This window comes from Pristiophorus japonicus, chromosome 9, assembly GCF_044704955.1.
Source record: "Pristiophorus japonicus isolate sPriJap1 chromosome 9, sPriJap1.hap1, whole genome shotgun sequence".
In the NCBI taxonomy this organism is placed as follows: domain Eukaryota; kingdom Metazoa; phylum Chordata; class Chondrichthyes; family Pristiophoridae; genus Pristiophorus; species Pristiophorus japonicus.
The window spans coordinates 79470904-79615082 of NC_091985.1; the positions used below are offsets into that span (position 1 = coordinate 79470904).

The 144179-nt window shown below is 44.3% G+C and overlaps 1 protein-coding gene across 1 annotated transcript; it reads left to right on the plus strand.

Annotated features, from left to right (window-relative positions):
• The first annotated feature begins 20976 nt into the window (after nt 1-20976).
• On the plus strand, nt 20977-95516 carry marc1 (mitochondrial amidoxime reducing component 1). The gene is made up of 7 exons (XM_070889528.1): nt 20977-21791; nt 35460-35633; nt 39863-40028; nt 64706-64846; nt 75698-75759; nt 76074-76145; nt 94767-95516. Exons 1-7 carry the CDS (start codon nt 21514-21516, stop codon nt 94894-94896), a joined length of 1023 nt encoding a protein of 340 aa, XP_070745629.1. The 5' UTR covers nt 20977-21513; the 3' UTR covers nt 94897-95516.
• Nucleotides 95517-144179: the final 48663 nt, after the last annotated feature.

The following is a 144179-nucleotide window of genomic DNA, read 5'->3' on the forward strand; positions in this document are numbered from 1 at the left end:
ATGGTACCGACCCCTTACCTCCTGTTGTCTTGATTCGCACTGCCTTCCTGGTAGAATCGCTTTAAACCCCTTTCCTCCCATTCAAATCCTGTGAAAATCTGCAACTGTTTCAGCCTCACAATAGATCATATTGAATCTATTACTTTTGACCTTCTATGTTATCTCTATCTCCCCTCTCTCTGTGGCAGGAATCACTTCTCTGAGAACAATTACACAGACCATGTCACATAGAATTATACTGAGCTTGGCTTTACTTTACATGGCTTTACAAAAGTATGATAAGAAATGGTACATGCTGCATTCCTTTATCTTATTAATAATTTTGGCCTTGATCAACGAATTAACTGCACAGGCAGCAATTAATGAATATGATATAATTGGCATCACGGAGACATGGCTCCAGGATGACCAAGGCTGGGAGCTCAACATCCAGGGATATTCAACATTTAGGAAGGATAGACAGAAAGGAAAAGGAGGTGGGGTAGCGTTGCTGATTAAAGAGGAAATTAATGCAATAGTAAGGAAGGACATTAGCTTGGATGATGTGGAATCTGTATGGGTGGAGCTGCGGAATACCAAAGGGCAGAAAACGCTAATGGGAGTTGTGTACAGACCACCAAACAGTAGTAGTGAGGTTGGGGACAGCATCAAACAAGAAATTAGGGATGCGTGCAATAAAGGTACAGCAGTTATCATGGGCGACTTTAATCTACATATAGATTGGGCTAACCAAACTGGTAGCAATACGATGGAGGAGGATTTCCTGGAGTGTATTTGGGATGGTTTTCTGGACCAATATGTCGAGGAACCAACTAGAGGGCTGGCCATCCTAGACTGGGTGATGTGTAATGAGAAAGGACTAATTAGCAATCTTGTTGTGCGAGGACCCTTGGGGAAGAGTGACCATAATATGGTAGAATTCCTTATTAAGATGGAGAGTGACACAGTTAATTCAGAGACAAGGGTCCTGAACTTATGGAAAGGTAACTTCGATGGTATGAGATGTGAATTGGCTCGAATAGACTGGCAAATGATACTTAGAGGGTTGACGGTGGATAGGCAATTGCAAACATTTAAAGATCACATGGATGAACTTCAACAATTGTACATCCCTGTCTAGAGTAAAAATAAAACTGGGAAGGTGGCTCAGCCTTGGCTAACAAGGGAAATTAAGGATAGTGTTAAATCCAAGAAAGAGGCATATAAATTGACCAGAAAAAGCAGCAAACCTGAGGACTGGGAGAAATTTAGAATTCAGCATAGGAGGACAAAGGGTTTAATTAGGAGGGGAAAAATAGAGTATGAGAGGAAGCTTGCTGGGAACATAAAAACTGACTGCAAAAGCTTCTATAGATATGTGAAGAGAAAACGATTAGTGAAGACAAATGTAGGTCCCTTACAGTCGGATTCACGTGAATTTCTAATGGGGAACAAAGAAATAGCAGATCAGTTGAACAAATACTTTGGTTCTGTCTTCATGAAGGAAGACACAAATAACTTTCTGGAAGTACTAGGGGACCAAGGGTCTAGTGAGAAGGAGGAACTGAAGGATATCCTTATTAGGCGGGAAATTGTGTTCGGGAAATTGATGGGATTGAAGGCCGATAAATCCCCGGGGCCTGATAGTCTGCATCCCAGAGTACTTAAGGAAGTGGCCCTAGAAATAGTGGATGCATTGGTGATCATTTTCCAACAGTCTATCAACTCTGGATCGATTTCTATGGACTGGAGGGTAGCTAATGTAACACCACTTTTTAAAAAAGGAGGGAGAGAGAAAACAGGAAATTATAAACCGGTTGGCGTGACATAAGTAGTGGGGAAAATGTTGGAATCAATTATTAAAGATGAAATAACAGCGCATTTGGAAAGCAGTGATAGGATCGGTCCAAGTCAATATGGATTTATGAAAGGGAAATCAAGCTTGACAAATCTTCTGGAATTTTTTGAGGATGTAACTGGTAGAGTGGACAAGGGAGAACCAGTGGATGTGGTGTATTTGGACTTTCAAAAGGCTTTTGACAAGGTCCCACACAAGAGATTGGTATGCAAAATTAAAGCACATGGTATTGGGGGTAATGTACTGATGTGGATAGAGAACTGGTTGGCAAACAAGAAGCAGAGAGCCGGGATAACGGGTCCTATTCAGAATGGCAGGCAATGACTAGTGGGGTGCCGCAGGGCTCAGTGCTGGGACCCCAGCTATTTACAATATACATTAATGGTTTGGATGAAGGAATTGAGTGTAATATCTCCAAGTTTGCAGATGATACTAAGTTGGGTGGCAGTGTGAGCTGTGAGGAGGATGCTAAGAGACTGCAGGGTGACTTGGACAGGTTAGGTGAGAGGGCAAATACGTGGCAGATGCAGTATAATGTGGATAAATGTGAGGTTATCCACTTTGGGAGCAAAAAAACAAAGGCAGAATATTATCTGAATGGCGGCAGATTAGGAAAAGGGGAGGTGCAATGACACCTGGGTGTATTGGTACATCAGCCATTGAAAGTTGGCACAGCAGGCGGTGAAGAAGGCAAATGGTATGTTGGCTTTCATAGCTAGGGCTTTTGAGTATAGGAGCAGGGGGTCTTACTGCAGTTGTACAGGGCCTTGGTGAGGCCTCACCTGGAATATTGTGTTCAGTTTTGGTCTCCTAATCTGAGGAAGGACATTCTTTCTATTGAGGGAGTGCAGCGAAGGTTCACCAGAGTGATTCCTGGGAAGGCTGGACTGACATATGAGGAGAGACTGGATCGACTGGGCCTTTATTCACTGGAGTTTGGAAGGCTGAGAGGGGATCTCATAGAAACATATAAAATTCTGACGGGATTGGACAGGTTAGATGCAGGAAGAATGTTCCCGATGTTGGGGAAGTCCAGAACTAGGCGACACAGTCTAAGGATAATGGTTAAGTCATTTAGGACTGAGATGAGGAGAAACTTCTTCACTCAGAGAGTTGTTAACCTGTGGAATTCCCTACCACAGAGTTGTTGATGCCAGTTCATTGGATATATTCAAGAGGGAGTTTGATGTGGCCCTTATGGCTAAAGGGATCAAGGGGTATGGAGTGAAAGCAGGAAAGGGGTACTGAGGTGAATGATCAGTCGTGATCTTATTGAATGGCGGTGCAGGCTCGAAGGGCCGAATGGCCAATTCCTGCACCTATTTTCTATGTTTCTATGTTTCAAGTTCTAAATGAAGCTGTATCAGCAGTTCCAAAAATGGATAACATAATAATGGCTCAATTTGCCATGATGCTTTGCTTCTCAGCCTTTGGCCATTTTCTATCATTTATAAGCAAGTTTTACATACAATCAATGCATATAAAGGAAGTTACAAACATAAAGGTTATTCATTAAAGACGTGTAAAATAAGCTTCTTTATTCTAACTTCTAACATCTTTCAATAGGCGATATCTTACAATCCCTTCTTTGAGGCGGAGGAACTTCCGACTCCTCACAATCTCTAATACTGATAAGCCCTTTAATCTGGACCATTTTACATGTCAGATCAATTCACTACCTTCAGTACCAACTCTGGTGACCATCTGTCTGTATTTTCCCTTAAAGTCTTGAATATCTAAAGTTTACATTTTTACTCTTGTCCAATAGACTTTGTGCGGCTATAACATTAAGTCGCGTTTGTGTCTGGCGTATTAGGTGCTTTAAATAGCAGGTGTACACTATTAAACATCTGTGAGTTGAACTATTACCAATAAATGTGAAATTATTCTAATCCAGGGAGGAATTTCTATATTAATCCCTATATCCAAAGTGTTGAAACTTCTATCCCTGGGATTTCTTTAGCTACGGCTTCATTTCTTTGTTCCAATGTAGTGTAATGATGTTGGGAGTTGTTTATTTGATTCATTAAGACTGTAAAAGCTTCAGGCAATACCGGGATATCGTATCCAAATTTAGTAACGTAATCCTCTAGGTTGATGTCTTAATCTATCCTCCACCTGCAGTGCTTGTTGTTCAGGTGCGGCCACTACAAAAGTTCTTCCCCCCAATAATGGTAGTTTTTGTTGGCATCAGACAGTAGGTACCCAGGGCTAATTGAGCATTTAGCAAATTCATAATGATAATGATCTTCTAGGGCGGTGAAACAATATTTTCCCTCCCATACGTAAGCAGTCCTTGTTCTCCCATCTGATGGTCCTGCAGCTGTTTCAGCCTCACAATAGATCATATTGAGTCTACTGCTTTTGACCTTTTATGTTATATCTAACTCCCCTCCCTCTCTGTGGCAGAAATTACTTCTCTGAGAACAATTATACAGACCATATCACATAGAATTATACTGAGCTTGGCGTTACAAAATTATGATAAGAAATGTTACATGCTGCATACCTTTATCTTATTGATTAATAATTTTGGCCTTGGTCATTCTAGTTCAAAATGAAGCTGCATCAGCAGTGACAAAAATGGTTAACATAATAATGGCTCAATTTACCATGATGCTTTGCTTCTCAGCCTTTGGCCATTTTAAAACCCATTTTATGTTATACGGCCATTTTCTATCATTTATAAGCGTGTTTTACATACAATCAATGCATATAAAGGAAGTTACAAACATAAAGGTTATTCATTAATTAAAGACGTGTAAAATAAGCTTCTTAATTCTAACTTCTAACATCTGTCAATAAGTGATATCTTACAATGGTGTAGTTGGTTATTTTTCTGGTGGATAAATGTACCTCATTATACTGTGCTCAGCTCATGTTCTGGGAAACCACACAGGTGTCATGAGCTATGACTGCAAAGGATAGACCTAATCTGCTATTCCTTTCTGGATCAAAGAATGTTGGTGTCGCAGACTGTCTCAAGTAATTGTAGAAGCTTCCAGGGAAATGAGCATTCACTTGTATAATATGGTGAAAGAGTAGTATTGTTTCCTACTAGTGACATTGAGCAAAGGAGCACGTATGGCTACGTGGGTGCAATCTATGATTCGTTGGACCTTTGGGAACATCAGCACGCTATAAAATTGCAGTGCACTGTGATACTGCCTTCAGTTGTCCGTGACTTGTTTAATGCATCTGTGCATAGTTGATTGTGTAATCTTAATGGTGTGCCTAGCCTGGAATAGCATAAAAGAATGGCTATGACCTTATCAGCTGCTGGCAGTGCGGTGTCTGTGGTTTAGGTAGCTGTAGGTCCAGTTGCAACATGTGGTATAACTTAGTGACAGCTTCCTTGTAAATTAAAGCCTCTTTGGGCACTGTTCCTCTAACAAACGCAGGTAGGTATAACTCTGCCTGTGTATTTGGGTATGGGGTACTGCCGGGTGGGTGCCATGCGCCTGACCAGCCTGCTCAGCAGCCATTCCTTCTCTTCTTCCAAATAAAAGGAATTCCTAATGGATAATCCATTATGCCCTATCTGAAATAGTAAGGGTAATATGGCACAAAGCCAAGACAGTTGGCGACAGCATAAAATCCTCCAAAAAGTCCGAAATAAGCTTTAAATTGATGCTGGGCTCTTTAAATTCTCTTTCATTTTCTCCAGAGCACCCAACAACACTGGATATTTTATACGGGAAGAAGAAGAAAAACTGCAAATCATGGAAAATGGAGTGCATGACACCCCGGTGTAATTTTTGCAAGCAACAGTTCAAAAATGGATGGATGCTTCCTTTAGCCAAATGAGGTGGGCAAAAAAGCAGAGATCCAATGTGACTAATCTTTGCGCAAATTTTAGATTTGTCTGATTTATCTTCAGAAATCAAGCAAACCCAATCAGAAAACACAGACTGTAAAAGTCTCTAGTTTTGAACAATCTGTGCTGTGAAACATTCCCTGTTCTCTTTTCTGGTGAGGACTATCTGTTAATCGCGATCCTCGACTGCCAGTTATGAAATAACTTCCATCTGTGGAATATGCAGCAGGAAGTCTGTGTCAAATACAGGGCCAGTTTCGGGAGGTGGGTTAGTGCCCAACATAGCAAAGGCCAAGACACATCTCTGAATCTTCAAATAATTATATTTTTTAATTATTATATGAATAAACATCCAGGTTTCTACTTTGAAAATATTCTCAACAACCTTACGGAGATGATGACAAATTCTAAAGACAACATTATTTAAGTGACTCCCTGTAACTGGCCCCAGTTAATATGTTGGAATTCCAAACTTGTAACCAAGAAATTCCTGATGTCCCATTTTCCATTTTTAATGTTATGTGCAATAAAGTCAATGAACAGAGATCGCTGCGTTGTTACAATTAATTAACCATCAGCTGTTTTTATTGCTAACAATGTGAATAATGCTAGATTATTTAAAATTAACTCTGGAAGAATGTAAACATTTGTCATATTTTTGCAATCCATTTGCCTTGCTGCAATAGAGATCTGTATTTACTGGGACACATGTCTTGTCTTTTCAAGTGTATATTCCAGTTTACTTTACAGCTGTTTTCAATTTTACGCAAATAAACTGACATAAACTCCAAAATGGTAAGCCTCTATACTGATACAGAAATGTGGAATTTTTTTAATCATCTTACAGAATGCAGACAGAATCATAGAAAATTACGACACAGAAGGAGGCCAGTCGGCCCATCGTGTCCATGCCAGTCAAAAAAGAGTTACCCAGCCTAATCCAACCTTCTAGCACTAGGTCTGTAGCCCTGTAGATTACGGCTATTTAAGTGCACATTCAAGTACCTTTCAAATGTGATGAGGGTTTCTGCCTCTACCACCCTTTCAGGCAGTGAGTTCCAGACCCCCCCCCCCCTCTGGGTGAAGAAATGTTTCCTCATCTCCCTCTAATCCTTCTACCAATTACTTTAAACCTTTGCCCCCTGGTTATTGAGCCCTCTGCTAAGGGAAATAGATCCTTTTTATTCACTCTATCAAGGCCACTCATAATTTTATACACCTCAATTAAATCTCCCCTCAGCCTCCTCTGTTTCAAGGAAAACAACCGCAGCCTATCCAATCTTTCCTCATACCTAAACTTTTGTAGTCCTGGCAACATCCTCATAAATCTCCTCTGCACACTCCCTTTCTAGTGCAATCACATCCTTCCTGTAATGTGGTGACCAGACTGCACGCAGTACTCAAGCTGTGGCCTAACTAATGATGTATACAATTCTCGCATAATGTCCCTGCTCTTGTATTCTATGCCTCGGCTAATAAAGGAAAGCATACTATATGCATTTTTAACTACCTTATCGACCTGTCTGGCTACCTTTAAGGATCTGTGGACATATACTCCAAGGTCATTCTGTTCCTCCACACCTCTCAGTATCCTCCCATTTATTGTGTATTCCCTTGCCTTGTTACTCCTCCCCAAATGCATTACCTCATACTTTTCCGGATTGAATTTCATTTGCCACTTTTCAGCCCAACTGACCAGTTCATCAATATCTTCCTGCAGGCTGGAGCTTTCCTCCTCACTGTCAACCACACGGCCAATTTTTGTATCATCTACAAATTTCTTTATCATTTAAGTCTAAGTCATTAACATATATTACAAAAAGTAAGGGACCGAGTACTGAGCCCTGTGGAACTCCACTGGATACAACCTTCCAGTCATAAAAGCACTCCTCAAATATTACCCTTTGTTTCCTGCCACTGAGGCCAATTTTAGATCCGATTTGCCTTGGATCCCATGGGCTTTTACTTTTTTGATCAGCCTGCCATGTGGGACCTTGTCAAAAGCCTTGCTTAAATCCATGTAAACCACATCAAATGCACTGCCCTCCTCGACCCTTCTTGTTACCTCCTCAAAGAACTCAATCAAGTTAGTCAGACACAACCTTCCCTTAATTATTAAGGATGTCATAGCAGCGCATTTGGAAAATGGTGACATGATAGGTCCAAGTCAGCATGGATTTATGAAAGGGAGATCATGCTTGACAAATCTTCTGGAATTTTTTGAGGATGTTTCCAATAAAGTGGACAATGGAGTACCAGTTGATGTGGTATATTTGGACTTTCAGAAGGCTTTCGACAAGGTCCCACACAGGAGATTAATGTGCAAAGTTAAAGCACATGGGATTGGGGGTAGTGTGCTGACGTGGATTGAGAACTGGTTGTCAGACAGGAAGCAAAGAGTAGGAGTAAATGGGTACTTTTCGGAATGGCAGGCAGTGACTAGTGGGGTACCGCAGGGTTCTGTGCTGGGGCCCCAGCTGTTTACATTGTACATTAATGATTTAGACGAGGGGATTAAATGTAGTATCTCCAAATTTGCGGATGACACTAAGTTGGGTGGCAGTGTGAGCTGCGAGGAGGATGCTATGAGGCTGCAGAGTGACTTGGATAGGTTAGGTCAGTGGGCAAATGCGTGGCAGATGAAGTATAATGTGGATAAATGTGAGGTTATCCACTTTGGTGGTAAAAACAGAGAGACAGACTATTATCTGAATGGTGACAGATTAGGAAAAGGGAAGGTGCAACGAGACCTGGGTGTCATGGTACATCAGTCATTGAAGGTTGGCATGCAGGTACAGCAGGCGGTTAAGAAAGCAAATGGCATGTTGGCCTTCATAGCGAGGGGATTTGAGTACAGGGGCAGGGAGGTGTTGCTACAGTTGTACAGGGCCTTGGTGAGGCCACACCTGGAGTATTGTGTACAGTTTTGGTCTCCTAACTTGAGGAAGGACATTCTTGCTATTGAGGGAGTGCAGCGAAGATTCACCAGACTGATTCCCGGGATGGTGGGACTGACCTATCAAGAAAGACTGGATCAACTGGGCTTGTATTCACTGGAGTTCAGAAGAGTGAGAGGGGACCTCATAGAAACGTTTAAAATTCTGACGGGTTTGGACAGGTTGGATGCAGGAAGAATGTTCCCAATGTTGGGGAAGTCCAGAACCAGGGGTCACAGCCTAAGGATAAGGGGTAAGCCATTTAGGACCGAGATAAGGAGAAACTTCTTCACCCAGAGAGTGGTGAACCTGTGGAATTCTCTACCACAGAAAGTAGTTGAGGCCAATTCACTAAATATATTCAAAAGGGAGTTAGATGAAGTCCTTACTACTCGGGGGATCAAGAGGTATGGCGTGAAAGCAGGAAGGGGGTACTGAAGTTTCATGTTCAGCCATGAACTCATTGAATGGCGGTGCAGGCTAGAAGGGCTGAATGGCCTGCTCCTGCACCTATTTTCTATGTTTCTATGTTTAACAAATCCATGCTGACTGACTTTGATTACTCTGTGAATCAATAAATGAAGGTTTATCCTGTCCTTCCGAATTGATTCAAGTAATTTGCCCACCACCGAGGTTAAACTAACTGGCCTGTAATTGCTTGGTTTATCCCTTTCTCTCTTTTTAAACAATGGTACAATGTTAGCAGTTCTCCAGTCCTCTGGCACAACTCCTATAGCCGGGAAGGATTGAAAAACGATGGTTAGAGCCTCCGCAATTTCCTCCCTTGCTTCTTTTAGTAGCCGTGGATATATTTCATCCGGTGCTGGTGATTTATCTACTTTCAAGGATGCTAAACCCCTTAAAACTTCCTCTCTTACTATATTTATCCCATCCAATATTTCACTATCTTCCTCCTGAACTTCAACATCGGCATCGTCCCCCTCTTTTGTGAAGACAGCCGCAAAGTATTCATTTAATACCTTACCCACATCCTCCACCTCCACACATAGATCACAATTTTGGTCCCGAATAGGCCCTACTCTTTCCTTCGTTATCCTCTTGCTCTTTATGTAATTGTAAAACATCTTTGGGTTTTCTTTGATTCTACTTTCATGGCCTCTTTTTGCTTTCCTAATTTCCTATTTAATTTCACCCTTGCAACATCCCAGTTAATATTAGAGTAATTGAAATCCCCACTATTACTGCCTTATTGTTTTTGCACTTGTCAGTGCACTTGTTTGCTCTTCTACCTCCCTCAGACTGTTTAGGGATCTATAGTCCATTCCCAGCAGTGTGATTGCCACTTTTTTGTTCTTTAGTTCAACCCATATGGCCTCATTTGACGATCCTTCCAAAATATCATCCCTCCTCACAGCTGTAATTGTTTCATTAATCAAAACTGCGACCCCCCCCCTCCTTTTTTAACCCCTCTCTATCTCCACTGAAAACCCTGTAACTAGGAATGCTGATCTTTCATTCCTATCCTTCTTTCAGCCATGTCTCAGTAATGGCTATAATATCATAATCCCACTTGTCTGTCTGCGCCCCTAGCTCATCTGCCCTATTTCCTAGACTCCTTGCATTAAAGTATATACCATTTAGCATTGCCAAATTGCCTCGTTGTCCATTTTCTAGCCTTTATTTCCTCTGCCTTCCAAATTCGCTTACTAATTTTCTGCCTTCCATTTCTAGCTTGGCTTCTCTCCCCTCTGACAATGCTCTCAGGTTCCATGCCTCTGCCAAGCTAGTTGAAACCCTCCCCAACAGTACTAGCAATCCTCCCACCTCCCCTCCACCCTCTGCCGTGAGGAAATTGGTCCCGGCTCTGTTGAGGTGCAACTTGTCCAGCTTGTACAGCTCCCATCTTTCCCAGAAATGGTCCCAATGCTTCAGGAATCAAAAGCCCACTCTCCTGCATCATCTCTCCAGCCACGTATTCATCCCTTCTATCCTCCTATTCCTGTGTTCACTAGGGCGTGGCACCGGAAGTAAACCTTTTGGGTCCTGCTTTTTAATCTCTCTCCTGGCTCCCCAAAATCTGTCTGCAGAACCTCATCCCTCTTTCTTCCTATGTCATTGGTGCCGATATGGATCAGTGTTGATTTAGTGGCTATTCTTTTAAAAACAGTCACACTACATAAGCATAAATGACTACAGTTTCTATCCCTGTACAGGTGAACCTCCCTTATCCGGAACCCTCGGGACCTGGCCTGTTCTGGATAAGGGATTTTTCCGGACGAGGGATGGTCACATTAAATTGGATGGTACAGGTACTGAGCAAGGGGATATCGGGGCTGGTGGATCGCGAGGTCAGGCCAGCGATTGCGGGAGTCGGCAGCGCGGAAGGATTTCAATTTGTTCATGTCGGAGTTCTGCGCATGTGCCACACGGTGGCCGGGAATGGTTCTGGACGAGGGGTGGTTCTGGATAAGGGAATTCTGGATAAGAGAGGTTCAACCTATACCACATTTCTTTCAATCCAATGTTGCAAGTTTCACTGGGCTAGCCAGATAGACTGAAATGGTCTTTTCTGTGGCAGTACATTCCTATGTTCCTCTGTAAATTTTGAAGCAGAGAAGAATGATTCAAACTTAAACAATGCCATGCGATTTATTCAACAAGAACAATTTGCATTAATATAGCAGCTTTAAAATAGTAAAAGATCCCAAGGCACTTCACGAGAGTGTGATCAGATAAAACTTGACACTGGGCCAAAAAAGGAGACATTAGGATAGGTAACCAAAAGCTTGTTCAAAGAGGTAGGTTTTAAGGAGTGACTTAAAGGAGAGAGATGTGGAGAGATTTATGGAGGGAATTAGAGAGCTTCGGACACAGACAGCTGAAGGCCCGGCCACCATTGGTGGGACAAAGGAAGTGGGGAATGCACAAGAGGAGAGAATTGGAGAAAAGCAGAATTCTCCAAGGGTTGTAAGGCTGACGGAGATTACAGAGATAGGGAGGGGGTGAGGCCATGAAGGAATTTGAACTCAAGGATGAGAATTTTAAATCTGATGCGTTGTTTGACCGGTAGGTCTTATGTTCTTATAAAGGGTCATGGGGAGCAGTAAGGGAAGTGGAGTTGAGTCCATGATCAGATCAGCCATGATCTTATTAAATGGCAAAGCAGGCTTGAGGGGCCAGGTGGCCTACTCCTGCTCCTATTTCTTAGGTCAGTGAGCACAGAGGTGATGGATGAATGGGACTTGGTGTGTGTTAGGAAACAGGCAGCAGAGTGTTTACCTTTTTTGTAAAATAAATTTGCTTGGTTTTTGAACATAAAACTAGGTCTGATATGCTGCTCCATTGCTTTAAGACCGAAGTTACATATTTATGAAAGAACAGGATAAGACTCGTAGCTAAAAGCTATTATCTGACAGGGTTTGCTGTTGGTTTCTGAAGCACAATATTGAAACCTTACCCACATTTCAAGGTGAGCACAGACATTCTTGAAGGTATGGTGAGTCAGGATTTCCCATGAGAGTGATCTATGATACAAGAACCAAAATAATCTGAGTACGAAGGTTAGAAAAGACCTAAAAATCTAATGGCCCAGAAATCCTGCTCAGCTGTTTCCTGCGGGCGATCAGGTAAAAAACTTTAAAAAGCACACTTACCTGAAGCTGCTGCGCCCACGCAAGTTCTCGGTCCTGAGGCCTCCACTGACTGCGCATCGCAGTGCGTGCACGTCAGGACGTGCGCAGGGTTGGCTCTGGGCAGCCAATCAAGGTAAAGTATGTTCTCATTCATAATAATGGGAACTCCGTAAATGAGAACCCCCCCGCAAACACACAAAACATGAATAAAAAATAGAAAAAATACACTACATATTTAACAGTAATTTAAATTAAAGTTATTTATGAATTATTAAAAATATATATTTTTCGACTTTTAAAAAAGTTTTAAAAATTATTCTTTAAAATAAATTTAACACAGTGGACAGGGTTTTTAAAAATAAAATGTGTTTTTTAAATTTTATTTTTCATGTTTTAAGTATGTTTTACAACTTTTATGCCTGTAAAAGTAGGCTATGTGCCTGCTTTTATCAGGCGCAAGAGTTTTGAGGACATTTGCTGGGCAAGATATGGGTAAATACCGCAATCTTGCCCATGCAAATGTCCTGGCTGCCGAGATACGGAAGATCTGTCAAGCTCCAGCTTGACAGATCGGAAAAGCCAGTTTTCAGCGCATGCGCATTGTGTGCTGAAAACTGGCTTTTGCAATGCCTTCCCGGGTCTGTACACACTCAGTACGGACCCAGAAGGCCGGAATTTCTGCCCCAATAGATTCTAAAGCAGTAATCTTGTCAGAGAAAGATATGCTTTAGTTGCATGTGTTAACACAGTGGGAAGATTTCATTTAGTCACTATAACTAAAAGAATGCATGAATTATTTTGCTAGAAACAACAATCAGAGGAAATCGTTCTACTGTGTTTGCAATGTTGCTAACAAATCGTAACCAGTGCAATTTCTTCCCCCATCAGGGTCATCTGAAACCTGTGATAATGCTATTACCTTGACATTACTCTCATGTATCCGTCTTTTTAGACTGAGAATTTTTCTGCTGGTGCCAGGTGTCATGACCAATATGATGTTGCACCCATTCCACGCATGATGATATTCACACTGAATGTCTGTGGCACAATCACTATAAGGCCACTGGGAAATAGCACTATTAGAATGTTATGCTTTACCAACTTAGTATTTTTAATAATCTATACCATTATCTGTGGTATTATTTAGTATGTTCATGATTGCAGTTATTTGATATGAGGGCAAACTGGGCTACATGGGTTCTATTAATTGGGCAGCACGGACCAGTCCACAATGCGATCTATGGACAGTAGGTGTTATATATGCTGACTATAGATACACTCTCTGTGTAGTCACTATATAGTTGCATAAGATGGAGACTTATTTACCTGATGTACTATCAATAAGGTTAACACTGCGTATATACTATGCTGGCACCACTAGAGGGTGCAACTGATGGAGGCCGGGGTTTCCTGCCCTGGTGGCAGGGGCTGTATAAAAGGGTAGCCATCATGCGGCTGCCTCACTCTGGAGTTACGAATAAAAGACCAATGTCACTACAGTTTGAGTACAACTCATTGCCTTGTGGAGTCATCCACAAGTACATTACAGACATAACAACTGGCGACGAGAATAAGGACTTTCATGCGATTATGGCTACCTTTGGCACACTAAAAGACTTCGCAGAGGGTGATGATTGGGATGCCTTCACGGAAAGGCTGGAGCTATATTTCGTGGCAAACAACTTGGCTGGGGAGATGGATGCATCGGCGGAGAAGCGCAAGGCTATACTGCTGACCAGTTGTGGGCCTGAGGTCTACCGCTTTGTCAGGGACTTGCTGGTACCCACGAAGGCCAAGGATAAGACATATGATGAGCTGACTGAATTAATTTGAAACCAACTAAAACCAAAAGAGAATATCCTCATGGCCAGGCACAGATTCTACACTCACCGCAGACCTGAGGGCCAGGAGATTGCAAAATATGCTGCCGACCTCAGGAGACTTGCGGCACCGTGTGGTTTTGGCACGCAGCTCAACGAAGCATTGTGATATATCTTCGTTATGGAAATTGACCATGTGGGCCTCCTTCACAAGCTATTATCTGCCGACACCACAGTAAACCTGCAGAAGACCATCAGCATCAGTCAGGCGTTCATGACCTCGACCTGCAGCACCAAGCAAATTATTCATCCTGTGGACTCAAACCCGGCAAGTACTGTACACAGAATGGTGCCTTTCACAGGCAAGACTGTAGATTGTGGCAGAGAGCACAGACCTCAGGGTTCCAGAACTCAGAGTCCGCCGAGGGGTGCGAGTAGCACCATGCTGACGTTGCGGAGGAAACCATAGGGCTCACCAGTGTCGGTTTGCTGAGTACGTATGCAAAGCCTGTAACACAAAGGGCCACCTCCAGCGCAAGTGTAAAATAAATACGACTCACCATCTAGCAGAGGAGTCGGTAGATGACTTTGAATCCAGCGGGTAGTATGATGATTTGGCCAGAGAGGCAGCTCAACCCCAAGAAGAAGTGTATGGAGTGTACCACCGATTGTCCTCCAGTGAAGATGGAAGTCGAGATAAATGGCGTTCCAGTCTTCATGGAAGTGGACACGGGAGCGAGCCAGTCAGTTTTGAGCCAGAATGCCTTTGAGAGGCTATGGAACGAAAAACGACCCGAGCTGGTTCTAGTACAGGAAAAGTTGCGCACCTACACCAAGGAGCTGATCCCAGTCCTTGGTAGTGCGGATGTAAGTGTAATCCATAATGGCGTGGTGCACAAGTTACCTCTGTGGATTGCTGCAGATGATGGTCCAACGCTACTCGGAAGAAGGTGGATGGAGAAGATCCAGTGGAAATGGGAAGACCTCTTCACTCCAGCAATCGATGTCCCCCGTGCTCAGAGGCAGAGCAAAACCTCACCTTCGCTTGGGCCAGGCTCCAGAGAACAGACCAGCGCAGCATCTGAGGCACAGACCGTCCGTCACGACTGCGTGGCAATAATCCGACCGGAACGACCTAAAAGTACCTTCCTGGCTCCAGTGGCAGGACTCCTGGGGAGAAAGATCGAATTCACAGGCACTCTTCCAGCTTTTGTGGCAAAATTGCGAGAGAGAAGGATCAAGGCAGTTGACCTCGAGGACAGAGGCAAGATGGCGTCCCTGCTGCAGCGAGGTGCAGTGTGGCTGAAAAGAAAGATGGCCGCAGCCACACCACGAAGTGTGACGCTGAGGGACCAACACGTGGTGTCTAACAAAGGAATTGATTGGGTTCTCTTAAAGGAGACCTGCAACTAACTGAACTTAAAGAGACATTGTATGCATGGCAATCAATGTAACACCCCCAGACCTAGACGCTACCTCGGCCATATCTGGGAGCGAAAAGTCTCCAAACGGGACCTGGAACAGCTAGATTCTGCAGCCCTCAAAGGAGGACAGGAAAGCCACACACATCTGTGGCTCTGCCCACCACTAGGCAACGGCAAAGGCCCCGAGTCCTGGCAAGATGAGCGAACCAAACCCACCCTGCTAGCAGGGGGCGCAGCGCCACCATCAGACGACTAGGACCCCGTCCGGTTGCTCTGGAACCAGCGTCCTCGCATACCTGTACTGCTACCTCAGTACTGACCATGACTGAACCATGAATGCAATCTACCCAATCCTGGCGCATGACCATAAAACGTAATGAATGTAAGTCACTGAAACAACGTGTCCCGATACAAACTGATACAAATTTTTTTTTCTTCCTTTCTTTGTACTTGCACTGTGTCTGATCCTGTATGTTAATGTAACAGGCCTGCTGCATGATCTTGCTGGAGTGGGGGGTCGGGTGGTGGGGAATGGATGGATGTAGCCATGGACACACACATGGATCACACCCAGAACCCACTGGAACATCCAAAGCATCATCGAACCATCCAAACTAGTAACCACGACCCAACGTTGTGGCAAAAGGACTTGGGGGTTAACAGGGAGAGAGCCAAGCCAAAGCACAGCCAAGGTGCAAGGGCTATTGGCACTTAAGTCTGGGGAGAGCTAAGCCAGAACACATAGTTCAAAGATCATTGGCACAAAGGACTTGGGGGTGAGTGATGTTATATATGCAGACTATAGATATACTATCTGTGTAGTCACTGTATAGTGGCATAAGGTGGAGACTTGTTTACCTGATGTACTATCAATAAGTTTTACACTGTGTATATTCTATGCTGGCACCACTAGAGGGTGCAACTGGTGGAGACCGGGGTTTCCTGCCCTGGTGGCAGGGGCTGCCCCACTCAGGAGTTATGAACAAAGGACGAGGGTCACTACAGTTTGAGTACAACACATTGTTCGTGGAGTAATTCACAAGTACATTACAGACATAACAATAGGAGTATGTCTGCATGCCAGGTCCGTGCAGCACAGCTTGGTCTCTAGTCATCTTGGTTAATCCTTGCCACTGGACCAAGACACAGCTCTGTCAAGCCCGTGAGGTGGCTGGTGTGCAATGGCCACCACACGTTAAAAGAATCCACGTATAGGCATCTTCCACCCTTCAACATGTAGTCAGGACCTGGAATATAAGGTCTCTCATTGAAAGACCTGTGAAATCATCCCTTTTTGGTGTGGAAGCAGGTCAAACTCAATTCGAGGGACTGCCTAATACTATACTAATGACCACCCTGGACTTGAGGAAATCATACAGTTTGGAAAGAAGCAGTGTCCTCTCATGATGTTACTGGTTGTGCGTGGGAAAAGTGATGACGTTGCTAGTTCTGGCAAACAAATCATCAGTTACCTGTTAATACCTCTGCATTACAAACTGGCTGATGTTGCTGATGTCCACTATGGCTACCTGGAATAAAGCTGAAGCATATAAAATTCAGACTGAAATTACCTTCACAGCCACTCATAGTACAGTGTGTGCCCTGGAATTTGGTTGCTGATTTGCTTGCCTCAGGTAGCTCAACTATGTGACACAGCTATGTCATGATATATGGCACAGCCCTGTCACTAACTCGCACCAAGTCCCGTTCACCCATAAACCCCTGTGCTCGATGACCTACACCTGCTTCTGGTTAAGCAACGCCTCGATTTCAAAATTCTCATCCTTATTTTCAAATCCCTCCATGGCATCGCCTCTCCCTATCTCTGTAATCACTTCTAGACCCCCCCCCCCCCTCTCTAATTCTGCCCTCTTGAGCATCCATGATTATAATCGCTCGACCATTGGTGGCCGTGCCTTCTGTTGCCTAGGCCCCAAGTTCTGGAACTCTCTGCCTAAACCTCTTCGCCTCTCTTTCCACCTTCATCATCATAGGCGGTCCCTCGAATGAGGATGACTTGCTTCCACAAAAGTTCACAGATGTTTCAATGAAGGACCTGACATTCCAATCCTGAACTCCAAATGAGGGGATGGAAGATGCCTGTGCATGGATTTTTTTAACGTGTGGTGACCGTTGCACATCAGCCTTGACAGAGCTAGGCCTTTAACCAGTGGCAAGGGCTCGACAGAGCTAGGCCTTTAACCAGTGGCAAGGGTTAACCAGGACTGGAGACCTGCTAATTCCTCCTTCAAGACGCTCCTTAATACCTATGGACAGAGACGAAGGAATGGGTTCCTTCCCTCCACAGTACAACTACTTAGCTGAATAAAAGGAGGGGCAAGCAACTGCCCCGGTTGCTTGCCCCCTAAAACCGGTACTGCTCCTTCCCATATTTACCAGGAGACATCAGAACGGAAGGAAATCTGTGACTTGGAGCAGCAAACCAGCCTGGTGAGGCTATTCCCTGCAACTTTGTGTCTTAATGCAAGGAGTATCCGCAATAAAGTGGATGAATTAACTGTGCAAATAGATGTTAACAAATATGATGTGATTGGGATTACGGAGACGTGGCTCCAGGATGATCAGGGCTGGGAACTCAACATCCAGGGGTATTCAACATTCAGGAAGGATAGAATAAAAGGAAAAGGAGGTGGGGTAGCATTGCTGGTTAAGGAGGAGATTAAGGCAATAGTTAGGAAGGACATTAGCTTGGATGATGTGGAATCTATATGGGTAGAGCTGCAGAACACCAAAGGGCAAAAAACGTTAGTGGGAGTTGTGTACAGACCTCCAAACAGTAGTAGTGATGTTGGGGAGGGCATCAAACATGAAATTAGGGGTGCGTGCAATAAAGGTGCAGCAGTTATACTGGGTGACTTTAATATGCACATAGATTGGGCTAACCAAACTGGAAGCAATACGGTGGAGGAGGATTTCCTGGAGTGCATAAGGGATGGTTTTTTAGACCAATATGTCGAGGAACCAACTAGGGGGGAGGCCATCTTAGACTGGGTGTTATGTAATGAGAGAGGATTAATTAGCAATCTCGTTGTGCGAGGCCCCTTGGGGAAGAGTGACCATAATATGATGGAATTCTGCATTGGGATGGAGAATGAAGCAGTTAATTCAGAGACCATGGTCCAGAACTTAAAGAAGGCTAACTTTGAAGGTATGAGGCGTGAATTGGCTGGGATGGATTGGCAAATGATACTTAAGGGGTTGACTGTGGATGGGCAATGGCAGACATTTAGAGACCGCATGGATGAACTACAACAATTGTACATTCCTGTCTGGCATAAAAATAAAAAAGGGAAGGTGGCTCAACCGTGGCTATCAAGGGAAATCAGGGATAGTATTAAAGCCAAGGAAGTGGCATACAAATTGGCCAGAAATAGCAGCGAACCTGGGGACTGGGAGAAATTTAGAACTCGGCAGAGGAGGACAAAGGGTTTGATTAGGGCAGGGAAAATGGAGTATGAGAAGAAGCTTGCAGGGAACATTAAGACGGATTGCAAAAGTTTCTATAGATATGTAAAGAGAAAAAGGTTAGTAAAGACAAACGTAGGTCCCCTGCAGTCAGAATCAGGGGAAGTCATAACGGGGAACAAAGAAATGGCGGACCAATTGAACAAGTACTTTGGTTCGGTATTCACGAAGGAGGACACGAACAACCTTCCGGTTATAAAAGGGGTCGGGGGATCTAGTAAGGAGGAGGAACTGAGGGAAATCCTTATTAGCCGGGAAATTGTGTTGGGGAAATTGATGGGATTGAAGGCCGATAAATCCACAGGGCCTGATGGACTGCATCCCAGAGTACTTAAGGAGGTGGCCTTGGAAATAGTGGATGCGTTGACAGTCATTTTCCAACATTCCATTGACTCTGGATCAGTTCCTATAGAGTGGAGGGTAGCCAATGTAACCCCACTTTTTAAAAAAGGAGGGAGAGAGAAAACAGGGAATTATAGGAAGGTCAGCCTGACATCGGTAGTGGGTAAAATGATGGAATCAATTATTAAGGATGTCATAGCAGTGCATTTGGAAAGAGGTGACATGATAGGTCCAAGTCAGCATGGATTTGTGAAAGGGAAATCATGCTTGACAAATCTTCTGGAATTTTTTGAGGATGTTTCCAGTAGAGTGGACAAGGGAGAACCAGTTGATGTGGTATATTTGGACTTTCAGAAGGCGTTCGACAAGGTCCCACACAAGAGATTGATGTGCAAAGTTAGAGCACATGGGATTGGGGGTAGTGTACTGACATGGATTGAGAACTGGTTGTCAGACAGGAAGCAAAGAGTAGGAGTAAATGGGTACTTTTCAGAATGGCAGGCAGTGACTATTGGGGTACCGCAAGGTTCTGTGCTGGGGCCCCAGCTGTTTACACTGTACATTAATGATTTAGATGAGGGGATTAAATGTAGTATCTCCAAATTTGCGGATGACACTAAGTTGGGTGGCAGTGTGAGCTGCGAGGAGGATGCTGTGAGGCTGCAGAGCGACTTGGATAGGTTAGGTGAGTGGGCAAATGCATGGCAGATGAAGTATAATGTGGATAAATGTGAGGTTATCCACTTTGGTGGTAAAAACAGAGAGACAGACTATTATCTGAATGGTGACAGATTAGGAAAAGGGGAGGTGCAAAGAGACCTGGGTGTCATGGTACATCAGTCATTGAAGGTTGGCATGCAGGTGCAGCAGGCGGTTAAGAAAGCAAATGGCATGTTGGCCTTCATAGCAAGGGGATTTGAGTACAGGGGCAGGGAGGTGTTGCTACAGTTGTACAGGGCATTGGTGAGGCCACACCTGGAGTATTGTGTACAGTTTTGGTCTCCTAACCTGAGGAAGGACATTCTTGCTATTGAGGGAGTGCAGCGAAGGTTCACCAGACTGATTCCCGGGATGGCGGGACTGACCTATCAAGAAAGACTGGATCAACTGGGCTTGTGCATAGAAACATTTAAAATTCTGACGGGGTTAGACAGGTTAGACGCAGGAAGAATGTTCCCAATGTTGGGGAAGTCCAGAACCAGGGGTCACAGTCTAAGGATAAGGGGTAAGCCATTTAGGACCGAGATGCGGAGGAACTTCTTCACCCAGAGAGTGGTAAACCTGTGGAATTCTCTACCACAGAAAGTTGTTGAGGCCAATTCACTAAATATATTCAAAAAGGAGTTAGATGAGGTCCTTACTACTAGGGGGATCAAGGGGTATGGCGAGAAAGCAGGAATGGGGTACTGAAGTTTCATGTTCAGCCATGAACTCATTGAATGGCGGTGCAGGCTAGAAGGGCCGAATGGCCTACTCCTGCACCTATTTTCTATGTTTCTAACAGCAACTTCTATTTATATAACGCCTTTAACGGAGTAAAACGTCCCAAGTCGCTACACAGGAGTGTTATAAAACAATTACAATTACAAAAAACGTGACACCGGTAGAACAGACGCAAGCTGCCCCTGTGAACACATTTGTTCTGGGCACAGCCTTCTGATCCTTCCGGTGGGTGGCCGACTGGTGATTGAAAAGCTCAGGATGTTCCCAATGTTGACCTGTAAATAATACAGGCACAACAGTTATTTTTGCATCACAAATGTTGGCGGTACCATTGACATGATTGCATCATGTGATGATAGGAACTTTTCCAGTAGATTTACTGATCGTTGCCCGAGGAGTTCCCGACAACTTCAGAACAGCTTGACATTTGGACCTTTGCTCCAGAAGGACGTTGGAGTTGGATCCCATTAAGAGGATTTACTGTAAACATACCCCATAGTTATTTCATGTTTGAGCGGGGCTGGGAAACGACAAGAGTTCGGCAGCAAGCTGCAGCCAGCCCCTCACCTTGGGGTCAGTGTAATGCGGACAACAGCGGGGCGAAAAACAAACGGGCGGGCACTGCAACCCTGGCTCTTTGAAAACAACGCCCTTTTCCTCACAAAGTTGCATAAAGGTCGGGGTTGCGCGTCGATCGCCATCAGCGCCGCGTCGTGCCGTGCCGTGCGGAGTTTGTGCGGGAGATCAGCGCCGAGCAGGCGGACGGAGGATTAGTGAAAGCGGGAGGAGAGCCGCTGCCCTTCACTTGCTGCCCAATGGATCGCTTGACGGAAGCTCGGGGGCTGCTGGCCCCCAGGCGCGCCGTGGTGGCGCTGGCTGCCGGGCTCGGAGTGACGGCCGGCCTGGCGCTGACAGCGATGGGGGTCAGACACCTCTTGCACGCCTTCCGAGCGGGCCATCCCGAGCCCAAACTGGTCAGAGTGGCCGAGATCTCCAGACTCTTCATTTACCCCGTCAAATCCTGCAAAGGGATTGCCCTGACCGAGGTGGAGGTGGAGGAACTGGGGATGAAGAAGGGCCCGCTGAGGGACAGGTACTCCAAATACTTCATTCCGTCTTAAAAAGAAATAGAAGTTGAATTATTTTCCCTTGTCTTCTCTGATTCTTTCTCTTAAGAACCGTGTTTTAAAACTCCATGTGGCTGCCTGGCTAAGTTTAGCCTCATACTTTGACAAGGCGTGGTTGTCTGCTGTCAAGCTGTTGCAACGTACTCATTTTCCTGCATACTGATAACTGCCATCATTTAACACCGTCAGGAAAAGAGCAAGTCACATCTGTAGCAGTTTTGTTCAATAATATACTGTTGTTAGATGTTTTATAAAGATTTATTCTTCAGTTAATTAAAAACAAGGGCATACAATGTGGCCAAAACGATTGGGAGGACAGAAGAGTGGGAAGCGTTTAAAAGCCAACAAAGAATGACTAAAACAATGATTAAGAAAGGGAAGATAGACTTTGAAAGTAAACTAGCACAAAATATAAAAACAGATAGTAAGAGTTTCTATAGGTATATAAAAAGAAAAAGAGTGGCTAAAGTAAATGTTGGTCCCTTAGAGGACGAGACCGGGGAATTAGTGATGGGGAACATGGAGATGGCAGAAACTCTGAACAAATATTTTGTATCAATCTTTATGGTAGAGGACACTAACAATATTCCAACAGTGGATAGTCAAGGGACTATAGGGGGGGATGGGCGGGGGGTGGGGGAGGAACTTATCACAATCACTAAGGAGGTGGTACTCAGTAAGATAATGGGACTAAAGGCGGATAAATCCTCTGGACCCGATGGCTTGCATCCTCGGGTCTTAAGAGAATTAACGGCAGGGATAGTGGATGCATTGGTTGTAATTTACCAAAATTCCCTGGGTTCTGGGGAGGTCCTAGCAGTTTGGAAAACTGCAAATGTAACTCCCCTATTTAAAAAAGGAGGCAGACAAAAAGCAGGAAACTATAGACCAGTTAGCCTAATATCAGTGGTTGGGAAGATGTTGGGAGTCCATTATTAAAGAAGCAGTAGCAGGGCATTTGGAAAAGCAAAATTCTGTCAGGCAGAGTCAGCATGGATTTATGAAGTGGAAATCATGTTTGACAAATTTGCTAGAATTCTTTGAGAATGTAACGAACAAGGTGGATAAATGGGAACCAGTGGATGTGGTATATTTGGACTTCCAGAAGGCATTTGATAAGGTGCCACATACAAGGTTACTGCACAAGATAAAAGTTCATGGGGTTGGGGGTAATATATTAGCATGGATAGAGGATTGGCTAACGAACGGAAAACAGAGAGTTGGGATAAATGGTTCATTCTCGGGTTGGCAATCAGTAACCAGTGGGGTGCCGCAGGGATCAGTGCTGGGACCCCAACTATTTACAATCTATATTAACAACTTGGAGGAAGGGACCGAGTGTAACGTAGCCACGTTTGTCAACAATACAAAGATGGGAGGAAAAGCAATGTGTGAGGAGAACATAAAAAATCTGCAAAGGGACATAGTCAGGCTAAGTGAGTGGGCAAAAATTTGACAGATGGAGTATAATGTTGGAAAGTATGAGGTCATGCACTTTGGCAGAAAAGATCAAAGAGCAAGTTATTATTTAAATGTAGAAAGATGCAGTACAGCGGGACCTAGGAGTACTTGTGCATGAAATACAAAAGGTTAGTATGCAGGTACAGCAAGTGATCAGGAAGGCCAATGGAATCTTGGCCTTTATTGCAAAGGAGATGGAATATAAAAGCAGGGCAGTCTTGCTACAGTTGTACAGGTATTGGTGAGGCCACACCTGGAATACTGCGTGCAGTTTTGGTTTCCATATTTACGAAAGGATATACTTGCTTTGGAGGCAGTTCACAGAAGGTTCACAAGGTTGATTCCAGAGATGAGAGGGTTGACTGATGAGGAAAGGTTGAGTAGGTTGAGCCTCGACTCATTGGAATTCAGAAGAATGAGAGATGATTTTATCGAAACATATAAGATTATGAGGGGGCTTGACAAGGTGGATGCAGAGAGGATGTTTCCACTGATCGGGGAGACAAGAACTAGAGGGCATAATCTTAGAATAAGCGGCTGCCCATTTAAAACTGAGATGAGGAGAAATTTCTTCTCTCTGAGGGTTGTGGCTGTGGAATTCGCTGCCTCAGAGAGCTGTGAAAGCTGGGACATTGAATAAATTTGACAGAAATAGACAGTTTCTTAAACGATAAGGGAATAAGGGGTTATGGAGAGTGGGCGGGGAAGTGGATCTGTCCATGATCAGATCAGCCATGATCGTATTAAATGGCGGAGCAGGCTCGAGGGACCATATGGCCTACTGCTCCTATTTCTTATGTTCTTATGTTAATACGTTTAAGCACACGCCCGGGGGAATAATTTTGCACAATAAAATAATTTGAAAGACTTTTGATTTGGAACAAAAGACATTTTTACTCTTAGAATTTGACTATAAACGAATCCTTTGTGCAATATTTTGCTCATTGTGTGCAGCATTTACATTTTAGGACTTCACAGCGATTCATGTTACTCTCGTTTCATGGTACTTTGTGTAAGGCTTCACTGAAGGTGTGTTTTAATATAAGTCATTCATCATCAATATTGTGCTGAACAATATCCTTCACTCCAGTTACTGAAGCTAGAGAATGAAAATGCTCTACATTAAAACATATCAAGATCAAAGAGGCTTTTGAAGGAAGGAAGAGGGGGGTCGCAACTTGAAGTCATTTTGTAACGATCAGGGCAGTAGTGACTGAAGGATCGCTCTACATTGTGGGGTTGAGTGAGAAGTGGACAAGTCATCAAGATCCACGGCGCAGTCCTGAACAATGTGGACCACTTTCCATACCTCGGGAGCCTATTATCAGCAAGGGCAGACATCGACGACAAGACTCAACACTGCCTCCAGTGTGCCAGCACTGTCTTCGGCTGCCTGAGGAAAAGAGTGTTCGAAGATCAGGCCCTGAAATCTGCCACCAAGCTCACGGTCTACAGGGCTGTAGTGATACCCACCCTCCTATATGGCTCAGAGACGTGAACCATATACACCTCAAATCATTGGAGAAATACCACCAACGATGTCTCCGCAAGATCCTGCAAATCCCCTTGGAGGATGGACGCACCAACATTAGCGTCCTCGACCAGGCCAACATCCCCAGCAACGAAGCACTAACCACACTCGACTAGCTCCATTGGGCAGGCCACATTGTTCGCATGCCTGACGCAAGACTCCCAAAGCAAGCGCTCTACTCAGAACTCCTACACTGCAAGCGTGCCTAAGGTGGGCAGAGGAAACGTTTCAAGGACACCCTCAAAGCCTCCTTGATGAAATGCAACATCCCCACCTGGGAGTCCCTGGCCAAAGACCGCCTTAAGTGGAGGAAGTGCATCCGAGAGGGCGCTGAGCACCTCGAGTCTCGTCGCCGAGAGCATGCAGAAACCAAGCGCAGCAGCGGAAGGAGAGTGCGGAGAACCAGTCCCACCCACCCTTTCCTTCAACAACTGTCCCACCTGTGACAGAGACTGTAATTCCTGTATTGGACTGTTCAGTCACCTATGAACCCACTTTTAGGGTTCAAGTTTCGGCTTGAATTGCTCCTATTTTTTTGGAGCAACTAGTTTAGAATGGAGTATCTTAGAAATTGCAATGCTTGGCATTTAGTTTGCTCCAATTCTAGTGAGTTAGAATAGTTTCGTTTTCGAACAATTTTTTTTCAAAAGGGGGCATGCCCAGCCACTTAAGCCTGTTTTGCAAGTTTAGGCAGCGAAAACTTACTCCAAACTAACTTAGAATGGAGTAAGTGTAGCTTTTTGTACGCTCAGAAAAACCTTGCCTACACTTTATAAATTAGGCACAGGGAGCGACAGATAGGGGGGTGGAAGGGAAGTTAGAGTGAAGTTAGGGGATTTTACAAGCATTAAACACTTCACTTTTACAAATAAAGAGCCATCATGAATAATAAATGATAAATAAATCAAATAAAAAATAAATTAAATGTTCCTACCTGTCTGAAGCAGCAACAGCAGGCACCGAGCTGTGAGATGTCGGCCGTTCGGCCAGGGGATAGGGCCGGCATGAGACGAGGGAGAGCGACTTCCACAGAGCCTGGCAGCAGCAGGCACCGAGCTGCGGAGAGAAGTTCGGCCGTTCGGCCAGGGGATAGGGTCGGCGTGAGGCGAGAGCGACGTCAGCAGAGCCCGGCAACAGCAGGCACCGAGCTGCAGAGAGAATGTTGGCTGTTCAGCCAGGGGATAGGGGAGGCTTGCAAAGCACCGGGAGGGAGGGAGAGCCAGCCAGCCAGCCAGCAAGTTTGAAAGTTTTAAAGTTTAATTTGTACTTCAAGTATGGGTGCTGCATTATCAACACCACGGATTATGCAATGGTTAGCCATCAATTCACTGCATAGGAGAGAATTGATTAGAGCTCACCGCACCAGGAACATCATAGCCCACAGGCTGATGGGCAGGAGACCTTACCCACGTCGGCAATATCGAGTCAGGCGTTTGTATCTGGACATGAGCGAGGCTGATTGTGTCAAAAGGCTGCGTTTCCGCAGAGAAGTTGTTGTTTAGATCTGTGATATGCTGAGAGCAGATTTACAGCCGAGAAACAGAACGCCTTGTCTGTTGAAGTGAAGGTTACAGCTGCACTTTCCTTCAATGCCTCGGGATCGTTTCACGCTATAACTGGAGATGTGTGCGCCATCTCTCAACGTGCAATACATGCCTGCGTTTACCAGGTCACGGCTGCACTGTATGCGCGGAGGAATGACTTCACCAAGTTCCCAATGACTGCACAAGCAATGCATGACAGGGCTGTGGGCTTCTCCAGGATTGCTGGCTTCCCAAAGGCACAGGGCTGCATTGATTGTACCCACATCGCCTTGCGAGCACCTGTGGAGGATTCCCAGCAGTACAGGAATAGAAAAGGTTTCTACTCCATTAATGTGCAGCTCGTGTGTGATGACAAGCAGCTCATCATGTCAGTTGATGCGCGATGCCCTGGCAGCACCCATGATGCATTCATCCTACGCGACAGCGTTATATCTGACATGTTTCAGCAGCAGCCAGAAGGGCAGAGCTGGCTACTGGGAGACAAAGGGTACGGCCTCGCCACTTGGCTTATGACGCCCCTACGCGTGACACGGACGGAAGCTGACCACATGTCGCACATTGCAACGTGCAGCATCATAGAGAGCACCATTGGCATCTTGAAACAGTGTTTCCATGCCTGGACCATTCCGGAGGCTACTTGCAATACTCTCTCCTCAGATTGTCGGTCAGTTCACTGTTGTGTGCTGCATGCTGCATAACTTAGCCATCATGAGGCAGCAGGAGCTGGTAGTGGAACCAGAAGACCCACATGAGGGGCCAGTGCCTGATGATAGTGATTTGGAAGAGCAGGATGAGGATGATGATGACGATCAGGAAAGCATGCAAGCGCCTGATGCCGGAGCATGAGGTCGGAGGAGGGTGGTCCATCGTGCTCCATTAACGATTGCTCGAGCCCTGCGCCAGCAGCTCATCCGTGAATACTTCAATTACTGATGCCTGAGGGCTCTGTGACAACTGTTGCGCATGGACATGTTTATTTCACATGTTTATTTTTTGGAGTTGTTCCTATGTTGTGTTGTGTTAATGGAACATGATTCAATTTTAATGAAAAAATATTTTATTGAAAAGTTAACGTTAGTGTAATAATATTTGTTTTTACTTTTTAATATGACTCTTTAAGATCACTTATAAACTTGTAAAGTTACAAAAAAATTTCAATGTGAAAAATCTTACACTCTTAAGATCACTGAAACTTCAAGATCACTTTTTAGGTGCAAAATTAAATAAATTACAGAATGTGAGAGCATTTACACTAAAATCACTTAAAAACCCTAAGATCACTTATAAGTTGTAAAGTTACAAAAGTTACAAAACAATTTCAATTTGAAAAAAGTTACTACAGTTACATCAAGAACAAGAACAAAAGCAGCAAAGAAAGGCTGCAACCATCTCTCATCCACATCTCGGTGAATGTTCACTTCTTCATGGGGGTGTAATTTGATTGGCCGGGCTGTGTGCCCTTATTGCAGCAGCTACCTCACCCAGGCACTCCCTGATGGCCTGTGCCGTCACTTGTACTCCCTCTGACATTCCCTCCCTCATTTCCCGTGTCATTACTGCTATTTCTCCCGTCAGTACCGTTACCTCTTCACCCAGTGCACTGCCCATGAATGATCGGGTAAGATCATTGCTCTCCACACCCAATGCCACAACCTGAGCCACGTCTGTTGCACGCTGCATCTCAGGAGAGCGTGTTTCGAATCTCCTTCTCCTCTGCCTGGGTCTGCCTCGCGGCATCACTTCAGCAGGAGGCGCAGGCTGGGACGGTGGGGCCCTGGGTAGTCCAAACGGCACCACTCCAATGGGAGCCGCGGGCTGGGATGGTGGGACCCTGGGTAGTCCAAACGGCACCACTCCAATGGGAGCCGTGGGCTGGGACGGTGGGGCCCTGGGTGTTCCAAACGGCACCACTCCAGTGGGAGCCGTGGGCTGGGACGGTGGGGCCCTGGGTGTTCCAAACGGCACCACTCCAGTGGGAGGTGCAGGCTGGGACAGTGGGGCACTGGGTGTAAACTGCTGCATTACACCAGCAGCACCACTGGGACCCGCAACATTGGAATCTGTGAAACCATAGAATGTGGAACCAGAACCTATGTAAGGGTTTGAAACACTGATGCCTGTTGATTTGGGCTCATAAATATTAAGTTCTAAGGTCTCCTCTGAAGACATTTCAGTCAACGCCTGCAGCCACCCTTGGTCTGGATCAGCTGGATCGTCCGCATCTGGTTCTTCTGGTTCTTCTTCAGGATCTTCAGGATTGGCATCATCTTATGCAAAATATATCAGAACAGTCAAATGTTTAGCAGCACAGAAGGGGGCAGGATGGGTGACATGAGTACTCTCACACATAGCAGGCCAGACAGCAGGTTGATTTGAAGGGCCACGATGCATTTTCAGGACTTACTCTCTCCCTCGCCTGTCGGCCCAGCTTGTGCTGTACTGATTGCTTTTCTCCATGTACGACTCATCAAAACAGTGACCCTCTGTTCCAAGGGTGTCAGTGGATGCAGATTTGGCGTGCCTCCTCCTGTTCGCGTTCTTTCCCTTTTGTTGTGGGCCAATTTCTTCTGCAAAGATTAAAATATAACTTTTTACAGAGTGCATCTTTCTGCAGGGTGGGAGATATACAGATGGTCACATTTATAATTAAGGTTCCATTGAAAAATGAAAATATTACTTACACTAACTACTTGACCAAGGTCGTGCCATTTCTTTTTACACTGGCTTCCAGATCTCCTGGTATGCACCACTGCGCAGTAATCTTCTGCAACTTGGTTCCAGCGTTTCTTCATTTCTTTGGGTGGCACTTTTATGCGACCTCTGTTGCTGGTATCCAGCTCCTACCATCTCTGCTCAATGACATTAACTAATGTCTCCACTTCCTCATGCAAAAAATTCTTTGTTCTTGGTGGACATTGTTCCATTGCTGTATTGAATTGACACTCTGATTCTTTAAAACACACAGTCCTTATTTTGCATGCACCTATGCAGCACTTGTTCTGGAAGTTTAGCAGCAACAAACAGCACTCACTGATTTCAGTAGGTGATTTCTTCCACAGTACTGCTAAAAGTATTCCTTCAGGCACAAAAAATGACTTAGAAACCTTTCCACAGGTCCACAAAAGCAAAAACACTGTTTTTTAGCTTTAAAATGTAGCTTTAAAAATGGCCGAGTGCCAATGTTTGTGTGCCACTGCGCATGCGCGCATGCTCCAGCACGCATGCGCCAAGGCTGCCGGCATTAAAAATGATGCTGAAACCTAACCCCGCCCCCCCGCCAGCAATTCTTCGGCGCAACGCCTTGGCCCCGCCCCCAGCAGCTCCTGCTGCGCCGCGCCGACCTGGAAAGGGCCCGAAAAATATCGGAGAATACGGAAGTTGGTAATAGGCACACTTTATGTTCTAGGAAATAGGCATGCCTCTCAGAGGTGCGCCGTTCTGCGGGAAAGCCAAAACTTGGGTCCTTAGGGTGGAAGCATGTCTTCCTCGATTTCAAGGGACTGCCTATGATGATGGACAAGTTGTAATCTAAGGGTCAGAGGAGTGGGAGGATGTGGCCTGGGACATTGCAGCTGCAGAACATTGCTCAGGCAATGTGCATGGAGGGAGTAGAAAGTGAGGACAGGTAGTTTGAAGTTAATACAGGATTAACTAAAGTTTGTGAAGGGTGGAGTAGGGGGAGCTAGTAAAGAGAGCATTTTGAGAAATCAGTCCTTGAGGTGATGAAGGCAAGAATGAGGGGTTTGGGCATTATTGTGGGGTGGGGGGCGCGGGGGAAGAGGTAGGGGCACATGCAGGCAATGTTCCAGAGGTGGAAAGATTGACTAGATGTAGAGTAAAACGTTCAGCTCCAGGTTGAGCGAAAGCTAGGTTGCCATGGCCCAGATTTAGGTGGCAGCTGGACTGGTTACTGGAACTGGACATATACAGATGCTGTCCGAAATTGAAGAATAGTTTACATTTTTCCACTGGTGAGCTGAAAATTTTATTGAATCATCTATGGCTTAATGCTGGACAGATAGTTGTGTAGAACATCTACAGCCTTGGAGTCAATGGTGGCAGTGACAGAATTGACTATCATCACCATATATGTGAAAGCTGATCCTGTGCTTTTGATTCTGTTGCTTAGTAGTAAATAGATGGTTACCATGTAGGTATGGGAGTCATGCAGTTGTTTGAGGAGATGTAAAAGGCTACTTTGAGACAGATAGGAATGGAGGTAGAGAGAGAATAGTTCTGTGAAGCTGGAGGTCATTGTTAATGGTGTTGAAGGCAGTGGAGAGGTTGAGGAGGGACAATAAGCCAATTTTACAGTCACTGCATTGAGGCTCTCTGTCTCTCATCTCCCATGTACTGTAAAACTCGAACAAACCTTAATGTTATATGTAGTTTCAAAATTGACTCAAATGTTAATAGAATATTTAATAATTTTAAACACTTCAATTCTGCTCATCCTAATTTTCCTTTCAATTCTTTCTCAATTCTTTATAATTTATTTCATTTTACCTGTAATCTTTATTTCTTTTCTATCTAATATGACAATCTGTACTTGCCTCGTCTTTTGCATTGCCTGTTCCCACTGTCCATTTTGATTAAGGAAGCAAATTGCAAAAACATGGGTTTGATTTTGTTAGTATTGAATAAGATGTACAAGTATAGTGATGTTTTTTCTAAAGTAACAGAGCTATCAGCATCACACTGAAGAACTTCAGGAAGTTATACTCTGTAGAATGTTACACTCTATGGGCCCAAGTTTAGGCTGTCCCGCAGAATGGTGCACCTCTGAGAGGCCCGCCTATTTTGTAGAATGAAAAGTGCGCCTAAAACTTATCTCGCAATTCTCGGTGTTCAGCAGGCCTGTTTAGCCATCGGCGCGGCGCAGCACAAGCAGCTGGGGGCGGAGCGACAGCCCTGCGCCGAAAAGAGTGCCGGCAGCTGCGCACGTGTGCAGTGGAGTCTGTGCGCGTGTGTAGTAGCTCCTGGCCCTCCCACCCTGTCCTGTCTCCGGGCGATCCTATTCCTGGCCGAAGGGACGTTGCGATGTTTGCTGCCCCTATCCTGGGCCAAGTGGCCTGCCTGCCTCACCATCCCTCACCTCGCCTTGTTGCCACTGCCCTTACCTCGAGGCCTCCTCGCTGGCCTGCCTGAACACCTTTTCAGCAGTGGGCCCCGCCAGACCAGCAGCTCTTCGGCGGGGCCCGCCCGAACTCCTCTCCGGTGGCGGGCCCTGCCCAAACACCTCAGCGGTGGGGCCCGCCCAACCAGCTCTTCGTCAGGCAGGGCTGCGTGTGCTGTTGGAGGGCTCCCGGTGCTCTCGAACGGATAGGTGCTGGAGTAAGTGAGTAAAAACTTTTAAATTTTGATTTATTCATTTATTGATTGATTTTTATTTTTTTTATATTTTTTTATTTATTGATTTACTGATTGATTTATTTATCATTTATTATTGATGATGGCTCTTTATTGCTAAAAGTGAAGTATTTAATGCTTTGGAAAATCCCCTAACTTCCTTTCCCCCCTCCATCTCTGGCTACCTGCGCCTAATTTCTAAAGTGTACGCGAGTTTTTCTGAGCATACAAAAGTCGACACTTTCTCCATTCTAAGTTAGTTTGGAATAACTTTTGTCCTGCCTAAACTTGCAAAGCAGGTGTAAGTGGCTGGTAATGTCCCCCTTTGAAAAAAGAAGGAACTAAAATGAAACTAAACTAACTCACAAGAACTGGAGCAAACTAAATGCCGAGAATTGCGATTTCTAAGTTACTCCAAACTAAACTAGTTGCTCAAAAAAAATAGGAGCAACTCCAGTCAAAACTTGGGGCCCATAGAACTTCCACGTCAAAAGATCCTGGTCCTATTGCTTTTCTAAGTCAAAAGGTCCTGCTTATCAGATGTGAGGCATATTAAAGATCCAAGATGGCTTCCATTTTTGGAGTGGAAGCAAGTCTTCCTCGATTTCAAGGGACTGCCTATGATGATGTGATTGAATAAGCTGATCTTTGCCAAGATGAGAGAAAGGGTGCTATAATTCTGCTTGAATGCTCCAGGGGAAACGTCAGTCAGGGTTCATTTTTCTGATTACTCTCCAGTAATACCAACAACAATAACTTGCATTTTATAATTTTATAATAAATTGCATATTATAATAGCCAGACTTTAACTAGGTAAAACGTCCCAAGGAGCTTAACGGGGGTGTTATCAAACAAAATTTGACACCGAGCCACTTAAGCAGATATTAAGACAGATTGGCCACAGAGGTAGGTTTAAAGGAGAATCTTAAAGGAGGAGAGTGAGGCATAGAGGTTTAGAAAAGGAATTTCAGAACTTAGGGCCTAGGCAGCTGAAAGCATAGCCGGCAATGGTGGAGCAATTAAAATAGGGAAAGCGCAAGAGGCTAGAATTGGAGGAGTGCAGATAGAAAGTGTGCTTGTGTGGATACAGGGAGTCCGACTGTATCAGGCTGGGTTGTGTGACAACTCAGTTGAATAACACTCACTCAGCTTATAAACAATAATTATTACCTGGCCAGGCATTTAAGCACAATTGGTGCTCGTGGAACTCAACAGGAGTCAAAAGCCTTCAACAGGGGAGGAAAAGAGAAAAGTGGAAAATATTAACAAAAGAATGTCAAAGAGGAAGGGTTGCCGATCGAACAGTATGCTTGTCAGTGGCTCACTGAGCAAGTATGCTGCGATACATTAACTTACCTTTGGCCTGTTAAGGGTTAATATATCAAAATATAATTATATAACAACAGTTTTAGCAGGAGCGTCTATTTTAATGAATAGTATTGATTTATGTATTCCCTTGAGTGTAGATTAAGGGGTAATCTGATCGAGATGTTTAAAATTATGATGGAATTCAATAAGATGGGATGTAGAGAAAATGTTTCCACTTGTGGGGGAGACCAAAACGAGGGACCATAAATATAAGATAGTCATTAATAAATCCAATATGGAATTCAGGAAAAACTTTGTTACCCAGAGAGTGGCTAGAATGTGGTTGAGTTGAAGAGCATAGATGCATTTAAGGGGAAGCTAGATAACATATGAGGGAGAAAGGAATAGAAAGATATGCTAATGGGGTTAGATGAAGAGGGGTGGGGAGGAGACTCGTGTGGAGTATAAACATCAGCATAAAACAATTGGCTGAATGGTCTGTTTCTGTGCTGTAAATTCTATGTAATTCAATGTAAATAATAAATATATACATCTCAATGTTGTCTTTACTCAGTAATGTGTAACAATATTATTGACTGACTATGGCATTGCTCTGTGGGAACTTTAGGACTGGCATATGTTGTTTAAGATGACTGGCTGCAAGTAAGTTCCTACAACAATTTAATCAGGTTCCTAACTCTAAACATGCTAATATAGTTTGCACAACATAACTTTCCCTATATTACAACAGTGAATACACTTCAAAACAAATGTTATTGGTTGTAAAGTGCTTTGAGATGTCTTGAGGTAATGAAATGAGCTATATAAATGCAAGTCCTTTCCCTTTCCTTTATAAATGGCCTCACATCACATGATATAAGCTTCTTATCTCACTTCGGTGGAAAATAGAATGTAAACAATATAGGTGGAATAGTAAACTACTTTTGCGGAGTCACTGGCAGTTTAAAAGTAAACCTCAGCGAGAACTATCTCAAAATAACCACCTTGAACCACTATGCATGATTGAACAATCAAAAAAAAACATACACCCAAAGTAACAGTCACCTAAAAAAACCTCAGCACCAATGTCTTTATTTAAGCAGACAGCACCTATTTAACTTTCCCTATCAGTGTGGATGCTCTGGAGAAATTAGCATGTCCTAAAAATTCTACCATTAATGGAATAATTTCACTGCCTCCACCTACAGACTACACCACAAGAATTAACAGGAAAATTGCGCATTTTTTGTGGGAGGATCAACAGGGTGTGAGAAAATAGGTAAAGTTATTTGAAAATAAGGTGGAAGGTAACCTAAAGATAGGTAACCGAGAGCCTCAGGTGAGCCCATATCACCTTGTCCTTTAGTTAGGGGGATATTGGAGTAGCTTATGGAAGAATTGCAGCAGGCACCTGGGAAAGTGATGGAAGATGAACAGGCTTAATCTTTGAAATAAGAACAACTGAGTTATGAAAGATAAACCAGAATTCAGTGATCAAGTGTATCTGGAGTGTTCCTCACTGGCAGATCAAGTGTAAACTATAAAATATCTGGATTTGCTTCATTATGAGGTAATAAGGATTTATTGTTAGATGCTACTCACAGATATAATTCTGTGAGGATAGAAAGGGTATCTACCAATTCAGAGATCTGCATTTAGGAACCAATTTTTTAACCGAGTAATGTGACAGGAAACAAAATATTGCGAAGGCTCAGTTTCAAGTACGGGTGGTGAATAACCAAAGGGTGGTGAATAAATGAAGATATTTATTTGAGAAACAACATTTGCATGAATGGTAGATCTGGCACTCAAAACTGCTCTCACTAATATTTTGCTAATTTCTGTTGGCATAGATAGGATGAAAGTGATTGGAGAGACACAGGAAAACGACCTATGAGAGAAGTTACATTCAAGAGTGTGGAGATTATGCTTGTTTAGGCATGTTCTTTGTGTGGCTGACTGAGACTAAATTTAAAACTGGTAAAGGTGCTCCACATTATGCATTTGATGCCTGAGGAACTGTGGGTGATTTGTGTTATAGAATTGTTAAATATGCCGGCATCTTTCAGCAGTGCAATATGATAAGTAGCTCCACAACTGAGGTTGGCTCAATAACCTGTGCGTGACAAAGCCTAAAATGACCACAAAAAATGTTTAATCATATCTAGAGCAAGCGATTTGATCTAGTCAGACCCGTTTGGGCAAAAGAATGTGCTAACTAGTCATTTGCAGGATGTTGCACCACATCAAATCATTTGTTTTAATTATATCCTATTTAAATTGATGTAACTTTTTCCCTCAGGCCAAAAGGAGATGAGTTTTAAACAGGCTATACTGTGAAGAAGACTGACATGTTCATTTTTGTCACTTCAAACCACAGTTTGTGCTATAGTACTTCTAGAACCCAGATCTCCTAATAAGCTTAATTTTTTATGTTCTAGACATTGGCTTATCGTTGATGAGAAATGGAATATGATTACCGGTAGGGTGGAGCCTACCTTGGTGCTCGTTACCATATCCAATGAGAATGGCTATCTGTGTCTTAATGCACCAGAAATGGAAGAGCTGAGGGTCCCTTTGAAACTGCCAAAGTCAAATCTTGTGAAGATGTGCAGGTAACCTATTTAGAGTTTTCCATATTTCTATGCTTAAAGAGGCAGTTTTTACTGCTGCTCATATCTACCGGTGGTCAGATCAAAGTATGTAGTCTGTGCTGAAGTGCTCTGCTTCAAATGGATAATTGAGCAGTCTTATCAGTTGTGAACTTTTAAAGGAGGAAAAAAACACTTGATACAGAGTGGGACTTTGGAGTACAGTGAATTAGATTGCTGTGCTGAAAGCAATATTTGTTTTTCTTCTCTGGCACCTCAGCTTGCATCTAATCTCGGTAAAAGTTGGTATAGGTGGGTGCAAGGTACGCTTTAAAACAATTAAATTGTAATTAATTATACTTGATTTTATGCTTCAATGAGACAAGAGTTGTAGATTCAATTCTGGATTTCCATTCCATATTCTAATACCATTAAATATTAGGTTTATCAGTTGAGGAGGACATTGTCTTGTAATTTTTTGCGACAGTGATGTCAATAAAAATGACAACTGTGGTATCTGGTAACAGGAAGTGACTCACTATAATATTTATAGTATGATAAAGTAATGGGTTGGAACATATTCTGATTAGATTGGTGCAACTAAAGATGAAATTCTGATTTCTGGCATGATCACAATTTCCAGCAGCCTTCCCCAATGGGAGTACCAGGCAATTGTAATCTTAGAACAGGGTGGAAACTTATTGCTGGTTTACACTTCGATTGCTTTTACAAGAATGTTGCCTGGACTGGAGAATTTTGGCTATGAGGAAAGATGGGAGATGCTGGGTCTGTTTTCTTTGGAACAGAGGAGGCTGAGGGGAGACCTGATTGAGGTGTATAAAATTATGAGGGGCCTGGATGAATAGGAAGGACCTGTTTCCCTTGGCAGAGGGGTCAACAACCAGGGGACATAGATTTAAAGTAATTGGGGGAGGTTTAGAGGAGATATGAGGGGACATTTTTTCACCGAGAGGGTAGTGGGGGTCTGGAACTCAGTGCCTGAAAGGGTGGTAGAGGCACATTTAAAAAAAAACGTTTATGTTACTTAAAGTGCCGTAACCTACAGGGCTATGGATTAAGAGCTGTAAAGTGGGATTAGGCTGGATAGCTCTTGGTCGGCCGGCGCGGACACGATGGGCCAAAATGACCTCCTTCCTTCCATGCTGTAAATTTCTATATTTCTATGTTTCAATTGCTTTTGATGGAGGAACACAAATCAAACTGTAAAACAGAATTTGATTAAATCTCTTTTTTAAAAGTGACAAGTGGGTGAGAATTCCTCTGGATACTTTTACAGTTTTGCTTAAAATACCAAACACAGGAAATATTCATGAGCAGGCTTACAAATCATTACAAATGGGTATGATTTGGTGGCCATTACAGAAACGTGGTTGCAGGGTGGCCAAGACTGGGAATTAAACATACAGGGGTATCTGATGATTCGGAAAGATAGACAAGAAGGGAAAGAAGGTGGGGTAGCTCTGTTAATAAAGGATGATATCAGGGCAGTTGTGAGAGACGATATTGGCTCGAATGAACAAAATGTTGAATCATTGTGGGTGGAGATTAGAGATAGTAAGGGGAAAAAGTCACTGGTGGGCGTAGTTTATAGGCCCCCAAATAATAACTTCACGGTGGGGCGGGCAATAATCAAGGGAATAATGGAGGCATGTGAAAAAGGAACGGCAGTAGTCATGGGGGATTTTAACCTACATATCGATTGGTCAAATCAAATCGCACGGGGTAGCCTGGAGGAGGAATGCATAGAATGCATACGAGATTGTTTCTTAGAACAGTATGTTACAGAACCTACAAGGGAGCAAGCTATCTTAGATCTGGTCCTGTGTAATGAGACAGGAAAAATAAACGATCTCCTAGTAAAAGATCCTCTCGGAATGAGTGATCATAGTATGGTTGAATTTGTAATACAGATTGAGGGTGAGGAAGTTGTGTCAGAAACGAGCGTACTATGCTTAAACAAAGGGGACTACAGTGGGGTGAGGGCAGAGTTGGCTAAAGTAGACTGGAAACACAGACTAAATGGTGGCACAATTGAGGAACAGTGGAGGACTTTTAAAGAGCTCTTTCATAGTGCGCAACAAAAATATATTCCAGTGAAAAAGAAGGGCGGTAAGAGAAGGGATAACCAGCCGTGGATAACCAAGGAAATAAAGGAGAGTATCAAATTAAAGACCAATGCGTATATGGTGGCCAAGGTTAGTGGGAAACTAGAAGATTGGGAACATTTTAAACAACAGCAAAGAATGACTAAAAAAGCAATAAAGAAAGGAAAGATAGATTACGAAGGTAAACTTGCGCAAAACATAAAAACAGATAGTAAAAGCTTTTACCGATATATAAAACGGAAAAGAATGACTAAAGTAAACGTTGGTCCCTTAGAAGATGAGAAGGGGGATTTAATAATGGGAAATGTGGAAATGACTGAGACCTTAAACAATTATTTTGCTTCGGTCTTCACAGTGGAAAACACAAAAACCATGCCAAAAATTGCTGGTCACAGGAATGTGGGAAGGGAGGACCTTGAGACAATCACTATCACTAGGGGAGTAGTGCTGGACAGGCTAATGGGACTTAAGGTAGACAAGCCCCCTGGTCCTGATGAAATGCATCCCAGGGTATTAAAAGAGATGGCGGAGGTTATAGCAGATGCATTTGTTATAATCTACCAAAATTCTCTGGACTCTGGGGAGGTACCAGTGGATTGGAAAGCAGCTAATGTAACGCCTCTGTTTAAAAAAGGGGCAGACAAAAGGCAAGTAACTATAGGCCGGTTAGTTTAACATCTGTAGTGGGGAAAATGCTTGAAACTATCATTAAGGAAGAAATAGCGGAATATCTAGATAGGAATAGTGCAATCAAGCAGACGCAGCATGGATTCATGAAGTGGAAATCATGTTTAACTAATTTACTGGAATTCTTTGAGGATATAACGAGCATGGTAGATAGAGGTGTACCGATGGATGTGGTGTATTTAGATTTCCAAAAGGCATTCGATAAGGTGCCACACAAAAGGATACTGCAAAAGATGGAGATACGCGGAGTCAGAGGAAATGTATTAGCATGAATTGGCTGGCGAATAGAAAGCAGAGAGTCGGGATAAATGGGTCCTTTTCGGGTTGGAAATCGGTGGTTAGTGGGTGTGCCACAGGGATCGGTGCTGGGACCACAACTGTTTACAATATACATAGATGACCTGGAAGAGGGGACAGAGTGTAGTGTAACAAAATTTGCAGATGACACAAAGATTAGTGGGAAAGTGGGTTGTGTAGAGGACACAGAGAAGCTGCAAAGAGATTTAGATAGGTTAAGCGAATGGTCTAAGGTTTGGCAGATGGAATTCAATGTCGGAAAGTGTGAGGTCATCCACCTTGGGAAAAAAAACAGTAAAAGGGAATATTATTTGAATGAGGAGAAATTACAACATGCTGAGGTGCAGAGGGACCTGGGGGTCCTTGTGCATGAATCCCAAAAAGTTAGTTTGCAGGTGCAGCAGGTAATCAGGAAGGCAAATAGAATGTTGGCCTTCATTGCGAGAGGGATGGAGTACAAAAGCAGGGAGGTCCTGCTGCAACTGTATAGGGTATTGGTGAGGCCGTACCTGGAGTACTGCGTGCAGTTTTGGTCACCTTTCTTAAGGAAGGATATACTGGCTTTGGAGGGGGTACAGAGACGATTCACTAGGCTGATTCCGGAGATGAGAGGGTTACCTTATGATGATAGATTTAGTAGACTGGGTCTTTACTTGTTGGAGTTCAGAAGGATGAGGGGTGATCTTATAGAAACATTTAAAATAATGAAAGGGATAGACAAGATAGAGGCAGAGAGGTTGTTTCCACTGGTAGGGGAGACTAGAACTAGGGGGCACAGCCTCAAAATACGGGGGAGCCAATTTAAAACCGAGTTGAGAAGGAATTTCTTCTCCCAGAGGGTTGTGAATCTGTGGAATTCTCTGCCCAAGGAAGCAGTTGAGGCTAGCTCATTGAATGTATTCAAGTCACAGATAGATAGATTTTTAACCAATAAGGGAATTAAGGGTTACGGGGAGCGGGCGGGTAAGTGGAGCTGAGTCCACAGCCAGATCAGCCATGATCTTGTTGAATGGCGGAGCAGGCTCGAGGGGCTAGATGGCCTACTCCTGTTCTTAATTCTTATGTTCTTATGTTCTTATGTACCCAAGATGATATCTGATCAAACACATTTGTATTACTTTTTAAACTTTTTATTTTGTAAAGAGTGTGGGGATGCGATATAGAAGGTCGAGATTGTGGTGATGAAGCAGCTCATTGGATCAGTACCTACTTAAAAAATAGCAAGGCTTTCCGACTGGTGTGCTATGAACCTTCAATGAAACCAAGATATCCAAAGGAGAAGGCACCACTTTTCAGGGACAAGGATAAGGTAATTTGTTTCAGTATACTGCATAGATTTGACATGTATGATAAAATTGCAGTACATTTACATTTTTTATTCATTTTATAAGAAATAAAGGTCATTGTAATTCCTTGAACTCTCCCTGGTCTTTGAGGACATGCACTGTCCCCTTTCAAGAGCATAGACAGTAAACCCGCTCCTGGACCTCTGCTTGTGCTGATCTGTGACCAACTGCTAAAAGGTGCATGAGAGTTAACTTTCCTTTGACATCCCTGTTTACTCTGGTCTTCACCTCCCTCCTCCTTGTATTCAGAAATGTCTTGTTTGGTGTGAGAGATGTATCAGAATTTTGGAATGTCAAATCACACCAATTTAACTTACATTCTTGTATATCTTTAGGAGGATAAATGTTTAATTGCATGTTTGTTTCATTGCTCCTTCACGGCAAAGGGAGGCAGAGGAAATCTTACAAGGACACCCTGAAAGCCCCCCTGAAAAAGTGCAACATCCCCACTGACACGTGGGAGTCCCTGGCCAAAGACCACCCTAAGTAGAGGAAGTGCATCTGAGAGGCCGCTGAGCACCTCGAGTCTCGTCGCCGAGAGCATGCAGAAATCAAGCGCAGGCAGCGTAAAGAGTGTGCAGCAAACCTCTCCCACCCCTTCCCTCAACGACTATCTGTTCCACCTGTGACGGGACTGTGGTTCTCATATTGGACTGTTCGGCCACCTAAGGACTCATTTTTAAGAGTGGAAGAAAGTCTTCCTCGATTCCGAGGGACTGTCTATAATGATGATGGTGATGTTTCATTTCTTCATTCCTATGGGAAAAATGGAATTCAAGTCTTGTACATGCACATTTTATGTATGTGCCCCTTTCAGAACTGCTGTCATCATCGCTCCCCAAAAGAAATAGTCTTGACCTGTCCATCTTCTCTGACTACCACCTCACCTCGAATCTCCCCTCCCAGTCCTATGTCCTTGTAGGTGGCATTGTCTGCCATCTCCATGCTCATGTCATCCACAACTCACTCTTCAAATTCCTACAGTATGGTTTCCACCCTGCTTGGTGCATTGAGAGCACTATGGTTAAAGTCAGCAATGATGACAGCTATAGATCATTATCCCTCCTAGAACTCCTCAACCTTTCCATGGCACATGGCATTGAATATGATCAAAGATGCCTTCTTCCTGCATCGCCTCTCATCAATGGTCCACCTCCACTAGACCAGTTCTACTTGTTGCAACACAGCTAGAGCATCTCCAGCGACGACCTCCTCCACCCTCCACACAGTAACCTCCGAAGTTCCCAAACACCCTTTCCTCATCTAAATACTGTCCATCCATAGTCCTGGGGAGAGCTTTTGTATGTATGTTGATGACACCCAGCTCTACATCTCCACCACATTCCCTTTACCCTATGGAAATATCTGTGTTGTTAAACTGACTGTCTGACCTTAAGTCATGGATAAGCCAGAATTTCCTCCAACTGAACACAAGGAAGAGCAAAACCATCAATATATGTGCGCCGAAATCTTCACTCCCTTCACTCCATGGCTCTATCTTCCATGCCAATTCCCGGTTGCTTGCTCAGGCTAAATCTGGCAGGATGTAACTTGGGTATTCTATTTACCCCAGCTGAATTTCAAAGCTCTTTTCCCCTACTTTACTATCAAAACACATATTTTATGCCTTTGTTATTTCTAGAATTAATTTTGCTGCCGTCTTGACCTCCACATACCATAAAATCCAAATCACCCAAAACTCTGCCATCTACATCATGACTCGTAGTGAGCCCTACTTCCAATTCACCTTCATCCTAGTTGACCTACACTGACTTCTCATCCCCAACAGTTGACATTAAAATTCTCATTTATACATGGTTTCACAGCCATGTCCCATGTTAACTCTACTTCCATGCTCTCTAATCCTCCGAATTTGACTTTCTATGCATTTCACTCACGCCCTGTTCCACCTTTGGTGACAGAGCCTTCAGTTGTTTCTATCCTACTCTCAACTCATAAACTCTTCCACCGCTCTACTCTCATTTGTTCCCAGGTCCTGTAGGTACTGTACACAGCATTGACATTGGCAGCTGTCTTTTAAGAACATAAGAAATAAGAGCAGGAGTAGGCCATAATGCCACCTCATGCCTGCTCTACCATTCATTAAAATAATGGCTGAGCTTCTCCCTCAACTACACTTTCCCGCCCTGTCCCCATATCCCTTAATTCCCTTAGTGTCCAAAAATCTCAGTCTTGAATCTAATCAATGACTGAACATCCACAGTCCTCTGGGGTAGAGAATTCTGAAGATTCACAACCCTCTAAATTAAGATATTTCTCCTCATCTCAGTTCTAAATGTCCAACCCCTTATCCTGAGACTAGACACTCCAGCTAGGGGAAACAGCCTCTCAGCATCTATCCTGTCAAGCCCTCTAAGAATTGTATATGTTTCAGAGATAATCTCTCATTCTTCTAAACTCCAGAGAACTTAGGCCCATTCTAGTCAATCTCTCCTCATCCCTCTCATCCCAGGAATCAATCTAGTGAACCTTTGTTGCACCCCGTCTAAGGTGCGTATATCCTTCCTTGGGTAAGGAGACCAGAACTGTACACAGTACTCCAGGTGTGGTCTCACCAAGGTCCTATGTAATTGCAGCAAAACTTGCTTACACTTATACTCCAACCCCCTTGCAATAAAGGCCAACATACCATTTGCCTTCCTAATTGCTTGCATGTTAACATAATTTGTGTACAAGGACACCCAAATCCAACATTTACTCGTCTCTCACCTCTTCAAAAATATTCTGCTTTTCTATTCTTCCTACTAATGTGAATAATTTCACATTTCCCCACATTATACTCCATCTGCCACCTCCTTGCCTACTCACTCACTTAACCTATATCCCTTTGCAGCCTCTTTGCATCCTCCTCACAGCTTACTTACCGAACTAGCTTCATATTGTCAGCAAACTTGAGTACATTACACTTTGTCCCCTCATCTAAGTCATTGATATAGATTGTAAATACTTGAGACCCAAGCACCAAATCTTGTAGCACCCCACTAGTTACGGCCTGCCAACCTGAAAAACCCTAATCTGCCAGATGTACTGCTTTGCTGTCCTCTGGGGAGGGTACCTTGGTGTGTCAAACAGGGTAACCTTGCTCAAACCACTTTCACATCACCATCTATCAGAGGAGGATTCGGATGCTGCACTGCTGCATCACTGATCCCTCCGTTCCTTGTGTCGACATTTTTGTTGCCACCCACTGTGTTTTTACCACTTTGCTCAAGAGAGATTTTTCCCAGCTTATAACTTTTCACCCTTCCCTTTAAATTGGATTTAAAAGCTCCTAGCTCCTCTGATTTCTCCCCTGCCCCACCCTCAGGTGATCATATTACCAAGACACCAACAATGCAGAGAGTTGGTTTAAGTTGTATGTATGAGCTGGACTTACATTACCCAGCGAACCAAATGCCTCGCACTCTGTTGGTGTGTGTACCTGCCCATGTGATACAGTCTTGGTGGTGCTTTTGCTGGAATCGCAATATCAAACCTTAAATGTGAATCCTACTACTTTTTTCTAGAGGGAATAGCAATTAAAATGCTAAAAATTGTAAATCCTACTTGAAATATAAACAAGGCAGATTAATTTCTAAATTGCCGAAGGATCTAGGAAGTCACCCTGAAGATATGGCCTTAGACAAAGGACTAGGCACGTGGAGTCTACTCAGTATAAATGAGCAAGTGGGGAGTGAGCATTTATAGCCAATGGGTGGAAAATTTAATGCGATTATGGACCGCAAGGCTAAACTCAGGGCAGTGAAAACACATAGGCCTAGAAATCTGAGGAGGCCCAAAGTGGGCGGTGCCACCGTGGGGCAAGGTTTACTCACACCCCTAAAAAGATCACAGGCTGTGCCGTTATTTTGGTGCTGCCTGCTGATTTGGATTATTGAAGCACACAGCCTAGCGAGGAATGAGCTGCCTTAGGCTGTGCACTTAGCATGAGGCCCAATGTAGCATGGCTGTAGCGTCCCTGGAACAAGGCTGCCTTTTCTTAAAGCTGGGCTCTAATTTTAGAAAGCAGTCTCGAGCCCTTAAAGAGTCTCTAGCCCTTAGAGCTCAACTGCCTTTTATGAAAATTTAAAAAAATCATTTCCAACAAGGCAGTCTTCAGCTCTTAAAGCTGAACTGCATTCTGCACGTAAAAAAATGGGAAAAGTGTTTCAGCACTAACATAAATGGGTCAACAGGCCAGGGAAAGGGCATCCAGGGTCTTGCATGCAGCACCCCAGTTTTGTCCAGGGGGTCAAAAGTATAAGAGAAGTCCTCTACTCACAGGAGGCCAGGAAGCCCACCATAAAGAAGGATGTAGGACCAGTTTTGCTGATGTGTCGGTTTGAAAACAACTATCCCTGAGTTATCTCTTCTGTAGATACATCAAGGATCTGACGAGGCCTTGAGACAGTGCAGATGTACATTTTATTTCTTGGCTTAGGTTTTGCAAAGACTGCTTCTATCGAACATATTTTAACCCTCTATTCCATGTCTGATTTGTCCAGTGTGACTTAATTGCCCCACTTCAGTCCCTCCTTTTGGTGATCTTGGCTACCCGACCCAAGGTGACCAACTATGCTAACTATCTGCCTTGGGTCTGCTGCCCCCGCATCAGTGATCAGCCGAAAGGTTTGGGAGGCCCAGTGCTTTGGGATTAGATAACCCCATCATCCTGCTGTTTCTCTAGCCACTTACAACGTTCCTTCACTAATGCTTTAGCTCGCAGTCGGTTCTTTCGCGTTGTGCGAGCCCTGCATATTGCAATCAGCCAGCCTATCACCAGTATTAACTGTACAATCACCATATCATGTGAACCCAAGGGTGTATGTTAACATTCATTCCCCAATCCCAGGCTGATATATACCACGGGACCTCCCGAAGGTCCCTGTTAACCTTGTCTTCTAATTTTCCCACAGGGGATCTTTAATATCACTTAGATCCTCCACAAGATGTGGAATTGGAGCCACCATGTCCTCCTCATATAGCTCCAGATCTGCCTTTAACTCATCTGTTACATTTAGAGTCACCGCCTTTCTTGTGTGGATATCTATTAATCTGGCACAGCCATGCTAACTGGTACCCGTGGGGTGAAGCAGAAGTTAGGTTTTGGGATGGGGCAAATCAGGTTCCCGTAGTTGTAAGCCTGTTGGTTAGTCACCACACAGTACTCGCCTCTGCCCCTCTATGCAGAGTGTGTTGGGTCGGTCCAGGCTGGGCTAGATTCTAGTCCACAGCCTACGGTTCAGTTGAACCCACACCTGTTCATGCTATCTCTTCCTACTGGGTGTGGACATATGGTCAGGCTCCCTACCCGGCGACACCGGAGAGGGAGATTCCTCGCATGCTTCCATTCATTCTAGTGGCATACTGGTCCATGGGGTGATACCAGCCCCACCAATGTTGAATGGAAGTCCACATACACCATTCCCCCCCCCTCCCCCCCCCGGCCCCCCAACCCCCTATTATCCGGAAGACTCGGGTCATCCCCTTCAATGTACATGCTGGGCGAGGGAAAGCAAGTGTGTGCTGTTTACCCAATTGGGAACCTTTCCTTGATTGGCTTGTTCCAAGTTATGGCGGACCTGTCCCACCACCCAGTCTCTGTATGCATGGCACATATCTTGTTTCATCCTGTCAACTTCATCCTTGTATTCCCTATCAATTAGTTTATTGATAGTAGCTGCATGCCCTTCTAGGACCATTATTCCCTTCAATAGCTGCTCAGCTGTCACCTTCCCCAACTGTCCCCCCTCCTGGGCGGACTGTGTATAGAGTTGTAATAATCGTCTCCCGGAGACACTCTGTGCATTACTGAGAGGATCTCATCATATAGTTGGACCCCTTCTGAGCATATCACAATCTCACTTTCTAGTCCCTGTGTGTGTACGGAACAGAGGTAGGTGTGGCTCTTGAGGTTTTTACTGTTACTTGAGTGGTTGATGGGGTAGTGGGATCCTCGCCTTGCTGGGGTATTCCGGAGACTTGTACTTCCACACTTTTCCCCCCGCACACAAGCTAATTCCTCATAGAGTGTGCGCATTTTAATCATCCACATAACAGTTATTCCCGTTGTATAGCTCCCCAGCCATCCTTTCCCTAGTGTTGTTTCCTGGACAACTGAGACATCCATTATTCCGGAGCTACAATTTAAATGCACTGTTTTCCAAATCGTCACAGTCAATGTTCCTTGCTCTTGATCACAACTGACGTCGCCCGAATTCTTGTAATACAGGCCTTGTTGTTCCTTTCGGTTGGCCTGCACAGCTCTTTGTGAAGACGATACAGTTTCTCCGTTCCTCGCTAGCAGAGTGTAGTAAGCCGTCGTGATTGTGATTCCCACTAGGGCTATCCACATCCTCGCGCAGCTTATCATGGTACCTGTGGGTGATAAAGAGCAGATACCCTGGGACTGTCCGCTTACTGATTAGTGAGTTTCTTCAACTGTGACCAGTGTTTCTACCGTCCTTGTCCATGTATCTCCACGCACGCGCATGTATTGCTAGTGAGTAATATTTCGTATGGCCCCTCCTATCTAGGGGAGAGCCTGGACTCCTTATTAATCACCTTACGCATCACCCTTTCTCCCACCTGGGGCACTTCTGCTGGTGATCCCAAGTCCTGCTGTTTATCCAAACAATCTTGTTGATCCCTAACCTTTTGCCACATCCCCTTCAGTTGTTCACTGAGTTCCATGACGTACCACCTGACCCTGTCCCAGAAGGGTCCGAGATAGGCCCCACCGGTCACAATCCCCTCCGGTAACTTCATGGCTCTCCCAGTCATCAACTCATACAGGGTGAGTCCGGCTCGGGGTGGTATGCAGACGCATCAAAATTGTTGGCAACAGGTCTGCCCAGGATTGACCCGTCTGTTGGATCGCCTTGGCCAGAGCTGTTTTAATGAGTGGCGAATAACTAGACAGTATTTCTTACCATTACGTGATGTAATGAGTAGCCCAGTGAAGTCAATTTGAATGTTTTCCCACGGGCCCCGTGGTCGGGGCTGGTGGCTCATTCTTATTTTTCCTGCCCTTCCCGGGTTGTGCTGCGCGCATGTAATGCATTTCTTACAGTACTTGGCCACCTGGCGTCCCAGCACTGGCCACCGCCATTCTTTCTGTCAGCTCGTGATCATGGCATTGCGCCCCCGGTGCTCTATGCCATGGTGTAGTTCCATCAGCATTCCTCCCAGGCGCTCCCATTCTGCTTTTTCCTTTTCATCTGGATCTGTGTGTAACTGTTTAATGTCCATGTCCTTCTCCCCGAGTGCTAGCGCACAAACGGATTCTGGGTCTGGGTCGAGGGACTCAGCTGCTTCGCGAGCAGCTATGTCCGTGGCCTCATTCCCTTTCTGTACTTCGTTAACCACTTTCTGGTGAGCTTTTACCTTCACCGCTGCTTGGGCAGGTTTCGTAGAGGCGTCTAGCAGTAGTTTAATTCTCCCTTCATGTTTAATTGCCTGGGGAGTCCTCCCATTTCAGCGCGCTACAATTGTGGGGTTCCCCTTGCTCCAGAAGTCCTTCTGCAGGGTTTTCCCTAGTGTCTCACACAATTTTGAGGGACTCATCTTTTATTTTATTTTCAATTTGGTGAAAGTCTCATATCCGGAACTAGGGATATTCACACTTTGAAATAACCAGAATTTCATCGAGGCCACAATGAAAGGCCGGTTTTCATTGGTTAATTAACCTTAATAATTCCAATTACATTCAGACCAATATTTTTATTTTCATAGCCAATATGTTATTAACCATACACAATACAGAGCAAATAAAATAAAACGACATAACACAGTAATTTTATGTCAGTTTCCATATTCTTCTTTCTTCAGATGCCTTTCCAATGAACTATAAAATACTGAATTAGTTTTTGTATTTAACAAACATCACAAACACATTTTACACAGAAGGGAAAAAGGGTGGAGCTTCCCCTAGTTTGTAGCTCTGAGAAATTTATGCAGGCTTTTTTAAAAAAAAAGGTACATTAACGAAGACGGTGCTTTTTAAAACGTTCAATTTTTAAAAAACGTTCAATTTGTTTTTAGAACTGTAACTTCAAGGTTGAAGTTTTATTTTTTGTCAAACAACCCGTCTTTTGTGCATCTCATCAAAATAAATCCGCACCTGCGTTTCTAACTTAAAATCTATTTCAATTCTAGGTATACAATGAACATTTAACACTCAACTTATTCATACTTTCTCAGATCCAGTACAACATTCATACTTTCATACAAACTGAAAACTTTTAAACAACATCCTTTCACTCAATGAAACAAAATAAAGGGGGACTAGCAACTATGGGATGTTCCCGGGGAGTCACTATATTCAGTGCTGTGTACTCGATTTACTGGCCACACAGGAGAATTGGTAGTGGCTACAATCTCCTTCAAAACCTGTCTGTCACCAATTCCCATACTTATCTGGGTCACTTCTTCACCTGCCTCAGGGCGTATCATGTATTGTCGGTGTACTTTGTGTTCTGGCCCCTGAACTCTAATGGCTTTTTGCGTGGATCTCCTATCCCCAGAGAGACACCCTTTGAGTTCCTTTCCCCAGTCCAGCCCGACCGTCGCCGAAACTTAACCCCCCCACTGACCGTCCTTGGTCCAATCCCTGGCCAGAACTTGCACACTACTGACGTGAGCGCGGCTGTCAAGCCTCTGGACTCCCCGTAGGGTTGTCTTCTTACCATAGCGCAGATATTGCCACGTTACCAAACTCCGGCTTTGTCAGTTTTATTTTTGGAATTTCGTTTCTTGTGCTTATCTGCGAAACACCATTCGTCAGACATCGCACATTAGAAGACATTCTACCTAAATTATTTTCTTATCCCAAATTTACTTGTTTTGATCTCTAACAGACACTTTATTTGCTCGGATATCCCATTTGACTTGCACCTGACGCTCGGAACACATCAGATTTGAGAGTGGTAATTTTAAAATACTCACTCAAGATGGTCCGGTCCGATCAGTGTCTCGTTACCCGGAGATATCCTGCTGACTACGCCAAATAAAGTGGAGATTAAATAATTAACCTCGACACAGTCTGTTAGGAATCATACACACAAGTTTATTTTACTTGCAAGGGAGGAACAGGCTCGTAAGAACTCTCCGCCCCTGTCCTCTACAAACAAAGAACACATAGGGTTTTTATACATTTACTCGGCCCAAAAGTGGCTGAATATTCAGTACATGAGACATACATTGATTTGAATGGACACAGCCCCTTGTCATTCAGGTGAAGCTGGTTTCTATCCCCTCTCCCCCTTGGACCTTTCCCCCCCAATGCGTTTCTGTTGTTTATGCAGCTTTGGAATGCTCTTGTTCTGTTTTGACCTTTGCTTGTACTGGCTACCAGTTTTGCTGATGTGCCGGTTTGAAAACAACTATCCCTGAGTTATCTCTTCTGTAGAAACATCAAGGATCTGACGAGGCCTTAAGACAGTGCAGATGTACATTTTATTTCTTGGCTTAGGTTTTGCAAAGACTGCTTCTATCGAACGCATTTTAACCCTCTATTCCATGTCTGATTTGTCCAGTGTGACTTATTGTCCCACTTCATACTCTAGGCCCTTCATAATTTTATAAATCTCAATGTTTCAAAGAAAACAACCTCAGCCTATCCAATCTTTCCTCATAGCTAACATTCCCCAGTCCAAGCAACATCCTCATAAATCTGCTCTGTACAGCACAGAAACAGGGCATTCGGCCTAACCAGTCCATGCCAGTGCTTATGCTCCACTCAAGCTTCCTCCTGTCTTCATCAAAATGTATCAGCATAACCCTTTATTTCCTTCTCCCTCATTTGTTTATCTAATCGTCCCTTAAATGCATCTATATTATTCGCTTCAACCACTCCCTGTGATCGTGAGTTTCACATTCTCATCACTCTCTGGGTAAAGAAGTTTCTTCTGAATTCCCTACTGGATTTCTTGGTGACTATCTTATATTGATGGCCTCTAGTTATGCATTTCCCCACAAGTGGAAACATTCTTTTTGTATCCACTCTTATCAGAACCTTTCATAACTTTAAAAACTTCTATTTAGTCACCCTTCAGCCTTCCATTTTCAAGAGAATAGAAACCCAGCCTGTTCATCATTTTCTGATATGTATACCCTCACATTTCTGGTATTGTCCTTGTAAATCCTGTCTTCAGTGCCTCTATATCCTTTTTATAATATGGCGACCAGAATTGCACACACTACTCCAAATGTTTAGCGTAACTTCACAACTTTTCAATTCTATTCCTCTAGAAATAAATCCTAGTGCTTGGTTTGCTTTATTTAATGGCTTTGTTAACCAGTGTTGATACTTTGTGATTTGTGTATTTGTACTCCGAGATCCCTTTGCTCCTCTACCCATTTAGATTCTTATTTTCCAAGTAATATGTGACCTCCCTATTTTTCTTATCAAAATGTAATACCTCACATTTATCTGTGTTGAACATTTGTCAATTATATGCCCATTCTGCAAGTTTACTCATGTATTGGCTATCCCCCTCCCCCCCCCAATTTGGTGTCATCTGCAAATTTAGAAATAGTGTTTGTGATTGCAAGGTCTAAATCGTTACTGTAAATTGTGAACAACAGTGGTCCCAGAACTGATCCTTGTGCAACACCACTACCCACCTTCTGCCACTCTGAATAGCTACCTTTTACCCCTACTCTCTGCTTTCTGTCTTGAAGCCAGCGACTATCTATTGTGCTACTTATCCTCTAACTCCGCATTCCCTGACCATATTCATTAGTCTATTATGTGGTACTGTCGGGGCGTGTATTTGTTTTACACTCTACCCTGATTATTTGACCTCAGAACTTATAGGGGAAAAGGACAACATGTGGCACAAAAATTAGGCTTAACCCAATGTCAGTTTTATTATGCAGAAAAACTAACCAAAACTACAGAACTAGATTTCTGAGAGAAATCGACTAGAGACATACAATCACCCTTCCTGGTTATAGCTTGTAAGTTCATGGTCATTGGTTCCGTAACCGGTTGGTTATTCTTCTGGCCGTTCTCTGCTGTGCTGTTCTTTCCGTGTACGTTCTTCTTAAATGTCATGTGTGTACATGTGTTTTTCTACTTCTTCTGTCTCTTCCGATTAGTGTCCAACTGCTGTGTCGAGCTGCTTCTAGCTTATATCCAGGTTTTGACTGACCACCCGCCACTGCGGTTTCTGATAAAATGTTTGTATCGATACGTTGCTTTGTGGTGATCCTGGTTGATTGACTGCAATAATGGACTCTTCTGTTCCCAGTTTGTACATGGAGTCTGCGAGACTCAAAATGACTCCCCATCTTAACACCTCGTTCTCCCAAAATGTGCACCTGTGGTGATTTCTTTGTTGTCCGGTCTTTTTGCAGACTTGGCATCTTCAATGAGTTTGTTTTTCCTCACTCTTGGTTAATCAAGTTCAGGGCCACATGTAACAACTCCGTTGTTGTTATGCATAAAGTCAGTTTTGGTTCCTGACCACAGAATGTTCTTAATTGGGGTCTGTCATCACCTGCTCTAAGGCTGGCACCTTGTTGATCCCATTGTCCAGTTTAATTCCAAAAGCTTGTAGCAAACTCCAAAAGCTTGTAGTAATCAATTTTTAGAGCATGGTCTCCTTCTGTGCTTTTTCTGAAGATTTATAACCTTACAATACCTTTATCAAAGGTCTTCTGAAAATCAAGATAAATAGCATCTGCATTACCCTTGCTGTTGCCTCTTCAAAAAATTCAGTTAGTTTGATCAAGGAAGACTTTCCCTTTTGAAATCCATGCTGACTATTTATTACAGTTGCAATATCCGGAACTCCAAAAACCGGAATTGTTCAAAAACCAGACATTTTGCGCATAGCTGATGGAGTCGTCCGTCTGAAATCCGGAAAAACATAAAAACGAGAACAGACTCGGTCCTGAGGAATCTGGATTTCGGACGTTGTACCTGTATTATATTTTTCATTTCTAGGTGTTCTATTTTCTCCTTTAGTAGGGATTTCATTATTTTTCCTACCACCGATGTTAAGCTGACTGATGTATAGTTCCCTGGACATGTTCTATCTCCCTTCTTAAATATAGGTATTATGTTGGCTATCCACCAATCCTCTGGCACTACACCTTTTTCTAAAGAATTACTAAATATATCTAGTAAAGCCTCTGCTATTTCTTCCCTAGGTTCTTTAAAAATGCACAGATGCAATCTGTCTGGACCAGGGATTTTATCCTCTTTTGAGTTTCATTAGTTTATTTAGTATATCTCCTTGTTTTATTTTAAATGCAGTTAACTCATTACTAATCTCATCATTCAATGTCATCTCCACCTCTTCTATCTCCCTGGTAAATACTGAAGCAAAGTAATTATTGAATATCTCTGACATCTCTCTCTTGCTGCCTGTGGTATTATCCTCTTCATCCCTTCGTGGCCCTATTCCTATCCCAACTTTCCGTTTTTATTTATGTGCCTGTAAAATATTTGTTTTATGTTCCTTGATAATTTAATTTAATTTCATAGTTCCTCTAATTATTTTTTTTGACTTCTCTCCTTATCCCTTCATAAGGGGTAAGCCATTTAGGACCGAGATGAGGAGGAATTTCTTCACCCACAAAGTGGTGAATCTGTGGAATTCTCTACCACAGAAAGTTGTTGAGGCCAATTCACGAAATATATTCAAAAAGGAGTTAGATGAAGTCCTTACTACTAGGGGAATCAAGGGGTATGGTGAGAAAGCAGGAATGGGGTACTGAAGTTGCATGTTCAGCCATGAACTCATTGAATGGTGGTGCAGGCTAGAAGGGCCGAATGGCCTACTCCTGCACCTATTTTCTATGTTTCTATGTTTCTATATTCTGCCTTATCTTGCTGTCCATGTACTTAATGTATGCCTCTTTCCTTATCCTCAATTGTTCCCTTATGACTTTGTTCATCCATGGTATTGTAAGTGGTTTCCCTTAGATGTTTTCGAAGCACCCCCACTTTACAATAGTTCTAACACTGGGAATTATTACTGTACTGAACAGATGAATGAATCACGGACAAATACCTTGGTCTCAACCGGCAATGCTTTATTAAAGCTAAACAAACACCTGCACCCAGTAAAACCACACACACCCTGGTGTGTAAAACAAACAAATGCAGTACAATACACAGTGTGGCCTGTCTAACAGGCCCCTAATGCGAAGTACCCCAACGTCTAAAACACCTCCCCTGTAAACACCTAAGAATTTGGTTGGGAGAACGCACGATACCCCCCACACCTTGGCTGTGATCTTAAAAGATGTGAGTGCAGAAATGCTCACTGATTTCACTGGCTTACTCGCTGCTTCTTCCGATGAAAAGGTGTCTCTTCTGGTTTCTTCTCTCCGTCACAATACGGAGGGTTGGATTCTTGTAGGGGCGAAGCAGCGAGGCACGAGAAAGAGCTGTGCCCACATGGAATGCTTTTATATCCCAAGTTCGTTTGCCTTTTCAGGCTGAATAAAGTTTGTTTCGAGGCTTCCTGTGAGTGTGTCTTCTGCTTTTACCCAATAAAGTTCCTTGTTTTTGAGGCTTCCTGTGTTTGAGTCCAGTGATGGGTTTTCGCTTCCAGGCAGGCTGGGCTAAATGGCTCTCTATTGTTCTGATAACTCATCCAGGAAATCACTGTTTGACGAGGTCACTTTGCCTAACAATGGACTCCATTAGCCCACCTCCTGCCTTATGTTGGCCATTGTCATTCCAAACTCCCTGCCCATCATTCTAAGTCCAATATGGAGCCACACCTGGGCCCTTCCCACAAACAGCTTCCAGCTTTCTTTCTGCGGTGAGAAAAATATTAAACGCAATGTCCAGACGATGTCCAATAAATCCTTGGGGGTTCGATGCTTCCAGTCCTTACAGTGTCTCATTAGTGTTCTGCTTATTCTTGTTTATTAGCGAATATATTTTTCCTGGACTCTGCTGAACACTGTTTTAAAAGTTTTCCATTGATATTCTACATCATTATCAAAATTCCCTGGATTCTGGGGAGGTCCCAGCAGATTGGAAAACTGCAAATGTAACACCCCTATATAAAAAAGGAGGCAGACAAAAAGCAGGAAACTGTAGACCAGTTAGCCTAACATCTGTGGTTGGGAAAATGTTGGAGTCCATTATTAAAGAAGCAGTAGCAGGACCTTTGGAAAAGCAAAATTCGGTCAGGCAGAGTCAGCATGGATATATGAAGAGGAAGTCATGTTTGACAAATTTGCTGGAGTTCTTTGAGGATGTAACGAGGATTGGCTAACTAACAGAGAACAGAGAGTCGGGATAAATGGTTCATTCTCTGGTTGGCAACCAGTAACCAGTGGGGTGCCGCAGGGATCAGTGCTGGTACCCCAACTATTTACAATCTATATTAACGACTTGGAAGAAGGGACTGAGTGTAACGTAGCCAAGTTTGCTGACGATACAAAGATGGGAGGAAAAGCAATGTGTGAGACGGACACAAAAAATCTGCAAAAGGACATCGACAGGCTAAGTGAGTGGGCAAAAATTTGTCAGATGGAGTATAATGTCAGAAAGTGTGAGGTCATGCACTTTGGCAGAAAAAAATCAAAGATCAAGTTATTATTTAAATGGAGAAAGATTGCAAAGTGCCGCAGTACAGCGGGAGCTGGGGCTACTTGTGCATGAAACACAAAAGGATAGTATGCAGGTACAGGAAGCCAATGGTATCTTGGCCTTTATTGCAAAGAGGATGGAGTTTAAAAGCAGGGAAGTCTTGCTACAGCTATATAAGGTGTTGGTGAGGCCACACCTGGAATACTGTGTGCAGTTTTGGTTTCCATATTTATGAAAGGATACACTTGCTTTGGAGGCAGTTCAAAGAAGGTTCACTAGGTTGATTCCGGGGATAAGGGGATTGACTTATGAGGAAAGATTGAGTAGGTTGGGCCTCTACTCATTAGAATTCAGAAGAATGAGAGATGATCTTATCAAAACATAAAAGATTATGAGGGGATTTGACAAGGTGGATGCAGAGAGGATGTTTCCACTGATGGGCGAGACTAGAACTAGAGGGCATGATCTTAGAATAGGGGGCCGCCCATTTAAAACACAGAAGAGGAGAAATTTTTTCTTTCAGAGGGTTGTAAATCTGTGGAATTCGTTGCCTCAGAGAGCTGTGGAAGCTGGGACATTGAATAAATTTAAACCAGAAATAGACAGTTTCTTAAACGATAAGGGGTTATGGGGAGTGGACGAGGAAGTGGAGCTGAGTCCATGGTCAGATCAGCCATGATCTTATTGAATGGCGGAGCAGGCTCAAGGGACCGTATGGCTTACTCCTGTTCCTATTTCTTATGTTCTTATTTGTTTGCCAATATTGTTGTCCATTTTATCTTCCCAATTTCTATTCTCAGCCCTTCAAAATCAGCTTTTCTCCAATCTATTACCCTGGTCTTTGTCATATCTATGTCCTTTTCAATTATTATGTTAAAGTTTATTTTATTATGGTCGCTACTGCCTAGATATTCCTCTACCTTTACTTCTTTTATCTGCTCTGGTTCATTCCCCGTTACTAGGTCCAATAGTGAATCCTTCTTTGTTGGGCTTTTTACATATTAGGTTAGAAAGGAGTCCTGTACACATTGTAGGCACTCAATTCCCTTATCCCCTTTACCAACCTCTTTTGTCCAATTAATATCTGGGTAGTTGAAATCCACCATGATTATTATTCTCTGTTTTTTACTTATTTTGCTAATTTGGTCGTATGTTTCTTCCTCCACCTTCCTTTCACTATTAGGTGATCTGTAGACTACACCTATTAGTGTGATTGATCCTTTATTATCTTTTATCTCTATCCATATTGGTTCTATTTCTGTCTTGCTGATAGCTGCATCACTTTTTTCTAATGCCATTATGTTACCCCTAGTTAAGTACAGCTACTCCACCTCCCCTTTCTTTTCTGTCCCTAATTGTCCCCACCATTCCTTTAACTATCCTTTTACATTTTATGGGCTCAATTTTCCCCAGTGTCGTTTTTTGCGTATTGCAAGAGTTACACCAGTTTTTTTGGCACTGACTACTCCAAAAAAAAAACTAGCAAGTTTCCCCGTTCTATTTTTTGAAATTGGCGCTGCACAGTCTGTCCTTCAACTTCGCGGGGTGGAGCCTAATGTCTTCGCCGGAAAAAACGATGCACTCCCCTTCTGCGCAAGCCAGCACAGGTCCTGCATGGCCAGTACAGGTCCTGGTCTGCATTCCACCATTTTTAAAGAGCCAGTTGTGTGTGAGAACTTTAAGTGGTGTGTGAGAACTTTAGTTCTCAGTGGAAAAATCTGAGCTGCAATACAATATGCAATGCGGCTCAAGGACCAAGAATTTCTCACTGGATGAAGTGGAGGCACTAGTTACAGTAATTGAGGCCGGATGGGACAAACTGGACACCAGCAGAGGTCACATAAAAGTTTCATCAAAATAAATGAAGAAACGCTGGAACCAACTTGCAGAAGATTATTGTGCAATGGTGACCACCCCGAGGTCTGGAGGCCAGTGCAAAAAGAAGTGACAGGACCTTGGTCAAGTAGTTAGTGTAAGTAATATTTTCATTTATTCACTGGATTTGCAATTGTAAATGTAACCTGTATATGTCCCACCCAGCAGAAAGATACCCTCTCTCTAAAAAGTTATATTTTCATTTTTGCAGAGGAAGGTGGCACACAACAAAAGGGAAAGAACTGGAACAGGAGGAGGCCTGGCAAATCTGCACCCACTGACACCCTTAGAAGACAGGGTCGCTGCTTTGATGTGTCCTGTCTGGAGGGAGGTTAAAGGGGAACCAGTGGATGTGGTGTATTTGGACTTCCACAAGACATTTGACAGGGTGCGACATAAAAGGTTACTGCACAAGATAAAAGTTCACGGGGTTGGAGGTAATTTATTAGCATGGATAGGGGATTGGCTAACTAACGGAAAACACAGAATCGGGATAAATGGTTCATTCTCGGGTTGGCAATCAGTAACTAGTGGGGTGCCGCAGGGATCAGTGCTGGGACCTCAACTATTTACAATCTATATTAACGATTTGGAAGAAGGGACCGAGTGTAATGGAGCCAAGTTTGCTGACAATACAAAGATGGGAGGAAAAGCAATGTGTGAGGAGGACACAAAAAATCTGCGAAAGGACAGAGACAGGCTAAGTGAGTGGGCAAAAATTTGGCAGTTGGAGTATAATGTTTGAAAGTGTGAGGTCATGCACTTTGGCAGAAAAAAAATCAAAGAATAAGTTATTATTTAAATAGAGAAAAATTGCAAAGTACTGCAGTACAGCGGGACCTGGGGGCACTTGTGCATGAAACACAAAAGGTTAGTATACAGGTACAGTAAGTCATCAGGAAGGTCAATGGAACCTTGGCCTTTATTGCAAAGGGGATGGAGTATAAAAGCAGGGAAGTCTTGCTACAGTTATACAGGGTATTGCCGAGGCCACACCTGGAATACTGCGTACAGTTTTGGTTTCCATATTTACGAAAGGATATACTTGTTTTGGAGGCAGTTCATAGAAGGTTCATTAGATTGATTCCGGGGATGAGGGGGTTGACTTATGAGGAAAGGTTGAGTAGGTTGGGCCTCTACTCATTGGTATTCAGAAGAATGAGAGGTGATCTTATCCAAATGTATAAGCTTATGAAGGGGCTTGACAAGGTGGATGCAGAGAGAATGTTTCCACTGATGGGGGAGACTAGAACTAGGGGGCATAATCTTAGAATAAGGGGCTGCCCACTTAAGACAGGGATGAGGAGAAATTTCTTTTCTCAGAGGGTTGTAAATCTGTGGAATTCGCTGCCTCAGAGAGCTGTGGAAGCTGAGACATTGAATACAGTTAAGACAGAGATTGACAGTTTCTTAACCGATAAGGGAATAGGGGGTTATGGGGAGCGGGCAGGGAAGTGGAGCTGAGTCCATGATCAGATCCGATAAGATCGTATCAAATGGAGGAGCAGGCTCGAGCGGCCATATGGCCTACTCCTGCTCCTATTTCTTATGTTTAAAAGCAACCACCAGTTCACAAGCTGGCCCACACTCAAGGGAGAGGGTAAGACCTGCAAATTCCACAGTCTGGCTTTGCTAAATGTTAAGTACTGCGCGGGCTAGCCATGCTTTGGTGCATGGCGATGTCTCCATCAGCTGCGCTTCGGTTGATGCAATGTGCTATCATTCATCATGGCCCTTCAAATGAGCCTGCTCCCTACGCTGTGTGAACCTACTCATGCCAACCTGCCCCCTTCTCTGCTGCTAACCATTTGTCTGTTATGTTATATTTTGTAGAACTTGAGGCCAAACCTGATGAGGCTGAAGCCGATGCAGAAGAAGATTTAGACCCGGACGAGCCTGAAGAGGAGAACATCTTCCAATCTCACCTTCCAGACCAAGAACATAGGTGTGAGGGGCAGGGGGAGGTGATAGATGAAGCCCCCACTGTGAAGCCATACCCAGCGTGAGGAGGGAAGGAGAGCTCGCCAGCGTGCCCCTGAGGTGCAGGATCTAACAGATGTGGTTCAGATGATGGCAATCAGTGAGGAGAGCATTGACCTAATGCTGGAAGAGCTCTAGGTGCCGCCCATTGAGGTGCCAGGCCCTTTCCTGAGTGGTACGAGTGTTGGGACATTCAATCGTTTCTCACAATCTGAGGCTGGGGATTCCAGTGGGGTGCAGCGAGGCACACCCAGGGCCCCACCGTCCGAGGCTGCGGCTTCCAGTGGGATGCAGTGAACCACACCCAGGGTGAGGAGGGGAAGGAGAGCTTGACAGCACTCCCCTGAGGTGCTGGATATAACAGATGTGGTTTAGATGATGGCAATGAGTGGGGAGAGCATTGACCTTATGCGATCACTCCTCGACACCATCAGTGGGGTGCGTGATGAGGTATTGGGACTGTCGGGAGAGGTAACAACACTTACGAGAAATGGGAACACTGTCCAGGCACATGAGGGAGGGATTGTCGCAGGCAGCTGATACAATGTCGGTGAACATGAGGGAGGGAATGTTGCAGGTAGTTGATACACTGTTGGTGAACATGAGGGAGGGAATGGTGCAGGTAGTTGATACACTGTTGGTGAACATGAGGGAGGGAATGGTGCAGGTAGTTGATACACTGTTGGTGAACATGAGGGAGGGAATGGTGCAGGTAGTTGATACACTGTTGGTGAACATGAGGGAGGGAATGTTGCAGGTAGTTGATACACTGTTGGTGAACATGAGGGAGAGAATGTTATAGGTAGTTCATACACTGTTTGCGAACATGAAGGAGGGAATGTTGCAGGTAGTTGAGACACTTGGCACGTGAGGGGGGGAATGTCGGAGTTAGCTGCTACAATAAGGGAACACGCCCAGACCCCGCGGCCATTAACAGAATCAACTGCCACCCCCACTCCAATCCCCAGACCAGCCGCTGAAGAGGCCCAAGCCGGGCCTTCCGCATTACCGCCTGCCCACGCCCCCCATCAAGAACTGCGCATTACCCGAGATGCTCGAAAGAATAAGCTTGGTACCAACCCTAGAAATGCTGCGTCACCGCCTGCGGGCAGGGGTGGAGTCAACAAGACCAAGCGCAGCGGGTGGTCTTAGAATAAGATGGAGGAGAGATGGGTGCAGCCTTTCTTTGCTGTTGTTATTATTGTTACTGTTGTAGCTGTTCTCAAATGAAAAGTTTTTTGTAAGTGATGCAAATTTACAAGTTTAAAATTTTGTAAGTGATCTTATAAGTTTGTAAGTGATCTTAACTGAATAATTAAAAGTTTGATACAAGAATATTTTCATTAAAGTGAAGTTAAGTACAAACAAGTGTTAAACCTTTGAATAAAATATATTTTAAATTATAACTGAATAATTTTCATTATTTGTTCCATTATTAACACAGCTGTTTAAACTAAAGAAGAATCATTTCCATTAACACAACACAACATTACGGAATAGGTCCAAACAGTAAACATGGTCCATTTGGAATAGTTGCCACTGAGCCTTCAGGTAGCAAAGTGTTTATGGATGAGCTGCTGGCGCAAGGCTCGAGTAATCGTTAAAGGGGCACGACGGCCCGCCCACCTTCGCCGTCGTACTCCAGGTTCAGGTAGTTGCATGGCTTCCTCCTCGTTCTGCTCCTCCTCCTCCTCGTCATCTACATTTTCCTCCTCATCATCAGCCAACATCACCTTAGGTGGGGCTTGCACTACCAGCTGCTGCTGCCTCATGATGGCTAAGGCATGCAGCACACAATAGTGAACTGACAATCTCAAGGGAGTATTGCAAGTAGCCTCAAAAATGGTCCATGCATCGGAAGCGCTGTTTCAAGATGCCAATGGTCCTCTCTATTATGCTGCGTAATGGCCGACATGTTGTATTCCAGGTCAGCTTCCATCCGGGTTATGCGTAGGGGCATCATGAGCCAGGTGGCGAGGCTGTACCTGTTGTTTCCCAGCAGCCAGCTCTGCCCTTCTGGCTGCTGCTGAAACCTGGCAGATATATCGCTCTCGTGTATGATGAAAGCATCCTGGGTGCTCCCAGGATGTCTCGCATCAACTGACATGATGCAATACATGTCGTCACACATCAGCTGCACATGATTGGAGTGGAAGCCTTTTCAGTTCCTCCAAAGTTGCTCGCAAGGCGATGTGGGGACAATCAATGCAGCCCTGTACTGTTGGGAAGCCAGCAATCCTGGAGAAGCCCACAGCCCTTTCACGCATTGTCTGGGCGGTCATGGGGAACTTTATGCAGACATTCCTCTGGCCATATAGTGCAGCAGTCACCTGCCGAATGTAGATATTTGTTGCATGTTGAGAAATGGCGCACACATCCCCAGTTGGGGCCTGGAATGATCCAGATGGATAAAATGAAAGTGCAGCTATAACCTTTTCTTCCACTGACAAAGCAGTCCTCCTGATGCTTCTAGGTTGCAGGTCTGCTTTTACTAACTCACAGATCTCAGTTACAACTTCTTTGCGAAAAGGTAGCCTTCTCACACAGACTGCATCACTCAGATGCAGGTATGTATGCCTGTCTCGATATACCCGACGTAGGTAAGGTCTCCTGCCCATCATCCTACATGCTCTGAGGTTCCTCATGCGATGACATCGAATCAATTGTCTCCTCTGCAGCACCATCATGCAGAAGGCTTGCACGAGGTATGTCAATATTGCCCCCATAATTAAATTGTATCTTTGCAAAAAGCTCAAAACAGCAGGAAAGGAGTTAAAGCTTATTTGTGTTGTCTCTCTTCCAAGGTTGACGCCCTAGTATGGACCAGACCCTGGTCTGTGCATGCGCAATAGGCTTGCTTAGAACAGGAAGCTAGGCATTCAATGAGGACATTTGGGGCAATGAAGTCTAATGCAATTCTTTAATTTTAGATTTTTTTCAAAGTACCATCCCACTGGGCTCGAGGGCCGGCCGGCAGAATCGCTTCCTCACCCAAACACAGGGGCTCAGCAAAAACCCACCCCCTCCTCGCCCCCCCCGGGCTTCTTTTGAAACTGATGCATAGTGTAAGGCTTCTTATCCCTTCAGTTCGGCTTGCACACGCCCCCCTGGGCTTCTTTCGAAGCTGAGCCCGTGTCCAGGCGAGGGAACATTTCTGCCGGCCGACACTCTGAACCTCGAGCCCGGTGAGGAGATGTTTGGTGGTTGGTGTGGTACTTTGTAAAAAATCCAAAATTAAAGAATTGCATTAGACTTCCATTTTCTCTGTTTTGAGCTTGAACAAATTAAGTTTCAAAATTAAGCTTCATGATGCACATTTAATGTCTCCTTGACTCCCTTCAAAAATTCGCATAAAAACAATGGCGTATTTCTGCACCGATTGTTTTAATGTGCACTGGTTTTTCTTCAGTGCCCAGATGGTATTTTGGGAATAATCACCTACGTCGTCCTGGGAAAAATGTAAGTTGGTCAAACTTGCATAAATCTGAAAAACTGGCACAAACGTCAGGTTATGACGCAAAAAAATGCTAATCTAAAAAAAGCGTAACTAACTGAGTTATGGTGGCGCAGAAACTTTGGGGAAACTTGGATGTTTTAATTTATGCCAAAAAAAGCACCGTGTGCCAAAAAGACGGTGCAAATAACTGGGGAAAATTGAGCCCTCTATGTTGATAAATAATTTTTGGGTTCCTTTTTATATTCCCCACTATTTTTTTTCTCATACTCTCTTTTTGCCCTTATATCATTTTAAAATTTCCCTCTGCATTGTCTATATTCTGCCTGGTTTTCTACAGTGTTCTGAACCTTGTCATAAACCTCCTTTTTCTGTTTTATTTTAACCTCTATTTCCTTTGTCATCCAGGGAGCTCTACCTTTGGATGCTACATCTTTCCTCCTTATGGGAATATGCTTGGCCTGTACCCAAAGTATCTCTGCCTTGAAGGCCTGCTAATTCTCATTCATTCTTTTATTGGCTAATCTTTATTTCTAGTCCACCTGTGCTAGATCCCTTTTCAAATCGCCAAAATTGACTCTTCTAGTTGGGTATTTTCATTTTTTTTTTTTTTGTCACTTTCCATAATTGCTTTAAACCTAATTATATTATGATCACTATTACCCAGATGTTCTCCCACTGAAACACACTCCACTTGCCCCACTTCTTTCCCCTAACTAGATCCGACACTGCTTCCTTCTTCGCTGGGCTAGAAACATACTGATTAAGGAAGTTCTCATGTACAATTTCTAGGAATTCTTCACCTTCCTTGCCCATTACTCTGTTTTGCTCCAGTCTATATTGGGGGTGATACTACTCTGTTATTTTTATATTTCTCTGAAATTTGCCTACAGATTTGCTCCTCTATCTCCTTCTCACTATTTGGGGATCAATAGTAACCACCCAGCAATGTAACAGCTCCTTTTCTGTTCCCTAACTGATTACAAATTGATTCAGTCTTTGAACCCTCTAGTATATTGTCCCTCTGTAGAACTGTAATATTATCCTTGTCAGTACTGCCATGCCCCCTCCTGTCTTTCTTCCTTCTCTATCCCTCCTGAATACATTGTAGCCTGGAATGTTTCTTTCCTACTCCTACCCATGTTTAAGCCGGTTCTCCGTTATAGCCACTATATCATGACCCCATGTGGCAACTCTGCCTGTAACTGGTCAACATCATTTGTAACACTCCTCACATTAACACACACACATTCCAACACCATGCCAAACGACTTTGCCTTCATCCTCCAACTAATTTCTGCTCTTTTTGCACTATTCTTTGTTATGTTGCTGTTTCCTATGCACCAAGTCTCTCCTCTCTGTTGCTATGTCTTGGTGCCCCTCCCCCTGCCAAGTTAGTTTAAAACCTCCCCCACAGTCCTAGTTACCCTCCCTGTGAGGACATTGGTTCCTCCTGGAACACTCATCATAATCAAATGTTTCCTCTAGACTACAATTATTCTGTTTCCTCAGTAATTTTACTGTATATTTACCCTAAATATAATGATATTAAGGAAAGTATGAAATTAATTAACTTTTGATATATTTGTCTGGATAGTTAACACATGCATTATGATATAACTCCGTCTGAGTGGTTCACAGGAAACTTGATCTGCTTATGGAAGCTACCATTAAGCTGACTAACATAGTAGTGGAAATATGTTTACAACATGATAAAGGCATAACACATTTTTTCAAAGTTGCAGGAAAGTATTAAGCTGACCTATCCAGCAATATTTTGGGCTAGATTTTCGCCAAGTTTGCGACCGGTTTTCACCTGAGCAAATTGCGAAAACCTTTTTTTGGCGCTAAACGAGTCGCACAACATTTTGCACCCGAGCGGAAATTTCGGCAGTGGTTTTGCGGCGGCGCTAAAACTTAGCGCCCGTCTGATGTTTTCACCGTTTGGATGACGTCAATCAGCGTGCAACACTGCGCTATCGCCTCTGGCGGAAAATTTGACAATATCGCCCGATTTACTGTCTGCCCGGGAACCCGCCAGCAAAAACCAGTCGGACCCAGGGCACGCCCGCTGCTAACGATGCCATTTTAAAAACTGAGCAAAAGTTCAGTGCATAAAAGGATTGGGAGAAGAAGGCTGCGTTTTACACAGTGAAGTTTTATGTGAGTTTATAGTTCGTTTTAAAGGATATTTAAGGATATTTAAAAAGAAATGGAGGCTATACCATGTCAGCCATTATTCCTGGCTGCTGTATTTATACAGCACCGAGCTGCAAGAAGGCTTATTGCAGAGCATTTTGAGCATAATCGAAGAGGTCGCAGATGTATGGAGAGGAGGCCTTGCCCCCCCACGCGTTTACAGAGAACAGCCATCTACAATAAAATAAACCGCAATGAGCCTTTAGTTCACTTTAGTATGTGCCGATTTAGACAACTTTTGCTCAGATAACCAATGGGTTAGATGGAACTGTGCTTCTGACTCCAGACTATTTGGGAAATCCAAGGGAAGATAATCTAGTTTGAAATACAAATAAATATCTTGGTCAGTAATAGGATTTAGTAAAAGTATTCGGTTAAGAGGCTTTATGAGTCTCTCATTGCTCTATGCAGGTTTTTACCATTTATCTAAGGATATTGATGATGCATTGCTAATTTGAGTGAAAGGTTAAACTGATATTCTGCTCCTGTAAATCTCTTGTTTCTCTAATGTACCTCCTGTAGAAATCCTTCACTGAAACAGGATCTATCTTTTTTATGCCCTGTTGTAGACTGTCTACAATGATACCAGTTCCTGCATGATGATGTCTGAGGCGACTGTAGAAGATTTTAACACCAAATTGGAGAAAAAGGTTAAGATGGAGAATTACAGGCCTGTGGTAGTAGTGAAGGATTGCAGACCATATGCAGAGGTAAAGATTTTACTTACACTTGCAGGGAAATGAGCAGAAATGGATGTGTACTCTGGTTCTAAAACATGAAGTACAATCACTGGTGGCCAGAGAATCTTGCAGAGAATATAGTGGTGTGTAAAGTGGATTGTTTTGGGGTTGTACCCGAACCAGTATAAGGTATGTAGAGCCGTGGCTCAGGGGAAGCACTCTTGCCTCTGAATCAGAAGGTCGTGTGTTCATATCCCACTGCGATAACTTGAGCATAAAATCTGAGCTGACACTACAGTGCAGGACTGAGGGAGTGCTGCAATGTCGGAGGTGCTGTCCTTCATATGAGACAACAAACCGAGGCCATGCTGCTCTCTCAGGTGGACGTTTTGAAGAAGAGCTGGGGCATTCTTCCCAGTGTCCTAGCCAATATTTATCTCGCAACCAACATTATTAAAACAGATTATCAGGTCACTATCACATTACTGTTTGTGGCACTTTCGTGTGCACAATTTGGTTGCCACCCTTCCTACACTTCAAAAGTAATTAATTTGCTGTAAAGTGCTTTGGGATGTCCTGAGGTTGTGAAAGGCGCTATATATATAAATAAATGCAAGTCTTTTTACCTGTATCTCTCATTATGGTGTGACTGTGTTATGGAGTAAACTATCTAGATATTCCTCCTCCCCCCTTACATGCCGAAGTGTCTCTAACTCACGCTCCAGCTAAATGACGCTGAGCTGGACTGCTTCAAGGCAGACATTTCCCCCAGGTGTGTTGCTCTGGGACTGTCTACAAATTGGTGCATATTGCAGTCCCGACACACTGATGTTTTTTTTCTTTATTTATTATACAGCAGTTATTTATTTATGTATTTCCAGAGCTAACTGATTCATCTTTAATACTAAATGTTGATTATCAGATGGATTTAATTTTATTTCTTTTAATTTTTATTGCTCATTTTAACAATTTGTGTATTTTTTCTCTTATTTACGTCAATTTTTATTTAATTTTTATTGCTTACTTAAAGCTCCAAGTTGGAATTATGCCCTTGCCTTGTTATAATTTTTAAAAATCTGCCATACTATTAAGTGTTAAAGTATAAAATATAACTCTTGGCTTTTGTTCTGTGGTTAATTTACTTAGCTCCTCCTTCCTCCTCTGCACCTAATTCGCACTCTCACCAAATTTTCATTTTTAAAATCCTCACCCTGTTCCCCGCTCACTCTGCTGTGCCCTCTCGACAGAGATGATGGTGACAGCAACAATAATCTGCACTTTTATAGCATCTTTAATGTAACGATATTTAGAAAAAGTTCAGGGATTTATAAGAAACTGTGGTTAAGGTAAGGCACAGCAAAAGAGGCAGGTTTCAGAAGACTTTTGGAGGGAGAGAGGTAGTAATGTGGAGGGTTTTAGGAAGAAATGGGTGTAACATGGTAGGGTCTGAAAGTTCTGCCACCAATGGTACAGCGCAGGGAGGGATAGGGATCTGCAGTGAATCAGATGGGAAAAAGCAGAGGGTGTGTTTTGGGATGCCGAACTGTGCCCTGTATACCAAGGCAAAAGACAAACACAACTCCGGCTCCATTATTATTTGTCTACAATAAAATATGGTATGGGGAGTTGTTTCAGTGTTGAAATGTAGGAAGCACAGCAGCCAATTTGTGTACAATAAGCTCCCACTGAGTTGCTTCCCCTGCCAGTTACAGCGGAAGGGAGGAGCAAGGCAGGTGACGATGTGAAAAGAAGGAAGAGGATTTTCATGTCGATATACTGTGGAGTGTGGGGGAGGTGGCGCGGGGATCAATGAAAGTCTGCAAGGAGGTAATGCGAGTGATAGATGTGATAGGAGTATAGGACTAAGTATGTGATAGGATTGACAATTTGTACTGACGGGCTATTCACCGTAGAAGGCATCACAGCCCAACTTTTTCTCTCCTTACTTGACATCCACCTTTCCTTCAGGGCTCACTCAATAGGGATGTGGAGCAGAAGAACCTGCCTGACTATCCCTCTCCCCAAACTCGAGTTGTTGAGAGCAATTGCAACATCTGTACTGCTGCCTCGATTTAGCACACAGAAGGAACAAACCTGTGACCTCATGGTCTTTATGGCTCAGTACCATACCGATGGTTTTCAATTGGATTTGCCAATTTATACAAAACATTTTTAGAAGCACTGTGATGTTACGTCTCATGAGGGCTGACAAAAAACAATTACCATGCCGCAACAATTAAATGCATCTGGTGATATTGCTTGGCTCTGCCATTTTCATTATTGGAATATAGGAATTGCTAGATGAATAAAGACCAAGGTCAGTCTAGTTCAATGTCTCCCATTCTGGTAGTCGTATGATACATTGATAATGATCCAAGACCGCCCTAACCTCTGTATTCGAGCTACAGTACGTGGACGATGCCTGCGTCTGCACACGTACAGAGGCTGAACTCCAGGACATAGTCGACGTATTTACTGAGGTGTATGAAAGTATGGGCCTGACGCTAAACATCAGCAAGACAAAGGTCCTCCACTGCCTGTCCTTACCGCACAGTCATCAAGATCCACGGCGCGGCCCTGGACAATGTGGACCACTTCCCATATCTCAGAAGCCTCCTATCAACAAGAGCAGGCATTGACGACGAGATTCAACATCGCCTCCAATGCGCCAGTGCAGCCTTCGGCCGCCTGAGGAAAAGAGTGTTTGAAAACCAGGCCCTCAAAACTGTCACCAAGCTCATGGTCTACAGGGCTGCAGTAATACCCGCTCTCCTGTATAGCTCAGAAACATGGACCGTGTACAGCAGACACCTGAAGTCGCTGGAGAAATACCACCAACAATATCTCCGCAAGATCCTACAAATCCCCTGGGAGGACAGACGCACCAACATTAACGTCCTCGACCAGGCCAACATCCTCAGCATCGAAGCACTGACCACACTTGATCAGCAGGCCACATAGTTCGCATGCCAGACACGAGACTCCCAAAGCAAGCGCTCTACTCGGAACTCCTTCACGGTAAATGAGCCAAAGGTGGGCAGCGGAAACGTTACAAGGACACCCTCATAGCCTCCCTGATAAAGTGCAACATCCCCAATGACACCTGGGAGACCCTGGTCAAAGACTGCCCTAAGTGGAGGAAGCGCATCCGGGAGGGCGCTGAGCACCTCGAGTCTCATCGTCGAGAGTGTGCAGAAATCAAGCACAGGCAGCGGAAAGAGCGTGCGGCAAATCAGTCCCATCCACCCCTTCCCTCAACAACTATCTGCCCTACTTGTGACAGAAATTCTGGTTCTCATATTGGACTGTACAGCCACCTAAGAACTCATGTTAAGAGTGGAAGCAAGTCTTCCTTGATTCTGAGGGACTGCCTATGATGATGATAATGATAATGGAGTTTTTGATTGTACTTGCACTGAAACAACTCCCCATACCATATTTTATTGTAGACAAATAATAATGGAGCCGGAAGTGTGTTTGTCTTTTGTCTTCGTATATTTTTGGTGAATTTTTGATCTATATTAATGAGTTTACAGGGCTTAAATTTCACAGTTTGCAGATGAAATTTAGAGAAGTGTGAAGGGATTCATTTTGGTGGGAAGAATGAGGAGAGACAATATAAACTAAATGGTACAATTTTAAAAGGCCTGCAGGGACAGAGAGACCTGGGGGTCTTTGAAGGTGGCAGGACAAATTGAGAAGTCTGTTTAAAAAGGCATACAGGAACCTTGGCTTTATAAATAGAGGCATAGAGTACAAAAGCAAGGAAGTTATGCTAAACCTTTATAAAGCCTCAGCTGGAGTATTGTGTCCAATTCTGGACGGCACACTTTACGAAGGATATACAGGCCTTAGAGAGGGTGCAGAGGAGATTTAGTAGAATTATACCAGGAATGAAAGACTTCAGTTAATTGCAAGACTAGAAACACTGGAGTTATCCTCCTTGGAGCAGAGAAGGTTAAGGGGCGATTTGATCGAGGTTTTCAAAATCATGAAGGGTTTTGATGGAATAAAGAAGGAAAAACTGTTTCCAGTGGCAGAAAGGTTGGTAACCAGGTGAAACAAATATAAGGTAATTTGCAAAGAACCAGAGGCGATGTGAGGAAAGATATTTTTATGCAGCGAGGTATTATGATCTGGAATGCACTGCTTGAAAGGGCATGTAAGATATTGCCTATTGACCGATGTTAGAAGTTAGAATTAAGAAGCTTATTTTACACATCTTTAATTAATGAATAACCTTTATGTTTGTGACTTCCTTTATATGCATTGATTGAATGTAAAACTCGCTTATAAATGATAGAAAATGGCCATATAACATAAAATGAGTTTTAAAATGGCCAAAGGCTGAGAAGCAAAGCATCATGGTAAATTGAGCCATTAATATATTAACAATTTTTGTAACTGCTGATACAGCTTCATTTAGAACTAGAATGATCAAGGCCAAAATTATTAATCAATAAGATAAATGTATGCAGCATGAACCATTTCATATCATAATTTTGTAAAGCCAAGCTCAGTATAATTCTGTGTGACATGGTCTGTATAATTGTTCTCAGAAAAGTGATTCTTGAGATAGAGAGGGAGGGGAGATAGAGATTACAGAGAAGGTCAAAAGCAGTAGATTCAATATGATCTATTGTGAGGCTGAAACAGCTGCAGATTTTCACAGCATTTGAATGGGAGGAAAGGGGTATAAAGCTATTCTACCAGGAAGGCAGTGCGAATCAAGACAACAGGAGATAAGGGGTCGGCACCACAGTCTCTCGAGAGGACGCTATCGGGAACAGGCTGTGACTATCATTTGTTAAGGATTACCTTTTGCAACAGAACATAATTTACTTCATAAATCTCTCTCTTGTTTTTACTCAATATACCTGTATTAAAAACATTTTTTATAATCTGAACAAGAATCTCCTAGTTTGAATTAAATAAACCCTGAGAATAGTTGAATTGCTATAATTAACAAAGTGGCAAAAAGCTGCTAAGTAGTTAAAAACTACAGGTGCTGGAAGCAGATTCAATAATAAAGTTTAGAAAGGATTTAGATAAATATTGAAGTGGAAAAATGCACAGGGCGATGGGGAAAGGGCGGGGGAGTAGGACTAATTGAATAGTTCTTTCAAAGAGCCGGCACAGGCACAGTGGGCCAAATGGCCTCCTTCAGTACTGTTTCATTCTGTAATTCTATATGCAGGTGAGGGATGTCAGTGCTGTGGACTGGAACATTTCCATTTTGGGTGAGCATATTTGCACTAACCCTAACCTCAGAGAGCATTTTTTCCTGTTTCCTATACCACCCTGTGTTTTAGCCTCTCTGCAATGAAGAAGTGTTTAGTAATTGGATACAAATTGGCAATCTCACTCAAAGACAGTGTCTGGCCCTTATTTATCTGTCATTTAATAAATGAAACAAATTACATCATATTTCCTCTTATATTATGTGAAAGGAAGGTATTCTATACTGGTGTGCTGCAGCTGTCTTCTACATAAGGGCTTTACTCTAAATAAGGTGGGGGGGGGCGGGGGGAGAGGACGGTCGCAGTAGAGAACAATCTAGAATGCAAAAGAGAAAAACAAAGGAAGCAATGCAGGAAAGTGATTGTGGTAACGATAACCAGATTATATCAGGAAGGGACAGAGCATACAAACAAAAGAGTGCACTAACAAATAGGGTCCAGGTAAGAAAAAATAGCGAAGCCAAATAGGGCTTTAGTACAAAATAATGTTAAGTTGTCTAATAATGTTAAAAAGACAAATTTAAAAGCATTGTATCTGAATGCACGAAGCATCTGTAATAAGATAGATGAATTAACAGCGTAAATGGATGTAAATGGATACGATATAGTGGCACTTATGGAGACATGGTTGCAGGGTGACCAGGGTTGGGAACTGAATATCCAAGAAGGACAGACAAAAAGGAAGAGGGGGTGGTGTGGCGTTGTTAGTAAAGGATGAAATCAGAGCAGTACTGAGAAAGGATATTGGCTCAGAAAATCAAGATGTAGAATCAGTCTGGGTGGAGCTAAGGAGCACCAAGGGGCAGAAAACATTGGTGGGAGTTGTCTATAGGCCTCCAAACAGTAGTAGTAGTGTAGGGGACGGCATCAAACAGGAAATTAGAGAGGCATGTAGCAAGGGTACTACGGTAATCGTAGATGACTTTAATCTACATATAGACTGGCCAAACCAAATTAGTAATAATACTGTGGCAGATGAATTCCTGGAGTGTGTACAAGATGGTTTTTTAGACCAGTATGTTGAGGAGCCGACTAGGGAACAGGCTATCATAGATTGGGTACTGTGTAATGAGAATGGATTAATTGACAGTCTTGTTGTGCGTGGTCCTTTTAGGGAAGAGTGACCATAACATGATTGAATTCTTTATTAAGATGGAAAGTGAAATGGTCCAACCCAAAACTAGGGTCCTAAATCTAAACAAAGGAAACTACGAAGGTATGAGGAATGAATTGGCTATGATAGATTGGGAAGATTCATTAAAAGGCATGATGGTGGATAGACAATGGCTAACATTTAAGGAACAAATGCATGAATTGCAACAGTTATACATTCTTTTCTGGCATAAAAACACAAAAGGAAAAGTGGCCCAACCATGGCTAACAAAATAAATTATGGATAGTATTAGATCCAAAGAGGAGTTATACAAAGTTGCCAGAAAAAGTAGCAAGCCTGAGCATTGGGAGCAGTTTAGAATTCATCAAAAAAGGACCAAGAGATTGATAAAGAGGGGAAAAATAAAGTATGAGTAAACTTGCAAGGATCATAAAAACCGACTGCAAAAGTTTCTACAAGTATGGAAAAAGGAAAAAATTAGTGAAGACAAATATAGGTCCTTTACAGACAGAAACAGGAGAATTTGTAATGGGGAACAAGGAAATGGCAGAACAATTAAATACTTTGGTTCTGTCTTCACGGAAGAGGACACAAATAACGTCCCAGAAATGCTGGGGAACCAAGAATTTAGTGAGCAAAAGGAACTAAAGGAAATAATTATTAGTAAGAAAATAATGCTGGAGAAACTAATGGGACTGAAGGCAGATAAATCCCCAGGGCCTAATGATCTGCATCCCAGAGTACGAAAAGAGGTAGCCAAGGAAATAGTAGATGCATTGGTTGTCATTTTCCAAAATGCTATAGATTATGGAACAGTTCCTGCAGTTTGGAGGGTGGCAAATGTAACCCCACTATTTAAAAAGGGAGAGAGAGAAAACAGGGAACTACAGACCGGTTAGCCTGACATCAGTAGTAGGGAAAATGCTGGAGTCTATTGTAAAGGATGTGATAACGGCACACTTACATAATATCAACGGGATTAAACAAAGTCAACATGGATTTATGAAAGGAAAATCATGTTTGACAAACCTACTGGATGTAACTGATAGAATAGATAAGGGAGAACCAGTGGATGTAGTTATTTGGATTTTTCAGAAGGCCTTTGATAAAGTCCCACATAAGAGTTTAATGTTCAAAATTAAAGCACATAGGATTGGGGGTAATGTATTGGCATGGATTGAAAATTGGTTAACTGGCAGGAAACAGAGTAGAAATAAACTGATCTTTTTCGGGGTGGCGGGCAGTGACTAGTGGGGTACCACAGGAATCAGTGCTTGGGCCTCAGCTATTCACAATATATATATATAAATGATTTTGATGAGAGAACCAAATGTAATATTTCCAAGTTTGCTGATGACACAAAATTGGATGGGATTGTGAGTTGTGAGGAGGATGCAAAGACGCTACAAGGCGATTTAGATAGGTTGAGTGAGTGGGCAGGCACATGGCAGATACAGTATAACGTGGATAAATGTGAAGTTATCCACTTTGGTAGGAAAAACATAAGGACAAAGTATTATTTAAATGGTGATGGCATGGAAGTGTCGATGTACAGAGGGACCTGGGTGTCCTTGTACCCCAGTCATTGAAAGCAAACATGCAGGTGTAGCAAGCAGTTAGGAAGGCAAATGGTATGTTGGCCTTCATTGCAAGAGGATTTGAGTACAGAAGCAAGGATGTCTTACTACAGTTAGACAGGGCCTTGGTGAGACCGCACCTGGAGTAGAAACATAGAAACATAGAAAATAGGTGCAGAAGTAGGCCATTCGGCCCTTCAAGCCTTTACCGCCATTCAATGAGTTCATGGCTGAACATGCAACTTCAGTACCCCATTCCTGCTTTCTCGCCATATCCCTTGATCCCCCAATAGTAAGGACTACATCTAACTCCTTTTTGAATATATTTAGTGAATTGGCCTCAACAACTTTCTGTGGTAGAGAATTCCACAGGTTCACCACTCTCTGGGTGAAGAAGTTTCTCTTCATCTCGGTCCTAAATGGCTTACCCCTTATCCTTAGACTGTGACCTCTGGTTCTGGACTTCTCCAACATTGGGAACATTCTTCCTGCATCTAACCTGTCTAAACCCATCAGAATTTTAAACGTTTCTATGAGATCCCCTCTCATTCTTCTGAATTCCAGTGAATACAAGCCCAGTTGATCCAGTCTTTCTTGATATGTCAGTCCTGCCATCCCGGGAATCAGTCTGGTGAACCTTCGCTGCACTCCCTCAATAGCAAGAATGTCCTTCCTCAAGTTAGGAGACCAAAACTGTACACAATACTCCAGGTGTGGCCTCACCAAGGCCCTGTACAACTGTAGTAACACCTCCCTGCCCCTGTACTCAAATCCCCTTGCTATGAAGGCCAACATGCCATTTGCTTTCTTAACCGCCTGCTGTACCTGCATGCCAACCTTCAATGACTGATGTACCATGACACCCAGGTCTCGTTGCACCTCCCCTTTTCCTAATCTGTCACCATTCAGATAATAGTCTGTCTCTCTGTTTTTACCACCAAAGTGGATAACCTCACATTTATCCACATTATACTTCATCTGCCATGCATTTGCCCACTCACCTAACCTATCCAAGTCACTCTGCAGCCTCAAAGCATCCTCCTCGCATTGTGTGCAGTTTTGGTCTCCTTACCTAAGAAAGGATATACTTGCCATAGAGGGAGTGCAGCGAAGGTTCACCAGACTGATTCATGGGATGTCAGGACTGTCATATGAGGAGAGATTGGGTCGACTAGGCCTGTATTCACTAGAGTTTAGAAGAATGAGAGGGGATCTCAATGAAATGTATAAAATTCTGACTGGGTTGGATAGACTGGAAGCGGAGAGGATGTTTCTCCTGGCTGGGAAGTCTAGAACAAAGGGTCACAGTCTCAGGATACGGGATAGGAAATTTAGGATGGAGATGAGGAGAAATGTTTTCACTCAGAGGGTGGTGAACCTATGGAATTCTCTACCACAGAAGGCTGTGGAGGCCAAGTCACTGAATATAGTTAAGAGAGAGATAGATAGAATTCTAGAAACAAAAGGCATCAAGGGGTATGGGGAAAAAGCAGGAATATGGTGTTGAGATATAGGAGCAGCCATATTGAATGGTCGTGCAGACTCGAAGGGCCGAATGGCCTACTACTGCTCCTATTTTCTATGTTCAGTGAAATCGAGCTTTGAATTGCTTATGTACAGGAATGCTCTATAACATTTTCACTATACTTAATTTGCTGGAATTCTTTGAGAATGGAACGGACAGGGTGGATTAAGGGGAACCAGTGGATGTGATGTATTTGGACTTCCACAAGGCATTTGACAAGGTGCCACATAAAAGGTTACTGCACAAGATAAAAGTTCATGGGGTTGGGGGTAATATATTAGCATGGAAAGAGGATGGCTAACTAACAGAAAACAGAGAGTCGAGATAAATGGTTAATTCTCTGGTTGGCAACCAGTAACTAGTGGGTGCCGCAGGGATCAGTGATGGGACCCCAAGTATTTACTATCTATATTAATGGCTTGGAAGAAGAGACTGAGTGTAACATAGCCAAGTTTGCTGATGATACAAAGATGGGAGGAAAAGCAATATGTGAGGAGGACACAAAAAATCTGCAAAAGGACATAGACAGGCTAAGTGAGTGGGCAAAAATTTGGCAGATGGAGTATAATGTTGGAAAGTGTGAGGTCATGCGCATTGGCAGAAAAAAATCAAAGGACAAGTTATTATTTAAATGGAGAAAGATTGCAAAGTGCTGCAGTACAGCGGGACCTGGGGGTACTTGTGCATGAAGCACAAAAGGCTAGTATGCAGGTACAGCAAGCGATCAGGAAGGCCAACGGAATGTTGGCCTTTATTGCAAAGGGGATGGAGTATAAAAGCAGGGAAGTCTTGCTACAGCCATACGGGGTATTGGTGAGGCTACACCTTGAATACTGCGTGCAATTTTGGTTTCCATATTTACGAAAGGATATACTTGCTTTGGAGGCAGTTCACAAAAGGTTCACTAGGTTGATTCCGGGGATGAGGGAGTTGACTTATGAGGAAAGGTTGAGTAGGTTGGGCCTCTACTCATTGGAATTCAGAAGAATGAGAGGTGATCTTATCGAAACGTATAAGATTATGAAGGGGCTTGACAAGGTGAATGCAGAGAGGATGTTTTCACTGATAGGGGAAACTAGAACTGGAGGGCATGATCTTAGAATAAGGAGCTGCCCATTTAAAACAAAAATGAGGAGAAATTTCTTCTCTCAGAGGGTTGTAAATCTGTGGAATTCGCTGCCTCAGAGAGCTGTGGAAGCTGGGACATTGAATAAATTTAAGACAGAAATAGACAGTTTCTTAACCGCTAAGGGGATAAGGGGTTATGGGGAACGGGCAGGGAAGTGGACCTGAGTCCATGATCAGATCAGCTATGATCTTATTGAATGGTGGTGCAGGCTTGAGGGGCCGTATGGCCTACTCCTGTTCCTATTTCTTATGTTCTCATGTTCTTATGTTCTTACTTTCTATATTTTTAATTTTTAGGATACATGGAAAGGTTTACAGATTGGGACTGCAAAATTGTACCGTACAATGTCTTGCACGAGGTATGTGCTTAGCCATTTCTCCTGGTCTTCTTGCCTTAACAGTAATTGCTACACAGTTTCTGCAGCCTTTGGGAGGGGAGAGATGGCTCCTGCAATTATTAATCTTGGCAGAATGAGAAAGTGTGAAAAAGCAGCCAGTGAACACTTAACATCCAATGTCACTCTTCCCTCCTCTCAATAACTGGAATTCTTCAATCGACCCAGTGTCTCACCAAACCTTAATGCTAGATGTTGATCCTCCTATGCACTGTATCATTACTATCATGTTTTAAATGTTTCACATCCTAATGTGTTTATTTTATCTTCCTTTCAAGATGCATTTTCACAACAGTAGATCCAGATACAGGAATCATAGACAGGAAGGAGCCACTGGGGACGCTCAAGAGGTACATGTAAAGACAAACTAATGCAACCAATTATCAAATAAGATGCACAAGCTTCCCTGATGTCTCATTGAACTTAGTCAGTGGAGAACTGAGCCATGTGGATCAGCAAGCTCCAGTTTTGATTCCTGGTCTGAGTTGAGCTAGCTGATAAGTAGCAAGTAACATTCGCGCAACACAAGTGCCAGGTAATGACTATCTCCAACAAGAAAGAGTCTAACCACTGCCCCTTGACAGTCACCGGCATTACCATCGCCAAATCCCCCACCATCAACATCCTTGGGGTCACCACTGACCACATAAATACAGTGGTTACAAGAGCAGGTCAGAGGCTGGGTATTCTGCGGCAAGTGTCTCACCGCTTGACTCCCCAAAGCCTTTCCACCAACTACAAGGCACAAGTCAGGAGTGTGATGGAATAATCTCCACTTGCTTGGATGAGTGCATCTCCAACAACACAAGAAGCTCGACATCATCCAGGACAAAGCAGCCCGCTTGATTGGCACACCATCCACCACCTTAAACATTCACTCCCTCCACTGTGACTGCAGTGTGTACCATCTACAAGATACACTGCAGCAACTCGCCAAGGCTGCTTCGACAGCACTTCCCAAATCCTTGACCTCTACCACCTAGAAGGACAAGTGCAGCAGGTGCGTGGGAACACCATCACGTCCAAGTTCCCCTCCATGTCACACATAATCCTAGCATGGAAATATATCGTTGTTCCTTCATCATCGCTGGGTCAAAATCCTGGAACTCCCTCCCTCGCAGCATTATGGGAGTACCTTCACCATAGGGACTACTGCCGTTCAAGAAGGCTCACCGCCACCTTCTCAAGGGCAGTTCGGGATGAGCAATAAATACTGGCCTTGCCCGCGACGCTCACATCTCGGGAACGAATTTTTAAAAAAAGCTAACCTCAGATGGCTTTATAGTTGGCCTCAGTATCCCTTATTAGGGAGGTAAAGATTGCCGATGGTTTCTGCTCTTGATTGTTATCCGGTAATCCCTGCTAGAATTCAGTCACCCTCTAGTACAGGCCTCACCACTTAAACCGCCAATGTTTAAATTGGGCAAATAGCGCTAACCATTTGCCATTACTGTTATTGTCAAATTACAAAGTGGCTGCTTACAGTGTGTGAATCGTACAGAACATTACTCAATAACTATGGTGTACATTGCACCACAGAAAACTGTGAGTGGGTCGGAATTATGCTGAGTTTCAGCAGCACCATCCATGTCCCTGAGTCATACAGGATAGTTGAAGTATAATCATTGATTAGGTGGATTGAAGGGCTTTAAATGGAAAATGTTAAAATATAAATCATCCAACGCGTATAACAAACAAATTGTGTTAGCACTAATGTGTCCACTATAAGCAATAGAGACTGTTGGGCCGATATTTAGGGTCTGTATAAGGCCCGTTTCCGGCGTTTTGTGGCGGCCAAAGGGGCGGAATCGAGTGGCCTCTGCGTTGCAGTCCATTGGCCTCCCCGACCCAAATTCAGGTCGGGGATTTTTCAGCCTGTCCCCACTTCTGCCCCACTGCCGCCAACCGCCGCAAGCACATCATCAAAACGCGCACCGCCGCTCTCCCTCACCTGCAGAAGACTGACCCGTATTTAGGGGAAAAAATTGTTGCCCCACTGCACAGAGCCCCGGACAGTTTTCTCTGTCAGTGCACCTTATCCTCACTGCGTGCGACCTAGCAGCGCGGCGGCCCATCACGGGGAGGGCCCACTACCGCTGCCGCCATGTTGTTATTTTTGCTGGCCGACTTCCCGATTGGCTGGCAAAATTATGCCCCCGGGTTCGACCGGTCTGCCAACAGGCAGCTTAGCAACCCCTCTTGGGTGCCAGGCCATTGGCCTGGCCGAAACCCTCCCTGGTGGCTCAGTGGCCAAAGATAAAAAATGCCCGAGTCTCTCCCCTTTAACGGAGGGGAGAGAGCGTGATGACGCACACGCTCTGTAACGTCACCACTGCTCTGCTGCTGAGTGACGGCGGCGGAGTCCTGATCCCACCCCAACGTTTGCCCCTGACTTACCGCCGCACTTCTGCCCCCACTATAGCTGACTTCCGGTCCAACATTTAAAAAAATTACTAAGTGCCGAAAAGCGATCAAGAGGCCGACTCAACGCTCCCGGCGGAAAAACGAGGTAAAAAAAATCATAGGTGTGCCAGCTTTCTGGCGTGCCTGAATTTCGGCCCCTGTATCTCTCCAACAACTTGCATTTGTATAGCTCCTTTAACATTGTAAATGTCCTCACCTAAAAATATAGACCTAGCACTGTCTTGACATGTATCCCATAGTCCCACTTGTGAGGGCTAATTGCAAATGTTGAAGGTTGGACCAAGTAGATCAATTTTACCACCAGGGCAGAAAACCTTCGTATAAGCTAAGCACTGTGGCATTAGTGGGTCCATCCTCAATCTGTGTGAATCACTATTGGGTTGAACAAACTGAGTGAGCTATCATTGCTTCAATCTCAAACTTATATCACAAAACCACGGAGAAAGGCCATTTGTGTTATTTTCTTTGCTGCACATCATTTTCGAGAACCAGGCTGAGCACACTGCTGCACATCTTCTAGAATTGTGGACTATGTCATAGCCAGTACTGACCTGGTAAGTAAGAAAGGCAGGATGGGGGAAATGGATAAAGTCCACAATTGGTGGCGGGGAGAATGCCCCAGCCAGAGTTAGCCCAAGTTATACTTGTGGAGCCAGGGGGAGCACTCCTGCTCCTACTGGTTCACAAAGAACCATCTTTAAAAAAAAATGTAAAAATTGTAAAAATTAAGATTGGGGAGCGGAATGGCGTCGAGCACACGGCACAAACTCCCCCCCAATCTTAAGCCCCTGCTCACACTATTCCCGCTGAGCAGGGGAAGAGAGGTTAAAGTACACGATTTAGTATTTGAGCTGTTTCCTAAATCCATGCTGTCAATTTCCTTTTGTAATCTTGAAAGCATCTCAGTCTCTTTTCCAAAGAAAACAAGCTCAGCATCTTTAACCTTTTCTCAAAATATAAATTTCAGATACCTGGAATTATTTCCGTTCATTGCTTCTGTATCCCCTTCAAGAGCAATAATATCCTTCTTATGATTACATGACCGGAAACGCATAAAGTGCTCCAGATGGAGATTAAACAATCTCATATACCACAACAGTATAACTTCTTCAGATTATAATCTATCCCTCTGCTAAAGCACCCAAGATTTTTTTTGCTGCTAATTACTACACTGGCGGGTTCATAGATTTAAAACCTCCAGATCTTTTTGGTGATCGGAATGCTGCACCACTCTCATGCTCTATCTTTTGATTCCTTTTCCACATACTAATTAATTTTCATCTATCCGCAGCGAGTTCATCTGTCACTTATTGAACCAGTTGCCTAGAAGATCTAAATCTTCTGAATCTGGTTGCCTTATACCTCATTATCTGTCTCCTGTTTTAGTATCATCTGTAAAACTTGATGATTTTGCTTTGCTAGGCCATCGCAAATGTTATTAATATATCTTGTAGGGGAAGACCACAACTCGAGGTCATCAATATAAGATATTCACCAAGAAATCCAATAGGCAATTCAGAAGAAACTTCTTTATCCAAAGAGTGGTGGGAATGTGGAGCTCGCTACCATAGGAATGGTTGAAGCGAATAGCGTAGATGCATTTAAGGGGAGGCTAGACAAGCATATGAGGGAGAAAGAAATAGAGGGTTATGCACTTAAATTTAGATGAGGAAAGACGGGAGGAGGCTCGAGTGGAGGATAAATGCTGGCATGGACTGGTTGGGCCGAATGGCTTTGTTTCTGTGTCGTGTATCCTATGTAATCTATCTGGAGTGTGTCCACGGTGTGGCAGAGTGTTCAATGTGTCTGCAAGATCAAAACATGCTGATTGGTTGAAATTTCATATTTGTTAAAAAGCAAGTAAGTAATCAAAAAACACAAACACTTCACTTCACTAGTATAATGTTCAGAATAACTCCACAAGACTACATTGTAAGCTCAAACCATTGTGACCTTGGTCTCTTTAATGTAACTCCAATGTGAGGAAGCAGTGTGGTGGATTGCCTTTTATACCTGCTTGCCCAGGTGACCCTTAGGTCTCCCACAGGTGTGCCCCATGGTGGCAAGTCTTACACATTGGTGAGGCTTGCATACATAACTTCACTCCCCCCCGCCCAAGTCTTATGTACAAGTTAAGTTGTTTACAGGTTGAGGCGATCGCCTGAGTTGAAGTCCTGGCATGGGTGAGTTGGTCGGATCATTGCTGCACGGCAGCGCGGCTGGTCTGATCGGGCTGTCGGGCATGGTGGGTTCATCCTCGTGGTTGACAGCGAGGTCAATTGCTGGTTGGGTGTGTGTTGGTGGATCATAGATGGTAACGTCTTCTTCAAACTGTTCTTGGTTGTCAGTGAATCGCAGTTTGGTCTGATCCAAGTGCTTTCTGCACGTTTGCCCATTCAACAGTTTAACAACAAACACTCTATTTCCCTCCTTGGCTAAAACAGTACCAGCAATCCATTTGGGACCATGACCGTAATTGAGAACAAACACAGGATCATTAACCTCATTGTCACGCGATACAGCCACGCAATCGTGGTACACATTATGCCAGTGCTGCCGGGTTTCGACATGATCATTGAGATCTGGGTGGACTAAGGAAAGCCTGGTTTTGAGTGCTCTCTTCATTAACAATTCTGCAGGGGGAACCTCAGTGAGCGACTGGGGGCGCATCCAGTAGCTGAGCAGGACCCGAGATAACCGGCTTAAATGGGGCAGACCTGACATGCTTAAAGCCATTGCGGGTCATGAACTCATTGAATTCCGAGCTGGTGAAACACAGTCCATTGTCACTAACAAGGACGTCGGGCAAACCATGGGTGGCGAACACGGCCCTGAGGCTTTCAATGGTGGCAGTGGATGTACATGATGACATTATTATACATTCAATCCATTTAGAGTAAGCGTCCACTGCTACTAGAAATATATTTCCTAGAAAAGGGCCAGCAAAATCTACGTGGACCCTGGACCACGGTTTGGAGGGCCATGACCACAGACTCAGTGGGGCCTCCCTTGGTGCGTTGCTCAACTGTGAGCAGGTGTCGCATTGGTGTACGCATGACTCCAATTCCGAGTCAATGCTGGGCCACCAAATGTGCGACCTGGCGGTAGCCTTCATCATGACTATGCCTGGATGGGTACTGTGTAGGTCGCGTATAAACGTTTCCCAGCCTTTTTTTGGCAAAACCATGTGATTCCCCCATAGGAGGCAATCCGATTGGATGGACATTTCATCCTTGCGTCGGTGGAACGGCTTAATTTTGTCTTGCATTTCCCTGGGAACCCCCGACCAGCTCCCATTGAGGATGCAGCTTTTTACTAGTGATAGCACCGGGTCCTGGCTAGTCCAGGTCCTGATCTGGCAAGCCGTGATGGGTGACCCCTCGCTCTCAAAAGCATCCATTACAAGAAGCAAGTCTGCGGATTGCGCCATTTCCACCCCGGTGGTGGGCAATGGCAACCGACTGAGGGCGTCAGCGCAGTTCTCAGTGCCTGGTCTGTGGCGGATTACAGAGTCATACGCAGATAATGTTAGCGCCTATCTTTGGATGCGGGACGAAGCATTGGTGTTAATACCTTTGCTTTCTGAGAGCAGTGAAGTAAGCGGTTTGTGGTTGGTTTCGAGCTTGAACCGGAGACCAAATAGGTATTGGTGCATTTTCTTAACCCCGTATACACATGCTAATGCTTCTTTCTCAACTATACTGTAGGCTCTTTCAGCCTTAGATAAACTTCTGGACGCATATGCAACCGGTTGCAGTTTGCCTGAAACATTTGCTTGCTGTAACACACAACCGATCCTGTATGACGAAACATCACAAGCTAGTACTAAGCGTTTACATGGGTCATACAATACAAGTAACTTGTTAGAGCATAGCAGGTTTCTGGCCTTATTAAAGGCTGTCTCTGGAGATTTACCCCAAACCCAGTCGTCACCCTTGCGTAGCAATAAATGCAAGGGTTCTAGCAAAGTGCTAAAAGTTACCAAAATAGTTGAGTCTCAGGAACGAACGCAGCTCCGTCACATTCTGTGGTCTGGGTGCATTCATGATGACCTCCGTCTTGGAGTCCGTGGGTCTAATGCCGTCTGCCGCAATCTTTCTCCCCAGAAATTCGACCTCTGGCGCCAGGAAAACACACTTGGAGCATTTCAGCCTGAGTCCCACTCTGTACAGTCGCTTTAGAACCTCTTCCCGGTTGTGTAAGTGTTCGGTGGTGTTGTGACCAGTGATCAAGATGTCGTCTTGAAACACCACGGTGCATGGAACCGATTTCAGCAGACTCTCCATGTTCCTCTGGAAGATGGCCTCAGCCGAGCGAGTCCCAAAGGGGAATCTGTGGTACACGAACAGTCCTTTGTGCGTATTGATGCACTTCAATTTCTTTGACGATTCAGCCAGCTCCTGTGTCATGTAAGCAGAGGTTAGATCTAGCTTGGTGAATGACTTTCCTCCTGCTAGCATTGCGAATAGGTCCTCCGCTTTAGGTAGTGGGTACTGGTCCTGTAACGAGACTTGGTTGATCGTTACCTTGTAGTCCCCGAAGATTCTGACCATCCCATCGCTCTTTAGCACTGGCACGATTGGAGTGGCCCATTCGTTGAACTTGACTGGCGATATGATTCCCTCTCGTTGAAGTCTGTCCAGCTCGATCTCGACTTTCTCTCGCATCATATATGGGACTGCTCGGGCCTTGTGATGAAGGGCCGTGCCCCAGGAACAAGATGTATCTGCACCTTGACACCTGTGAAGTTGCCGATGCCTGGCTCAAATAACGCCGGGAATTTGTTTAGCACTTGGGCACACGAGGCGTCATCCACCGAAGACAGTGCTTTGATGTCATCCCAGTTCCATCGGATCTTTCCTAGCCAGCTTCTGCTGAACAGCGTTGGGCCATCGCGTGGTATAATCCATAGTGGTAAATCAGGCACCATTCCGTCGTACGATACTTTCACTGCCGCACTGTAGATAACAGGTATGAGATCTTTGGTTCTTTGTGTGAATCGGGCTCAGTTTTGTGCCTTGTTGCCCCACAGTTTCTCAAAAGCCTTTTGGCTCATGATTGATTGACTCGCCCCTGTGTCCAATTCCATGGAGCCTGGAATGCCGTTAAGTTTAACTTTTAACATTATCGGAGGGCTTTTGATGGTGAAGGTGTGTACCCCATACACTTCCTCTTCATCCTCAGGTTGAGTTGCCTCTTCTGCTCGTTCAACGTGATCAACACTGGATCGGTCGTCCTCTGCTGACTCTGCCACCTGGTGAGTCGGAGGTCATTTGCACATTCACTGGAGGTGCCCCATTGTTCCACAGCCCTTGCACACATAGTACTTGAATCGACATTGATGGGCTCTATGACTGCTCCTGCAGTGCCAGCATTCACACCCCAGAGCGGCCTCTGAGTCACCCTAGGCCTGGCCTCTGTGGTCGTGTAGGCTCTGCCATATACAGTTCTGCCTGCTGAAGGCATTATTTTATGCATAGTACTTGCCGGTGAGCTTCGATGCTGTGAAGATATCTGTTTCGTGTTGTCGCTCGTGGATATGAAAGCGTGGGCTATCGTGATGGCCTTGCTCAGATCTAGGGATTCGGCAGACAACAGTTTGTGAAGAATGACCTCGTGGCCGATTCCAAGCATGAAAAAGTCCCGCAACATTTCCCCCAAAGATCCGGCAAATTCGTACTGTCCCGCAAGGCGGCTTAGGTCAGCGACAAAGCTCGCCACGTTCTGGCCCTCAGAGCGATGGTGCATGTAAAAGCGATACCTGGCCATTAGGATGCTCTCCTTCGGCTTGAGGTGTTCCCGAACCAGTGTACACAGCTCTGTGTAAGCCTTGTCCGTTGGTTTGACCGGTGCCAGCAGATTTTTGACGAGGCCATATATTGAAGACCCACATACGGTGAGAAGTATCGCCCTGTGCTTGACCGCTGGCTCTGCCGTGTCCAGCTCGTTGGCCACGAAGTACTGGTCGAGACACTCAACGAAGGCTTCCCATTCTTCACTCTCATCAAATCTCAAGAATACCAATGGCAGCCATTACCATGTGAAAGTTCGTGATCTATAACTCGTCGCCAATTATTATGTTCAGAATAACTCCACAAGACTGTGTTGTAAGCTCAAAGCATTGTGATCTTGGTCTCTTTAATGTAACTCCAAAGTGAGTAAGCAGTGTGGTGGATTGCGCTTTATACCTGCTTGCCCAGGGTGCACAGGTGACCCTTAGGTCTCCCACAGGTGTGCCCCCTGATGGCAAGTCTTACACATTGGTGAGGTTTGCAAATATAACAACTAGGTTTCGAAAAATCCCATTCACAAAAAAATTATACCAAAGAATATGAGAACAAAAATGTGCATTTCCTTCTTATTTTTCTGTCTCTTAATTCTCTGTTTTCACTATTTGAGGTTTTCGTGGTACAGGTGCAGCGTTCAGAATCCAGAACCCTTGGGACCGAGGCCGTTCCGGATTCCATGTTTTTCCGGACCTTGGAACGTCTTTCTGATGTCACGAATCTGGAAACACCCGAGCCCAGGTTTGGGTATTTCCGGATTTCGGAACGTTAGAACGGGGGTGGGGTGGGGGGCGGGGGGGTGCTAGCCGAGGAGTTGTTTGGGCTGCTGGCCCAGTCAGTGAGGTCATCGGGCGGGGCCCAACCGCCAAGGAGTTGTTTGGGCGGGCCGCCCTGCTGAGGAAGTGTTCGGGCAGGGCCCTGTTGCAGCGGAGCTAGTCGGGCGAGGCCCTGCTGCAGTGGAGCTATTCGGGCGGGCCCCGTAGCGGAGGAGGTGTTCGGGCATGGAGGCCCCGAGGTAAGGGCAGTGGCGGTGAGGCGAGGCCTGAGGTCAGGCAGCGGCGGGAACGCGGGGGTGGCAGGGTCGGCGGGTCCGGATTCCGGAACATTTTACGGATTCCGGACGACCCTGCCACCAATCGGTCCGGATTCCGGAACATTCCAGATTCTGGAATTCTGGATTTTGGACGCTGCACCTGTATTTTTTTTAGGAGCATCATTGGTCTTCCTACGCATGTCATAAGCCTTATTTCTCTTACCAGCTGTGGTGTTCTAATTTGTTCCCTCCTCAGAACTTCTATTGTTGACTTAGGCCTTCCTTTTCAAATACACGATATCCATGGTCTACAACAAGTGACTTAATGCCCTTTAATGTTGGTATTCTACCCTCAGTGAAGTGTTCAGCACTTTTGTTGAGAAGAGATGAGAAAACAATTGAGCCATAAAGCAACAAACCATAGAATGAACAGGATTAAAGGAAGAAAAACGGCAAAAGTTTAGAGGAGAAAAGGAATTTATAGAAGTGAGAAAGACAAATTTCAGAGAACAAAGTGGGAGATTTTAAAAGAATCAAAAAAGAAAATATGGCGATGAAAATAAAAGAATAGAAATACAGTACGAAGAAAGCAGGGCCATGAATCAGCAAAGTAGAAACAAAAGCATTAAAGAACAGTAAGAATAGTAAGTTGATAATCTGCAAGACAATTATAAGACTGCACATATATTGGTACTTTAGCATCAGTGCAAAACAGTTTTGTGGTGTGCATCAATGTGAAAATGCCAGCAGAACTCCAGAGTCAGGATCCCAGTGTTGTGAGCCCCTCCAGAAGCCCATTTCCTTACTGTTCAGGCTGCTCATTGAGTGGATTATAACGAGACCACATGGCTGGCATCTGTTGTGAACACTCGGCAATTCTTTTCTTTGAATATCTGCAGGTTTACTTCTTTCTCACTAGTTAAGATTGCAGGATTCATTGAGGGGAGGATTGGGTGGGACCACAGCAGAAGTGCCGTTTCAGAAAGGGAACAGGAGTTCAAGGACCTTGCAGCACGGACAGTTAGTAATCAGAAATCATGCTCTGGACCCTTAGCTGCACATCTACTGGCAACCACAATCTATTACAATATAATTAAAGTAGCACTCCTGCTACTTTGGTCGAGCCACTGTTTAATATATTGGTGGGCTGGACGGGGTGCAGCTGTGTGTTGCTGCCACCTTCTGTATGAGCAGGTTTCTTGAACAGCATTGGTGCACTGAGAAATGCAATAAACTTATTAACTTCTGTCATGACGACTGATGTGGAGAGAGATGAGTTTCACTGAGTTAGAAGTGTACATTCAGGAGATAAAACTATTCCCTTCATTGCAGGGAGGGATAAGAGTGCATTGTGTACTTGTTAAAAAAATTAATAAAGTATACTACAATGGTAAATATCTTCTCATTTTAAACCTGTTCTTTTGAGTACTAGATTATTAAACTAGGATTTCATAAACTAGAACAATCAAAGGCTGAAAAGAATAACAAGAAAGAAACAAAATAAAGATCAGAAAGGAAGAAAACAAAAAGAATGAAAGGGAAGATTAAGGAGAACAATATTGATATAAATATAAGGGTTTACATATTTTTCTTCCCTCTTTGTTTCACCCATCAGGCAGCACCCCACCACCATGCCCATTTCCCTTTGATAATCCGTATTTGAATATCATTACTCAGGACTGCACCAGCGCAGAAGAGTATTAACAGATTGCTATGTTATTTCTGCTGCTATTAGCATGGTGGTGCTGCTTTCTTAAACAAAATATTGCATGTGTGAGACTTACTAAATTGAAGGTAATTGACCTTGACTGAAAGTTCAAAGATCAAGTCCATCAGTTTTCCAGCCCAGCTTTAATTTGGCGAAAGAGTCCACATGAAGTTTCTTGTTTCTTTTCAATCACATATCTCATGATTTTACTTTTGAGTTCAAGATTTTTTAAATGACTAAATTCAGCATTGCTCACATATTTTTGCACCCTTTATTGCCCACCGGATTCAGTACACACAGCATCATTATCAAATTACTTTCAATCACTGTCCTTAATTAAAAATTGACAATTACCTTCAGTGTGCAGGATGTAGGCATCCTGATCAGGTGTGATGGAATAAGCAAACATTTTAATTTTTGATATGAAAGGAAAGTGGGTCAGAGCTGTCAGATGGGCTGCAACAAGACAGGTTGCTTATCCCCATTGTACCCAATGTGTGGAAAAATAATACTGACAGCTGTCCATCTTTTTAAAAAAAAACAACTGGAGTTCTAAAATTTGACTGATGTCACAGTTTTCTGGCTCCTGCTTATGCTATCTGATCATTCTCCTGGGAATATCTCTATTTAATCCTCTCCCCATTGGCTGTGCTCCATTTCCGAAAGGTAAGCTAATACTTTATTTTCGGTTCATTTGCTTTAGTCCATGATACACACTACTGCTGTTGGAATAAGGTGGAGACAATTGGAAGTAGAACCTAGAAAGGCCAATGAATACAGGAAATGAAGGAACATTTTTGCAAAGCAACAGGAAATGAAACAAAATAAAACACAGAGGTGGAAAACCTGTGAAGGAAGAAAATTCAGAGTGCAAAAGTTTGATGTATAATTTTATATATTTCCACTTCATCAACAATGGCCTCCATCTTTTAGAATTACTATTATAGGAACCGGAAGGAAATCCCGAGCAAAAAAAGGCACGTGGCCCATTAAGTCTGTTCCATCAAGAGCCCATGTATTCTATCATGGACTTTCCTTTTATCCATCTGCTGATTCCCTTCTTTAGGGAATTCCAAATTCTATCCCCTAGTTTCTCTAAACAAAATCAAATCGTGCTTTTAATATCTCTACCCCATCGTATTCTTTTCAGTGGCTTTCCTTTGAAACAGGCAAGATTTTCTGTGTTGGCTAAACTGTTAGAATAATCTGTAGCTATAATGTGCAGACTTCCTATATAGACAGTTGGCATGTTGACGATAGCATTGCTAATATTGCAATTCTAGAAGCAACAATCAGGCAGGAATCAATTTTAATCCTACCCACCTGGGTGGGCAGTTAAAAACAAGCAAGTCTTGGAAATTGAACCTTTCTCATTGTCTCCATATTAACCTGCAGGGTTCTACAGGCAGATAAAACGCATACCTAAAGCAGGCAGGAGCCTTGTGAATTTATACAAATTGGGTCCTATTATGTCAATAGGACCCCAATGGCATCTTAAGCGGCGTCTGTGCAATGAAGCTGCCACGGCTTTCCTGCCAGTCTGAAGCAAGTCAGCACCTGGTGAGAAGGACAAAAGGTCCTCTGGATGAGTCAAAATATGTCCTATGTGGCACCAGAAGGAGCAAAAGTGTTCTGGGCCACACAGAAAGTCACAGTCTCCTTGCCCTGGACTCCCTGAGGATAACAATAAGTGACTTTGTTTAGCCATAAAGTAGGCAATGCATTTAAGCAGGGAACACTACTTCATATTCTGACATCTTTTTTGCTACATTTAACAAAGAAGAATTTCACCTCGTAGCTATCAGAACAAAGAGCTGGAACCATAAAGGTGTGCCAAATTATTATTTTTTAAATAGTGTCCTTCAAAGAGATGATAAAATCAAATTCTCTGCACTTTTCATAATAATGTTTCATATAAGCTCCCGACATAGCAGTTGATAAAGCCAAACACATCAGGAAACCCCAAGTTCAAGTTATGGTCGGTGCTGAGTTAGCTGAGAGCAGTGGTGAGGAATCAATAATTGCCTCAGTGCTCCTGAGCCATGGAAGCAGAAATCTGTTAAGGTTCCTGCTTCTGATCACTGGTCCCTGTTGCATTTGTGGATATTGGCTGAGGATCAGATCAGCATGGCTAAAATGTCCTTCACAATCAGACATCCTGTCAACATCCATAGTCTAGAATCACACATGAAGATTAGCCATTTGGATGAGGAACCAGAGGATGTCCAACTTTTGTGAATTGTAGTCTAGTAGAAGATGACACTTTCAGTAGAAGAAGGGGAGCTACTGAGCAAAACATTTTTTTTTAAGACAAATGGTTGGTAACGGGTGATCCAACTATAAAGATTGTACAAAGGACAGTTCATTCATCACATTTGGATACTGAAATTTGATTGAAAGATACTTTGGATTGTTGAGTTTGATGATATAGGAAAATCAGTGATGGGTGCAGTCTGCAGAGCATTGGAAGGACTGTATGAAAGTCGCCTGAAAACACCCTCACTATGGGGTCAAGTTTCGGCCTGAGTTGCTCCTATTTTTTTGGAGCAACTGGTTTAGAATGGAATATCTTCAAAATTGCAATTCTCGGCATTTAGTTTGCTCCAGTTCTAGTGAGTTAGAATAGTTTCATTTTAGAACAGATTTTTTTTTCAAAAGGGGGTGTGTCCAGCCACTTACGCCTATTTTGAAAGTTTAGGCAGCGAAAACTTACTCCAAACTAACTTAGAATGGAGTAAGTGAGATTTTTGTACGCTCAGAAAAACCTTGCCTACACTTAGAAAACAGGCGTATGGAAGAGAGATGGGAGGGAGGGGGGGGGGAAAGGGAAGTTTACAAACATGAAACACATCACTTTTACAAATAAAGAGCCATCATCAATAATAAATGATAAATAAATCAATAAATCAACCAATAAATCAATTAAAAAAATTAAAAAATCAATAAATAAAAAATTAAGTTTCTACTCACCGACTGCAGCACCGGGAGCCCTCCAACAGCGTGCTGGGACAGGCCCCCCCCCCCCCCCCCCCCCAGTGTGTCTCTCTCTGTCAGCGTCTCTCTCTCTCTGTCTGTCAGTGTGTGTGTGTCTCTCTCTCTCTCTCTGTCGGTGTCTCTCTCTGTCAGTGTCTCTCTCTCTGTCTGTCAGTGTCTATGTGTTTGACAGCGAGGGGAGGGGGCGGAGAGGAGACGGGGGTGGAGGGGAGAGGGAAAGGGGGGGAGAGGAGAGGGAAAGGGGGGAGAGGAGACGGAGGCGGGGGAGAGGGAGGGGGTAGAGGAGAGGGAGGGAGGGGGGTAGAGGAGAGGGAGGGAGGGGGGTAGAGGAGAGGGAGGGAGGGGAGGGGAGGAGAGGGATGGGGGAGAGGAGAAGGAGGGAGGGGGGGAGAGGAGAGGGAGGGAGGGGCGGGAGAGGAGAGGGAGGGAGGGAGGGAGGGGGGGGGAGGCTAAATGGGCCCGGCCAACGAGTAGAAGCCGGGCCCGCCCCAGCAAGATGCCACAGTCTATCTTGTCTGTCCTCATACCAAATACTAACTGAAGACTGAGTCAGCTAGCAGGTAATCTTGCTGCCACTAGATGTCATTATTGGAGCTATTTAGAAAGCACAGAATAAAAACATAACAAAAAGGTGAGAAAAGCCATTTAGCCCACTGAACTCGCCCTTAATACCCTAACTCTCTCAACCTAACATTCATTTTGAATGTCCTCAATTTTTTGGTTCTGCGATTCCACTTTGCAGATTATTCCATTATTTAGCATCCTTTAAACAAAAAAAATCTTCCCAATCATTTTCTAATTTCTTCTTTACTAATTTAGTGATGTTTTCAGGTTCTAATAGCTTGACTTACTGTGAAGTAATATTCTGGGTTTACGCTACCTTGAATAGTTCCTGCCTCCTGTTAAAGACTTTGCATTCCCTGGACATGAAAAGAGAAAAAATGTGCGGCTACCTGTGGTGTTTGATTTCTGTCCATTTTACATTGCCAAGGGATTTCCTGGGAGTCCCAAGTGGGAAGAATCACTTGTGCCTAAGGAAGAGCAAGAATGGAAATTATGCAGAGGCAGAGGACATGACGGTGCATCTTGACTTATTCTCCTGCCTCAACCTTCAGCAATTGAGTGCCCATAAGGAAGTGCACCTGCCTGAGAAGAAGTAGGCTTTAGTCTTGCACTCAACCCTGCTCAGATCATAGGCTCTGCAAGGAGAAAGCAGTAAGGATATGGAGGGCTCAAAAAGTTAGGTGCCTTTTTTACAGTTGTTCTTGGACAGAAGCCAGAAGAACATAAGAACATAAGAACATAAGAAATAGGAGCAGGAGTAGGCCATTTGGCCCCTCGAGCCTGCTCCGCCATTCAATAAGATCACAACTGATCTGATCACGGACTCAGCTCCACTTCCTTGCCCACTCCCCATAACCCTTTACTCCCTTATCGCTCAAAAATCTGTCTATCTCCGCCTTAAATATATTCAATGACCCAGCCTCCACAGCTCTCTGGGGCAGAGAATTCCATAGATTTACAACCCTCTGAGAAGAAATTTCTCCTCATCTCAGTTTTAAATGGGCAGCCGCTTATTCTAAGACTATGTCCCCCAGTTTTAGTTTCCGCTATGAGTGGAAATATCCTCTCTGCATCCAACTTGTCGAGCCCCCTCATTATCTTATAAGTTTCAATAAGATCACCTCTTATTCTTCTGAACTCCAATGTGTATAGGCTCAACCTATCCTCATAAGTCAACCCCTCATCTCCGGAATCAACTTAGTGAACCTTCTCTGAACAGCGTCCAATGCAAGTATATCCTTCCTTAAATACGGAGACCAAAACTGCCTGCAGTACTCCAGGTATGGCCTCACCAATACCCTGTACAGTTGTAGCAGGACTTCTCTGGTTTTAATACTCTCTCCCCCTTGCAATAAAGGCCAACATTCCATTTGCCTTCCTGATTACTTGCTGTACCTGTATACTAACTTTTTGTGTTTCATGCACAAGGACCCCCAGGTCTCTGTACTGCAGCACTTTGCAATTTTTCTCTATTTAAATTATAATTTGCTTTTCTATTATTTCTGCCAAAGTGGATAATCTCACATTGACCCACATTATACTCCATCTGCCAAATTTTTGCCCACTCACTTAGCCTGTCTATATCCCTTTGCAAATTTTTTGTGTCCTCCTCACAATTTGCTTTCCCACCCATCTTTGTATCATCAGAAAACTTGGCTACATTACACTTGATCCCTTCATCCAAGTCATTAATATGGATTATAAATAGTTGAGGACCCAGCACCAATCCCTGCGGCACCCCTCAAAGAACTCTAGCAAATTTGGCAAACATGATTTCCCTTTCAAAAAATCATGCTGACTCTGCTTGATTGAATCATGCTTTACCAAATGTCCCACTACTGCTTCCTTAATAATGGACTCCAGCATTTTCCCAATGACAGATGTTAGGCTAACTGGTCTATAGTTTCCTGCTTTTTGTCTGCCTTCTTTTTTAAATAGGGGCGTTACATTTGCGGTTTTCTAATCTGCTGGGACCGTTCCAGAATTCAGGGGATTTTGGTAGATTACAACCAATGCATCCACTATCTCTGCAGCCACTTCTCTTAAGACCCTAGGATGTAAGACATCAGGTCCAGGGGACTTGTCTGCCTTTAGTTCCATTATTTTAGCAAGTACTACTTCATTCGTGATAGTGATTGTATTAAGTGCCTCCCTCCCTTTAGCCCCTTGATTATCCACTATTGGGATGTTTTTAGTGTTTTCTACCGTGAAGACCGATACAAAGTTTTATGTTCAATGTCTCTGCCATTTCCCTGTTCTCCATTATTAATTCCCCAGTCTCATCCTCCAGGGGACCAACATTTACTTTAACCACTCTTTTCCTTTTTATGTACCTGTAGAAACTCTTACTATCTGTTTTTAAATTTCGTGCTAGTTTACTTTCATAATCTATCTTCCCTCTTGTAATCATTTTTTTAGTCGTTCTCTGCTGGCTTTTAAAAAATTCCCAATCCTCTGTCCTCCCACTAGTCTTGGCTACAGTGTATGCCTTTGTTTTCAATTTGATACCGTCCCTTATTTCCTTAATTAGCCACAGATGGTTATCCCTTCTCTTACAGTCTTTCCTTCTCATTGGGATATATTTTTGTAGTGACTTATGAAATATCTCCTTAAATGTCTGCCACTGCTCATCAACCATTCCATACTTTAGTCTATTTTCCCAATCTTCTTTAGCCAACTCTGCCCTCATACCTTTGTAGTCCCCTTTATTTAAGCTTAGGACACTGGTTTGAGATCCAGCTTTCTCTCCCTCCAACTGAATTTGAAATTCAGCCATATTATGGTCACTCATTCCTAGAGGATCTTTTACTGCGAGATAATTTATTAATCCTCATTACACAGTACTAGATCTCTGGTGACCATTAACCACTGTTGCAAACCTCAGATGTGTGAGCGTATTATCATATTCCTCATGAATTCAGGTGCTAGACCCTGCCAGACATACTGCTGGCGTTTAGTCAAATAAAACTTTGCAGCCTACCATCACAGAGGACTGGCCAGCTGCCTGCTGCTTGCCCAGTTGGGATCACCCAGCTCCTAAAGGCATTGGTTTACAGGGTTATCTGCAACCAAGTGAGAAGAAACCACCTGGAGTTATGATGCCCCCCTCCCCTCTTCTGGTCAATACTCAACTAATTGGTTGTAATGGGATTAAGCACTCACTACATTGACAGCAGCAACCAGGACCTCTTCATAAGTGCCCTAGTGAGCAGCATAACATATAAGATGTTTAAGTGTATTATCACCATCCTCCTGATCACAGCACAGACACACACCATACCCATTGGATATGGTTCCACCCAATGGAGATGTGGCGCTTCAGCAATAACTGCTTGCTTCTCTCCAACCCATTAATGGTAGATACCCAGCCCTGGATACAGTCCTTCCTGCAACTGTTTCCACTTTTTGCCATAAATGCACCTTTTGGCTTGGTCTTGATCAAAGGATGCCAAGGAATTCTGAACTATGAAAGAGTTGACTTGCGAAAAACGGAGTCATGCTTATTAGCCAATCAAATCATAGGACATTAGACTGGTTGTATCATTAAAGTGGCTAGGTTAAACTTGTGACATTTTTTGCAAAACATCTGGTTCTCAGATAGCTCATGAGTTAATGAGGTTACCCAGCAGAGCAGGCCCAACAAGAATGAGTTTTCTGATTGGTGGCAGCTTAGGGATTATGGGGTAAATGTGGTTTGAAATTTATTCACCTTTCCCATGTGGCACATGTTTGCAGTACCATTAGAGGGGTTTAGGAACAGGCTGTTAGTGTAGCATGAGAAGCGCTGCCATGGAATTGTTTTTTTTAACATGACCCACCGAGAAGCATCAGAAAAGTAATAGTATGCTGACATTCACTCTATTTAAAAACACATCTATTTGTGGACTCTTAATTCTGACAAATTGCATGAAAAGTAATAATGCTGCCCTTTAATCTGGATGAAATAGTCCTTTTGACTTCCCATGTAGCACAGTGGTACTTTGTTGTAATTCCTATGGTACCATTGTGAAAGTGTGCTGCAACGACATTTAATTTTTATCTATAGTCATTTGGTGGTGCTAACTTCTGCCTCATGCTGCCAAATAAAGTAGATATCTTAGTGCTGTGGAACTCAGGACTGTATTAGCCTGCCATCGACAGTGCAACTGAAGTATTGCAACAAATATGGAAAGTTCATGTACACATTGCTGTGGTGGGGTTGAAGAAAGAAACATATGGTTTATACATTAATTATTGTGGTTTTAAGATTTAAAACTATTACCAAAAATGGGATTGTCTTATAAATTAGTTCTTCTAACAGATGTCCATATGAGTTGCCATCACTATTTAAACTAATGCTGTCTGGGTGAATTTTGGTTGTATCTAAACATGGATTTGTGTATTTTAAGTCACTCACATTTTTTTGGTATGAAGAGTTTGTGGATATTGCCTATGTCAGCAACTCTCTGTTTTATTCTTTCAGGTACCGTCAGTGTGACCCAGCTGAGAAACACATTTACAGCACTGTCCCTGTGTTTGGCTCACACTATGGGATTGACAAACCAGGAGTGATTCGAGTAGGAGACCCTGTGTACATGATTGTTGAGCAGTAGGAGTGCTGTTTCTTCTGATAAATGATTACAAATTTAATGTCTTTACTTTTTGAGGCCCTTTGGATTACTGTGTCATTAATTGCTTGTAAAAGTAGTAAATTGAGGATTTAAAATGAAAGAGTTTTTCCAGCTCAATACTGCCTTAATCAGATAAAATAAAACTACTTGTTTAAAAATGAAATAGCAAATTATACTGGCCTATTTTATAAACTTTTATTGGCATGAAGCATTTAAATCATCCTTGAAAAGGATCAACCATTTTTATTAGGACTTCTCATTTTAAAAATCAGTTACAAGGAGTTAGTAACTTTAACATCTTTCATTTCTGTTCCCACATAAATTTTTTTCAGAGTTTTTTCTTAGATACACAATAAGTTTTAATGACCTCATTGGAGATTTGGCTTTAAGGATTTATGAAGCTGAAGGAGATTAACTAATCTAGTTAGTGACAAGCTCACTGAAGTACTTAAGGTCATTGACTTATCTCTGCCAATATTAATTCAGTTCCCTATCATTGTATCATTGTATTCAACTCCAGCTGCGGTGTTCTCCAATTCTATGCAGTGCATAGCAGTGTTACGTGCTTGTGTGTCTACATCCCAAACAGCTGAGAATGGATTTGGGTGGGGGGGAAGGGGTGATATTTCTATAATTTTAAAAGAAGTGAAAATAGCTGATGCAGTGGTACCGAATTGTGAAAGGGGAAAATAAGCCCTAAAAATAGGAAGTTCGACATGTATTGAGGTAATTCATTTATTATTATTGCCAAACTCTCACTGAAACAAAAAGCATTATTTCTGTGAACAGCAGTTGCTTAAAATGCTGAGCAACCACCTGCCTCCAAGTGCCTCTCAGACAGTTAGAAATCTACTATGTGCAAGGTGCTGGTTTTAAACCTCATGTTTCTCCCATTTGTCCTCTTTTAGTCAGTGACATACACCCACAGCTTGATTTTTTGTGCTTTAAAAAACTTGCATTTTTTTATTCTTTAGATTTTTCTGAATTTGCTACTTAAAGAAGCCCCTCCAATTCACAAGAAACCCGACCTTCTAATGATTTTCGCAGAGGGTGCATGTCATGTGCTGAAGGTGGTTTACATAGATTCTTTGTTCTGAGGCACTTCTCCCTGATGTATATTGTATTTTTATACTGCCATTTAGTGGTTCCAGCAGTCAATTAATTTTGGTAGTTTATTTCTCCCTGGAGTCAGTGCTGGATGTGCTCACTGACTGTACTAAGGACTAGATAAACAACTCGTGAGCAGTGGTTTACTGGGAAATAAACCACACTGTGATGTTGCGACTGCATAAACCTACTCAGACTTCAGTCTTGTGCATTGTCACATGGCTTCTGTTTTTAATTCTTTCTAGGACCTGTGGAGGCTTAATTTTTACTTGAAAGCTACTAAATAAGTTATCTAATTTTTTTATATGCTATCATTTGGATCTTATGTTGCACTTTTTTGTGGGTGAGGGAGCAGGTAGGACAGTGCCAATGCATGTTTTATAATAGTTATATCTTATTTTGCATATATGATTGAAGTGATAACAGAAATAAATCTAGGAAATGTGTGACAAAACAGACATATGTCTTTGAAGAAATTGTCTTATCGTAATACTCAGTTTTGGAGAATGCAATTTTTTGCATTCAGTGTTTAGTATCAGGCTGTCTTAGGTGAGGCATTGATATGGTTAGACAGTAGTAATATGGTCATGTTTTGGGTAGGAGATGACCATTGGTCTATCTAGTTTACCCTTCCAAACTTCCCATCAAGTTCTATACCTGATTCTGGAATTTAGCCCTGTATCCCCCTTTCATAATAATAAATAATTGAATCCTTTTTGAAGCCCTGTTACAGAATTCTGCCACCCTCTTACTAAAACAAAATACCTACATTTCCTGTTTTCCTTTGACAGCTTAACTTTAAATTGTGTCCTCTAGTCTGACACAACTTTCCTGGATCTAAATTTTCCATTATCTCTGAAATTTTTAAAGACCTCTTATTAAAAGTTCCCTCTAATCCTCCTCTTCTCAGGAGAGTACAGTTCCAGTTGGACAATCTTTTCTCATTACTCAGCCCTCTAATTTTAGGTAACAACCTATATCCCTCCTCTGACTGCATCCTGTTTTGTAATACTGAGATCAAAACTGAGCCCAGTACTCCAGATGATGTCTCACTAAGCCAAGATGCAACTTCAAAATCGCTTCCTTTGACTTATTCGCCTCTGAGTCAGAAGGTTGTGGGTTCAAGTTCCACTCCTTGAGACTTGAGCACAAAAATCTGGGCTGACACTCCAGTGTAGTACTGAGGGAGTGCTGCACCAACAGAGGTGCCATCTTTCGGAAGAGACGTTAAACCGAGGCCCCGTCTGCTCTCTAAGGTCAATTTCATGCCATTTCTCTGCTTGAATTTACAGTTCTCTCTTTCTTGTTTCTTGTCAGTGCATTTACAAATATTATTGGCCATTCCTTTTCCCTAATACCTTCCCTGAATGCGCTTTTCATCCATGTTAGTTTTACTTTTGTGTTTTGTTTTCAATTGATTTCTGGGATAAACTGCTTCTTTAGTGTAGAAATATCTCCTTAAAACTCTCCCATTTCTCCCCCCCACCCCCACATCTTTCCCTTTAAATAGTTTCTCCCCATTTTTTTCCTAGAACATTGCATTCCCTCAATGTCCGCTCTTCTGAAATCTTTATAGTTTTTTTTTAAACTGTTATGTCGTCTCCTTAATTCAACGTTAAAATTAATGGGGGTGAAATTGATCTTCAGCAGTTGTGCAAAACCGGCTAAAGGAAATCAGGCGGGCGTAAAACCGTCTGCCAATTGGTTATCACCTATTTTGCACTGCTGCTGATGACCAATTTCAGTTCCAACAACTTTATGATCACAAAATCCAAATGTTCCCAAATTTAGCTTGCCTTATTATTCCCTCATTATTACTTCAGAGAAAATCCTGTAATGCCTTCCCTCTTGCGGTTTCAATAAAATATTCTTGAAGCACTTGAATAAACTTCGTCATGCATACAGCTTGTCCCCAATCTAAGTCCCAGTCTGTGTCAGGAAAATTAAAATTTCCCATGATTACAGATGAGGACTTAGCACTAATCCCTTTTATGAGCTTTCCACTTTTTTTTACTTTGTAAAGAGAAGTTCCTTCTACATTTTTTTTCAACCTAAGAAAGTCACCTTCTACTGCACCCATTGTAACAGCCATTCTTGTGACCAGTTTGAGAGAAACTACCAATATGCTGAATTTTGTGCAGTTTTGTGCCATTAGCTAATGTCCATCAGGAACAGGGTTTAGACTGCAAAATCATTTCACATAGAAAAAGGCTACTTTTGTTCTATTAATCTGGACTAGATTTCAACACCATCTCGGATGAAGCGATACTGGATGAATCCACTGTCCCATCTGATCCACACATCACCAAATTTTTTAAAAGAACCCAGCTGAAGGCTAGATACTTTGGCAGAAGAAAGGCCGAAGGAGGGTCAGAACACAAGTCACTGTGGCCTGTTCTTGTGTACTTCCAGTGGTCCGTTACAAAGTACTCATGCAGAAATCTGGGAAAAGATCTCCTCTTGGTTTATGGCATGAGAAGCTTAAAGCAAAAATGTTAATACTCTGACATAACAAGATCTCATGATCAGAAATCAAATTGCATCTTGAATAATGAACTACCATTCATTATAACATCAATGTCATTAGCTGCTACTCTGAACTGCAGGGTCTGTAGATACCCCAAAACAAAGTTATCTGATTATTGTAGGATATATTTTAAAACCGATATAAATACATCCAGCTTGTGATTTTCCGCCCAATAAAGTTGATGGACTGAAAACCGAGGCATGGCGAGTGCAGAACCAGAAAACCCCAGCCCTAATGGTTATCTTTTAATGACTGCTGCTCATCTATAAGCAAGGAATGAGAGATTTTTTGTTATGATACTCTCTGGTGTCTCTGTCAAACTGTAACTTGTCACCTCTACAACTTAAATAAGGCTTCATGTGATTTTAACCAAATTTCATAAATGCTTTCCATCATCAAACACTGAAAACTTGGTCATCTCAAAGTCTGTTGTTTTCACTCCTTAGCTTTCCTCATAACACCACATATGACCTTTCTAGTGCTAGAGTGTTGTAGAGAAAGAGGACGGTGATACTGTTTTGACATGCAGTTTCACAATTTCAACAAATAATTTTATGAAATTGCTTTCTTGGACAGAAAGTCATGGGAGGGGGCGTTGAATGTCAAAATTTCTGATGTGTGCTCCCGATGGGTGAGGGTTTGCATCAAGACTGTGATTTTGTAAAATTACCCGTGTATGTTGACCAAGTATATAAACATCTGGTTAAAAAAAATCTCTTGTCTGTTTTGGTTCGTGTAATATTCTGATGCCAAGAAAGCTCATTTTTAAAATGTGTGGAAGAATTTTCCCAGATTGTGCTTAAAATAAAACTGTTTACCTACAAGAGTACATCATCATCATCATCATCATTGGCAGTCCCTCGGAATCGAGGATGACTTGCTTCCACTCTAAAAGTGAGTTCTCAGGTAACTGAGGGGTGCAATGCGGGAATTACAGTCTCTGTCATAGATGGGGCAGACAGTGGTTGAAGGAAAGGGTGGTTGGGGAGCCTAGGTTGACGCACACTCCTTCCGCAGTCTTAGCTTGGTTTCTGCTTGTTCTCGGCGATGGGACTCGAGGTGCTCAGCGCCCTCCCAGATGCTCTTCCTCCATTTTGGGCGGTCGTGGGCCATGGATTCCCAGGACTCGGTGGGGATGTTGCACTTTGTCAAGGAGGCTTTGAGGGAGTCCTTGAAGCATTTCCTCTGCCCACCTGGGGCTCGCCTGCCATGTTTAAGCTCCCCGTAGAGCGCTTGATTAGGGAGTCTTGAGTCGGGCATACGGACAATGTAGCCTGCCCAACAGAGCTGATCGAGTGTGGTCAATGCTTCGATGCTGGGGATGTTGGCCTGAGCGAGAACAGTGACATTGGTGTGTCTGTCCTGCCAATGGATTTGTAGGATCTTGAGGAGGCAGTGCTGGTGGTACTTCTCCAGCATTTTGAGGTATCTGCTATATATAGTCCATATTTATAGTCCACGTCTCTGAGCCATATAAAAGGGCAGGTATCACTACTGGCCTGTAGACCATGAGCTTGGTGCCGGATTTGAGGTCTTGGTCTTCAAACACTCTCTTCCTCAGGCGACCGAAGGCTGCGCTGGCACACTGAAGGCGGTGTTGGACCTCGTCGTCAATGTCTGCTCTTGCTGACAGTAGGCTCCCGAGGTATGGAAAATGGTCCACATTGTCCAAGGCCTCGTCGTGGATTTTGATAATCAAATCTAAGAGTACATTGCGCTGCACAGTGTCACAACTGTATTTTAAGAATGCCCTCCAGGAATTATACAGTACAGTTGTTCAAGTTTTAAAAACAGAATTAGAACAACTTGGTGATCCTTAAAACACTTTATTGAATTAGACAATTAAGAAATCTATTAAAAAAAACATGTTCTAACAATGTTATGCCATGTATATGCCATCAACTGTAATGGTTGATTTTCCAGTGACTCCAGCTGGAAAAAGTATGTGTGGACATTGGATGCAAACTGGATGACAACAGGCTTGGCTGTAATGTGCCTTATGTTTGAAATTCCTGCAGTTGGTCACTGCTTCCTTGGCTCACGGTGAGGTAGTGGAAGATGGCTGGTGTAATGAAACTATTCCAACATGCATTCAGAGAAAATTGGAGAGGGACAGGGAAAAGTCATCTTTATAAAGGCATGAATGGATGTTGGATCAGTGATTTTTTTTTGTTGAGGAGTGACATTGCATCTGTGCTCATTTTACAGCTGTACACCTGCTAGGCCTCAGTCACAGTGTGTTAATTGGACCACATTGTTTATGTCAAGGTAATACCAGATTACTTATGTGCCTATTAGAACTTGGGTCGAGAGACTCACGGGACAGTGCGACAGCTGCAGTCCTCCTTTCTGCTCATTTCCAATGTTCTGGCTAACGTCAATGAGGATGTGTTTCAGTAAACAAACCACCAATTGATCACCCTGCAGTCACATGGCTACTGCGTTTCTCATCCACAAGGACTCATTTGTGAACAACTCCTGTCAACTGAATGCCATAACACAGGAAAAATGATTATTGGTCTAGCAGATTCTGCTGTGGAGATAGCAATGCTTTAACTGCCAAGACTAATGCAGTTATGATTTGTTAATCTCAGGCTCTCTTGTTCTGCTTAATACGGAGCCGAATTTTCCACAGAAATGGTACAAGTGCTGGCCTCAGTCTGCATTGTAAATGTGTTCAAAGAATTACATGAGCTTTTGCTGTACTCTAGTGTCTTAGTCACAGTTATTGGCAGAAGAAAATCAGACATCACTGATAGAGAAAAAGATTATTGACCACTCAATTTTTATGTTTTCTTAACATAATTATATATATTTTTAAGCCCAGAAGAGAGAACCAAGAATATTTTAACTAGACTACTGTCAGGCTGTAAGAGAGAAGTCAACAAAAATTAAAAAAAATGTTTTATACTCTTTGTGCTAATAGCATCTCCCAGCTGATGTGAATTTCGCAAACTATTATTTAAAGCAGAAAATCCAGGAGCCAAGTGTTCCCTCCCACTTGCATAGCAGAACATAAGCTCTCTGCTGAGAGCAAAATAACACATATTGTGTTGTGGGACAAATAGTGTTTGCATTGTTGCCACAAGAATGATAAAATTAAACCGAGGCCATTTTGGCACTCTTTAAAGGGGCATGCTCTTTATGAAAAGGTTTATCTAAAAATACATACCGTGTAAATGTAAGCTGTGCTGAAATACATTATTCCATTACCTCAGTGACAAAAATGACACACGAATAAAGCTGTATTCCATCCATAAACACGTAAAGATTTGTCAAACATCTTTACAGTTCACTTGCATATAAAGCAGTCTGTTTATTCCAACCAGCTTTGCCTACAAGTATTCAACTTTTGCCAAGAGTGCCGGTGCTTAACAAACGATGTCTAGGTGTAATATAACATAATCCTATATTGCACGCCATCATTTAAATTGGCTATTTGCCAATCTGTTCCTCATTACATTGTGCTGCATTTCTTTAAAAGGAGATTTTGCAGAATAAAATATTTTACTGCTCACCGGAAGTGATCCTATGAAGAGATCTCTTTTGCGTTTGACATCTAGATGTGAGATTCGTCATCTGAGTCTGGAGGTCGATCACAATTATGGAGACGGAACCCTGACCACAGCAAAAAAAAAGCATCTTAATTATCCCAGGATGTCAGACTCAGCTTCTTGCACCTTACCCAAACTATAAATGAAGCAAACCAGAGTTAGTTATTTATCAGAGTGACATCTGGGTCCTAAGAAGATTCAATTGGCATTCTCCTTTAAAACTGCTGTCATCAAATCTTTTCTCAAGAACCCATCTTTGACTCCTAACTCGTTTCCAACTTCTGACCCATCTCTAACCTGCACTTTCCTTCGAGGGTCCTTGAATATATCATCACCAGTCAATTCCGCACCCATCTCTTCCATCACTCCTTTCAGCATAGTTTCCACCTTCACCCACACACACACAGAACACGCTGCTCACCAATCACTAATTCCCTATGTACTATGACCACTGTATTATACTCATCATCCTCTCTGTCCTCTCCATGGCACAGTCAATCATTCCATCCTCCTTTGCCACTTATTCTCTGTGGCCCACCTCCATGGCATCACCTTCTCTTAGTTACATTCTGTCCAATGTGGAACATCTCTAATGACTTCCTCTCCTGTTCTCATAGAGTTGCATCCAGCATGTGTCAAGGCTTCACCTTTGGCATCCTGTTTTTTTCTCATTTGCATTGTGCTCCACAGAAACATCATCTTGAAAAATTGTGCAGCTTTCATATGTGTGCCAATGACAATCATTTTTACCCCAACCTCTACCAGCTCTGTTGCTTGCCAGACATTAATTAGGCCCCAATTTTAACTCCAGGTGAATTCCCCGCTCAGGCCTGTGTTAAAATTATCGTTGGGTATCAATGATCTCATCAGGTTGCATCCTGCATATGTAAAGAAGGACCCTGTTGGCTCCGGGTGCTTGTCCTTGTTGCCTGCTCAGGAGAGCATGTTAAAATTGCAGATGTTACGATCATGGCAGCTTTCGGACAGGTAAGAGCCAGGGCGATTTTAACTGCTCACCTGCCAGGTTTCTGCTGAGCGAGTGGGGTTAAAATTGATCATGATTGAGCCAGAACTTTCTATTGCACAATAAACATTGGCACAATCCCTCTACAAACTCTGTTCCTCATGCACCAGTTTTATTTTCCTTTCAGGCTGCTCCCTCAGGCTGACCTTATTAATCTCAGTGTCCAGTTCAACCTTGAACTGAGCTTCATATCCCATATCTGGTCCCATCACCAAGATCATCAACCTTCGTAATCAGCTGCCTACATACCAAATTCACCTGTCTTCCACACCTTTGTCACCAAAGGGTTTGATTTCTCCATTATTTTTGACATCTTTCTACAATTATCAGTCCTGTGCTACTGATTAGGACACTGCAGAGGCTGTGGTGACCGACATTTTATTTCCTTTTTAACATTACTTTGTGCAGAAAAGGGAAATTAGCTTTGTCCTCTGCTGTAGATTGTAGGAGGAAGGGAAAATTGGGGGAATGAGGAGTTTACAGTTTTCGGAATAGATGATTCGGTTTCAATAAAGCGGGGATGCAGGGAGGAGGAAAAGTGTTTCGGGTTTTTTAATTCACCCTCGGGAATGGGTGTTGTAAAGGGAGAAAGAGTCAGATTGAACACTGTGAGCTCAAAGTAAAGTGTGATCTTAGTTTTTTATTGCAGGTCTCCAGAGTGCCTCTCCAACCTGTGAGGCCTCCTTAAATACCTGTGCTCCCAAGGGATTATGGGATCCCTTGGGACTCCAGGGGATGAGCCCTCTGGTGGCTGTACAGAGTAAATACAAGTTTACAAATATAACAACACTCCGCCACCCCCCAAGTCAATAGTGTAAATATTTACAATGTGAGTCGATCTGGGGTCGTTCTTGCCCTGGTTGATCGTCTCGGTGTGAAAGCTGGTATTGTTGAATCATTTGTTGGGCCCTCGCTGGGCTGCTGTGCAGCTGGCCTTGCTGGGCTGCCTGGTGTGTTGGGTCCTACTGGGCTGCTGTGGATGATGGGTTCTGCTTCGTGGTCAACCGTGGTGCCGGTTGCCACTGGTATGTTGGGGGATCAAAAAAGGTAGGGTCCAAGGTAGGGTTACTCAGGATAGTCCGTGAATCTCAGTTTGATTTGGTCCAAGTGTTTCCGGTGAATGAGTCCATTTGAAAGTTTGACCCAAAACATTCTGCTCCCCTCTTTGGTTACAACAGTGCCGGGAAGCCACTTGGGACCTTGTCCATAATTCAATGCAGGATCATTGATTTCAATCTCGCATGACACATTTGCGTTATCATGGTATGTACTTTGTTGAAGCCGCCAGTTCATGTAGATCAGGGTGAACTAACGAGAGCCTTGTCTTAAGTGCTCTTTTCATGAGCAGTTCAGCAGGTGGGATCCCAGTGAGCGAGTGGGGTTTCATGCGGTAGCTAAGCAGGAGTCGGGAAAGGCGACTCTGCAGTGAGCCTTCAGTTACCCTCTTCAAGCTTGCTTAATGGTTTGTACTGTTCTCTCTCCCTGACCATTGGACGCTAATTTAATCGGGGCAGATGTAACATGTTTGATCCCGTTATGGGTCATGAATTCTTTGAGATCAGCACTGGTAAAACATAGAAACATAGGTGCAGGAGTAGGCCATTTGGCCCTTCGAGCCTGCACTGCCATTCAATAAGATCATGGCTGATCATTCCCTCAGTAGCCCTTTCCTGCTTTCTCTCCATACCCCTTGACCCCCTTAGCCGTAAGGGCCATATCTAACTCACTCTTGAATATATCCAATGAACTGGCATCAACAACTCTCTGCGGCAGGGAATTCCACAGGTTAACAACTCTCTGAGTGAAGAAGTTTCCCCTCATCTCAGTCCTAAATGGCCTACCCCTTATCCTAAGACTATGTCCACTGGAAAGTCCAAATACACCACATCCACTGGTTCTCCCTTGTCCACTCTGCTAGTTACATCCTCAAAAAATTCCAGAAGATTCCAGAAAATTACAAAAGATTTGTCAAGCATGATTTCCCTTTCATAAATCCATGCTGTCTTGGACCGATCCTGTCACTGCTTTCCAAATACGCTGCTATTTCATCCTTAATGATTGATTCCAACATTTTCCCCACTACTGATGTCAGGCTAACTGATGTATACTTACCCGTTTTCTCTCTCCCTCCTTTTTAAAAAAGTGGTGTTACATTAGCTACCTTCCAGTCCATAGGAACTGATCCAGAGTAAATCGACTGTTGGAAAATGATCACCAATGCATCCACTATTTCTAGGACCACTTCCTTAAGTACTCTGGGATGCAGACTATCAGGCCCCAGGGATTTATCAGCCTTCAATCCCATCAAGTTCCTTCACACAATTTCTTACCTAATTAGGATATCCTTCAGTTCCTCCTTCTCACTAGACCCACTGTCTCCTTGTACATTCGGAAGGTTATTTGTGTCTTCCTTTGTGAAGACAGAACCGAAGTATTTGTTCAACTGGTCTGCCATTTCTTTGTTCCCCATTATAAATTCACCTGAATCTGACTGCAAGGGACCTACATTTGTCTTCACTAATCTTTTTCTCTTCACATATTTATAGAAGCTTTTGCAGTCAGTTTTTATGTTCCCTGCAAGCTTCCTCTCTATTTCCCCCCTCTTAATTAAACCCTTAGTTCTCCTCTGTTAAATTCAAAATTTCTCCCAGTCCTCAGGTTTGTTACTTTTTCTAGCCAATTTATATGCCTCTTCCTTGGTTTTAACATGATCCTTAATTTCCCTTGTTAGCCACGGTTGAGCCACCTTCCCCGTTTTATTTTTACTCCAGATAGGGATGTACAATTGCTGAAGTGCACCCATGTGATCTTTAAATGTTTGCCATTGCTTATCTACCATTAGCCCTTTAGGTATCCTTTGCCAGTCTATTCTAGCCAATTCACGCCTCATACCGTCGAAGTTAACTTTCCTTAAGTTCAGGACTCTAGTTTCCGAATTAACTGTGTCACTCTCTATCTTAATAAAGAATTCTACCATATTATGGTCACTCTTCACTAAGGGGTCTCACACAACAAGATTGCTAATTAGTCCCTTCTCATTGCACATCATCCAATCGAGGATGGCCAGCTCTCTAGTTGGTTCCTCGACATATTGGTCTAGAAAACCATCCCAAAAACAGTCCAGGAAATCCTCCTCCACCGCATTGCTACCAGTTTCGTTAGCCCAATCAATATGTAGACTAAAGTCGCCCATGATGACTGCTGTACCTTTATTGCACACATCCCTTATTTCTTGTTTGATGCTGTCTCCAACCTCAATACTACTGTTTGGTGATCTGTACACAACTCCCACTAGCGTTTTCTGCCCTTTGGTATTCCGTAGCTCCACCCATACCAATTCCACATCATCCAGGCTTATGTCCCTCCTTACTATTGCATTAATTTCCTCTTTAACCAGCAACACCACCCCCCCTCCTTTTCCTCTCTGTCTATCCTTCCGAAATGTTGAATTCCCCTGGATGTTGAGTTCCCAGCCTTGGTCACCCTGGAGCTATGTCTTCGTAATGCTAATTACATCATATCCGTTAACTGCTATCTGCGCAGTTAATTTGTCCATCTTGTTCCGAATACTCCTCGCATTGAGGCACAGAGCTTTCAGGCTTGTCTTTTTAACACATTTTGCCCCTTTAGAATTTTGCTGTAATGTGGCCCTTTTTGTTTTTTGCCTTGGGTTTCTCTGCCCTCCACTTTTGCTTTCTCCTTTCTATCTTTTGCTTCTGACTCCATTTTATTTCCCTCTGTCTCCCTGCATAGTTTCCCATCCCCCAGCCATGTTAGTTTAACTCCTCCCCAACAGCACTTGCAAACATTCCCCCTGGGACATTGATTCCGGTCCTGCCCAGGTGCAGACCGTCCGGTTTGTACTGGTCCCACCTTCCCCAGAACCGGTTCCAATGTCCCAGGAATTTGAATCCCTCCCTTTTGCACCACTCCTCAAGCCACGTATTCATCTGGGCTATCCTGCGATTCCTACTCTGACTAGCACGTGGCACTGGTAGAAATCCTGAGATTACTACTTTTGAGGTCCTACTTTTTAATTTAGCTCCTAGCTCCGACAACTGGCTGTTCACCTTCCCTTTTCAGAATGTCCTGCACCCGCTCAGAGACATCCTTGACCCTTGCACCAGGGAGGCAACATACCATCCTGGAGTCTCGGTTGCAGCCGCAGAAACACCTATCAATTCCCCTTCTAATTGAATCCCCTATCACTATCGCTCTCCCACTCTTTTTCCTGCCCTCCTGTGCAGCAGAGCCACCCAGGGTGCCATGAACTTGGCTGCTGCTGCCCTCCCCTGATGAGTCATCCCTCTCAACAGTACCCAAAGCGGTGTATCTGTTTTGCAGGGGGATGACCGCAGAGGACCCCTGCACTATCTTCCTTTCACTGCTCTTCCTGTTGGTCACCCATTTACTATCTGGCTGTGTACCCTTTACCTGCGGAGGGACCAGCTCGCTAAGCGTGCTAGTCACGTCATTCTCAGCATCGTGCATGCTCCAGAGTGAATCCACCCGCAGCTCCAGTGCCGCAATGCGGTCCGGCAGGAGCTGGAGGCAGATACATTTCCCGCACACGTAGTCATCAGGGACACTAGAAGTATCCCTGACTTCCCACATAGTACAGGAGGAGCATAGCACATGTCCGAGCTGTCCTGCCATGACTTAACCCTTAGATAAACTTAATTTGGCAACAACAATGCTAAATGTTACTTACTGATATAGAAAAGAAAAAGAAAAACTACTTACCAATCACCAGTCAATCACTTACCCCCTTGGCTGTGACGTCATTTTCGATTTCTTTCTACTTTTTTGCCTTCTCTCCCCACTGCAGCTACCTTTATAGGCCTCTCCACACGCCTCGAACTACTACCTCTCCTCTGCCTCTGCCTCCTGTTGTCGCTCGCCAGGACATCAGATAGGCCATGTGTGACAAACATGGCCTGCGGGCTTTCAGTGGTGGCAGCGGACGTGCTAGTCGACATTATCTCACATTCAATCCACTTGGAGTGTGCATCTACAACCACAAGGAATATTTTACCCAAGAACAGGCCTACATAGTTGACGTGTACCCTCGTGTACCCTCGACCACGGTTTGGAGGGCCAAGACCATAAAGTTAGCGGCGCCTCCCTGGGTGCGTTGCTTAACTGCGAGCATGTATTACATCTGTGAACGCAGGACTCTAAGTCCGCTTCGATACCGGGCCACCACATGTGGGATCTAGCTATCGCTTTCATCATTACGATGCCTGGGTGGGTACTGTGGAGGTCATTGATGAAGGTGTCTCTGCCCTTCTTGGGAACCACTACTCGATTCCCCTACAGATGGCAGTCTGCCTGTATAGACATTTCATCTTTGCGCTGCTGGAACGGCTTTATCTATTCCTGCATTTCCACAGGGACACTGGACCAGCTACCGTGAAGCACACAGTTTTGACTAGGGACAATAAGGGGTCCTGGCTTGTCCAGGTATTGATCTGCCGGGCAGTGACGGGTGATTGCTCACTCTCAAATGCTTCCATAATCATGGCTAAATCTGCGGACTGCACCATTTCCATCCTCGTGGTGGGTAATGGCAGTCTACTGAGAGCATCGGCGCAGTTTTCTGTGCCTGGCCTGTAGCGGATGGCATTGTTGTATGCGGACAGTGTGAGCGCCCATCTCAGAAAACAGGGATATGAGTGGCTTATGGTCAGTTTCCAATTCGAATTTAACCCAAACAGGTATTGATGCATTTTCTTTACCCCATAGACACACGCTAACGCTTCTTTCTCAATCATGCTGTAGGCTCTCTCAGCCTTGGACAGACTCGTGGATGCATAAGCAACCGGTTGCAGTTTCACAAAATCATTAGCTTGTTGCAATACACACCCGACGCCATAGGACGACGCATCAAATGCTAGTACCAAACGCTTAAATGGATCATACAACACAAGCAATTTGTTTAAGCATAACAATTTTCTCGTTTTTACAAAGGCATTTTCATGGCTTTTGCCCCAAACCCATTCGTCCGCTTTTCGTAGTAAGACATGCAGTGGTTCTAACAGTGTGCTGAGACCCGGTAAGAAGTTACCAAAGTAGTTCAGGAATCCAAGAAATGACTGCAGCTCCATCACGTTCTGTGGCCTCGGTGCGTTCTCGATTGCCTCCGTCTTCGCATTGGTGCGCCTGATGCCATCCGCTGCAATCCTCCTCCCCAAGAACTTCACTTCAGGTACCAGGAAAACAAAGTTCGAGCATTTTAACCTGAGCCCCACGTGGTTGAGTCAACTAAGAACCTCCTCCAGGTTCTGCAAATGCTCGACTGTGTCCTGACCTGTGACGAAGATGTCGTCCTGGAAAACCACAGTGCGCGGGACCGACTTCAGTAAGCTTTCCATGTTTCTCTAGAATATTGCCGCCGCTGATCGAATTCCAAACGGGCACCTGTTATAAATGAAAAGAACTTTGTGCGTGTTGATGCAGGTGAGGCCTTTCGATGATTCCTCCAGTTCCTGCGTCATGTAGGCTGAAGTCAAATCCAGCTTCATGAAAGTCTTTCCTCCTGCCAGCATTGCAAAGAGGTCGTCAGCCTTTGGTAGTGGGTATTGGTCCTCCAGAGAGAAATGATTGATAATTACTTTGTAATCGCCACAGATTCTGACGGTGCCGTGCCCCTTGAAGACAGGAACGATCAGGCTGGCTCACTCATTGAACTCGATCGGTGAAATGATGCCCTCTCATTACAGCCGGTCTAGCTCGATCTCTACCCTTTCTCTTATCATGTACGGTACTGCTCTTGCCTTGTGATAGATGGGTCGCGCCCCCGGAATTAGGTGGATCTTCACTATTGCTCCTTGGAATTTCCCGATGCCTGGTTTCACCAGCGAAGGGAACTTGTTTAAGACCTGGGCACACGAAGTGTCGTCAGCGGGCGATAGCGCTCGGACGTCGTCCCAGTTCCAGCCTATCTTTCCCAGCCAGCTCCTGTCGAGCAGTGTGGGACCATCACCCGGTACCACCCAGCGTGGTAGCTTGTGCACCACTCCATCGTAGGAGACCTTTACGGAAGCACTGCCGATTACAGGAATCAGTTCTTTTGTGTAAGTTCTTAGTTTCATACGAATTGGAGTTTAGACTGGCCTTGAGGCCTTGTTGCACCACAATCTTTCGAATGTCTTTTTGCCCATGATGGACTGGCTCGCACCCGTGTCCAGCTCCATTGACACCAGGAGTCCATTTAGTTCAACATTCAGCATTATGAGGGGACAATTCGTAGCGAATGTGTGCACCCCATGTATCTCTGCCTCCCTGGTCTGAGGCTCTGGTTCGTCGTGATCCTCTGTGGATTTATTCTCTTCTGCAACATGGTGGTTTGCAGGTTTAACAGGATTTGCAGCTCGCCTGCACATACGTTGGATGTGTCCCATTGTTCCACAGCCCTTGCAAACGTATCCTTTGAATCGGCATGAATGGAAACGATGATCACCCCCGCAGCGCCAACAAGGTGTTAATGGCCTTGCATTCATCACCCATAATAGTGAACACTGAGACATCTGCGGACGTGCAGCTGCAGGCATGTGAGTCCTGCCCTGTACATTGTGATTTGAAAACAACATCACTTTGTTCACAGTACTTGTAGCAGCACTTGTGTGCTGAGAGATTTGCTTAGTATTGTCACTGGTAGCAATGAACGTCTGGGCTGTCGCTATGGCCTTACTCAAGGTTGGGGTCTCTACAGTCAAAAGTTTGCGAAGTATGGTTTCGTGGCCAATGCCAAGTACAAAAAGGTCTCTGAGCATGTGCTCCAAATGTCTGTCAAATTCACAATGTCCTGCAAGGCGTCTTAGCTCGGCGACGTAACTCGCCACTTCCTGGCCTTCAGACCTTTTGCAGGTGTAGAACTGGTACCTCGCCATCAGAATGCTTTCCTTCAGGTTCAAACGCTCTCGGACAGTGTGCATAAATCATCGCACGATTTCTCCGTGGGTTTCGCTGGAGTGAGCAGATTTTTCATGAGGTCATACATTGGTGCCCCACAGATGGTGTGGAGGATCACCCTTCGTTTGGCAGCGTTCTCTTCCCCATGTAGCTCGTTGGCCACGAAATATTGGTCGAGTCGTTCCACAAAAGTTTCCCAATCATCTCCCTCCGAGAATTTCTCCAGGATGTCCACTGTTCTCTGCATCTTTGGGTTCGCTATCTGTATCTCGTCGGCAGTTGTTGTGTGGGGAGAAAGAGTCAGACTGAACACTGTGAGCTTGATGTAAAGTGTGACCTTAGTCTTTTATTGCAGGTCTCCAGAGTGCCTCTCCAACCTGTGAGGCCTCCTTAAATACCTGTGCTCCCAAGGGATTATGGGATCCCTTGGGACTCCAGGGGATGAGCCCTCTGGTGGCTGTACAGAGTAAATACAAGTTTACATATATAACAGGTGTCATAGACAAGGCCAAAATTCATTGCCCATCCTTAGTTCCCCTTGAACTGCTGCAGTCTGCACGGTGAAGATACTCCTTCATTGCTGCTTTATAATGATTTGATACAACTGAATCATTTGCCAGGCCTCTTAAGAGGGAAGTTAAGAGTCAACCACAGCGTGGGACTGGATAAGCACAACAAGTTTTTTTCCCTAAAGGACAGTAGTAAACCAGTTGGGTTTTTACTGCAATCCAACCAATTCATGGTCACTTTTACGGGATTTTAAAATAATTTAATTGTTATTCTCAAACTGGACGTGAACTTACATTCACTGGATTATTCATTTAGGTTTGACTAGTCCAGAACCAATATGCTACTGTAACCAATTAAGGATGGTGTATTTGAAGCTTAGAACAATTGTGGGGAGAGTTTAGAATAGCAATAACCATAGTAATATGGATGAAATAGATATAGATAAGAAAAGTTGCAATGTGGAGAGATTAGAGGCTAGAGTTAAGAATCATCCATCAGATGATGAGCTTTTAGTTGTGTGAGAGAGAGGTGTTGGCTTCTAAGATATGAGAGCAGTATGCAATTCTTGGACGGATATGGGCTTTACATAGTTAAGAATTGTTGAGATGAAAGAGAGAACCAGTCTTTTTGCAGGTAGATTTAACAATGGAGAAGATATAGCAATTACATCCGAGATTAGAGGAGAAAGTGAGGCCAGGAAAGTTGATAAATTAAGAACGATTAAGAGCAGAACTAATGAACATGAAAGGTGGTAGTAGTTGAACGACTGCAGTCCTCTTGGTGATGATGTTCCTGCAATAGTATTAGCTAGGGAATTCCAGGATATTAATACGCCGATGATGTACGAACAAATAAATATGTTCAAATTAGGATGGTATGTGAATTGATGGAAAATTTGGAGGTGATGGTGATTCCACAACATTGCTGCTCTTGACCTTCTAGTTTGTAGAAGTCACAGGGGAGAGAAGTGTTGTTGGCATAATCTTGGTGAGTTGTTGCAGTGTATCTTGCAGATGGTACATACTGCAGCCATAATACGCCGGTAATAGAGGGGGTTGGTATCGGGTCTGGCAAAAGGGATACGAATTAAGCCAACTTGTCTGTTGTAGATGTTGTTGTGCTTCTTTGAATATTGTTGCACTGCACCCGTCCAGGCGAGTGAAAACTATTTTATCATATGTCTGACTTGAGCTTTGTAGGTGATGGAGAGGCTATTTTACTACAAGAGGATTGGAAGTTGTACTTTATGTTTGATTACAAAGGATAACATAGGATATACGACACAAAAATAGACCATTCAGCCCAGCCAGTCCATGCTGGCTTTTATGCACCACTCGAGCCACCTCCCGTCCTTCCTCATCTAAATTTATCAGCATAACCCTCTATTCCCTGCTCCATCATTTGCTTGTTTAGCATTCTCTTAAATGCATCTATACTGTTTGCTTCAACCACTCCCTATGGTAGCGAGTTCCACATTTTCACCACTCTTTGGGTAAAGAATTTTCTTCTGAATTGCCTATTGGATTTCTTGGTGACCATCTCATATTGATCGTCTCTAGTTATGTTTTTTCCCACGTGGAAACATTTTCTCTGTATCCACTCTATCAAAACCTTTCATCATTTTAAAGACTTCTATTAGGTCACCCTCAACCTTTTTTTTCAGAGAAAAAAGACCTAGCCTGTTCATCCTTTCCTGATATGTATACCCTTGCATTTCTGGTATCATCCTTGTAAATCTTCTCTGCACCCTCTCCAGTGCCTCTTTCTATAATATGGCGACCAGAACTGTACGTAGTGGTCTAACCAAGGAATAAGGGGTTATGGGGAGCGGGCAGGGAAGTGGACCTGAGTCCATGATCGGACCAGCTAAGATCGTATTAAATGGCGGAGCAGGCTCGAGGGGCCATATGGCCTACTCCTGCTCCTATTCCTTATGTTCTTATGATACAGGTTTAGCATAACTTGCCGACTTTTCAATTCTATACCTCGAGAAATAAGCCCGAGTGATTGGTTTGCTTTTATTTATGGCCTTGCTAACCTGTGTTGCAACTTTTAGTGATTTGTGTATTTGTACTCCGAGATCCTTTTGTTAGAAACATAGAAACATAGAAAATAGGTGCAGGAGTAGGCCTTTCGGCCCTTCAAGCCTGCACCACCATTCAATAAGATCATGGCTGATCATTCACCTCAGTACCCCTTTCCTGCTTTCTCTCCATACCCTTTGATCCCTTTAGCTGTAAGGGCCGTATCTAACTTCCTCTTGAATATATCCAATGAACTGGCATCAATAACTCTCTGTGGCAGAGAATTCCACAGGTTAACAACTCTCTGAGTGAAGAAGTTTCTCCTCATTTCGGTCCGAAATGGCTTACCCCTTATCCTTCGACTGTGACCCCTAGTTCTGGACTCCCCCAACATCGGGAACATTCATCCTGCATCTAACCTGTCCAGTCCCGCCATAATTTTATATGTTTCTATGAGATCCCCTCTCATTCTTCTAAACTCCAGTGAATCCAGGCCCAGTCGATCCAATCTCTCCTCATATGTCAGTCCTGCCATCCTGGGGATCAGTCTGGTGAACCTTCGCTGCACTCCCTCAATAGCAACAACATCCTTCCTCAGATTAGGAGACCAAAACTGAACACAATATTCCAGGTGAGGCATCACCAAGGCCCTGTACAGCTGCAGCAAGACCTTCCTGCTCCTATACTCAAATCTCCTAGCTATGAAGGCCAACATACCATTTGCTGCCTTCACTGCCTGCTGCACCTGCAAGCCAGCTTTCAATGACTGATGTACCATGGCACCCAGGTCTCGTTGCATCTCCCCCTTTCCTAATCTGCCGCCATTCAGATAATATTCTGCCTTCGTGATTTTGCCACCAAAGTGGATAACCTCACATTTATCCACATTATACTGCATCTGCCATGCATTTGCCCACTCACCTAGCCTGTCCAAGACACCCTGCAGCCTCTTAGCATCCTCCTCACAGCTCACACCACCACCCAGCTTAGTGTCATCTGCAAACTTGGAGATATTACTCTCAATTCCTTCATCTCAATCATTAATGTATATTGTAAATAGCTGGGGTCCCAGCACTGAGCCCTGCGGCACCCCACTAGTCACTGCCTGCCATTCTGAAAAGGACCCGTTTATCCTGACTCTCTGCTTCCTGTCTGCCAACCAGTTTTTTATCCACGTCAATACATTACCCCCAATACCATGTGCCTTAATTTTGCACACCAATCTCTTGTGTGGGACCTTGTCAAAAGCCTTTTGAAAGTCCAAATACACCACATCCATGGGTTCTCCCTTGTGCATTCTACTCGTTACATTCTCAAAAAATTCTAGAATATTTGTCAAGCATGATTTCCCTTTCATCAATCCATGCTGACTTGCTTCCAAATGCGCTGCTATTTCATCTTTAATAATTGATTCCAACATATTCCCCACTACTGATGTCAGGCTAACTGGTCTATAATTCCCGGTTTTCTCTCTCCCTCCTTTTTTAAAAAGTGATGTTACATTAGCTACCCTCCAGTCCATAGGAACTGATCCAGAGTCAATAGACTGTTGGAAAATGATCACCAATGTATCCACTATTGCTAGGGCCACTTCCTTAAGTACTCCGGGATGCAGACCCTGGGGATTTATCGGCCTTTAATCCCATCAATTTCCCTAACACAATTTCCTGACTAATAAGGATTACCTTCAGTTCCTCCTTCTCACGAGACCCTCGGTCCCTAGTATTTCCGGAACGTTATTTGTGTCTTCCTTCATGAAGACAGAACCAAAGTATTTATTCAATTGGTCTGCCATTTCTTTGTTCCCCATTATAAATTCACCTGATTCTGACTGCAAGAGACCTACATTTGTCTTCACTAATCTTTTTCTCTTCACATATCTATACAAGCTTTTGCAGTCAGTTTTTAATGTTTCCAGCAAGCTTCCTCTCATACTCTATTTTCCCTCTCAAAATTAAACCCTTTGTCCTCCTCTGCTGAATTCTAAATTTCTCCCAGTCCTCAGGTTTGCTGCTTTTTCTTGCCTCTATATATGCCTCTTCCTTGGATTTAACACAATCCCTAATTTCCCTTGTTAACCATGATTGAGCCACCTTCCCCGTTTTATTTTTACACCAGACAGTGATGTACAATTGTTGAAGTTCATCCATGTGCTCTTTAAATGTTTGCCATTGCCTATCCACCGTCAACCCTTTAAGTATCATTTGCCAGTCTATTCTAGCCAATTCACGTCTCATACCATCGAAGTTACCTTTCCTTAAGTTCAGGACCCTAGTCTCTGAATTACCTATGTCACTCTCCATCTTAATAAAGAATTCTACCATAGTATGGTCACTCTTCCCCAAGGGGCCTCGCACAACAAGATTGCTAATTAGTCCTTTCTCGTTACACATCACCCAGTCTAGAATGGCCAGCCCTCTAGTTGGTTCCTCGACATATTGGTCTAGAAAACCATCCCTAATACACTCCAGGAAATCCTCCTCCACTGTACTGCTATCAGTTTGGTTAGCCCAATCTATATGTAGATTAAAGTCGCCCATGATAACTGCTGTATCTTTATTGCACGCATCCTTAATTTCTTGTTTGATGCTGTTCCTAACCACACTACTACTGTTTGGTGGTCTGTACACAACTCCCACTCATGTTTTCTGCCCTTTGGTATACCACAGCTCTACCCATACAGATTCCACATCATCCAAGCTAATGTCCTTCCTTACTATTATGTTAATTTCTTCTCTAACCAGCAACGTTACCCCACCTCCTTTTCCTTTCTGTCTATCCTTCCTGAATGCTGAATACCCCTGGATGTTGAGTTCCCAACCTTGGTCACCCTGGAGCCATGGCGCCGTAATCTCAATTTTATCATATTCGTTAATAGCTGCCTGCGCAGTTAATTCGCCCACCTTATTACGAATACTCCTCACATTGAGGCACAGAGCCTTCAGGCTTGTCTTTTTTACACACTTTGTCCCTTTGGACTTTTGCTGTAATGTGGCCCTTTTTGATTTTTGCCTTGGGTTTCTCTACCCCACCTAGACTCGTATCCTCCAAGTAATAAGTGACATCCCTGATCTTCCTACCAAAATGTAATATCTCACATTTATTTGTGTTGAACCTCATTTGCCAATTATATGCCCATTCTGCAAGTTTATTAATGTCCTGCTGTAATTTGTTGCAGTCCTCCTCAGTATTGACTATCATGACAATTTGATGTCATCCGCAAATTTAGAAATTGTGTTTTTGATTCCAAAATCTAAATCGTTACTGTAAATTGTGAATAACAGTTGGCCCAGCACTGATCCTTGTGGAACACCACTACCCACCTTCTACCACTGTGAATAACAATCTTTTACCCCTACTCTCTGCTTTCTGCCTTGAAGCCAGCTAGCTATCCATTTTGCTACTTGTCCCCTGACACCGTATTCTCTGATCTGGTTCATCAGTTTATTATGGGGTACCTTATTGAAGGCCTTTTAAAAATCTAGATAAACTACATCTACTGCATTACCATTGTCTACTCTCTCTGTTCCCTCCAAAAAATTCAATGAGGTTGGCCAAGCAAGACTTTACCTTTTGACTGGTATGCTATAATGGCAACAATGTTGGGTCTGGAACTCACTGCCTGAAAAAATGGTAGGGACAGAAACCCTCATCGCATTTACAAAGTACTTGGATATGCACTTGAAGTGCTGTAATCTACAGGGCCATGGACCAAGAGCTAGAAAGTGGGATTAGATTGGATAGCTCTTTTCGGCCGGTACAGACATGATGCCGAATGGCCTCCTTCTATGGCATAAATTTCTATGATTCTATAATGTGCCTTAGGATTCTATAATGTGTGTCAGCCGTGACTCAGTTGGCAGCACCCTCACCTGAGTCATAAGGTTGTGCCTTCAAATACCACTCCAGTGACTTGAGCACTAAAATCTAGGCTGACACTCCAGTGCAGTACTGAGGGAGTGCTGTTTTGTTGGAGGTGCTGTCTTTCGGATGAGACATTAAACCGAGGCACCGTCTGCCCCTCAGGTGAACATAAAAGATTCCATGGCACTATTTCGAAGAAGAGCAGGGGAGTTATCCCTGGTTTCCTGGCCAATGTTTATCCCTCAATCAAATCACTAAAACAGATTATCTGATCATTATCACATTGCTGTTTGTGGGAGCTTGCTGTGTGTAAATTGGCTGCCGCGTTTCCTACATTACAACAGTGACTACACCTCAAAAAGTACTTCATTGGCTGTAAAACGCTTTAGGATGTCTGGTAGTTGTGAAAGGCGCTATATAAATGCAAGCCTTTCTTTCTTTAACCACTATCTTGGATTAACATGCCACTACACCAGTGTAAACTTTTGCATTTCCTACATCAGTCATCGTCATTGTCTCTAAATGTGATTACCAGTTAGTGCTGAATTATGAGTAGTTTGTGTTATTGTGTGAATTTGAACAGAGTCCAATCTCAAGTGGTGTAAGGGAAAAATGATTTGGGTTGGTTCCAGGCTAGTAAATGTGAACCCCTAAATAGTTCGCCTTGCACTAACACAAAAGTGACTGTATAACTCCAGAGTGAGATCTGAATACACATGCCACCATCCAGTTCACCCCTTTGGTGTGTATACCACCAATATGCTTGGTTTCTTTAGTCAGCTCTTTTTGCCTTTTCTATGTTGAGTAACAGATTTGAGTTAACTAGCTGCAAATTGTTTACATGCTATAGATTGATATTTTGATGAAGTTTCCATCACTTGGTAAAATATACCACTAGGTTCAATTCTAACTGAACTATAATATTTATCTTCGACAGAAGCATATCAGTGGAAGATAGTAATTCACAAAACAATATGGAACTGGCTGGTAAATGTGAACCCCTTAAGATTATGCCTTGCAGTAACTGTATAACTCCAGAATGAGATCTGAATGCAGTGGTGTGTGACCCCCCTCAGGGACACTGACTGTCTCATACCTATTGGGCCTGACACTGTGTGGAGTACTAGTGTGGTGCCACGTTATTGAATAAATGCTCGGGTAATTCATTGGACCTTCTGGGCATTTCATAAATTATAGTCTTTTTAATGTTTTAACTGAGTGGATACTCCCGCTGTACTTCGAAATATTTGCTGGTCAGGAGTGGCCAGGAGTAAAGTTCTGCACATGCCCCTAAGTGAATTGCACACTCTCAGACCTGTATAACCACAGCTTATGTCTTGGGCAAAAGAAACACCTATTAGAATGCTTATTAATAATATTACTTTTTAATATTCTCTGTCGTACTATTTCTATGATCTCTTGGTGCCATACTTTGCTTCTGATAGAAAAGCGAGAGAGACAACCTACTCCTAGGTCTCTCACGGAATTGCAGAATCTTACATCACAGAAGGAGCTATCCAATTAGTCCCACTCCAATTCCCTTTTGACCATAACTCTATGGAAATAAAGACCAGGAGAGGTTGTAAACTGGCTGCCGATTCGCTATAGCCTGTTTTACACTATCACACAAAGTTAAAATTACCCCCACTATCCTTATACCTTTGGTATTGATATTTGAATCTAGGCCAGACTGATAGATTAAGGACTCTGTGTGAAATGAGTGTGATGTATTTGCAGCTATGCTCTGTACCACGCATTGTACCATGTAATTACATGTAGCAGCCAACAGATGGGGAAAGCCCGGGAGGCACACATTACTGCACCTCGTGCTGTCTCCCTATATAAGGCAGGCTCCCCCTGCAGGTTTCACTGGAGTTTACATTAAACCTAAAGGTCACAAGGTGATCAGCTCCAGCAATGGGCCATGTGTGATTTATTACAGTGATAAGCATATGTATCAACTGGCGACGAGGGCAGGATACTAACACACAGCCATGGCCACCGTTAACTACATCTAGCGATATTACGTCGGGGAAGACTGGGATGACTTCATTGACCGGCTGGATCAATGCTTTGTTGCGAGAGACTTAGAAGGCGACGCGAATGCCAGCAAACACAGGGCCGTCCTCCTCACAGTCTGCGGATCACAGACATACGCACTGATCAAGGACCTACTCGCCCCGACGAAACCCGCTGAGAAAAGTTACGAAGAACTGTGCGAGCTAGTTCGAAATCACCTAAAGCCGAAATGCAGTGCACTCATGGCGAGGTACCGTTTCTACACCCACCGGCGCGTAGTAGGCCAAGACGTGGCAGCGTTCATCGCTGAGCTAAGGTGTCTTGCTGGGCCATGCAAATTCGGGACAGTTGTTGAAGAGATGTTAAGAGACTTCTTTGTTTTGGGAATCGGGCACGAAGGGATTTTCCGCAAATTGCTAGCGGAGGAAGACTTGGACTTAGCCAAAGCCACCCTGATTGCTCAGGCATACATGACCAGAGAGGAAGAAACAAAGCTACTCTACTCGCAACTTCGGAATTACCTGGGGCCAAACACCGTGAATAAGCTACATTCGTTGGCAGCCAGGAGAAGTGCCCCCAGCTGGGCTAATACGATCTCTGCTCGACCTGAGATGATTCACTCATCACAACAATGGACTAATGGGAAGAGATCAGTACCTCTGAATGCAAGTCCATCAGCAAGCTGTTGGTGCTGTGGAGGGGCTCATCGCGCAAACCAGTGCAGGTTCAAACAATATGTCTGCAAGAGTTGCTCAATGATGGGGCACCGCCAATGAATGTGTAAACGTGCTACAACACGATACGTAGCAGAGGATGGGAGGTCAAGTGTAGATCCTGAGGATCGTGCAGAGATGACTGAGGAGGAAGAGGTACATGGGGTGCACGTGCATGAAGTGCACACCTTTACCAACAAGAGTCCACCGATTATGATGAACGTTAAACTGAACGGCATACCGGTACCGATGGAACTGGACACGGGTGCGAGCCAATCGATCATGAGCTAGAAGGCCTTCGAGAAGTTATGGGCAAACAAGGCACACGGGCCCAAACTGAGCCCGATCGACGCGAAGCTGTGCACCTACACCAAAGAGATTATCCCGGTCCTCGGAAGTGCAATGGTTCAGGTGCTGTATGATGGTTCTGTGCATAAATTGCCACTATGGATTGTTCCCGGTAACAGGAACTTGGCAGAAGCTGGCTATGGAATTTTAACTGGAAATGGGGCGATGTAAAAGCATTATCGTCGGTGGAGAAAGCCACGTGTGCACAGGTCTTCGACAAATTTCCATTACAGGGGCCAAGGTGACAATTCACCTCAGCCCAGACGCGAGACCTGTTCACCACAAGACCAGAGTGGTCCCTTACATGATGTGGGAGAAAGTAGAAGTCGAGCTAGATCGGCTTCAGCGCAAAGGCATTATATCGCCAGTGGAATTTGATGACTGGGCCAGTCCCATTGTCCCCGATCTTAAATGATGGGATAATTAGAATCTGTGGGGATTATAAAGTAACCATAAACCGAGTATCGTTACAGGACCAGTACCCTATACCGAAGACGGAGGATTTGTTTGCGACCCTGTCGGGCGGAAAGCTGTTTTTGAAATTGGACATCACTTCGGCGTACATGACCCAGGAGCTGGCGGAATCATCCAAGAAGTTGATGTGCATAAACACACACAACGGGCTGTCCGTATACAACCGGTGCCCCTTCGGGATCTGTTCAGTGACTACGATCTTCCAACGAAACATGGAGAGCCTGCTGAAATCTGTCCCGGGAACGTCGTCTTCCAAAACGACATCTTGATCACCGGACACAACACCGATGAACTTCTCCATAACCTGGAAGAGGTGCTACTAAATCGAGCAGCTCTAAGATTGAAACAAACCAAATGCGACTTCTTGGTACCAGAGGTGGAATTCCTGGGAAGGAGAATCGCAGCAGACAGCATCAGACCCTCAGACTCCAAGACGGAGGCGATCCAGAAGGCACCGAGACCATGCAACACGACGGAGCTGCGCTCATTCCTAGGACTACTGAATTACTTTGGTAACTTTCTGCCTGGGCTGAGCATTTTGCTTGAACCCCAGACCCAGTCATCACCCTTACGGTTCCATCTGGCTGGTCCAGACTCTTATCTGGCGCGCCGTGACGGGTGATGACTGGGTCTGGGGTAAAAACCAAGAAACTGCCTTCGAGAAGGCCAGAAACTTATTGTGTTCAAACAAACTACGAGCGCTGTATGATCCCTGTAGGCATCTTGTTTTAGCGTGCGATGCATTATCCTACGGGATTGGGTGTGTGCTTCAGCAAGCGAACGTGTCAGGTAAGCACCAACCCGTAGCGTATGCGTCCTGCAGCCTTTCCAAGGGTGAAAGGGGTTTCAGCATGGTCGAAAAGGAGGCCCTAGCTTGTGTGTACGCAGTAAAAAAGATGCACCAGTACCTATTTGGCCGGCGGTTCGAACTAGAAGCCGACCACAAGCAGCTCACGTCGTAATTCTCTGAGAGCAAAGGCATTACATAAGAACATAAGAATTAGGAACAGGAGTAGACCATCTTGCCCCTCGAACCTGCTCCACCATTCAACAAGATCATAGCTGATCTGGCCGTGGACTCAGCTCCACTTACCCGCCCGCTCCCCATAACCCTTAATTCCCTTATTGGTTAAAAATCTATCTATCTGTGATTTGAATACATTCAATGAGCTAGCCTCAACTGCTTCCTTGGGCAGAGAATTCCACAGATTCACAACCCTCTGGGAGAAGAAATTCCTTCTCAACTCGGTTTTAAATTGGCTCCCCCGTATTTTGAGGCTGTGCCCCCTAGTTCTAGTCTCCCCGACCAGTGGAAACGACCTCTCTGCCTCTATCTTGTCTATCCCTTTCATTATTTCAAATGTTTCTATAAGATCACTCCTCATCCTTCTGAAATCCAACGAGTAAAGACCCAGTCTACAAAATCTATCATCATAAGGTGACCCCCTCATCTCCAGAATCAGCCGAGTGAATCGCCTCTGTACCCCCTCCTAAGCTAGTATATCCTTCCTTAAGTAAGGTGACCAAAACTGCACGCAGTACTCCAGGTGCGGCCTCACCAATACCCTATACAGTTGCAGCAGGACCTCCCTGCTTTTGTACTCCATCCCTCTCGCAGTGAAGGCCAACATTCCATTAATACCAACGCCTCAGCTCGTATGCAGAGGTGGGCATTAACGCTGTCTGCTTACGACTACACTATCCGCCACAGACCAGGCACTAATAACTGCGCAGATGCACTCAGCCGGCTCTCACTCGTCACCACCGAGGGTGAAGCGGAGCAGCCCGTGGAACTGGTCAGGGTCATGGAAGTCTTTGAGGGCAAAGGGTCACCCATCACGGCACGCCAGATAAGAATCTGGACCAGCCAAGACCCACTGCTGTCCCAGGTGAAAAACTGTATATTAAGTGGAAAGTGGGCAACCACGTATGGAGAGATGCACGATGATTTTAAGCCATTCCACCAGTGCAAGGACGAGTTATCCACCCAGGCTGACTGCATATTGTGGGGAAATCACGTAGTCCTGCCCAAGAAGGGCAGAGATTTATTTGTCAAGGATCTCCATAGCACGCAGCCCAGCATCGTAATGATGAAAGCCATTGCGAGATCACACAAGTGGTGGCCCAGCATCGACGCAGACTTAGAGTCGTGCATACGCCGGTGCAACACGTGCGCGCAACTCAGCATCACACCTAGGGATGCCCCCCTGAGCCTGTGGTCCTGGTCTTCCAAACCCTGGTCCCGCATCCACGTAGATTACGCGGGTCCCTTTCTAGTAAAAATGTTCCTGGTTGTAATTGATGCTTATTCTAAATGGATGAATGTGTTACAATGTCATCCAGCACATCCACCGCCACAATAGAGAGCCTTCAGACAATGATCGCCACCCATGGCCTGCCCGACATCCTTGTTAGTGACAATGCAGGGAGACAGAGGGAAACAAAATGGAGACAGAAGCAAAAGACAGAAAGGAGATGAGTAAAAGTGGAGGGCAGAGAAACCAAAGGCAAAAAACAAAAAGGGCCACTTTGCAGCAAAATTTTAAAGGGTCAAAGTGTGTCAAAAAGGCAAGCCTGAAGGCTCTGTGCCTCAATGCGAGGTGTATTCGGAATAAGGTGGACGAATTAACTGTGCAGATAGCAGTTAACGGATACGATGTGGTTGGCATCACAGAGACATTGCCCCAGGGTGACCAAGGCTGGGAACTCAACATCCAAGGGTATTCAACATTTAGGAAGGATAGACAGAGAGGAAAAGGAGGCGGGGTGGCGTTGCTGGTTAAAGAGGAAATTAATGCAATTGTAAGGAAAGACATTAGCTTGGATGATGTGGAATCGGTATGGGTGGAGCTACAGAATACCAAAGGACAGAAAACGCTAATGGGAGTTGTGTACAGACCTCCAAACAGTAGTAGTGATGTTGGGAAGGGCATCAAACAGGAAATTAGGGGTGCATGCAATAAAGGTGCAGCAGTTATCATGGGTGACTTTAATATGCATATAGATTGGGCTAACCAAACTGGAAGCAATACGGTGGAGGAGGATTTCCTGGAGTGCATAAGGGATGGTTTTCTAGACCAATATGTCGAGGAACCAACTAGGGGGGAGGCCATCTTAGACTGGGTGTTGTGTAATGAGAGAGGATTAATTAGCAATCTTGTTGTGCGAGGCCCCTTGGGGAAGAGTGACAATAATATGGTGGAATTCTACATTAGGATGGAGAATGAAACAATTAATTCAGAGACCATGGTCCAGAACTTAAAGAAGGGTAACTTTGAAGGTATGAGGCGTGAATTGGCTAGGATAGATTGGCGAATGATACTGAAGGGGTTGACAGTGGATGGACAATGGCAGACATTTAGAGACCGCATGGATGAATTACAACAATTGTACATCCCTGTCTGGCGTAAAAATAAAAAAGGGAAGGTGGCTCAACTGTGGCTATCAAGGGAAATCAGGGATAGTATTAAAGCTAAGGAAGTGGCATACAAATTGGCCATAAATAGCAGCGAACTCGGGGACTGGGAGAAATTTAGAACTCAGCAGAGGAGGACAAAGGGTTTGATTAGGGCAGGGAAAATAGAGTACGAGAGGAAGCTTGTAGGGAATATTAAAATGGACTGAAAAAGCTTCTATAGATATGTAAAGAAAAAAAGGTTAGTAAAGACAAACGTAGGTCCCCTGCAGTCAGAATCAGGGGAAGTCATAACTGGGAACAAAGAAATGGCAGACCAATTGAACAAGTATTTTGGTTCGGTATTCACTAAAGAGGACACAAACAACCTTCCGGATATAAAAGGGGTCAGAGGGTCGAGTAAGAAGGAGGAACTGAGGGAAATCCTTATTAGTCAGGAAATTGTGTTGGGGAAATTGATGGGATTGAAGGCCGATAAATCTCCAGGGCCTGATGGTCTGCATCCCAGAGTACTTAAGGAGGTGGCCTTGGAAATAGCAGATGCATTGACAGTCATTTTCCAACATTCCATAGACTCTAGATCAGTTCCTATGGACTGGAGGGTAGCCAATGTAAACCCACTTTTTAAAAAAGGAGGGTGAGAGATAACAGGGAATAAAAGACCGGTCAGCCTGACATCGGTAGTGGGTAAAATGATGGAATCAATTATTAAGGATGTCATAGCAGTGCATTTGGAAAGAGGTGATATGATAGGTCCAAGTCAGCATGGATTTGTGAAAGGGAAATCATGCTTGACAAATCTTCTGGAATTTTTTGAGGATGTTTCCAGTAGAGTGGACAAGGGGGAACCAGTTGTTATAGAAACATAGAAACATAGAAAATAGGTGCAGGAGTAGGCCATTCGGCCCTTCTAGTCTGCACCGCCATTCAATGAGTTCATGGCTGAACATGCAACTTCAGTACCCCATTCCTGCTTTCTCACCATACCCCTTGATCCCCCTCGTAGTAAGGACTTCATCTAACTCCTTTTTGAATATATTTAGTGAATTGGCCTCAACAACTTGCTGTGGTAGAGAATTCCACAGGTTCACCACTCTCTGGGTGAAGAAATTCCTCCTCATCTCGGTACTAAATGGCTTACCCCTTATCCTTAGACTGTGTCTCCTGGTTCTGGACTTCCCCAACATTGGGAACATTCTTCCTGCATCTAACCTGTCTAACCCCGTCAGAATTTTAAACGTTTCTATGAGGTCCCCTCTCATTCTTCTGAACTCCAGTGAATACAAGCCCAGTTGATCCAGTCTTTCTTGATGGGTCAGTCCCGCCATCCCGGGAATCAGTCTGGTGAACCTTCGCTGCACTCCCTCAATAGCAAGAATGTCCTTCCTCAGGTGAGGAGACCAAAACTGTACACAATACTCCAGGTGTGGCCTCACCAAGGCCCTGTACAATTGTAGCAACACCTCCCTGCCCCTGTACTCAAATCCCCTCGCTATGAAGGCCAACATGCCATTTGCTTTCTTAACCGCCTGCTGTACCTGCATGCCAACCTTCAATGACTGATGTACCATGACACCCAGGTTTCTTTGCACCTCCCCTTTTCCTAATCTGTCACCATTCAGATAATAGTCTGTCTCTCTGTTTTTACCACCAAAGTGGATAACCTCACATTTATCCACATTATACTTCATCTGCCATGCATTTGCCCACTCACCTAACCTATCCAAGTCGCTCTGCAGCCTCATAGCATCCTCCTCGCAGCTCACACTGCCACCCAACTTAGTGTCGTCCGCAAATTTGGAGATACTACATTTAATCCCCTCGTCTAAATCATTAATGTACAGTGTAAACAGCTGGGGCCCCAGCACAGAACCTTGCGGTACCCCACTAGTCACTGCCTGCCATTCTGAAAAGTCCCCATTTACTCCTACTCTTTGCTTCCTGTCTGACAACCAGTTCTCAATCCATGTCAGCACACTACCCCCAATCCCATGTGCTTTAACTTTGCACATTAATCTCTTGTGTGGGACCTTGTCGAAAGCCTTCTGAAAGTCCAAATATACCACATCAACTGGTTCTCCCTTGTCCACTCTACTGGAAACATCCTCAAAAAATTCCAGAAGATTTGTCAAGCATGATTTCCCTTTCACAAATCCATGCTGACTTGGACCTATCATATCACCTCTTTCCAAATGCACTGCTATGACATCCTTAATAATTGATTCCATCATTTTACCCACTACCGATGTCAGGCTGACCGGTCTTTTATTCCCTGTTATCTCTCACCCTCCTTTTTTAAAAAGTGGGGTTACATTGGCTACCCTCCACTCCATAGGAACTGATCCAGAGTCAATGGAATGTTGGAAAATGACTGTCAATGCATCCACTATTTCCAAGGCCACCTCCTTAAGTACTCTGGGATGCAGTCCATCAGGCCCTGGGGATTTATCGGCCTTCAATCCCATCAATTTCCCCAACACAATTTCCCGACTAATAAGGATTTCCCTCAGTTCCTCCTCCTTACTAGACCCTCCGACCCCTTTTACATCCGGAAGGTTGTTTGTGTCCTCCTCAGTGAATACCGAACCAAAGTACTTGTTCAATTGGTCCACCATTTCTTTGTTCCCAGTTATGACTTCCCCTGAATCTGACTGCAGGGGACCTACGTTTGTCTTTACTAACCTTTTTCTCTTTACATATCTATAGAAACTTTTGCAATCCGTCTTAATGTTCCCTGCAAGCTTCTTCTCATACTCTATTTTCCCTGCCCTAATCAAATCCTTTGTCCTCCTCTGCTGAGTTCTAAATTTCTTTCAGTCCCCGGGTTCGCTGCTATTTCTGGCCAATTTGTATGCCACTTCCTTGGCTTTAGTACCATCCCTGATTTCCCTTGATGTATTTGGACTTTCAGAAGTTTTTCGACAAGGTCCCACACAAGAGATTAATGTGCAAAGTTAAAGCACATGAGATTGGGGGTAGTGTGCTGACGTGGATTGAGAACTAGTTGTCAGACAGGAAGCAAAGAGTAGGAGTAAATGGGTACTTTTCAGAATGGCAGGCAGTGACTAGTGGGGTACCGCAAGGTTCTGTGCTGGGGCCCCAGCTGTTTACATTGTACATTAATGATTTAGACGAGGGGATTAAATGTAGTATCACCAAATTTGCGGATGACACGAAGTTGGGTGGCAGTGTGAGCTGCGAGGAGGATGCTATGAGGCTGCAAAGTGACTTGGATAGGTTAGGTGAGTGGGCAAATGCATGGCAGATGAAGTATAATGTGGATAAATGTGAGGTTATCCACTTTGGTGGTAAAAACAGAGAGACAGACTATTATCTGAATGATGACAGATTAGGAAAAGGGGAGGTGCAACGAGACCTGGGTGTCATGGTGCATCAGTCATTGAAGGTTGGCATGCAGGTACAGCAGGCGGTTAAGGAAGCAAATGGCATGTTGGCCTTCATAGCGAGGGGATTTGAGTACAGGGGCAGGGAGGTGTTGCTACAGTTGTACAGGGCCTTAGTGAGGCCACACCTGGAGTATTGTGTACAGTTTTCGTCTCCTAACTTGAGGAAGGACATTCTTGCTATTGAGGGAGTGCAGTGAAGGTTCACCAGACTGATTCCCGGGATGGCGGGACTGACATATCAAGAAAGACTGGATCAACTGGGCTTGTATTCACTGGAGTTCAGAAGAATGAGAGAGGATCTCATAGAAACGTTTAAAATTCTGAAGGGTTTAGACAGGTTAGATGCAGGAAGAATGTTCACAATGTTGGGGAAGTCCAGAACCAGGGCTCACAGTCTAAGGATAAGGGGTAAGCCATTTAGGACCGAGATGAGGAGAAACTTCTTCACCTAGAGAGTGGAGAACCTGTGGAATTCTCTACCACAGCAAGTTGTTGAGGCCAATTCACTAAATATATTCAAAAAGGAGTTAGATGTCGTCCTTACTACGAGGGGGATCAAGGGGTATGGCGAGAAAGCAGGAATGGGGTACTGAAGTTGCATGTTCAGCCATGAACTCATTGAATGGCGGTGCAGGCTCAAAGGGTTGAATGGCCTACTCCTGCACCTATTTTTATGTTTCTATGTATCTAATGGACCATGGTTTACGAGTTCTGAATTTCGCAAATTTATGTGCTGTAACGGCATAAAGCATGTCAGGTCAGCGTCGTTCAAACCAGCCTCCAATGGCCAAAGTGAATGGGCAGTACAGATCATAAAGCAGGGCATGCAGCGAGTGATGGAAGGCCCCTTACAGACCCGTCTGTCTCGTGTGCTGCTTGCATATCGGACAAGGCCCCACTCACTCACAGGGGTTCCGCCCGGTGAACTCCTCATGAAGAGGACCCTCAAAATAAGGTTGTCACTTGAGCACTTGGTTTTAAATGAAATTGTCGAAAACCGGCGTCTTAAGCAATGAACATATCATGACTGCAACTCTGTAACGTGTTGTATCAACGTTGATGACCCTATTTTCGTGCTGAACTTTGGTATGGGCCCCAAGTGGCTCGCAGGCATTATCGTTGCTAAAGCGGGGAATAGGGCATTCGTGCTAAGACTCACTAATGGCCAAACCTGCAAGAAGCACATCGATCAAACCAAATTGAGGTTCACCAATGATCCAGAACCGCTGGATGACTACAGTGACATCGACTTCCAACCACAAGCAACAGAACCGGCGGTTCAACAAGGGACAGAACCCGTCGCACCGGACAGTCCGACCAGAGCTGCAGCACTGCAAGGCAGTGACACTCCGATCAGGCTGCCCACACCCAGCGTCCAACTCAGACGCTCATCCAGAGAGCGCAGATCCCTGGTCATACTCGATCTGTAAACCGCATCTCAGACTTGGGGGGGAAGTGTTGTGATGTATTTGCAGCCATGCTCTGTACTATGCATTGTACCATGTAATAACATGTAGCAGCCAATAGATGCGGAAAGCCCGGGAGGCACACATTACTGCACCTTGTGCTGTCTCCCTATATAAAGCAGGCTCCCCTTGCAGGTTTCACTTTTGCAGTTTACATTAAACCTAAAGGTCACAAGGTGATCAGCTCCAGCAATGGGCCAGTATGATTTATTACAGCGATAAGCATATGTATCAATGAGTTTGGGTGATCTCAGCTCATATTGTGGTGGACACGATGCCAGTGAATGACATTAAATATATGTACGAATGGTAATGTCCTTACAACATCATCATCATAGGCAGTCCCTCGAAATCAAGGAAGACTTGCTTCCACTCTTGAAATGAGTTCTTAGGTGGCTGTACAGTCCAATACAGTAATTACAGTCTCTGTCACAGGTGGGACAGATAGTCACTGAGGGAAGGGGTGAGTGGGACTGGTTTGCCGCACGCTCTTTACACTGCTTGCGCTTGATTTCTGCATGCTCTCGGCGAAAAGATTCGAGGTGCTCGGCGCCCTCCCGGATGCACCCAGGTGTCAGTAGGGATGTTACACTTTATCAGGGAGGATTTGAGGGTGTCCTTGTAGCGTTTCTGCTGTCCATCTTTGGCTCGTTTGTTGTGAAGGAGTTCCAAGTAGGGCACTTGCTTTGGGAGTCTCGTGTCTGGCATGTGACCTATGTGGCCTGCCCAGCGGAGCTGATCAAGTGTGGTCAGTGCTTCGAAGCTGGAGATGTTGGCCTGGTTGAGGATTCTAATGTTGATGCATCTGTCCTCCCAGGGGATTTGTAGGATCTTGCGGAGATATTGTTGGTGGTATTTCTCCAGTGACTTGAGGTGTCTGCTGTACATGGTCCATATTTCTGAGCCATATAGGAGGGCGGATATTACTACAGCCCTGTAGATCATGAACTTGGTGGCAGTTTTGAGGGCCTGGTCTTCAAACACTTTGTTCCTCAGGCAGCCGAAGACTGCACTGGCGCACTGGAGGCGGTGTTGAATCTCGTCGTCAATGCCTGCTCTAGTTGATAGGAAGCTCCCGAGGTATGAGAAGAGGTCCACGTTGTCCAAGGCCGCGCCATGGATCTTGATGACTGGGGGGCAGTGCTGTGCAGCGAGGACACGCTGGTGGAGGATCTTTGTCTTACGGATGTTTAGCGTAAGGCCCACGCTTTCTTACGCCTCAGTAAATACGTCGACTATGTCCTGGGGTGCAGCCTCTGTATGTGCGCAGACGCAGGCGTCGTCTGCGTACTGTAGCTCGACGACAGAGGTTGGGATGGTCTTGGACCTGGCCTGAAGATGGCGATGGTTGAACAGATTCTCACTGGTTTTGTAGTTTAGCTCCACTCCAGCGGAGAGCTTGTTGACTGTGAGATGGAGCATGGCAGCGAGGAAGATTGAGAAGAGGTTTGGGGCGTTGATGCAGCCCTGTTTGACCCCAGTCCGGACGTGGATTAGGTCTGTGATGGATCCATTGGTAAGGATCACGGCCTGCATGTCATCATGGAGCAGGCGGAGGATGGTGATGCACTTTTGGGGGCATCCGAAACGGAGGAGGATGCTCGATAGACCCTCGCAGTTGACACTGTCAAAGGCCTTTGTAAGGTCGAAGAAGGCCGTGTATAAGGGCTGGCACTGTTCCCTGCATTTTTCCTGCAGCTGTTGCGCTGCAAAAATCATGTCTGTTGTGCCCGTAGGGGATGAAATCCACACTGAGACTCCGGGAGGAGCTCCTCGGCCACAGGAAGAAGACGGTTAAGGAGGACTCTAGCGACGACTTTCCCAGTGGCTGATAGCAGGGAGATTCCTCTGTAATTGCCGCAGTCGGACTTGTCCCCTTTTTTAAAGATGGTCACGATGACTGCATCTCTGAGATCTCCCGGCATGCTCTCCTCTCTCCAGATGAGAGAGATGGGGTCATGTATTCGCGCCAACAGTGCCTCTCCGCCATACTTCAGTGCCTCAGCAGGGATTCCATCCGCACCCGTAGCCTTGTTGTTTTTAAGCTGCCCTATGACTTTTTCTACCTCGTGCAGTGTTGGGGTCTTACTGAGGTGGTGGCGGGTAGCATGCTGCAGGATGGAGTTGAGAACACTCGAGTCAAAGACAAAGATTGAGGAGATCTTCGAAGTGTTCCTTCCAGCGGGCCCTGACTGCCTTAGTGTCCTTGATTAATGTTTCCCCGTTCTTGGCCAGCAGTGAGGTGGGACCTTGGGTGTTTGGACCGTAGGTGGCCTTGACTGTGATGAAGAATCCTCGCACATCATGGCTGTCGGCCAGCTGCTGTATCTCCTGTGCTTTCTCCATCCACCATCTGTTATTTAGGTCCTGGGCTTTTTATTGGACCTCAGCCTTGAGCCATCTGTAATGCTGCTTTGCTGCTCCTGAGTTGAGTTGTTGTTTAAGGCTCAGAAATGCCCTGTGCTTGTGATCTATTAGCTCTTGGATCTCCTGATCATTCTCATCAAACCAGTCCTGGTGGTTCCTGGTTGAGTGACCGAGCATCTCTTTGCAGGCACTGGTTATGGAGGCCTGGAGAGCAGACCAAGCGCTGTGGGCATTCTGCGTCTCGGGGTCACAAGGCATGCCAACTTAGCTGTGAGGTGCTGACTGTATAGGGCTCTCTTAGCTGGGTCCTTAAGTGCCCCGGCATTGACTTTTTTGTGGCACTGCTTCTGCTGCCCCCTCCGCTTTGGGGCTATGTTGATGTCAATGTTGGACCGAATTAGGCGGCGGTCCGTCCAGCAGTCATCAGCTCCTGTTACGGTAGGGTGATGTGCACATCCTTGTGATCCCTGGCTCGGATGATGACAGGTGCCAGTGTTTGGAGCGAGGGCGTTGCCACGATGCCTTGTATTTGTCCCTCTGGCGGAACAAGGTGTTGGTGATGGCAAGTTCATGTTCTAGACATATTGTCAGGAGTAGGGCACTGCTGGAGTTGGCTTTCCCTACCCCCTCTCTGCCAATCACGCCTCCCCAGAGGTCTGTGTCCTTGCCGACCCTGGTGTTGAAACAACATAACTCTGCCCTAATTCAACACTAAACTGCCACTAAATTTGTAATTTAATTCAGAAAGATAACAGGATAGCTGAGGTGGGAAATAGAATGAACGTACTGGTACAATCAGGAATGCATGTCTAAGATTTGGGTGAAGGCACATTTTTTGAGGGAGAGTACAAGCACTTTCTTTTTCCATTTAATCTTTCCTGAAAATGCTCAATGTTGACACTAAATGCAAAAAGTGGAAAGGTGCTCTACTCAGAGATTGCAGCCTAGAAATTTGTTGATGCTGTGCCAATTTTACAGGTGTAAATGAGCTCCTAAGCATTCAATATGACACGTGACATGTGCGAGCACATTCCACATTGCCTGCCATATTGTTATAAGCTCAAGTATAGGCTTCCAGGGATTGCATTTGAAACACGCATTAGACTCTTTGTATTGCAAATAAGATGCCTAACAACAGTTTGAGGCCGCCAACCTGAAATTGGGCTTCCCTGAATGCAGCTGGTGTCGAGTTTATTACGTTTAGGCTAAGCATGTCTATATGTGGCCTTTCCAGTGGGCTTTAAAGGGACTACTGGAGGCCGTCACCAGAAAGGTAAATATAAAAATAATACTTATCTGAATGTGGAGCTGGGATGAGCAGGAGTGCTTGGCCTCCATGATAGCATCATATCAGTGCCCCTCCCGGCTCCACTGCTGGCCCCTCCTGATCACCAACTTCCCATCCCAATCACCTCCATCCCTCCCTCCTGATCACCTCACTCCCCCCCAGGACCTACCTGAGGGCCTCTGACAGGGAGAGAACTGGCCCAACTTGGTCCCCGCAGATCCGGCGAGCTGCCTCTGGATATTGGTGTCTGCAGCTCGCTGGCAATACGCTGATAAGGCCCAAGGACCAATATCGGGTGAGCCTCGGGCCTCTTGTGCGCTGCCTATTTCAGGCCTGAAAATGGGCCAAGATAAATTTCTAGCCCTACATCCCTCGCTTGAAAGTCACAAAAGTAAATATTTTATTGTTATGCAACACCTAGCTGCATGCTGCACAATGTTCTGAAAGCATAATTATTGCCCTTTTTTTTGCTACATTTCTCACCAACTTTCTTCCCTTATGTCTTCTGAAGGTCTTGGCACATTGCTGGGAGGGTTGGCTTCACACCTACTGGTCACACTCCAATACCTTGCTCAAGTGGTAGTTAATCATGCCCAAGCCTCGACAATGAGAAGTGGCAAACCATTCAATTGCAGGGGGCATCACAGCTGTCTGCAACCGACATCGAGACATTATTTCCAGTAGAAGTTGCTGAGTAGCAATTAGGTGTGGAAGCTTTAGCAGATTCTCCCACCCTAACCAAAGAACATTGAGGCTAATTGCAGCATCCCTTCTGCTCTTCAGCAGCTAACTCAGCACAGACCTGAGGATGAAACTGGGGCCAATATGTTTCAGCTACTTATTGCATGGGCTCTCAGTACCATTAAAGGGATAGCGTTTTTTCTAATTTAAAGTTATCTTTAATTATTGGGCATGTGACAATAGTCAGATGACTTGAGGATATTTTCATTAGAGTCAGTGAAGCCTGGTAAATTTCAGTCTTGATAGGGACAGTATTTCAGTAAGGGTTCAGGGTGGGTCCCTGATGTTATTGCGCACTCCTCCACAGGCTAACTCAGCAGAGTGTTTACACTGCAGTGACAATCTCCTCGTAAATTAAACTAAAAATACACTTTTACTTGACCCTGGTCATGGAAGATTCCTTGCTAATTCACTTAGCTGCTTAATGTGAGCTCTGCCGATTTCTTATTTATTACAAGATATGGTTTGGAATATCACTATTCTTTTGTCTTTGACTTTTGTGTTTATTAAAACAAACACACTGCCTTAATGGACGCTGGTCCAAAAGGAGCCAGAGAATGAGAGATAAAATATAAAGATATATACAAGATGACACATGTGTGACCTGGAAATGTTTAACTTCTTTTTGTTGTCTTCTGGCTTGGTGCAATGTTTGAAAGGTAGTGAAGGGCTGTTTTATACTTTATAACCTGCAAATTGGTTATTATTAATCTGTGCTTTAAAGAAAGGGAATGCCATGCACAGTCTATGTAGACCAGACCATATGTCAAAAGTATTAAACACAAAATGTACATGCTGACCCTTTAATGTCATGCAGTTTTTTTACAAAGTTCCTTTTAGTTAATTGTTTATCTTAACAATGTCTGGACCTGTGAAGAAATTATAACTTATTATTCTTATTCCTTTCTCCAAATGTTTTTCATTTTTATGAATAGATTCATTAAACAAATTAGATTTAGAAGACATCAGTTTTTAACTTTATTTTAATTGAGGTATTTGGGTAAAATTACTTCCTTTATTTTGTATTTTTTCTCCATCCTGTTTTCTCCATCCTCGGCCTGATGCCTATGGTGAAAGTAAACAGATCATGTTCTCCTAGGTCACCACCAATATCCTCTGTAGCCGACAGGAGGTAGCAGAGACTGCCGAGATACTCTCCCCCCCAAACACAACCCCTTCACTGGGACACCCTGTGCCCCTGATTGATGTCTTCCTCATCATAAAAAGGTAATCTTTTCACTTGTATTATATGAAAATCTATCCCACTAAAGTGAACATTAATTACTTTTTTTGTCATGTTTTTGCGACTCCACTGTCAGAGTGCCATTGCTCTCCTCCATCCATCATTCCTCAGTCACAGCTGCCTTCTGTGTGGAGTCAGTTCACCCTTCTGTATTTTTTTACAACTGAAACAATAATGGAAAGCACAATGTGTACTTTATACTTTATATGAGGAGGCCATAGGATTTTAGCTCAAAGGTAAAGTCATTCAAAACAACAGGAGCCACATCATCATCATCATAGGCAGTCCCTCGGAATCAAGGAAGACTTGCTTCCACTCTTAACATGAGTTCTTAGGTGACTGAACAGTCCAATACGAGAACCACAGTTTCTGTCACAGGTGGGACAGATAGTTGTTGACGAAAAGGGTGGGTGGGACTGGTTTGCTGCACGCTCTTTCCGCTGCCTGCGCTTGATTTCTGCATGCTCTCGGCAACGAGACTCAAGGAGCTCAGTGCCCTCCCGGATGCACTTCCTCCACTTAGGGTGGTCTTTGGCCAGGGACTCCCAGGTGTCGGTGGGGATGTTGCACTTCATCAGGGAGGCTTTGAGGGTGTCCTTTGAGAGAGCCACAAATCTATTAGTTACTCACCTCTAACCGTACACCACTGCTAAATGCCATATGTACGAACATACAAAAAAAACAGCTGATCCATCAAGCCTGCCCTACACCTCAATGGCTGGAGCATCATGACTAGACACTTTCTACCCACCTCCACCCCCACCCCTAATTCACAGCCATGTAATGTCCTGGGAGATGCAAAGAAAAAACTGAAAAAAAACAATAAAGGAAAATTCCTCTCCAACCCCCTCTGGAAATCAAAATCAGTCCAGGAGATCATATGGACCATTATCTATTAAGTATCTTGATGGAGCTACCCTCAGCTAGGTTGACTGAGTAAGCCAGGCTACAGGCTCCTCCATGGGCACCATTAATGCTTCTCTTTCTCTGCTCCAGGTACAAAACTCTATTATCACTTTGTCCCATTAGAGAGCCAAGAAAGAATAACTGTTCAAACATGACAAGTCTCAGAATTACCTCAGAGCACTTCCGATGGGTGCAGATATTACCAGATCATAAAATGTGAAGGCAGCACAATATTATGTTCATAATTTAAGTGAGAGTGCTACACTATGAACCTTTCCCCGTTAGCAGTGCTGTTTTATTACAATCCCCACAACTAAAGTTTATTTGAGCTTTGTTAAAGCTGGACTGTGGTGAGGGAAAATCTTCTTAGGCAGTCCTTCGGAGTCACGGATGACTTGCTTCCACACTAAAAATGAGTCCTCAGGTGACTGATGAGCCCAATGCGGGACCTACAGTCTCTGTCATAGGTGCAGCAGATGCTGATTGAAGGTACGGGGTGGGGGGGGGGGGGGCGGTGGAGTGCCTGGGTTGCTGTGTGCTCCTTCCGCTGTCTATGCTTGGCTTCAGCTTGCTCCCGCCGAAGAGACTCGAGGTGCTCAGCACCTTCCCGGATGCTTTTCCTCCACTTTGAGCGATCTTGGGCCAGGGATTCCCAGGAGTCGTTGGGGATGTATTACTTTTTCAAGGAGGTTTTGAGGGTGTCCATGAAGCTTTTCCTGTGCCCATCTGGGGCTCGCTTGCTATGTCCGAGCTCAGAGTAGAACCTCATGTCAGGCATGCGCATGATGTGGCCCATCCAGCAGAGCTGATCGAGCGTGGTCAATGCTTCGATGCTGGAGATGTTGGCCTGAGCGAGAACACTGATGTTGGTGTGCCTATCCTGCCAATGGATTTACAGGATCTTGCGGAGGCAGCGTTGGTGGTACTTCTCCAGTGTTTTGAGGTGCCTGCTGTATATAGTCCAGGTCTCTGAAGCATGCAGGAGGGCGGGTATCACTGCTGCCCTGTAGATCATGAGCTTGGTGCCGGGTTTGAGGTCCTGGTCTTCAAACACTCTCTTCCTCAGGCGACTGAAGGCTGCACTGGCACACTGAAGGCGGTGTTGGACCTCATCGTCGATGTCTGCTCTTGTTGACAGTAGGCTCCCGAGGTATGGAAAATGGTCCACATTGTCCAAGGCCTCATCATGGATTTTGATAACCGGGGGTCAGTGTTGTGTGGTGGGGGCAGGTTTGTAGAGGACCTTGTTTAGTTAAGGCCCATTCTCTCGTACGCTTCAGTAAAGTTGTTGACGATGGCTTGGAGTTCGGCCTCCGAGTGTGCGCAGACGCAAGCATTGTCTGCGTACTGTAATTCAATGAAAGAGGATGGGACAACCTTGGATCTGGCCTGGAGGCGGTGGTGATTGAACAGATTCCCGTTTGTTCTGTAATTTAGCTCCACTCCAGCGGGGAGCTTGCTGAGGGCGAGATGGAGCATTGCAGCAAGGAAGATTGAGAAGATCATTGAAAATATTTAAGGTGGAGATAGACAGATTTTTGAATGATAAGGGAGTCAAGGGTTATGGGGAGCAGGCAAGGAAGTGGATTTGGGGCCAGGATCAGATCAGCTATGATCTTATTGAATGGCAGAGCAGGCTTGAGGGGCCAAAATGGGCCTACTCCTGCTCCTATTTATTATGTTCTTATGTAAGATCATTGGTGCGATGACACAGCCTTGCTTGACCCCAGTCCGAATGTGAATTGGGTCTGTGGTGGATCCGTTGGTCAGGATCACGGCTTGCATGTCATCGTGAAGCAGGCGGAGGATGGTGACAAACTTGAGGGCAGCCGAATCTGAGGAAGACGCTCCATAATCCCTCACAGTTGACAGTGTCAAAGGCCTTTTGTGAGGTCAAAGAAGGCCATGTACAGGGGTTGGTGCTGCTCCCTGCATTTCTCTTGTATTTGCCGCGCGGTGAAGATCATGTCCATTATGCCCCTTAGTGGGCGGAATCCGCATTGCGACTTATGGTTAGGAAGAATGCTACCAATACGACACTGTAATATCAACTGGTGAGCAATGAGGATGTATTCTAACCCAAATTTAGAATCAATAGCAATTAATTATTAAAAAGTTCAGATTCCTATTTACATGGCACCGTCTGATTAAGAAAATATTACTGCAAATGCGCAGCAAGATATGCTGCTGTATTTTTATTAATTCCCCAGTTAAGCCTTGTCTGTACCTCCCTGCGACACAGAATTTGCCTGTGATTGACAGATTCATTTAATGAATAAGAATTTTCAAAGTGTCTTTGCTGTGTGCTAATCCCTCCCATTTCTGTTTTGACCCTGTGGCAGTAGAACTGAGGTGTTCACTGTGGTAGAAGTTTAGAAAGCTCAGGTAAAGTTGTCCATTCTCCAGATGATTAAGCGGAGGGAGAGGTTCTTTCTGAGGCATTCGTTTCTAAGCTGGTTTGAGTCCCCGCTGTCTCTGCCTACACTGGTGATATTTTCAACGGACTTTAGATTTCCTAATCACAATTTCAGGGTGAGCAATGCTTGAATCTGATTTCTGAATCAATTCAGGTGATCATGCCCTGCTGAGAAGTGGGTGATACTGTTGAATGTGAGTGTCAGACAGCACTTTCACTTCAGCTACAAGTTTTAGATTGTCAGTTCAATGTTTCATCCACCAGAGCAACAGATTATGAAAATGAGAAGTTACTTCTACGGTTAAATTTTAAGTCCATTACTCTGAGTGATGTCTGAGTTGACAAATGAAATGCTTTCCTGCTGTTGGTCAGCATCGCTCACACTCACCTCAGGAATAGCACATGTTAGACATTGAGTAAAGCTCCGCTCAAAATGCCAGACTTCAGAAGAACACCACTTACTGTACTGTGATCTGCCTGAGTGTCAATTGATGCACGTAGGAACTATAAAATTAAATCAATTCAGCATCTTTTTTGAAAGATCTAGGGGCTATTTTCACTGTGGTCGTGTTTTAGGTGGGTGGAACAATCGGGCAAGCCACTGCCCAAGTCGGTGGTGAAAGCCCAGAACCATTTGGAGGGCTGGGCCTCGATTGTCGGGAGGATGGGTAATATGGTGTCTCCTCAGCAGAGCCAAGCTGGAAGTAATGGGTTAACTGGGGGTGGGAACACGGATAGGCAAGATGCAGGTGGTGCGACTTTTGTTGGGAGAAGAGGAGTACGCATACTCCACCAGACCCACAAAAATCAGTGCCACAGCAAACCTGCCCAAATTTTCTAAATGGCCTGCAACGGTCCCATCAACAATAACAATAACGTGGATTTATATAACACTTTTAATGTAGTAAAACAACTCAAGGCACTTCACAGAAGCAACATAAGGAGATGTTAGGACAAAAGATCAAAAGATTGATCAAAGAGGTAGCATAGTGGTTATGTTAATGGACCAGTAATCCAAAGGCCTGTACTAATAACCTGGAGAACACAAATTTAAAATTCCACCATTGCAGCTGTGAAATATAAGTTCATTTAATTAAATAAATCTGGAATAAAAAGATTTTATTTATCAGTAATGGTGACCATGAAACTATTGGATTGTCATAAATACTCATCTGGTTCATTAATGTCCTTTAGGGAAGTAAATCTGCCGTCCTTACCTGGTCTGGCTGAAATATGACTCCAGACCCACAGCAATGTGGTTGACTCTTAACTGCCCTCTGAAATGGCCCAGCAAGCCACTCAGTTGTAACAAATCGCTACAAGAAACAATAATAAGTATAAACCATGCAGTCTGCAGCGGTTCAAGAAGGCGGTTCACCATTACTGTCATGTATCTCACACTACTGTATATAACTGTATCTTACCATGCTATACATGACTGTAACTAGATATGACCTGTAACCATAAGCATACTTTACCACCAGGGGTGCACTTGCAGGAGACACTGCATACCTGTTCCACACAGGTATATAAAGGCAGGTCTCAGGCAAGTGCGGCACTCGAGAGCTATGAAATAAAGGTGCAGGCCCAGAGTGACCTTGACTTCAGCATGTGCCTCGTGTAAGTCTGTACTGCAGGGTCAGGACTTTACAGTGGCGACGAGTTACGGGATCACAGAATCCACAGAATGGCTACCAACGGCTCAGATGAGAAATACAATGCTGGAGACAATTGGGAGGACTTTATAGAAAGGCTCCAGCAAAGCTTTGTAACCAAAGACCGGTTGGGCGACGATAAGGCAGACAAGAGAAGAGCCCATCTCTTGACCAGCTGTGGCTCGAAAACATACATCTTAATGAAGGATCTGCTGGCACCCGAGAAACCAGCAAGCAAGTCGTTTGAGGAATTGAGCACACTGGTGAGAGACCACCTGAAGCCAGCGAGCAGCCTACACATGGCCAGACACAGATTCTACAACTACAGATGCTGTGTGGGCCAGAGCATACCCGACTTCGTGGCGGAACTTCGGAGGCTGGCTAGTTTATGTGAGTTCTCCAATGAACTAAGGAGAGACGTACTGAGAGAATTTTTTATTGAAGGAATAGGCCATGCAGGCATAATCCAAAGGCTTATAGAGACCAAGAACTTGACCCTAGAGGCAGCAGCACTGGTCGCACAGACATTCTTGGCAGGAGAAGAAGAAACGCAGTTGATCTATACTGCGGGTATGACAACTAACGAAACATCGGAACAAGGGGTTCACAGCGTGAAACAAGCCGCTACCCCCACACACAGACAAAGGCAGGAGAGCAGGCCTTCAACAGCAGGCAGTGGTGCCAGAAGCCACCAAGGGCCACATGAACGGCCGTTCACACCTCATCAACCCACAATGCGAGCAATCAACTACAGACTGAGAGAAGCTCAAGAGAGATCAGCCAGTCACAGCTCATCCTTCAGAAACAATGGAAGCAGTCTGTGCTGGAGATGTGGAGGAAGGCACTCATCAAGGGGGTGTCGATTTCAGCATGCTGTTTTCAGAAATTGCAACTATACAGGGCATCTGGCTCGCATGTGTAGAAAAACAGCAGCTCGGCTGGTATACGAATCGGAAGGGTCGGAAAGCGGACTAGAAGACGGTGGGTGCAGTGCCCGGGACACCGAGGTACAGCGGGTCAACACGATCAATGTCCACTGTTCTTACAACAAGACGCCTCCAATAATGATGAGGGTCCTACTCATTGGGATACCTGTCAACATGGAACTGGACACGGGAGCTAGTCAATCTCTCATGAGCGTCCAACAATTTGAACAGCTGTGGCCGCACAAAAGCAACAGCCCAAACCCACAAGGATCGACACTAAACTAAGGACTTATACCAAAGAAATCGTCCCAGTCCTTGGCAGCGCCATGCTCTTAGTCACACACAAAGGGACAGTGAACCGACTTCCCCTGTGGATTGTCCCCGGAGATCTCCCAGCACTGTTGGGGAGAAGCTGGCTGGCAAAACTAAATTGGAAATGGGATGATGTCCACGCCATGTTGTCAGAGGAACGGACCTCCTGCTCAACAGTTCTAAGTCGTTTTGAACATCTCTTTCAGCCAGGTGTGGGCATCTTCAAAGGGGCTAAAGTTAAAATCTACATCACACAGGATGCCAGACCGGTCCATCACAAGGCTAGAGCTGTGCCTTATGTGATGAGGGAAAAGGTTGAACACGAACTGGACTGGCTTCTGCAGGAAGGCATTATCTCACCCGTGGAATTTAGCGACTGGGCAAGTCCCATCGTCCCTGTCATGAAGCCTGATGGATCCGTACGAATCTGTGGGGATTACAAATCTACCATAAACAGCGTCTCCCTACAGGACCAATACCCGCTGCCCAGAAAGGAGGACCTATTTGCCACATTGGCTGGAGGAAAACTTTTCTTGAAACTAGATCTCACATCTGCGTATATGGCGCAAGAACTGACCGAAGAGTCTAAGCTACTCACCACCATCAACACACATCGAGGCCTTTTTATGTACAATCGATGCCCATTTGGCATTAGGTCGGCAGCTGCTATATTCCAGCGCAACATGGAGAGTCTGCTCAAGTCCATCCCAGGGACGGTTGTGTTTCAAGATGACATACTCATCACGGGCAGGGACACCGACTCCCATCTCCGCAATTTGGAGGAAGTACTAATTCGATTGGATTGGGTAGGCCGAAGAGTTAAGAAATCCAAGTGTCTGTTTCTAGCACCCAAGGTTGAATTTTTGGGCAGAAGGATTGCCGTTGATGGAATCCACCCCACAGAATCCAAAACTGAAGCGATTCGCCTGGCACCCAGGCCCCGGAATGTCTCGGAACTGCGCGCCTTTCTCGGGCTACTCAATTACTTTGGGAACTTTATGCAGAACTTGAGCACGCTGCTGGAGCCTCTCCACATGCTACTCAGAAAGAAGTGCGATTGGTTTTCGGGGGACGCCCAAGAACGCGCCTTCAATAAGGCACGCAACCTTCTATGTTCCAAGAGTGTTTTAGCCTTTTTTGACCCAGGTAAAAAGCTAGTTCTTACATGTGATGCGTCAGCGTACGGGGTCGGGTGCATTTTACAGCATGTCAATGATGCGGGTAAATTACAACGCATTGCTTATGCCTCCAGGTCACTTTCGCGGGCGGAGCGCGGGTACAGTATGGTTGAGAAGGAGGCGCTCGCGTGCGTGTATGGTGTCAAAAAGATGCACCAATACCTTTTCGGGGCCAAGTTCGCGTTAGAAAACGACCACAAACCCCTCACGTCCCTACTATCCGAGTGCAAGGCAATCAACGCCAACGCCTCGGCGCGCATTCAGCGGTGGGCACTCATGCTGGCGTCTTACGACTACACAGTAAGGCACAGACCAGGCACAGACAACTTAGCAGGCTACCCCTGGCAACCACAGAAGGATCCGACGAACAGGACTGTGAGATGGTCATGGCAATCAATGCCTTTGAATACACAGGTTCGCCCATGACGGCTCGCCAAATCAGAGCCTGGACGACCAGTGACCCCACGTTATCCTTAGTCAAAAGATATGTTTTAACTGGTGACTGGGCAGAGGCTCGCGATGCCTGCCCCGAGGAGATCAAACCTTTCCATAGGCGCATGCATGAACTATCACTGCAGGCAGACTGCCTGATGTGGGGCAGCCGAGTAGTTATGCCCTTGCAAGACAGAGAGGCATTCGTCCGGGAGCTCCAGCACGAGCACCCGGGATTGTCCTTATGAAGGCCATGGTCAGATCCCACATCTGGTGGCCTGGCATTGACGCGGACTTGGAGCTCTGCGTCCGGTGGTGCACCATTTGTGCCCAACTCAGTAATGCCCCCAGGGACGTCCCCCTAAGCTCCTGGCCCTGGCCCACCAAACCGTGGTTGCGGGTGCATGTAGACTATACAGGCGAATTCATGGGCAAAATGTTCCTCGTAGTCGTCGATACATTTTCAAAGTGGATCGAGTGCATCACTTTAAACTCGAGCACCACCTCCACCACTGTGGAGAGCCTTAGAACCATGTTTGCAATGCACGGAATTCCTGACATATTGGTCAGTGATAATGGTCCGTGCTTCACCAGCGCAGAATTTCAAGATTTTATAGTTGACCACAGCATAAATCACGTTAAGACGGCACCATTCAAGCCAGCCTCCAATGGCTAGGCGGAAAGAGCAGTGCAAATCGTTAAACAAGGCATGCTAAAAATCCAAGGTCCCACGCTGCAGAGCCGCCTGTCGCGACTGCTGCTGGCATACAGATCTCGTCCGCATTCGTTGACTGGGGTTCCCCCCGCGCAACTATTGATGAAACGAACCTTAAAGACTAGGCTCTCATTAATCCTCCCAAACATGCATGAAATTGTTGAGGCAAAGCGCCATAAGCTAACTGAGTACCATGACCGAAATTCGAGGGGGAGGTGGAATGAGATACGGGACAAAATGTTTGTGCTAAACTATGACAGGGGTCCCAAGTGGCTTGCAGGGACAGTAACAGGCAAGGAAGGAAACAGACTACTGGTTGTACAAATGGACAATGGCCAAACCTGCCGGAGGCATGTAGAGCAAGTAAAAAGTAGATTCACCAACAACACTGCAGAACCAGAGGCAGACTACAATGTGGAACTCACACCACACCTGGTGGACAGACGGAGGAAACAACCTGAGGAAAGGGCAGACAGCCCAGGCAAGATACCAGCAATCATACTGAACGAAACAGACAGCCCAGGCGAGATACCAGCAATCACACCGAAAGAAAAACAGGCACCAAGGCAAACAACTGAACCACAACTAAGACGCTCCACGCGAGAGCGTCGACCATCTGAGAGACTGAATCTATAAAGACAATAAGACCTTGGGGGAGGGTGGTGTCATGTATCTCACACTACTGTATATAACTATATCCTACCATGCTATACATGACTG

What these genes read in the sequence shown, in the direction of transcription:
- marc1 (XM_070889528.1), top strand. Translation starts at nt 21,514, where the DNA reads ATGGATCGCTTGACGGAAGCTCGGGGGCTGCTGGCCCCCAGGCGCGCC. An exon ending in CGTACAATGTCTTGCACGAG is followed by an intron (nt 75,760 to 76,073) that starts GTATGTGCTTAG and finishes CTTCCTTTCAAG; the next exon opens with ATGCATTTTCACAACAGTAG. An exon ending in CCACTGGGGACGCTCAAGAG is followed by an intron (nt 76,146 to 94,766) that starts GTACATGTAAAG and finishes TTATTCTTTCAG; the next exon opens with GTACCGTCAGTGTGACCCAG.